General features: G+C 36.1%; 15 protein-coding genes, 3 long non-coding RNA genes, 1 other non-coding gene and 1 pseudogene across 21 annotated transcripts; 6 read left to right on the top strand and 14 right to left on the bottom strand.

The window, feature by feature from the left end:
• Positions 1-20,827: 20,827 nt before the first annotated feature.
• LOC106426909 (calmodulin-binding protein 25) lies at positions 20,828-22,548 on the top strand. Of its 2 annotated transcripts, XM_013867640.3 has the most exons (2): positions 20,828-21,634; positions 21,815-22,548. In XM_013867640.3, exons 1-2 carry the CDS (start codon positions 21,142-21,144, stop codon positions 22,213-22,215), a joined length of 894 nt encoding a protein of 297 aa, XP_013723094.1. In that variant the 5' UTR covers positions 20,828-21,141; the 3' UTR covers positions 22,216-22,548. The 2 variants fall into 2 exon arrangements, with proteins under 2 accessions (XP_013723094.1, XP_013723095.1); XM_013867641.3 differs by having other exon boundaries at positions 20,833-22,548.
• Positions 22,549-28,664: 6,116 nt separating this feature from the next.
• On the bottom strand, positions 28,665-29,946 carry LOC106426877 (short-chain dehydrogenase RED1). Its single transcript, XM_013867608.3, has 3 exons — positions 29,471-29,946; positions 29,233-29,392; positions 28,665-29,159 (listed from the first exon to the last, which is right to left on the bottom strand). The coding sequence occupies exons 1-3, from the start codon at positions 29,808-29,810 to the stop codon at positions 28,805-28,807; spliced, it is 855 nt and encodes a 284-aa protein (XP_013723062.1). The 5' UTR covers positions 29,811-29,946; the 3' UTR covers positions 28,665-28,804.
• Positions 29,947-30,043: 97 nt separating this feature from the next.
• Positions 30,044-30,450, bottom strand: BNAC03G49100D. Its single transcript, XM_013867609.3, has one exon. It carries the CDS (start codon positions 30,387-30,389, stop codon positions 30,171-30,173), a length of 219 nt encoding a protein of 72 aa, XP_013723063.1. The 5' UTR covers positions 30,390-30,450; the 3' UTR covers positions 30,044-30,170.
• Positions 30,451-39,710: 9,260 nt separating this feature from the next.
• On the bottom strand, positions 39,711-41,351 carry LOC106426910 (zinc finger BED domain-containing protein RICESLEEPER 2-like). Its single transcript, XM_013867642.3, has 2 exons — positions 40,063-41,351; positions 39,711-39,976 (listed from the first exon to the last, which is right to left on the bottom strand). Exons 1-2 carry the CDS (start codon positions 41,339-41,341, stop codon positions 39,945-39,947), a joined length of 1,311 nt encoding a protein of 436 aa, XP_013723096.3. The 5' UTR covers positions 41,342-41,351; the 3' UTR covers positions 39,711-39,944.
• An 11,206-nt stretch (positions 41,352-52,557) lies between these two features.
• On the bottom strand, positions 52,558-55,539 carry LOC106426908. The gene is made up of 4 exons (XR_001285387.3): positions 55,404-55,539; positions 54,560-54,863; positions 53,920-54,399; positions 52,558-53,661 (listed from the first exon to the last, which is right to left on the bottom strand). It is a non-coding gene; the product is annotated as an uncharacterized LOC106426908 (long non-coding RNA).
• Positions 55,540-67,426: 11,887 nt separating this feature from the next.
• Positions 67,427-70,907, top strand: LOC106426925 (transcription factor TGA1-like). Of its 2 annotated transcripts, none has more exons than XM_048750641.1 (9): positions 67,427-67,666; positions 68,680-68,867; positions 68,973-69,044; positions 69,118-69,177; positions 69,255-69,332; positions 69,547-69,610; positions 69,678-69,949; positions 70,144-70,371; positions 70,449-70,907. In XM_048750641.1, exons 2-9 carry the CDS (start codon positions 68,691-68,693, stop codon positions 70,599-70,601), a joined length of 1,104 nt encoding a protein of 367 aa, XP_048606598.1. In that variant the 5' UTR covers positions 67,427-67,666; positions 68,680-68,690; the 3' UTR covers positions 70,602-70,907. The 2 variants fall into 2 exon arrangements, with proteins under 2 accessions (XP_048606598.1, XP_048606599.1); XM_048750642.1 differs by having other exon boundaries at positions 67,441-67,666; positions 68,677-68,867.
• A 114-nt stretch (positions 70,908-71,021) lies between these two features.
• Positions 71,022-72,190, top strand: LOC106426926 (50S ribosomal protein L29, chloroplastic-like). Its single transcript, XM_013867656.3, has 2 exons — positions 71,022-71,483; positions 71,865-72,190. The coding sequence occupies exons 1-2, from the start codon at positions 71,157-71,159 to the stop codon at positions 72,045-72,047; spliced, it is 510 nt and encodes a 169-aa protein (XP_013723110.1). The 5' UTR covers positions 71,022-71,156; the 3' UTR covers positions 72,048-72,190.
• Positions 72,191-76,725: 4,535 nt separating this feature from the next.
• On the top strand, positions 76,726-82,740 carry LOC106426914 (transcription factor MYB53-like). Its single transcript, XM_013867645.3, has 3 exons — positions 76,726-81,560; positions 81,636-81,765; positions 81,906-82,740. The coding sequence occupies exons 1-3, from the start codon at positions 81,425-81,427 to the stop codon at positions 82,513-82,515; spliced, it is 876 nt and encodes a 291-aa protein (XP_013723099.2). The 5' UTR covers positions 76,726-81,424; the 3' UTR covers positions 82,516-82,740.
• On the bottom strand, positions 82,621-86,518 carry LOC106426933 (probable LRR receptor-like serine/threonine-protein kinase At5g65240). The gene is made up of 12 exons (XM_013867661.3): positions 86,246-86,518; positions 85,997-86,121; positions 85,785-85,917; positions 85,618-85,692; positions 85,388-85,531; positions 85,228-85,299; positions 85,084-85,149; positions 84,938-85,008; positions 84,721-84,861; positions 83,979-84,320; positions 83,192-83,586; positions 82,621-83,108 (listed from the first exon to the last, which is right to left on the bottom strand). Exons 2-12 carry the CDS (start codon positions 86,067-86,069, stop codon positions 82,794-82,796), a joined length of 1,827 nt encoding a protein of 608 aa, XP_013723115.2. The 5' UTR covers positions 86,070-86,121; positions 86,246-86,518; the 3' UTR covers positions 82,621-82,793.
• Positions 86,519-86,735: 217 nt separating this feature from the next.
• Positions 86,736-86,820, bottom strand: TRNAM-CAU. The gene is given in 2 exon segments: positions 86,736-86,771; positions 86,783-86,820. It is a non-coding gene; the product is annotated as a tRNA-Met (tRNA).
• Positions 86,821-86,948: 128 nt separating this feature from the next.
• Positions 86,949-88,640, bottom strand: BNACNNG28270D. Its single transcript, XM_013867666.3, has 3 exons — positions 87,947-88,640; positions 87,461-87,571; positions 86,949-87,316 (listed from the first exon to the last, which is right to left on the bottom strand). Exons 1-3 carry the CDS (start codon positions 88,559-88,561, stop codon positions 87,164-87,166), a joined length of 879 nt encoding a protein of 292 aa, XP_013723120.1. The 5' UTR covers positions 88,562-88,640; the 3' UTR covers positions 86,949-87,163.
• A 178-nt stretch (positions 88,641-88,818) lies between these two features.
• Positions 88,819-91,372, bottom strand: LOC106426920 (polyadenylate-binding protein 2). Its single transcript, XM_013867650.2, has 6 exons — positions 91,138-91,372; positions 90,954-91,053; positions 90,782-90,852; positions 89,362-89,553; positions 89,153-89,280; positions 88,819-89,066 (listed from the first exon to the last, which is right to left on the bottom strand). The coding sequence occupies exons 1-6, from the start codon at positions 91,258-91,260 to the stop codon at positions 89,018-89,020; spliced, it is 663 nt and encodes a 220-aa protein (XP_013723104.1). The 5' UTR covers positions 91,261-91,372; the 3' UTR covers positions 88,819-89,017.
• A 95-nt stretch (positions 91,373-91,467) lies between these two features.
• On the top strand, positions 91,468-92,619 carry LOC106426923 (actin-related protein 2/3 complex subunit 5A-like). The gene is made up of 5 exons (XM_013867654.3): positions 91,468-91,548; positions 91,661-91,798; positions 91,879-91,951; positions 92,047-92,147; positions 92,416-92,619. The coding sequence occupies exons 2-5, from the start codon at positions 91,701-91,703 to the stop codon at positions 92,549-92,551; spliced, it is 408 nt and encodes a 135-aa protein (XP_013723108.1). The 5' UTR covers positions 91,468-91,548; positions 91,661-91,700; the 3' UTR covers positions 92,552-92,619.
• On the bottom strand, positions 92,552-94,719 carry LOC106426919 (lanC-like protein GCL1). The gene is made up of 5 exons (XM_013867649.3): positions 94,458-94,719; positions 94,165-94,355; positions 93,838-93,949; positions 93,354-93,580; positions 92,552-93,263 (listed from the first exon to the last, which is right to left on the bottom strand). Exons 1-5 carry the CDS (start codon positions 94,647-94,649, stop codon positions 92,681-92,683), a joined length of 1,305 nt encoding a protein of 434 aa, XP_013723103.3. The 5' UTR covers positions 94,650-94,719; the 3' UTR covers positions 92,552-92,680.
• A 4,120-nt stretch (positions 94,720-98,839) lies between these two features.
• Positions 98,840-99,745, bottom strand: LOC125583067 (glutathione S-transferase T2-like). The gene has a single exon (XM_048749612.1). The coding sequence runs from the start codon at positions 99,743-99,745 to the stop codon at positions 98,840-98,842; it is 906 nt and encodes a 301-aa protein (XP_048605569.1).
• Positions 99,746-107,206: 7,461 nt separating this feature from the next.
• On the bottom strand, positions 107,207-114,182 carry LOC111204627. The gene is made up of 4 exons (XR_002657123.2): positions 113,364-114,182; positions 113,184-113,278; positions 112,568-113,091; positions 107,207-107,448 (listed from the first exon to the last, which is right to left on the bottom strand). It is a non-coding gene; the product is annotated as an uncharacterized LOC111204627 (long non-coding RNA).
• Positions 114,183-114,474: 292 nt separating this feature from the next.
• Positions 114,475-119,102, top strand: LOC106426927 (annotated as a pseudogene).
• Positions 119,103-121,648: 2,546 nt separating this feature from the next.
• On the bottom strand, positions 121,649-122,345 carry LOC111215649. The gene has a single exon (XM_022719521.2). The coding sequence runs from the start codon at positions 122,182-122,184 to the stop codon at positions 121,765-121,767; it is 420 nt and encodes a 139-aa protein (XP_022575242.1). The 5' UTR covers positions 122,185-122,345; the 3' UTR covers positions 121,649-121,764.
• Positions 122,346-125,743: 3,398 nt separating this feature from the next.
• Positions 125,744-131,066, bottom strand: LOC125583551. The gene is made up of 3 exons (XR_007320562.1): positions 128,941-131,066; positions 128,578-128,628; positions 125,744-128,504 (listed from the first exon to the last, which is right to left on the bottom strand). It is a non-coding gene; the product is annotated as an uncharacterized LOC125583551 (long non-coding RNA).
• Positions 131,067-138,909: 7,843 nt separating this feature from the next.
• LOC111212807 lies at positions 138,910-140,698 on the bottom strand. Its single transcript, XM_022714407.2, has 3 exons — positions 140,352-140,698; positions 139,985-140,039; positions 138,910-139,902 (listed from the first exon to the last, which is right to left on the bottom strand). The coding sequence occupies exons 1-3, from the start codon at positions 140,390-140,392 to the stop codon at positions 138,910-138,912; spliced, it is 1,089 nt and encodes a 362-aa protein (XP_022570128.2). The 5' UTR covers positions 140,393-140,698.
• Between the last annotated feature and the right edge of the window lie 1,732 nt (positions 140,699-142,430).

Raw genomic sequence — 142,430 nt, 5'->3', positions numbered from 1 at the left:
ATATACTTTAATGCTTAATTATTAGATAATTATATTTATTCATAATATAGATAGTTATATATTCATATATAATAATAAAATCACCCAAAAATAAAAGGTAAACTTGCATAAATAATAATCGAGTAAAAGAAAATTGAATTATATATTATTTTTATCTAAAAAAATATTAATTAACCTGTTATTTTCCAAAATCAATAAAAGTTAATATATATATATATATATATATATATTTCTTTATATATTTATCAAGGTAATATAATTGTAGTTGCCAACAATAATCTTATAAGATTTTAGTATAAAAATGTTTAGACAAAAAAACATATTAGATCATATAGTTTCATTATTAGGAAAAAGATGTTTCCATGAAAGATATTCTTAAATGTGACAAAAATAAATTTTGGTGATAAGATTAACGTCGATGAAGATTATTAGGAGATTTTACTAAAATATCGTTGGAAGTAATATAATTGAAAAATTGGATGATTTTTGAATAAATAATATAAAAATTAAAATTTCATAAAATAGTATAAATTTAATGTTTTATTCAAATTTTTTATGTTTAAACTAATAGTACATTTATAAATAAGTAGCTATAAAAAAAATTTATGTCCGCATGTGCGGAGGCACAACACCTAGTTTTCCCTTATACGATAAGTTTAGTTTCCTTTTCTCACAAGGCAATGCCTTAGGTTAAACCGTTTCTTACGTTGTATAACACGGGTTGTGATGTTAATAAGATCAAGCAGTTCAGAGTATAAAACTCTACAAAACACCAACAATATTCTTGTTATTACAAAACAATCGTATTTTCTCAAAACTCTTAAAACGAAGTTACTCGCAACTAGCATAAGATAAGTTACAAAATAGATATTGTATGATTTTAGTGTACTTATTATTCTGTATATACAGATATATAGATATCATGGTAACAACTAACAAGTGTGGATTCTCGGCGAGTGATTGGATGTCAAAGAATCAAACCAGTGACGATACCAACAAAAACCTAACCGACAACAAAAATATTCTTATAAGTGGAGGTAATAATATATTCTTTTTGGAATATAATTATTGCTTAACCATGGGTAACAGCTTAGACATTCGCTGAAAAAGAGAAATAATAAAATACTTATTTACGGAAAATAATAAAAATTGTTTCTAACATAACATAACAATCATATTAAGAATTTTTTTTCACATGTGTATTTTAATAGTTTATTTATTCATGTTAAGTTTCCGTTTGATTTAATCAACTGTATCGAATTAATTTTATTTGTTTACGTTGGACATCGTGTATTGTTAATGTTTACTTGGTTTTGGTTTGGTAAATCTTTAGTTTTCAAATATATTATTTTATTTCTTTGTTTATCTAGAAAATTTAGAATTTGTCTTTCTGCATAAGTTTGATTCTGAAATAAATGGTCCATTTTATATTGTCCTTTAAAGATGATTTAATATAAGATGTGAACAATACGATAGACTACACGGATGTGGCAGTCCAGTTGGTTTAAGCGCAGGCGTTGGTGTTGTTGCGTTCCTGGGTTCGATCTACCGTGGGAGGAGTGTCCAGGGCCTTAACCGGTACAGACGCAGGCTGGCTCCGGGCCTAGGGGGAGGGAGTAGGGCCGAAGGCCCGAACCCACCACCTGGTTAAACAAAAAAAAAAAAAAAAAAAAAAAAAAACAATACGATAGACTAAAAATGAGAATCATATGTTAATATTTTTTCTTCAGTTGATTTATATATTTATGATCATTTCTGGTTAAAATTAGAAAGAAATTTTTTTAAGATATGGTAACAGTCAACATCTCAACATCAACAGTGTTTGTATTAATTAATAAATACGAGGGGGCCATAGAAAAGGAAAAATAATAACAGTGCAAGGGTTATTGGTTGTGGCATTTTATTGGATTTAGAAATTTTTCTAGATTTGGAAATCTTTGATAAATCTATTGATTTTAAAATCAAAATAAGTGGATTTCATAAGAATTTAGCACTACAAGAAAACAACGGTATTCTGACGGACATTCCGACGGAAAATGAAATCCTCGGAATATCCCGAGGAATTTCCGAGGAAACACAAAATTTGGTTTCCTCGGAATTTCCTCGGAATATACCGACGGAATTCTGAGGAAATATCAATCCGTCGGAATATTCCGAGGAAATTCCGAGGAAAAATGTGTTCCTCGGAAAAAACTGATGAATTCCGAGGAAATATTATAGCCGTTGGAGAGCCGTTGGGGGATTTTACAAAATTCCGAGGAAATTCCGACGAACTAGCCGTTGGCGTCGGAATTCCGTCGGAATTTCCTCGGTCTGTCGGCAGGATTTAAACTATAAATACAAGCAGTCCTCTTCCTCTTCATTCACTCCATATCTTCATCCTCCCTCTTACTCTATTTACACACGAATTTGATTCATAAAAAATATGTCTTCTTCAAATTATTTTCGTTCTTGGATCGATCGACCTCATTTGGATCCGAACACGAGATTGCTTACGGAAGAATACCAACGAGGTATAACCGAATTCATGGGGTTAGTTCACCGACAACCGGAAGCAAAAACAGGTATGTTAAGATGTCCTTGCTCTAATTGTAAAAATAGAAAGGTTATTAAAGAGTGGGATGTTTGGACTCATCTATATTTGAGTGGGTTTACACGAAGTTACAAAATTTGGTATCATCATGGGGAAACTGATTATGAACATGGTAGTACTAGCGAACCTCAGCCAGCGGTTAGATTAGAAGAACCAATTAGAACGGATGTAGATTATGGTGTAGGTACTGAGCAGATGGTAAATGATCATTTTAGAGGGGAAGATTTACCCAATGCACAAGCTAGGAGATTTTATGATATGTTGGATGCTGGAAAGCAACCATTGTACGAAGGTTGCAGAGATGGTCATTCAGCTTTATCATCTGCTACAAGATTGATGGGCATTAAAACAGATTATAATTTGGCTGAAGACTGTGTGGATGCGATTGCTGATTTTGTAAAAGGTATTCTACCCGAGGATAATGTAGCTCCTGGTTCATACTACGAGGTTCAGAAACTCGTAGCTGGTCTTGGTTTATCGTATCAGGTAATAGATGTATGCAGCGACAACTGCATGATTTATTGGAGGGCGGATGAACAGCGGGTTACATGCAAATTTTGTGGAAAGCCTCGTTATAAAGATACGAGTGGAAGAGTTCCAGTGCCATATAAAAGGATGTGGTATTTACCTTTGACGGAAAGGTTGCAGAGGTTGTATCTGTCTGAACGCACAGCGCAACCAATGAGATGGCATGCGGAGCACTCAACAGATGGTGAGATCAGACATCCTTCAGATGCAAAAGCGTGGAAGCATTTCCAATCAAAGTATCCCGACTTTGCGTATGAGAGAAGAAATGTCTACCTTGGATTATGTACTGATGGTTTCAGTCCGTTTGGCAAGAGTGGAAGACAGTATTCTCTATGGCCCGTCATTCTTACACCATACAACCTACCCCCAAACTTGTGCTTGCGACGAGAGTTTTTGTTTCTCTCGATTCTCGTTCCCGGACCAGAGCATCCTAAGAGATCACTTGATGTGTTTCTTCAGCCACTAATATATGAGTTGCAACAACTATGGGCTCAAGGTGCTGAAACATACGATGTTTCGTGTAAAGAAAACTTTCAAATGCGGGCAGTACTAATGTGGACAATAAGTGATTTTCCAGCATATGGTATGTTGTCTGGATGGACAACGCATGGAAGGCTATCATGTCCATATTGTCAAGATAACACTGATGCTTTCCAACTAAAAAACGGAAGGAAAACGTGTTGGTTTGACTGTCACAGGAGATTCCTACCACCTGATCATCCATATCGTAGGAGTAGGAATTTGTTTACGAAGAACAAGAGGGTGTTTGACAGTCCACCTCCGGAAATTTGTGGGAAAGATTTGAAGATACAACTAAGAGATTTTGGTGCAGAAAGGACGCCAGACGTCGGTGGACATGAGCGTTTTCCGGTAGATGCTGTTGGAGAACTACATAACTGGCACAAAAAAAGTATTTTTTGGGATCTGCCATACTGGAGAATCATCTGCTAAGGCATAATTTAGATGTCATGCATATTGAGAAGAACTTTTTTGACAATCTCATGAACACGATCCTTAATGTTCAAGGTAAAACAAAGGATAATTTGAAGTCAAGACTGGATTTAGTCGATATATGTGCTCGTTCAGAACTTCATGTTGATGAGAATGGTAGGGCTCCTTTTCCCATATACCGACTTGATGCAGAGGGAAAAGATGCGTTCTTTGATTGGATTTCAAACGATGTGGAATTTCCAGACGGTTACGCATCAAATTTGCGTAACTGTATCGACAGAAAGGAAGGAAAGTTTACTGGCTTGAAAAGCCACGATTGCCATGTAATGATGCAGCGCCTCCTTTCGTTCGCCTTCAAGGAACTATTAGCACGAAATGTTCATGAAGCAATTGCAGGGATAAGTGGTTTCTTCCGCGATTTATGCACGAGATCAGTGACTCTTGAAGGTATTGAAAATTTGAAGACTAACATAGCCGTGATTCAGTGCAACCTTGAGAAGATATTTCCTCCCTCATTTTTTGATGTTATGGAGCATCTTGTTATTCACCTGGCAAGAGAATTGGAACTTGGTGGTCCTGTGCAGTATTATAGATGGATGTATCTGTATGAGCTGTATATGTTCCATTTGAAGAAGATGGTGAAAAATTTAAGTAGGGTGGAAGGTTCTATAGTCGCACAGATGATCAATGAAGAAACTTCAAACTTTGCCGAGTACTACTTTCCAGCAAAAGTTCAGACCAAAAACAGAAGAACTGCTCGGCATGATGATAGAGGCGAACGGGCAACATATCATGTTACGGTTCCAGACATTTTCACAGACGTTGGACGACTTAGCGAAAAACCAAAGGACCGTCGACTTACTGAGCAGGAGCGCAGTCATTTGCAAACATATTTGCTCACCAACTGCGAAGACGTTCTTCAATATGAGAGATAAATAAATTAGCTTACAAATTTTTATTTTAACAAGTTGAAATTTAAATCTTAATTAATTACATTATTGTCATCATATACAGGATTTTCATGGCAGAAAAGCGGTTCGAGTATAGATACGCCACAGAGGACGAACTAGAAGAAATGAAGCAGAGAGAATTTACTGGATGGATGTTTACTTATGTGAGTGCTTTAAACAAATTAAAATATATTTTATCACATATTTATACTAATTCACATTTATTGATATAACATATATATATGTGCTATTAATAGGTGTCTGCTGGTTTGGCCAGAGGTGAAACATTTGACGATTGGATACGTGAGATGGTCGTTGGACCAAACTTTGTTGTGAAGTCATATCCGAGATTTTGTACTCGAGGATATGCATTCACAACTCAGAAGAGGAGACGTTCGAGTACGACTTATGATGCTGGCGTTTGTTCTGCATCAGGAGATGATGTATACTACGGACACATACATGAGATTTTGGAAATCAAGTATTTGGGCATGGTTGGATTGCGCTGTACTGTTTTCTATTGTGATTGGCACGACAACACTCCAGATCGAGGTGTGAGAACAGATGCATTTGGTGTTACATCAGTAAATTCGAGGCGAAAACTGCAATATTATGATCCTTTCATTCTTGCTTCTCAGGCCGATCAGGTAATTAAATGTTAATTATTCAGAATGATTCATCATCATGTGTATTAATTTATAATTTTACTAATAATTTTCTAAATGTTACAGGTTTGTTATATCAAGTATCCCCGGGTAAGGAACATAGATGATCCATGGGCTACTGTTACAAGACTCAACCCGAGAGGCCGAGTTCAGGGAAGTTCTGAGCTGGAAGAACCACTACAACCAAGCACATCCGGCAACTTAAGTGCAGCAGAAGATTTAGCTGGAGTTGGCCTTGTAGTCGATTTAACCGACTTCGGAGAGGAAGCCGTCGTTCACGTAGAGGATGAACCAGTGATTGGAGAGTTTCACCAAGATCCAGATTCATATTCATCTGGTGATGATGACTCGGAAACAGACTACCATTGATTTTTTTTTTTTTTTTTTAAAGAAATACCGAGGAAATTCCGAGGAACACTTGATATACTCTCTTTCCTCGGAAAAGTCTCGGAATATTCCGACGGAATTCTGAGGAACACATGATATTCTCGATCGATCGATGGGATAATCTAATCGATCGATCACATTGTTACGCTTTGGTCCATCTTAGTGATCGATCGATGCGTTTTCGGACATATATCCATCGATCGATCCGTTTATAAAAAAACTTACAAGATTTTCCGAGGACATTCCGAGGAACGCTTGAGATTCTCGATCAATCGATGGGATAATCTAATCGATCGATCACATTGTTACGCTTTGGTCCATCTTAGTGATCGATCGATGCGTTTTCGGACATATATCCATCGATCGATCCGTTTATAAAAAAACCTACAAGATTTTCCGAGGACATTCCGAGGAACGCTTGAGATTCTCGGTCGATCGATGGGATAATCTAATCGATCGATCACATTGTTACGCTTTGGTCCATCTTAGTGATCGATCGATGCGTTTTTGGATATATATACATCGATCGATCCGTTTATTAAAAAACGTACGAGATTTTGTTCTCGATCGATCACATTGTTACCCCAAACCCTGTTTCCTCGGAAAAGCCTCGGAATATTCCGAGGAAATTCCGAGGAACACCTGATATACTCTACCGATCGATGGGCTTTTGTACATATATCCATCGATCGATCCGTTTAAAAAAAAAATTGACGTATTGAAACCCCAAACACTAGTTCCTCGGAATATTCTGACGGAATTCCGAGGAAGAAAAGGGTTTCCTCGGAATTCCCTCGGAATAATCCGAGGAAATTCCAAGGAAATAAGGTTTTAAACGAAAACAACGTTTTGCGGTTTGAATAACACCTATATAACCCTTATTAAGTGTCTTACGTTCATTATGAAGTCAAAAATTTGTTCTTTACCGTATAATTAACACTTTTCCGATTGTATGAACGAAATCCCACAACATAAGAGAAACACTTATACCTTTTAATGAACGGTAAAGGGAATACTTTCAATTAGTTTTGAAATTTGTTATTTCATGGTTTATGCTCATCTATACAAAGAATCCTCAATGGTATGCATTACAATTGTATAAGAAATGAAATACGGCAAAAAAAATTGATGTTTTGAAACCCCAAACACTAGTTCCTCGGTATTTCCTCGGAATATTCCGAGGAAAGTCCGACGGATATTTTACTTTCCGTCGGAATTTCTTCGGAATATTTTCATTTTACCGGGCAAATATTTCGCGAAAATTGAAATTAGAATTCCGTCGGACCCTAGGTTTTATAACCACGAGCCGCATCTTCTTCCCCATTTCTCTCTTCTTCCTCTGCGCGACTCCTCTGGCGATTTCCCACTCAAATCCGGCGATATCTCCGGCGATCTCCCCTTTCTCTTACACAAATCATGTAAGGACCCTATCCCACTCTCTTAGGTTTTATTTGTTAGGTTTTTGTGTAGTTTTGATAGATTTTTGTTAGGGTGATTGGTTAGGATTGTGATTTGGTTGTATAATAGGTTTAGAATTGTGATTTGGTTGAATAATTTGTTTTGTTGAATTGATTTAGAATTTTTTTATAATTTTTTTATTTTTTTAAGTATTTATAAAATCGATTTTTATATATAAAATCGATTTTTGTATTTTACAAAACGATTTTTCTATATAAATTCGATTTTTTGGATTTTACAAAATCTTTTTTGTATATAAATTCGATTTTTTGGACTTTAAAAAACATTTTTAATATCTATAAAACTTTTTTTGTGATTAAAAACTATTATTTGGGATTTAAAAATATTTTTAATATATATATATATATTATTAAAACTATTTTTTGTAATTATTAAACTATTTTTTGTTTATTAGAACTATTTTTATATATTTATTAAATATTTTTAATATCTATAAATCTTTTTTTGTGATTAAATTATTTGGGATTTTTTTAAAAAAAAATTAATTTATATATTTCTGTATTTATTAAATATATTTTTTATATTTTTTTAATTTACAGGTCTCATGATGATCAGACCTGGCCTCGACAGCGTCGTGGTCGTGGTGGTACGGGGAGCCAGTCTCGGGATTCCACCCATTTTCAGGATTCCCCTTCGCCCCACAGCTCCAACCATACATCTCCCTCTGCTGCACCCGCTCCTGCTCCTCTCGCTCCCGCTGCTGCATCCGCTCATGTTCCTCCGAGTCCTCCGAGAGTGATGAGTGTTGCGGAGTTGGTTCAACAGCCCGGTCGTGACCATCTTCCGTATCCACATGGACGGGGTCAAACATGATAATTAAACATTTTTTTTCTTTAAATTTGGATTCATTATTAACCGTTTGTTCTTTTTATTAGGTTCAACCGATCCGAAAACGGGATCAGCGCATGGATCAACCGTATGATGTACTCGGCCCTCGACAGGGGACATCCGACTTTCACTCACTTCCCTACCGACAAGCAGGTTCTGTGGTTTCGTCAGTTTGCGGTAAGTATTCTAATTTTTTACTTATATTTTTAATCTTTAATATAAATTTTCTACTAATTGTGTTTTTTTTCAGCAAGAGTTCAACTGGAATTCCGATGAGACGCTCTTTATCTATCACCACTTCGTCCATAAAGTTATGGACAACTATGGGAAGCAGATCCACGAGTGGAAGAAGAAGTGGGAAATCAATAAGGTTCGATTTAATTTATTAAACTATTTTTTAATTTATTAAACTATTTTCTTTTCTTTTTTTATTAAAAGGTCCCAAAGTCGATGAACGACACGGTCTGGAAGGAGTTGTGTGCGCATTGGGATAAGGAAGAGACGAAAGAAACTTCTTCCACCAACTCCACCAACCGCAGGAGCGACCGTAAAGGGAAGGGCATCTACAAGCATAACTTGGGTGCTCAATCTATTGTCACTCTGGGAGATCGCATAGTAAGTTCAACCGCTTTTTCTTCAATTATTTGAGTTTCAGAATTTTAATTTATTGTGCATTTCTTCTAATTTCTAATGTTTCTTTAATTTATGTTTTTTTTCAAGGCGGAAGAAAATGATGGCGAGCCGGTTGATGATCTCGCCCTAATGAGGAGGGCGTATACCAACAAGAAGACCGGCCAGATTGATGACGGTCTTGTGAGGGACGTGGTCGACCTGGTCCAAACTCAGGTGGTAGACGAAGTGTCTCAGCTTCAAACCGAGGATGACGCTTCGACGGCTTCGACCAACTTGTCCCGGTTTCGAATCAACGAAATCGTTGAATCCGTAAGTTCTTTTTTTTTAAGTTCAATTCATTTATTTCTTGGTTTAAATTTGTAAATTTGGCTATTTTCTATTCAGTTGGTTCCAAAGAAGAAGGGACGTTTGGTCGGTTTGGGTCGTCGCACCCGGTCGGTTCCTCCTTCTTCTGCAACACCGCCCTTTGTTGATCCAGAAGTACTTACGGCTCAGTTGAAGGACAAGGATGATCGCATATCTTTGTTGGAGACCCAGATGGCGGCTCAACAGGCGGGCTATGAGGCACAGAGGAGGCTGAACCAGCAAATGATGGAGATGATGCAGAGGATGTACCCGAACGAGGTGTTCCCGGGCGTGCCAGACCCGTAGTTTTTTTTTCCAAAAACTCGGAATGTTTTATTTTTATTTGTGAAACTTTGAATATTAATTAATATGATTTCAATTTTAATTTTAATTTTATATTTTCGAATTTAAATTTCAAAAATTTTATTTTTTTTTTTAAAATAATATTTTTTACATTCCGAGGAAATTAATTATATTTTTTACTCGATCGATCGATGCGTTTTTGGACATATATCCATCGATCGATTTGTTTATAAAAAAACGTTCGGAATATACAGAGGGACATCTTCCTCGGAATATACCGAGGGACAACTTTCCTCGGTATATTCCTAACGTTTTTTTATAAACGGATCGATCGATGGATATATGTCCAAAAACGCATCGATCGATGAACTTCCGAGGAAATATCCCGACGAAGTTCTCCCTCGGTATATTCCGAGGAGATTTCCGACAAACTAGTGATCCTCGGAATTTCCTCGGAAATTTGTTTCCTCGGAATTCCGTCGGAAAATTCCGAGGGGTTTCCGAGGAATGAAGAAATTCCGAGGAATTATTTCCGAGGACTTGTTTCGTCGGTATGTCGTCGGAATAACGTTATTCCGACGAAATTCCGACGATTTTTTCCCTCAGTATCCTTGCTGTTTTCTTGTAGTGTAGATAGATGTCAAAATCAAATAAGCAGATTATTAGAAATCAGCAGTCTGTTTGACTGTTTATTTTCCTTGGGCACAAATTGGATGTCAAAATTTTGATTGTAGACTTCTGTTTTTTTGCAGTCTATGCTAATGGGAAGCATGCAAGTGTTTAGATAAGCCGTGAATATTAAAACAAATACTAATGGGGAAGTCACCATCTTTGAGAACTCAATGTAGCATTGTTGAACAATTGTTGCTTCTTTCGATAGCTTTACGTTCTGGAAGAAAGGAATGATATCCTCCTACCAGAAGATTTCCTTGTATTCCTTTTCAGGTCACAAACGGGTTTCTCGCTTTGCTGTGGTAAATGTGTGGTAAATGTATGGCAAACCTGTCTTCAATCCCAATTCCAAGTGGTCACATATCACATAGATTCATCTCATAAAGTCATGAATACAGAGTATGAGCTACATAAACATTACAAGGGAAAGGAGAAAGTGAGTACCTTGATGCACCAACCAGCCCACATATCGTCGTAGCGAACCAATAGGCTGACCATCACCCATGAGACCAAAGTACATAGCTGGTCCAATCAAATCACGGTCGAAAGCCAAGCGCATTAGGTGCCGTTAAAACCATTGTCGCAAGCCAAGTACAAAAAACTCTTGCACAGTTTGATAATCAGATGGATGTCAAAATCAAACTTGTTGACTCATTAACCACGAAGTCCTTAGTCATAGAGCTTTGAGTCTGTTTATTCTCCTATTTATACTTGACAGATTTTGAGTTTTGCAATGCAGATAGTTGATGATAGGCTTAAGAAAGATGAAAGCATTGATATTTTGAATAGACAATCAAGTAGTACAGAGTTTTACAAAGACAGCAGAAAATCTAGACTTGAAAATTGTGTTTAGATTTATTTGACATGTAAATTTTACATACATCTTTAATGAGAGAAGAGACATTGCCAAGAAAAGCTAACCGTAAAGTCAACGTGTTGCTGTATGAGTGGATCAACACATATTCCTACTATTCAGAAAATCATGAGGAAGTAAACTGGGAACGAACCTAATGTCACGGTAAATCTTGATGAGGTTTTATCTCTAGGTGGTGTGGCTTAGGTCTGTTCTCGTGCACATGTAATATAATCTGTTTTTTATAGAACTCGAAGAAAACCCAATAATACAAATCCAAGTAAAATAACAAGGTTCACCTTGATATTTTTTGGTTTGTATTTTGATCATAAAATCACTCACAAATCCATTGAAATATAGTTTCAAATCAAATCTTTAAACAAATCCTTGTAATTGAATAACACTTGATTTCAAAATTTATTTTAAAATCACAAAACCAATAACACTATATTTGAATATGGATTTTAAAATCATAAAACCAATAACACTAGATTTGATTCCGATTTCCAAATCCATTAAAATATATAAACCAATAACACCCTCTAAATGTATTTAGATTGTGATATTATAAAGGAGGCTCTAATCAATCTTGTACCACCTTTTCTCATATGTCACGATATCTATATGAAAACTGTCCCACGTCCACCGTATTTTGCATGTCTGTCACTTTGAATTTTATATATTCGTAATTTTCATGTTCATGATATGTCAATTATCAACTGGTGTAAGAAAATATGAAGTATTTATCCTCGTTTCAACTTCCAAACATTTTTTTCTTTCAATTAATAGTATGCATATGCACACTTTGTTTTTGTTTTTGTAATATGAGCATCCAAACCTAAAATAACTAGTACAATTAGCATAAGCAACCTAATGGGTTCTTCAAAAGTCAGAGTTCGACGTACGTGCGTTCCTTCCAACACAAAGTTTAAAACTACAAGTGAAGCTTCTTTTTTTTTTTTTTTTAATTCATAGCTATATCTATCTTCGTCTTGTTTTAGTTATTTTCGTCTATCATTTTATTGTTGAGTTTTCTTCCGGTTGCAACCGTCTTAGCCCTTTGAAACATTAATTTTAATATAAGCACTGTTGGGGAAAGTCACACGGCGGCGCGGAAATACTAATGGTCGTGTTCCCCTGACCTTGTGCGAACCTGTGAGGAAAATACTTCGACGATGGCAAAATATCAAAGTTGCGATAACTAAATGAGACACACAATTTTTACGTGGAAAACCTCCTCGATGTGAGAAGGAAAAACCACGGGACCGTAGTCCACTCAAAAATCCACTATATAAATGGTATGAGTACAACCACGTCCTCCCTGTTCAACAGCCTGAACAGAACAGAGAGTCTAGCTACAAAGAGTTATCTCCAACACAAACAACAACAACAAGAGAGCAACACAAAGCTTCAAAACCGGCAGCAACCAAACGACCTGAGCTCACAAAGATTCCGGCTTCCAGAAACTAATCCAACCGTAAAAATCCAAGATAAACAAGTCGACAATACCTCTGCCAAATTTCAGCTCAATAACAGAAGATCTCACCATTGGATTTACCAAACACTCAAGACTGCTCTGCTGAAGAACTATGGCGACCAGCTTCAAGAAAACCCAGACAACAGAAGATCCAACCGTTGAAATCCAAATCCCTTCGGTGAACCTCTAACTCACTGACTGAAGAAGCTTCCCACAAAATATCAGCCCGATCAGGATCGGTTTGACCCTCCAAATCCAATCTTGAAATCACCTTACGAGTTTTCTCCTTCTCTCTCTTTTTCTCCTTTCTCTCTCTTTTGTTTCTTTTTGTCAAAACTCCATTATTGTGTCAAGTGCCAAAGGGGAACATTAATTATTTCTTAAGTTCACCCCAATTGGTCCTCTCCATCTAGGAGGGACCCAACAAACTCCCCCTCCGACTAGATGGAAGAGACAGCCATTCCGGCTATCCCTCGGCATACTTCAAGCTTCCCCCTCGGCAAGGACTTTGTCATCATATCAGCTCCATTATCATCCGTATGAACTTTCTCAAGTTCCACTTCCTTAGAAGCAACCACATCACGTATCTAATGATACCTCCTCTGAATGTGTTTTGACTTCGAATGAAATGTAGAATTCTTCCCGAGACAAATAGCGCTTTGACTATCACAAAGCAACACATACTTTTCTTGCTTGAAACCGATCTCTTCACAGAAGTTCTTCATCCACAACAAACCACAACAACTCTTTACAAGCTTCAGTTGCGGCAATGAACTCTGCCTCAGTGGTAGATAGTGCAACACACTTTTGCAGCCTTGACTGCCATGCCACAGCTCCACCCGCAAACGTTATCAAGTAACCCGAAGTAGACTTGCTAGAATCAACATCTCCAGACATGTCAGAATCAGTGAAACTGACCAGCAAAGGCTTCTTACCCCCAAATGTAATCTTCAGATCAGAAGTCCCTCTGAGATATCTCAAAATCCACTTCACAGCATTCCAATGTTCTCTTCCCAGATTGGAGAGGAACCTGCTGACAACTCCAACGGCGTAGGCTAAATCCGGTCTTGTACTGACCATGGCATACATCAAACTACCCACTGCAGAAGCATATGGAACCTTCGCCATATCTTCCTTCTCCGCATATGTCTTCGGACTTTGTTGACTGTTCAGTCTTAAGTGTGGAGCAAGAGGAGTACTCAACACTTTAGACTTGTCCATGTGAAACCGTTTAAGTATTTTTTCAATGTACTTCTCTTGAGACAAGTGAATCAGCTTCTCACCTCTGTCTCGAACAATTCTCATACCGAGAATCTGTTTCGCTGGACCCATGTCTTTCATGGCAAAGGACTCACTTAGCTGACCCTTCAGCTCCTTAATTCTGTCCATGTTCCTGCCCACAATCAACATATCATCGACATACAGCAACAAGATGATAAAATCATCCTCGCCGAACACCTTCACAAATACACAATGGTCTGAATCAGTCTCTGCATAACCATGCTCCCCCATAACAGACTTGAACTTCATGTACCACTGCCTTGGTGCTTGCTTCAATCCATAAAGGCTTTCCTTCAAGCGGCAAACCAAATTTTCTTTGCCCTTTTCCACATAGCCTTCCGGTTGTTCCATGTAGATCTCTTCCTCCAAATCACCATGAAGGAAAGCAGTCTTCACATCCATTTGCTCAACCTCTAGATCAAGGCTCGCTGCCAATCCAAGTACAACCCGAATGGATGACATCTTCACAACAGGAGAAAAGATTTCATCATAATCAATTCCCTTCTTTTGGCTGTAGCCTTTCACAACCAATCCAGCCTTGTGTCGAGGTGGCAAATTGTCATCCTCATGCTTAATTTTGTACACCCACTTATTAAGCAGAGCCTTCTTGCCCTTAGGCAATTCCACCAACTCAAAAGTATGGTTCTCCTCAAAAGAATCCATCTCCTCATCCATGGCTCCAAACCACATATCCTTGTGTTCATCCTCCAAAGCTTCATCATAGCTTTCTGGCTCTCCCCCATCAGTAAGTAATACATACTCACTAGGATCATACCTTGTCGACGGTTTAAGACCTCTCTCGGATCTTCTAACAATAGTAGGTTGGTTCTCAGCAGCTGGTGTCTCACCATGATCGTCACCATGATCACCACTACCATCTTCATGTGCGGGAGCATCTGCACTGGGTGCATTATCCTGAACCTCAACCTCAACCTCACCGTGAACCGATGTAGAAGGAGTAGCCTCTGTATCGATCAAACCCTCAAAAATCTGAGTTGGCTTTTTGGACTTGTCAATGTCCTTAATCGTTTGATCTTCCATAAACACAACATCTCTGCTCCTTACGAGCTTCCTCTCAACGGGATCATAAAATCTGTACCCGAACTCATCATGACCATAACCGATGAACACACACTGCCGTGACTTCATCTCAAGCTTCGATCTATCAACCTTGGGAATATGAACAAATGCCTTACACCCAAAGACCCTCAAGTGACTGTATGAAACATCCTTACCAGTCCAAACCCTCTCTGGAACATCACCGTCCAATGGAGCACTTGGTGACAAATTCAGCACATGAACCACCGTGTTCAAAGCTTCTGCCCAGAAAGTCATCGATAAGCCTGACTGTGAGATCAAACATCTCATCCTCTCGACAATCGTCCGATTCATCCTTTCAGCCAACCCATTCAATTGTGGAGTATAAGGTGGCGTGAACTGATGCCTTATTCCATGCTCTTTGCAATAAGCATCAAATGGTCCAAGATACTCTCCACCATTATCACTACGGATACACTTCAGTTTCTTCCCCGTTTGTCTCTCAACCAATGCCACAAAATGCTTGAAATATCCCAGCACCTGATCCTTCGTCCTCATAGAAATACCCACAACTTCCTTGAATGATCATCAATGAAAGTCACAAAATATGATGCGCCGCCAAGAGATCTTGTCTTCATTAGACCACACACATCTGAGTGTACCAAATCCAGTACCTCCGGTTTCCTAGAAGGTGCGGAAGACTTGAAAGATACCCTGTGTTGTTTTCCCGCAAAGCAATGCGAACACTTCTGTAGGTGCAAACCAGAGATTCCTAGAATCACCTCATTCTTAGACAACACAACCATTCCTTTCTCACTCATGTGACCGAGTCTCTTATGCCATAGCTCCATGGCATTATCATTCTCCACCGCATTAACAACATCTTTGGAGACCTTAGCCTGCATCCAATAGAAAGATGAAGACTTCTCACCTCGAGCCACAATCAAGGAACCGCGAGAGAGCTTCCATTTACCACCACCGTGCAAACTGAAATAACCCTCATCATCAAGTCTTCCTGTCGATATCAGATTCATCCTAATATCAGGAACATGCTTAACATCCTTAAGCACCAGCCTAGTCCCAAGACTAGTCTCCAAGCAAACATCACCAATGCCAGCAACTTGAGCCATCGCATCATTCCCCATCTTCACAGAACCATAATTACCCGTAGTATAGGTAGAAAATAAATCCCGCTGTGATGTAGCATGAGTAGTAGCTCCACTGTCAATCACCCAACTGGTGTCCTGGCATGCGACATTAATGGCATCACCCTCAAGAAGAATGAGAAACTGATCTTCGGTGAGAGTCACCCGATCCACCTTTTCTTCTTGATTTCCTTGCTGCTTGTTTTTCAACTTCCAGCAATCCTTCTTCATGTGCCCTTTCTTATGACAGAAATAACACTCCATATTTGCAAATCTATTAGACTTGCTCATGCTCCTGTTCTTGTCTCTCTTGGGATCTCTACTTGTACTTCTCCCCCTTGACTCAGTAACAAAGACATCTGAACGCGAACTGCTAGCATTCGACTGTCTTCTTGCTTCCTCATTAAGAACACTGTTCTTCATTGAATCCATCGAAATAACACCTTCCGATGCGGAGTTACAAAGAGACATCCTGAAAACCTCCCAAAAGTCCGGTAAAGTACCAAGAAGCCACAGACCGTGAATCTCATCATCAAACTTGATGCCCATATCAGACAACTTGTTGAGCAATCCCTGAAACGCATTCAAGTGATCCGTCATCGGAGTCCCCTCCTGATACCTCAGCTCAATCAACTTCTTGATCATGTACATCTTGTTGTTTCCGGTCTTCCTAGCATATAACTGCTCCAGCTTGTTCCACAAAGAACGAGCATCTGTCTCAGTCTCAATATGATGCAACACATTATCATCTACCCACTGCCTTATCAACCCACACACTTGGCGATGCTGCAGCTTCCACTCTTCATTCGTCTTCTTCTCAGGTTTCTGCTCCTCGAAGACTGGAACATGGAATTCTTTAACAAAGAGCAAATCCTCCATCTTGCCTTTCCATAGATGATAGTTAGCACCATTCAAGCTTATCATCCTGCTCATATTTTCCATCTTTCACACAAGCAAATAATAACCAAAAGTTATCAAAACCAAAGCTCTAAAACCAGAAGCTCTGATACCACACTGTTGGGGAAAGTCACACGGCGCAGCGGAAATACTAATGGTCGTGTTCCCCTGACCTTGTGCGAACCTGTGAGGAAAATACTTCGACGATGGCAAAATATCAAAGTTGCGATAACTAAATGAGACACACAATTTTTACGTGGAAAACCTCCTCGATGTGAGAAGGAAAAACCACGGGACCGTAGTCCACTCAAAAATCCACTATATAAATGGTATGAGTACAACCACGTCCTCCCTGTTCAACAGCCTGAACAGAACAGAGAGTCTAGCTACAAAGAGCTATATCCAACACAAACAACAACAACAAGAGAGCAACACAAAGCTTCAAAACCGGCAGCAACCAAACGACCTCAGCTCATTCAAGAAAACCCAGACAACAGAAGATCCAACCGTTGAAATCCAAATCCCTTCGGTGAACCTCTAACTCACTGACTGAAGAAGCTTCCCACAAAATATCAGCCCGATCAGGATCCGTTTGACCCTCCAAATCCAGTCTTGAAATCACCTTACGAGTTTTCTCCTTCTCTCTCTTTTTCTCCTTTCTCTCTCTTTTGTTTCTTTTTGTCAAAACTCCATTATTGTGTCAAGTGCCAAAGGGGAACATTAATTATTTCTTAAGTTCACCCCAATTGGTCCTCTCCATTTAGGAGGGACCCAACAAGCACTAGATTCTGACCCGCCCTTAAAAGGACGGCTATATTTGTTTTTATTTAGAAATTTAGAAATTTAATTTTAATATTTGTCTTTTTCTTTGTAATCATATTTTTGTTCTTTGAGATCATATTTGTGTATAAATTTTAATTAAAATCTATTTATAAAATAATAGCAATTTAAAAGTTGATCCGACATACACTCGGATTTTTGTAATCATATATGTTCATATGCCCGTTTTTTTGTAACTATATTTGTCTATTCTAGATTTTGATCTGCACTTTTAAAGTGTAGATTTATTTGCTAAACAAATCAAATTTATTTGATATAAATTTGTATTTTTGATTATTATTTACATTTAAATGTTACAAAGAAAGCATTATAATTGTGCAGATTATAATATGTTTAACATTTTAATAGAAATAATTTTGATGATGAAATATGTAACCAAATTTTAATAAAATCAGGATAATTTTGCATTTTTAGCATTTTGAATTATTAACGTAATTTATAATATTTGTACTCGAAAACCTATGAGGCATCTACCCGTAAGTCTAGGTCCCTGATCCGATTAAATATGACCTATATACTCAAAATATTGATTTATTGTATTGATCTAAATTTTGCTAAATTTAATTTATAATATAATTTTAATATATTTTCGCGCTATTTTTATATTTGATCATAATCCATGATAAAAATGGTAAATTGAGTGATCTGCATATAATTTATCTCACATTTTGGATTGAATTATAAAATTTATTTTTAAAAGCTCCATAAAATTCGGTTAAAACCAAAAAAATATTATTGACCTGTGATCTGGTAATGGTTGACCCGAAAAAACTTAGATAAATCTAATGGTCACCTATAAGAAAATATTATAAAGTTGGTAATTTTAGTGTGCTTTAGGCGGATTTGAATGCTACCAGCAAATTTATAGATTTGAAATGTTGTTATACATACGTAGACATGTTCTCTATTTATTAAATAAATAGTAACAATGTCAATTAGGTATAGACCATGGCCCCGTATTTTTAGCTAACAAATAAAAAAAATATTTGAGAAAAAAATATATATTTATATTTCTGGTCATGAGAAAATAATCTGTGGGTTAAATCATTTATCATATAGTAGACGAAGGGAGTGAGTTCTGCCAGTTACAGGGAAAATGATTATCACCTCGTTTGTTTACTGTAAAAAAGTTAGGTAATTGTTATACTTTTTATATGTGGTGTGTATATGTGGTGGTTACATTCAGAAATTAAAAAAAAAGTTGCAGTTATCGTATAAAAATGTATGTGTTGTTGAAATAATAGTTGGATCCTACTTTTATTAATCAGTCACAATGCTGTTTTGATAGAATAGAGTTGGTCTAAAAAAAAGTAACCTAATGGCGTTTCATTGTGAAAGGGGATACAATTCTGTGAGGGATTTGACAGCTTTAACGTCCCACAAATGCAAGTTTATGGCCTGATTCAGATGTGAATTAATTCATTAATGAACCATCGATACTAGTTTTTATATCATATTTTAAAATTTGCCAAAATGTGGTACTAAGTGAATTCCATATTATCAAAAGTTATATAAGCCATTTAGCATGTTAAAATTATAGTAAAAATCTATATCAAATTATTATTTCATGATATTAGTAATATTATAAATTTCTATAATAGTATCATTATTATAAATTTCCATAATAGTAACATTATTCAAATCAATGTTCTAAAAATGCTAGGCGGTGATTAGGCATCTTATAGAAGACTTTTGTTTAGGCGGATGCCTAGGCCAATATTTTTAACATCTAAATTTGAAAAAATCGATTCGATCATGTCCAATTTTTAGAACGTTTTCAAAATAATCAAGATATATAAACTGATATTATAATAGTATTAAGTATTCAATCGGCGAGAAAATACGTAGTAAATAATTAATGTAAAAAAAAATTGATAATAGTTCCAACTATATATCTTAATGCTTTGCCAAAAAGAATTTTTTTTGTTTATATTTTTATATTAGTTATAACTTATAACTTACTACATTTTGATTATCTCTTTCTAAGATTACAGACTAAGAATACACGTTGAAATACTTGCGTTGTTAAAGTTTTAAACCATATGTTTTGTAGATGTAAAAAATTTTGTAGATGGAAGAATAGAACAACAAATATGAGTAAATGAGGAGCAAAATACACAAGTTGATCCATTTTCTAAATTTAATTTTCTCACCGATCATTGACCCGGTCAAAGGCTGTGTCCTCTGTTTGTCAAGTTCTGATAAATGTCTCTAATCATACCAAATGTCGCTATTTCAAATGTAATTATGCAGCTTCGTACATATAGATGCCGACTGAATATTAGCCTCTCGCTCAATTCTTCTTTTGGAAACACTGATACAATTCTCTTACATGAAAAAGTTAAATCTAGGGATAATTCTCTTATAATATGATATTCTTTTAAAAGTAATCAGTAATAAAGGAACCAGGTTTATTGCTTGTGTCCTTTTCATATAGAGTAGCAACCCTTTAACCAAAATCTTAAGAGCTTTACACTATTCTCATTTAAAAGTTAAAATAGATAATTTTTAAAACTTTATATATTCAATGTTGGCTAATTCCGTCTACCATTTCTAGTATTCCATTCACATATGTAAACAACATTCCGAAGAACTCATTGGGAAACGCAATGATAACGAAACGGACTAAATCTCAATACTTTTTAAATGTGCATTACTGTCAAGTAATTAGTTATATTATAATTTCGACGGTGTAGTCTCGAGGCCAATCTCTAAAATATAACAAAGAAAAACAGAAATGACAAAACTAGTTGTATATATAAATTTATTGAAAATTTGTATTTGATGTTGTATAACGAAATATTTTGTTATGAATTTCTCTGTTTCTTTTATCAACAAGTTGCTAAATTACGATAATTAGCGTTGTATAATTCTAAACGCAATTAAAAGAAAGTGATAATTTAAAATGCTGATGTACTTTATAGTTTAAATAGGTTAACAGGTGTATCTACGAAGAACCACTCTCGTGAACGATCAAAAAGCATAATACGATCACCCTATCTCTTTCTCACAGTCAATTTATTATACCCCCAAATGTAATTAGCCCTAAGTTTCACGTTTCAAAGTTTCAAGTTTCAAGTAAAGGAAAAAGAGGGTAATAAACGGTGAATAGTGTCAACTTTTTATTGGCTTTTCTCTCCCACACAACCTTCAATTCCGTTCACACACTCCTCCTTTTGAAGTTTCTTTGCAACCAAAAAAATTATAACCCTCTCCCTTCATTCTGATTCTTCTCTCTCTCTAAACCATCATCTATTTTCTCTCTCTGTGTCTGCCATGGATTCCGGCAACAGTAGTAGCATGCAATCTTCAAGCGGTGGTGGTGGAGACCAAGAAGAGTACGACTCACGCGCCGATCAATCTCTCTCTGCTTTGTTTAACAACAACGCGACCACCGGCTCTTCCAACATCGCCGGTCAAACACAGCTTGACTCTCTCATGGCTAACTATTTCAACACCGGGTGGTCAACGGATAATACTCTCTGGTCAACAACAACTACAAATCCCACCGACGGCTCTAGACCACAACCACAACCGATGCCATCAGAACCAGTCTTCTTCACAAACACAGTTCAAGAAAATCTGAGAGTAGTCTCTAACACAAACACAAACACAAGTAGTCCCATTGGTTCTGTCCCTACCGACAAGAAAACAGGTCTGGCGACAACACGGAACCCAAAGAAGAGATCTAGAGTCTCGAGACGAGCACCTACTACTGTTTTGACCACCGACACTTCTAACTTCAGGGCCATGGTTCAAGAATTTACTGGTAATCCTTCTACTCCTTTCACCGGATTATCATCTAGTCCTTTTTCTAGATCAAGATTTGATCTCTTTGGTCCTTCTTCTTCTTCTTCTACTTCGTTCTCACGACCCTTGAAACCCTTTCCTCACAAACTCATCCCACCATCATCGACCAGTCATCATTACTCAACTCCTCCTTCTACAGATTACCACCAGAGTCTTCTTCGTAGCATGAACATGCAGAACATAGCGAACCCTTTTATCAACAACCAATCTCCTAACGAAGTCCCTTTAATGGATCAGTCGTTGAGCTTGAGAACGAGTACTGGTTTTGGATACGTGGGAGCAAACTCTGAGGGGCTTCATAACATTATCGCCTCCTCGTCATCATCCATGAATCAGCCAACCCTAAATATTATTCATGGATCAAACAAGAATTATGAAGCCGATAATAATCTGGTAAGATCCATCGGTGGAGAAGAGCAACCTATGGTACAAAGATCCGATGGCTACGCACCGTTGGTTGCTTCTGGATCGGAGAATAATATAACGGATGTGAGAAATGAAGGTATGGTGGGATTATCATGGATCTCTTCTTCTGATTAGTATCATTCTAACTTTGTTTATTACATTATGATCGTATCTATTATATTAGCCACATAAAAAAAATAGAACATCCTAGCGAAAAACATCTGATGAATGGAACATTAATTAGTGTATGGAATTAAGAGTATGGAATCTTTAATATTCTAAAGCTTCTATGCATGGTCTATAAATGACTTTCTATATATTGGAACACTGTTTTTTTGTTCCTTTTAATGTCATATTGGCCTTTACTTCGTTTGTTGGAATGGTATTTGTGTATATGTAGAACTGGACTATATATATGTAATGTTTGTGATTTTGAAACTTTGCCGGCTCATGGTTGGTGTATTTTTGAATTTTCAATGGCTTTGTGGTATAGTTTGAAATTTCAGTTGGTTTAGTGATAGTTACAAAAATTCAAAGAAGCGTGTGTTTAAGACGAGCATATATGTAATAAGGGACCCAAATAACATGTTATGAAAATGTTTGCTCTCTTGTTATTTAGGTTGTGCATGAACCCTAAAAAGACTTTCCATTATTAGTTTATTTGCCTAGAAAGAAAATATGTACAGATAGAGTGATTGGTGGCGAGATCGAGGGAATCGTTAGCCGCCGCTTATCCTAAATTGATCATCGTATTTTATTTGAATCTCACATAAGTTATATACTTCCATCATCCTTTTTTTCTTTTAATTTTGTATTATTAGTTTTTTTTATCAAATTACATTTTTGTATTAAAAGTTCAATTTTTAAAAATATATATACATTGTTTGTTGTGTCATCATTTTTTTTGTCATCGTAATTCCACAAAAAAAAAATCCGTCATTCTGTACGTCACAGCCTCATGTACTGTAATCTATTATATAATAAATCGCAAGTCGCCTAACGAATAAAAATCTCACACATGACATTTTTTATTTTACAAAAAAGAAAAAGCATAAATGAAAAAAAAACAGTTTCGTTTGGTTATTTATCTCTAAATTGATTTTTATTTAAAACTACATAATCCCTAATCTCTGAAATTTCTCACACTACATCATGATTTCACTATTTTTGGAACCGTTATTTTTTTCTCTAAAAAATATTTATAAATCACGATGCCATAAACAAAATCCATATCTATTTTCATTCAAAAATTATTAATTCTAAGATTCTGTGAAAAAGTTCACGTCTCTTTCTAAAGTTTGATGAAAACTTCATATAAACATCTGGTTCAGTAAAAAAAAAAACTCTGGTCAAACCGTGGCACAACAAGAGTCTTCTAGAAAAAAGGGTTGTTCGTTTGGTTGCCGCAGGTACCGGCGGCAGCGGCAGCGTCAACATTCTGCGTCAACTCTTGTTCGTTTCGTTGACGCAGGAAGCTGCGTCTGACGCCGCGTCCGAACGCCGCGTCCTGCGGCTGACGCCGATAAAACCTGCGGTCGCGATATAGTATGCGGCAGCGTTAGCGGCAGCGTCAGCGTCTGCGAAACGAACAATAACTGTCCTCATTGACGCTGCCGCCGCCGCTGACGCTGACGCTGCCGCTGACGCCGAAACCTGCGGCAACCAAACGAACAAGGCTAAAGTCTTTTTCAATGAACTAAGAAACACACAAATTTTCTGTGGACGGGTAAGCGGAGCCGCAGATGAACGTAAAGTCCAGGTTAGTAAGACTGAAAACGCCCGAACTCTTCATGTTCGAATAAAATTTGTGTGTTCTTGAATTTATTTTCTTAAACCTCTATCCCTTCTAATCTACTTATTTTTTTGCCTTCTGTAGATATTGGCAAAATCTACGTGATAAGGTAAATGTAAACAAAATTCAACAACATTTCAAAAAAGCCTAAACTGATTCTTAATTTTGCTAGAATAAGTTTATTTATTGTGGTGGTGATAATAAAGGGAAGGAGAGTAAGAGCGACTCATTTTAAAGCACACTTGCAAGGTCCTAAAGATATTTCTTTTTTTTTTAGAACAACCTAAATAAACTTTGGAAGCAACATAAAAAGAAGAAAAACCTTTTGTCCAAAAAAAAAAGAAGAAGAAGAAAAATTGTGGTGATAAGTTACAAAAAAAAAAGTAAAAAAATTGTGGTGATAACTAGAAGGTAACAAATAAAGCTTCATGCTTTCGAAAAAGAAGAAAAATCAATTAGAGCTTAAGAAGCTCGGGTGAGAGGAGAGACGAAAAAATACTCATGTTTACTCTCGATCGAAATAACCTAACCAGGTTGATCCTTTTTTTTATTTTTTAACCACGGTCTTTCTTATATTTTATTTTATATATTTATAATATTATAGAATTGTGGTGATATTATTTTTTGTTTACTTTCTTATCCTAAACTCCCCAAAAGAAGCAGACCGATGTGTAAATATAAGAGATCCATATTTTAGTTTTCTGTTTATGATTCACAATGTCAGTTTAAGATTAAATAACAAATTTTTAGTTTTTTGTTTATGATTCACAATGACATTTGTTCACTGTAAATCTTCTCTATATATATATATAAAAAAGCAACGTCCCTACTAGTATCTTTAATAAATAATTGTCGTCATTATAATCCATCAAACCAAATTTTGATGGTTACATCATTCAGGCGATTTCACGTTAGCAAGTTGCTTCAGTCACACGGTAACAACTAATTTTATTATGTTGTTAGCTTTCCTTCCTTTTCTTTCCTCTTGAGGAAGAAATGGCTTAAAGAGTTTGTTCATGAAAAATAGTTGCATTGATATAAGATAATTAATCTTGATCATTTAACTTAACAATAATATTAATTCTATCTAGAATTGCTCCATTATATGTGAGATTAATACCTATTTTCCCCCCCAAAATACATGTCATTTTTTGTCAGCGAAAAGAAGATATGCCACGTGAAAACGATAGCGTTTTAGGGGAATTAGTCAGAACTTTCATATTTTTCTTACAAGAATCCCTTTGATTGATGGTATAAGATCTTCTATTCTTTTTGTACCTCAATATATATCAATGGTTTTGTTGTCCCTTCTTTGATTCAAGATATAACTTGCCTTTTTCTACTTAAATTTTACAAAAATGGTTTTCTAAAAAGAATATCTACCTTTTTGATGTATCTATCAGTTTTATGAATCATCTATATAAATTTAATGTTTGATAAAAGTATGTTTTTATGAAAATAAACCTTTTCTCTTAATATCTCATTTCGGAGATTGGAAATCCAAATGATTAGGCGAAGGATTTTTAGAAGATTTAGGAGACAAACTATTATATCGCAACAAGAGAAAGAGAGAGAATATAACGAAAAACAAAAGCAGTTTTGTTGTTTCGCAATGATGTTTCCACGTTGAATCGTCGATAGCTTGATTATCTACAATTATTTATACGTAAGTCGTATGAATATGAATCTATGTTCAGTCTGTAGTACTCTCTACCTACGTGACTACGTCATACAAATAAAAACTTAGATCTTAGATTAATTCGCTCCCCCCCGCCCCCCGAAAATGTATTTATTTTGGTATCAATAGACCGATAACTATTTCACTCAAAACATCGTTATTCATTACAAATAAATTTCACCTAAGTGTAGCTCCGAATTTTGAAAATATGTAAAATTATGGAGTTTAGTGAATAACTATTCTATATATACAAGATTCACTAGTCCAGAAAAAAGTTGTATAATGCGTTTTTCATAGGCACGACATGACATGCCTTTTACCTGTAGCTACCCCCCACTATTTTTCTCTTTACTGATTTCCTAAATTTGAAAAGGTAAAAACCTTTTTATGCATAACCATCGCTCCCACTGTTTTTTTTTTTCTTAATAACTAAAAATCTCCGGTAGACCGAAGATAGATCTTGTTGTTTTCTATGAAAATTAGATACTTATGTCATTTGACTACACAAACGGACATAGTAAGTTTCGAACTCATGATATTTAGCACCTCTCAATCAGTTATACAATAAACAGTATGATATACCCACTAATAATCGAATTTAAGTAAAATGTGGTCCTTAATTTGTAATAACGTTTAAAATAAAAAAAGATTAGGTTTAATTCGGGAAATTAAGGGGGGCCATTAGTGTCGAGTTCATGTTAAAATTGGGCAATCATCGTGTCCATAAAGTAGGGGAAATGTCAACTTCGACGCTATATCAGATGATCAGACAGAAACAAAATATTTTATAGAAGAGTTACTCAGAATATTGGCCATTGGTTAGAGAAAACATAGTAATAAACTTTTATATTTACGAATAGATCTTGTGATATTTGACTTCTTGTATAGTCTATAGTAGTTTTGAACTGTATTCACAATTATTAGTCATGCATGCAGCGGGCAATCAAGGGTCTAGCCAAGGTAACTCAACGATCGCGGACGTGGTTGCGGACGCGGATAGTTAGGGTTTTAATCATTATTAAACATATGACTGACTTTTTTTTTTTTTTTTTTTGCTAAAAACATATGACTGACTTACTATCAAATATTACAGCGTTTAAATAATAAATTAACATTATTACCACTTTATATAATTATATTATTATCAAAATCATATTATTATCAATATATCTTTATAAAATCATAGTAGTAAAATTTTCAAAATTATTTGTGGATTTATATATATGTATATATATTAATTAATGTCAAAAAATTATAGCAAATATTTTTTTTAAAAAAGTTTTATAATATAACTTACAATATAATATATATATATTATATATATATTAGTATTTATATTGTTTCAAATATGGGCATAGCCCGCCGGGAAGCCCGCCGAAGACATCAAGGAGGGCTGGTGATCACTTCATGTTAATCTAATAGTGGCCACACACAGTTTGTACATGGATTTTTCCGTATTAGGCCCAAATATCCTTCACGATAATCACCATAAATCCACCAGCATTAGCGCTTCGAACCATACACATGTCGGATAAGACCCTAAAGTGTGGCCAGTCCATTTGCCACCGGACCACTAACTCTTAGTTTATTATTTCAAATTTTAAAAATAATTAAATGATTTCGTTTTAAATTTATATAGTTTTTATTAAAACAATTTATTTATCCTTCTCCAATGGCTCTGAACCGTAAACGCTATTTAGATCTAACTTTTGATTTTTAAAAGTTTGTAAATGTATAAATCAGTTTACATTGTGTTTTGTGATTAATATAAAACATTAAAAACTGTTACCATCCACAAAAATAGCGTTTGCATGCGGTGACGCTAAGTTTATTTATTCTGTTACATGAGAACATCAATCTAATAAAACAATCAAATAATATGCATAAACAAAGATATACAGATCTACTGTTCTTGAGAGTCATAAGATTTCAAATTAATACATGTATGATATATATAAGGTATACACCAACATTTATAAGTTATTAAAAAAAGACCATTTGAAGTTTCCAACGGGATGTGGTAGCTCGTTTGGTAAGGGCCTTGGGGACCCAATTATCATGCTCCCGGGTTCGACGCCAAGCGGAGGGGAACTGCCCATCCTGTCATCAAATGCGGTACTGGGTGTTGGGCCTTGTCCCCAGCCCAGGTAAAACCCTCCCGGGTGAAGTGGACCGCTGTCTAACCGGGCCCAGGGGAATGACCCTGGATTATCAAAAAAAAAAAAAAAAAGTTTCCAAACAACTCAATTCACGAAGATCAGTATATATTCCAGAATCTAGATATATATATATATATATATATATATATATATATATATATATATATATATATATACATATATAATTATAACTAATATTATATGTTGTGTTTCGAGCTTGGGGATTAGAGTTTGGTCCGAACCTCCTGGTAATTAAAAAAAAAATATCAATCAAGTTCTTCATTTTATTTTTAACAACTACTTGACAAAAATGTTTGAAAAGTCCAGGTTAACAAAAGGACTATAACAATGTATTGTCACGTTTTCATTTGTTTAGGTTCTAGACTTCTAGTGCTATACTATTATTTAGTTGGTTTGTGGATCAAAATTGATTTGTCTCCCATAAAACCAAAACTACAGCTGATCCTTATTCAGTGTATGTTCATTATATTGGAAACGCTAAAGATTTTGACATCTCACCATTTTTGACATATACTTTTACGATACAGAAACGAAGCTATTATCGAACTTTAAAGCTCAAACTATCAAAACACACGGGACTGGTGGATAATCTCTTCACCTAACTTCGTTGTGTCGGTTCAAAATTATTGTTCTTTTTTCTGTGGGTTGGGGATGACTTTTTTGGTTTGTGTGTGAACTCAGAACTCGTTGGGGATGACTCTTCTTCGGAATTTGATCGAGATGATGATGATGATGATAATGATGCAATGGGGACAATCCACATGATGCAATAATACTACTATCACATCCACCTTTTATTTTTGTTTGCTTCTAGTATATTATTATCTTAAAAGTTAAAACTATGAAGCTTTGGGTACTGAATAATAAGCCATTTGATCAGATTAAGGCCTAAGTCGGACTCCTAATAATTGTGATAACCACACATGGGCTTATGGAATCTTAAATCAGGCCTATGTTGGGCTATGGGCCGATTACTATTACTTTCAAATTTATAAACATGGGTTATGCGACAATTTTTACTTGTTAAATACATTACACCAGTTTCTTTTAAAAAAAAAACGGTGACTACTACTACTACTCAGTCTTTGCTCCCATTTTCATAAAGCTCCTCGTCAGGAGAAAATCTTTGACGAAAATGGGCATATGGTGCATGATCGCCATGACGGTGGACAACCGTCCTGTAGAGAACCAAGCCGGTGGGGTTTTCTTCAGCACCACCGATACAGTCTCTTTAGCAAATGTCTCCGCAGGTGTTGGTTTTATGTTTTGCGATAAAAACGCCCTTTGACGGATAGATTCCTGGAAGGGTTTGTATAGTTTCAGCTCAGGTAAGTTGTTGAAGCTCGTTATCGCTGAGTCGGCTATGTTTGATTGAATACCTCCTGGGACAATGTTGATTACATCAATCCCAAATGGCCTAAGCTCCAACCTTATAACAAGAGACAAACACACAAAATAAGATACATGACGAGAAAGAATGCTGAAGTATCTTCATAGACAACCTAAATGTATCGGTAAGAGCATGAAGAGCAGCTTTAGATGCAGTATAAACCCCTGACCATGGTCCTGGTGCCAGGATGCTGATACTTCCTATGTTCACAATCTTTCCCTTTCTTTTAGACGCCATGTGAGGTACAACAGCTTGAGTCATCCTTATTGAACCTGCAAGACGAGTTTTGCAGAAAATTTTGAGTCAGGAATTTTAACGAACACTTGGTGATCATTCACGAATTTGATTACCGAACACATTTGTGTTGAAGGTGTTTTCCATCGCCTGAATTGGAATCTCTGCAAGTGGTCCGATACATTGAACTCCGGCGTTATTGACCAGAACATCGATCTGACCATACTTGTCGATAACTTCCGACACAACTTTACTCACGCTCTGTTCCGACTGAACATCGAGCTCTTGTACAAAGAACTTGGTATCTTTCTCCAAATCAACCATCGTGCTCTGCGATCGACTCGTCGCCACCACTCGACAACCATTCGCTGAGAACTCACGAGCCAGCGCGTGTCCGATTCCTCCTTTAGAGCATCCCGTGATGAGAACAACTGGCATCTCGTCGCTGCTTCCCATTCTCTCCCTCAAAGGTTTCGGATAATTACGATTTTAATTTTCCCGGAAAGTAGTTATGTACGAAAGAAACTATGATACATCTTTTGAGAGAAATCCGGAATGTAAGGGTCGAATTGCAAAAATGACGCCGAAGTTTCTGAGCACAGCAAAAGGATGATACAGTTTTATAATTGTTTGCCACGTAGGTCCCTGATATTTATTTTATCTTTCACTTTCAGTGACGGAAAAGACAATGTCAAAGAGATATCCATTTGATTAATTCAGATATTCACTTTTTTTACATAAACTCCCAAATCATAAGAAAAAAACAACAAAGCAGATAGATTATGAAACGAAATTAGATTATGAACAAAGTGTGTATCAAGCAGAGAAGAAGCCATGGGAGATGGCGAGAGCAAACTGAGATTTAGAATCAAACTTCTTCATAAAACTCTCTATCTTCTCCTCGTTGACTCCTATTGTCATCTTCGCCGGAACATTTTTCCACCAATCAAATTCCAACGACGCCGACCTAGAATCAGCCGTCTGTCTCACCCTCCGCTCGTACTCCTCCGCCACTAAAATAGCTATGTCCGCCATTGAACCGATCAATGTCACTCCCTCTCGCTTTCTGTTATTTCTTCTCTCACGTTTGGTTGGTTACCTCTGGTTCTGTACTGGTAGATAGTTCAACCACATTAGGTATTTATACTGCTTTGACGTGCGGTGTTGGATAAGGTTTGGGTCAACATTCCTATTATTTTAATATTTTTTATTTAATATAAAATTTGGTTAATGGTATTTTATTTATGTCGTGCCGAATCTGTTGGTACAGGTGGTTTTCATGAGAAGGCAAGGTGGGCATGGTCGGTTTTATTTCATTTTACTTTTTCAATGGAAATCAGAAAATATAGTTGTTATAAATTATAGAATTAAATCAAGGCTTATTTAGACCAAATATTGATTTTTTTTTTTTGTGGAAGCATGTTATGTGCTTATCAGGTCCATGTCATAGACGGTATAATAGGATTTGTCAAAATTAAAGTTTCCGTATAATATTTGCAATATTAATATATGACAAAAATTATCAAGGTCTCTGTATTAGCTATATTAACCAATACTTGTAAATATATGTCAATCTGCCATAAGTATTATCGAACATGGGTTAATTTGAGTCTCAGGTTTCTGCTAAAAAACTATGGGTCGAAAACCAGACACTGTGAAAACTCTAAAGTTGGATGAAGGCAATGAAATAGAAGTCACGTGTGTATTAACTAACCTCTTCAAGTTTGTGATCAGCACTTGCTTTAAGCCCAATAGCAAAGGTCAGCCTAATAATTCTCCAGACAATTGTGTCCAAATGAATGATATGGGCCTAACTCGATGAACATCATTGGTATACGATCCAGAATTTTAATAGAATTTGACAGAATTCATAAATAAGAAATTTTGCAGTAGTTTAAAAGATTTGATGAGATTTTAATACATTTATGTTACGAAAAGCAGCCACCTTTGTTGAATATATAAAAAGACGTGGGTCTGCTGTACTATTTGCACAGTAAATCCTACTTCAACGATCGATTTCGATCGTTTATAAAACACACCTCAACTTCTCTTCTTACTTCTAATAAGAAATTTTCTCTCTTTATCAGTGTTATCTTCTCCTACGGGTATAAGATTTTGCTTTATTTAAATTCATGCGATTCCATAAAATTCCATTTCCTTTTATAACACGTTATCAGCACGATCACTCTGCGATTCGGTAAAATTTATTTGTATAATTTATACCCTGTTATAATGGTCGGTATACCGCCTCTACTATTATTTATATCATGTTATAATGGCCAGAATACCGCCTATATTATTTACAAGTAATTTAATTTATTATTGGTCGGCCGAGCCGCCTTATATTCTGTTTATTATTTATTGGTCGGCCGAGCCGCCTTATATCCTGTTTATTATTTATTGGTCGGCCGAGCCGTCGCATGATTTGTTGTCATAACATAAATATTTCATTGTCATAATTTTTTACATTTATGAAATTTTATAGATTTGATTGACCGTTTAATACGATATTTTCAGACTAATTTTTTGTGCACTCCATTTAACCCCAACAGTCACAAAGAAAAATTTTCAAAAATTTCCCATTTCTCCAACGATCATGAACAATGATTTTCATCTATAAATACAACTCATTTTCACTCCATTTCATCATCCAAAACATTTCATCTTCTCTCAAAAATTTCAAATCGCTCTCCTCCGATTTTTCCATTTCAAAAAAGATGATTCGCGCACTTTTGTTTTTATGTGCCATTTTTATTTGTGTTTCTATTTATGGTTTATTCGTTGGAGAATTTACTCCGAGTGAATTTAAGATGAATATCGGTTTAATTTTCTTTACATCGCTTCTCCTTGTAATTGCTTGCATGATTAATGTAAACGGTTCATTTTAAATAATATTCTAATAATTTTTATTTATGTGCTTTTAGAAATTCAAAATGGCAAAAATCGAGAAACTCCAGTTCCCGGCATTAAAAATAACTGGCGAAAATTACGCCGGATGGGTCACAAACGTGAAACCATATCTGGTGATGAAAAAGATAACCGAAACAATTGTAATCGGTAACAAATCACCACCCGAGCATATAGCCGAAGCGATAATCTTCCTGAAGAAGCATTTAGATGAAAATCTAACGCACGACTATGCAAACGTCGAGGACCCAGCTGAACTGTGGCAAACTTTAAAAGAAAGGTTCGATAACCAGAGACAAATCAACCTTCCTCACGCTCTAGAAGAGTGGAAAAATCTGAGGTTCCAAGATTTTCAGAAGGTTGAGGATTACAATTCCGCTGTCCTGCGGATAGTTGCACTCCTGAAGTATTGTGGTAATCCTGTCTCTGAGGCAGAAATGATGAATAAAACATATATCACTTTCCACAAACAGCTTCACTTCTTGCCCGAAATTTACAGAAAATGCGGGTACACGAGATTTTCTGAATTGATGGTTGCGCTCATGTTAGCTGAAAAGAACAATGAGCTCTTGATCAAAAACCACAATTCCCGACCTACGGGAGCCAAAGCATTCCCTGAAGTGAATGCTACGGCGATAGAAAATTCGGAAAGGAGAAACCAGGCCAATCGAGGTCATGGCCGCCGTTTCAACAACAAACGTGGAAAAACTTACAATCCCAAATGGAGGGGATCTAACAAGTGGGTTAGACCCGGGCAAGTTTCCAAGGGTAAAGAAACTCAAGAGGATACCACCCAGAAGCGTGAGACAGTGTGTTACAGATGTGGCTGTAAAGGACATTGGTCCCGTACCTGTCGTACTCCTTCACATCTCTGTAAGTTATATCAAGAGTCCACGAAAGGCAAAGCTAAAGAAGTGAACCTCACTGAAAACTTTGAGGGGACATCGTACCTCGATGCCTCCGACTTCGTTAATGAGCTGGACTAGATTACTCCTGAAGAGAGCCGAAATGCTTATAATAAGACTATTGAATAGTTTTCAATATTGTCATGTATAATTATTTCATTTCCTGTTAAACAAATAATGATGTTTTTAACGTCACCTTAATGTATAATTATTGTGTTTTTTCCTTATATGAATGAATTTTATGTTTCCTTTTATATTTATGACAATTTCAAAAATGGATCATAATGCTAATGGAGCAAAATCCAAGAAACGGATTCGTGAAATATGCATACCAGATAGTGGAACAACGCACACTATTCTGAGACAAAAGAGATATTTCTCTTATATAAAACCGACAAGAATTGTCGTCAATACAATATCAGGTCCTGCAGACGTGATTGAAGGAACTGGTAAAGCAAACTTTACTTTGCCGAATGGAACAAAATTTTCCATAAATAACGCTTTATATTCTCCAAGTTCTAAAAGGAATTTGTTGAGTTTTAAAGACATATATCTTCACGGATATGATACTCAGTCTGCAACTGAGGATGGAAAGAAATACATGTATGTAACTTCTGAGAAATGTGGCAGAAAACACATATTAGAAAAGTTTCCAGAACTTCCTTCGGGACTACATCATACTTATATCGATGAGATCGAATCAAATCTTTTAGTAAAACGGAACCCAGAAGAGTTCACATTATGGCATGATCGCCTTGGCCATCCAGGCACTACAATGATGCGTAAAATCATAGAAAGTTCACATGGTCATTCACTGAAAACCCAGGAGATTTCTCAAGTGAATAAAATGACATGTGTTGCATGTTCTCTAGGAAAATTGATCGTAAGGTCATCGCCAACCAAAATCGATAAAGAATCACCAAAGTTCCTTGAAAGGATTCAAGGTGATATATGTGGACCTATACATCCACCTTGTGGACCATTCCACTATTTTATGGTATTAATTGACGCATCCAGTAGATGGTCACACGTTTGTCTATTATCATCTCGAAATGTGGCATTTTCGAGATTCCTAACTCAGATAATCAAATTGCGAGCACAGTTTCATGATTATACTATTAAAAGAGTTAGACTAGACAACGATGGTGAATTCACATCCCAAGCATTCAATGACTATTGTATGGTAATGGGAATTGAAATTGAACATTCGGTTGCTCATGTTCATACGCAAAATGGTTTGGCTGAATCTTTAATTAAGCGTCTGCAATTGATTGCAAGACCATTGATCATGAGATCAAAACTTCCAACCTCTGTATGGGGACATGCCATTTTGCATGCAGAAGCACTCATTCGGATCAGACCGAGTGCATGCCATAAGTATTCTCCACTACAGTTAGCGTTTGGTCGAGAACCAAACATTTCCCACTTTAGAATCTTTAGTTGTGCGGTATATGTGCCAGTAGCACCACCACAACGTACAAAGATGGGACCACAAAGAAGATTGGAAATATATATCGGTTGTGATTCTCCATCAATTATACGATATCTATAACCACAGACTGGTGACGTCTTTACGGCTCGTTTCGCCGATTGTCATTTTGATGAGAAAGTATTCCCAGTTCTAGGGGGAGAAAACAAAAATGTAGAAAATGATATCAAATGGAGTGTACCTTCATTACTATATCTTGATCCTCCTACTAAAGAGTCTGAACTAGAAGTTCGACGAATCATGCATTTACAGAGTATAGCTAATCAGCTACCTGATGCATTTGCTGATACCAAGACGGTAACTAAATCTCATATACCAGCCGTGAATGCTCCTGCTTGTATCAAAATATCAAATGAGCAAGGAAAGGCGGACGATACGCGAGAGTCTAAAACACGCCTGCAGCGTGGCAGACCTGCTGGTTCTAAGAATAAAAATCCTAGAAAACAAAAGGATGTCAAGGTAAATGACACATATAAAATAGCAGAAAGTATTTTGGAAGAAACAAATAATGAGGATACTGAGAAAGTTGAGCATCATGAGTCAGAAAGTAATCATGAAATTTCTATCAACTACATCCATAATAAAAAGATATGGAATAGAAATGAACAAAATGATCTTGATGATGCTTTCTCATATATTGTGTCGAGTGAAATAAATGAAGAAATCGATGATCCAGAACCAAAATCTGTCTATGAATGTCAAAAGAGACATGATTGGGAACAATGAAAAAATGCAATACAAGCTGAACTTGATTCGCTTAATAAACGAGAAGTATTTGGATCTATTGTGCTCACACCTGCAGATGTGAGACCAGTTGGGTACAAATGGGTTTTCGTTCGAAAACGAAATGAGAAAAATGAAGTTACGAGATACAAAGCTCGTCTAGTGGCTCAAGGTTTTTCTCAAAGACCTGGAATCGATTATGAAGAAACGTATTCTCCAGTTATGGATGCAATCACGTTTAGATTCCTGATGAGTCTAGCAGCTGATAAAAATCTAGAGATGCGTCTCATGGATGTTGTTACAGCTTTTCTATATGGATCATTAGATACTGATATCTACATGAAACTTCCTGATGGATTTAAAATGCCAGAAGAATTAAGTTCCAAACCTAAAGAGTTATGTGCAATAAAATTGCAAAGATCATTATATGGGTTAAAGCAATCTGGACGTATGTGGTATAATCGTCTCAGTGATCATCTAATAAAAGAAGGATACGTGAATGATCCTATATACCCATGTGTTTTTATCAAGAAAACAATATCCGGATTTGTAATAATCGCGGATTATGTTGATGATCTTAACATTATCGGAACTCAAAAGGAAATACAAAAGGCATCAGACTATCTCAAAGGAGAATTTGAGATGAAAGATCTTGGACAGACACAGTATTGTCTTGGCCTACAAATAGAACATTCACAAAATGGTATATTTGTGCATCAATCCACATACACTAAAAGAGTGTTGAAACGATTTAACATGGATAAATCAACTCCTCTTAGCATCCCGATGGTCGTTAGGTCACTTAATATTGAAAGTGATCCATTTCGACCACCTGAGGAGAAAGAAGAGATACTTGGTCCGGAAGTACCATATCTAAGTGCAATTGGAGCGCTGATGTACCTTGCAAATTGTACACGGCCTGATATATCATTTGTTGTGAATCTTTTGGCAAGATTCAGCTCATCTCCAACCCGAAGACATTGGAATGGGATCAAACATGTTTTTCGTTACCTCCAAGGGACCATTGATTTAGGCTTGTTTTATCCTAAAAGTTCAAAAGGTCAAATGGTTGGTTTTGCAGATGCAGGTTATTTGTCCGATCCACACAAAGCTCGATCCTAGACAGGATATGTTTTTACAATTGGAGGCACCGCCATATCTTGGCGTTCTCAGAAGCAGACACTTGTTGCTACTTCTTCAAATCACGCTGAGATCATTGCACTCCATGAAGCAAGTAGAGAATGTGTATGGCTAAGATCAATAAGCCGACACATCTGTTCAAGCAGTGGAATTGACGAAAATATAGAGCCAACTATTCTATATGAAGATAATGCAGCATGTGTTGCTCAAACAAAGGACGGATATATCAAAAGCGATAGAACGAAGCATATTTATCCAAAGTTCTTCTCATACACTCAAGAGCTCGTGAAGAAGAAAGAGATTGAAGTAAGATATGTCCAATCATGCGACAATGCAGCTGACCTCTTCACAAAATCACTTCCGACTTCGGTATTCAGAAAACACATCCATAATATTGGGATGCGCCATCAGAGGGATCTATGACTGTTCATTCGAGGGGGAGCTTACGTAGTTGTACTCTTTTTACCTTACTATGGTTTTTCCCATTGGGTTTTTCATCGAAAGGTTTTTAACGAGGCAACAAAGACGTTAAGCGATAATGGATAGTGACACCGGTCCCCAAGGGGGAGTGTTACGAAAAACAGCCACCTTTGTTGAATATATATAAAGATGTGGGGTCCGCTACACTATTTGCACAGTAAATCCTACTTTTTAACTTCTATATAAACGATCGATTTCGATCGTTTATAAAACACACCTCAACTTCTCTTCTTACTTCTAATAAGAAACTTTCTCTCTCTATCAGTGTTATCTTCTCCTACGGGTATAAGATTTTGCTTTATTTAAATTCATGCGATTCCATAAAATTCCATTTCTTTTTATAACAATTTATAATTTTCTTGGGTTTACCCGTTCTTGTGGATTTTAAAAGAATGTACATAAATTCAATTCTTTTGCTTTTAGGTGGGAATGTAAATTAAAATACGGGTATATTATCTGTAGATGTTGCATAAAATCCACAATTATACTAGCACTTTGACAATGAAAAATATTTGTGTTATTTCAATTTTTGTCACTTATGTTCCCATTACTTGAGAAAAATACGAAGCTTTAACAAATCTGAATACTTTCATTACTCTTATAACAACAACATTTCAAAATTTTAAAGTTTCAGTTACAACAACGACCGTACAGAGGCGTAGATTACAACTATGTGAACATGACAAAGAGTTACAATATACGAACATGGAAATAACTTTTATTTTCCCCCTTTGCTTCTTATTTTTGTGTTTTTCTGATAATTAAAGAAACATGAAACGTGACGAACACAATTTCGGTAGAAACCACGTTCCGGAACGGTAAGGTGGTCGTAGAATTACCCAGGTGTATTGATTCGCCATGTAAGCCATCTCGTCAGTGATATCATACTTGTGAGAAGAACGAAGAGGATGACAGTTGAGCTAGAAAATATATGACATATGTCATGGAAGTCCAGACTGATCCTCACCATTCTTTGTCGTGCTTTTGGAACATATGAAATACAATACCAAATCAGGAATGGTCGAATCAAAAGTGAGGACGGTTATGTTTTACGATGACAAATATCTTCATAAGAGTAAGAAATTGGTTCTTCACATTTTTACCATCCATTTTCCATTAAATTCTTTCCAAATATCATTACTACAAAATCTACCGAACATTGAATAACACTAGCTAGAATTTAAAGAAATTAAAAAAACTCATTACAAATCTTTAATCCAATAACACAAGACTTTAAAAGAATTGATGAAATCCTTAATTAAATAACAGTAGAATATAAAGAAAACTATAATTCATTCATATTTCATCAAACTTCTAGATTCAATACTCCCACCTAAGTAGCCCAACTTTCAGTGTTATTTCATTCTTATTTATCTTCCTAGCATTTTTTTCTTATTTATCTATACGACTTTAAATAGTTACTATTTCATTTGTGCATCGTTGAATAAACGGTTAATGACCATTCTCTGCACTTTCTGGGGCATTGGGGCAATTTTTAACGTAATGTAAGACTATTTTTTTACAAAGATTGTAGCTACAATTCAGGATTGTTAATTCTTTCGAATCGCTTTCTCTAAATGTGTTCGTAAGTATAACATTAAAAACAATTGTGACGTACACTTGTTAAAATATAAAATAAATCACTATATTTTACAAATTTAATTAACTAGGGTCGGTCCGCGCTACGCGCAGAATGTATATATTTTTGTTATGAAAAATTGATATTTTATTTTGTTGAGTTTTGGATTTCAAATATATGGTTGTTTATGCATTTATTAGTGGTGATTTTGTTTAATTTTTATTTTACTGATAAATAATATAGATTATCGTAGCGCAGAATGTCTATATTTGTTTTAGGGAAATTTGTATTCTATCTTGTTGAGTTTGGGTTTTTAAATATACCTAGGCCTGGGCGTTCGGGTACCCAATCAGGTTCGGATCGGGTATTTCGGGTTTCGGTTCTTTCGGGTTTCCAATACAAATACTCATTCGGGTATATATAAATTACGGGTCGGGTTCGAGTTGGGTCCAACCGGGTTCGGGTGGGTTCGGTTCCGAGATTGAAGACCCGTAAAGTAACCAAATACTCATTGTACTTGAAATTATTGTGGTTACATTTACCCGAAGTAACCATTCGGCTCCAATTTGTAACCGAAATAACCAAAAAAAAAAACTTAAAACGAATACTTGATCATAATACTTAACAAAAATCCCATTTCTCCATTGCTTTCATAGTTTAAATCACTTCAGTTCATTCTTCTTGTCTTGGTTGGATATCATGATCTGAAATAAAGTTATAAACAGTAAGTTATAAACGAAAACATGAATATCAAGCATGTCACCATTTCATACTCATCACATAAACACTTACTTTGAATTGTTTGCAGCTTTGAAGATGTTTATGGAGGTTAGATGTGCCAAAATTAGGCATACAAGCAAAAGTGTTGTTGCAATAGTGACATATACATTTGTTTTGGTTGTCTTATGTTCTTGTGTAGTGCTCCCAAATAGCTGATCTACGCATCATCTTCTACTCTTGTTGGCTCTTGACTCTTGTGAATAGAGAAAGATTACCACAGAGAGTTTGGAATATAAAGACTTCATCAGTTTCAAACTTTGAAAATTGCAGTTTGAATTGTATAAATCGAGACTGAAGGAGTCAAAGGGTTTGGAAATAACAATAATAATGGCAGAAACACATAGGTAGAGGTATAATTAAACTGAAAATTTTATTCCATATTTGAAAAAGGAACAAAACATACACCAATCCTTTTCTTAACCGCAATGCAAGTTTTCAAAACAACAAAGAACCAACAACAAACAACAACAAGAGACCAAACTAAAAAAAAAACCGAGAACATCAAAATATTGCAAAGAACAACAAGAGACCAAACTAAAAAACAAACTCAAAGCGCATCATCCACTTCTCCAAAGCTCCTCCTTGACTCATTCTTCTTGTGTTGCTTGAGAATCAAACTCTGAAACAAGTTATAAAGAAAAGCATTGTCAAGAAAATATTATATAAAAGTTATAAGTGATAACTGATTAGTTATAAGTGATATACCTCTGTTGAGCTTGTCTTCATACTCGAATTCACTTTGAATCTGTTCCATTGTCACCACTCTGCCTTCACTGCCACGCATGTCTGCCTTCATCCATTGCTCAGAACACATTAGAACTTCAATCATATAGTGAGTTAGGCAACTCCTATGAGGGTTAATGATTCGGCCACTAGTGCTAAATGCACTTTCAGAAGCAACAGAAGAGACTTGCATGGCAAGGACATCACGAGCAATCTTTGCAAGAATAGGAAACTTGGAGTAATGCACCTTCCACCAAGACAGAACATCAAACTCCACTCCAAGCATGGTTCTCGGATTGACAACACTCTCTTTCAGATAAGTTTCCAACTCATCTTGTGCTTCTCGAACTTCTATCAGCTCAACCAACTCCTCATACATGCAATCCATCCTCTCATACCCAAAATCATCAATCAAGTCGATCCTTTCATCCGTTGTCTGCTCCTGGCTACCAAATGATGCAGCTTGTGTCGGCTGAGATGCTTCAACGCCTAAACCAGGACCAAACCGAGCACTGTACTCTTTGAACATATCGCAAAGGACAATCATGACAGACTGAGACATTTCTTTAGCATCCGTGGTATCTTTTCCGTATAGTTTCTCGAAACACATCTTAGCAAACTGCATCTTCTTCCTAGGATCAAACACTGTTGCTACTATCAACATCTTGTTGATGTTCCTCATACCATCCCAATACTTATCGAATTTCTTAACCATCTCCTCAGCCTTAGCCTTCAAATCTAAGTCTAAACTATTAGTCAATCCTATCAGGTTCTTCTCTATTGTTACTATCTCACCGTAACACTTAAAAGAGTTCAGAGAAGTGGATGATGATACAACCAAGGTAGAGTTGTAGAAGATAACGAAGAACCGGACTAACCTCTCAATCGCCTTCCAGTCTACCATCTCAGGAGGTCCAATGCGCTTGATTCCATTATCAAACTCCAAGAAGTAATCATTGTATTGCCTGTCCTCTGCCTCCATCTTGTTGAATGCAACCCTGAACTCAAGAGCCTTTGACAACATCAAATAGGTAGAGTTCCATCGAGTCTTGCAATCTAAAGGCAAACTGCCTCTTGTTAACTTTCCTGAATCAACCCTCAGTTCAAACGATCTTAGCCTAGTAGTGTTTGATCTTACATAGCAAATAGCATTACGAATAGCAGAAACATTAACATCCACAGCAGCCAAACCATCTTTCACTATCAAGTTTATGATGTGTGCAGAACAACGCAAATGCATATAATCCCCAGAAAGCACCATTGCATCATTACCAAGCAAACCAAAACTAGTCTTAAACTTCCTAAGAGCCTATGAATTTGCAGTTGCATTGTCAACAGTGATGCTAAGGAAACTTATATATAAAATCAGACATAAACAAATACTAAGCTAAGGAAACTAGCATCATTACCTGTAGCTTGAGCGACCCATATATCAGTTGTAAGAGACACTCTCTGTTTGTTAACTTTGAACCATTCCTTCAATGCAGCTTTCTTCTTCACATACATCTCAACAATGTGTCTTGTTGCGGTCCTCCTCGACTATGGCTTGGGCAGATTCACTTTGTTGCAGAACCACTTCCATGCTAAGCTTTCAACAAAGGAAAGTGGCAGCTCACCAATGACAAGCATCTCGTTTGTAGCTTCCCAGACCACAGCTTCTGAAACCTTGGCGTCCTTCAGATAACCATCTTCATTGATCGCAGGCTGAGTACGAACCATTCCCTCTTCCCAAGCTTTGTAATGTTTGCAGGTGGTAAGATGTTTCTGCAGGTTAGACGTCCCTGATTTGGTTAAACAAGCGAACGTCTTCTTGCAATAGTGACAGACGCATTTGTCTCGATTCTCTGTCGTCCTTGTGTAGTGTTCCCAAACACTTGACCGTACGCTAATCATCTTAGTTGCCTTCTCTGGTTGAGACGTAGCTCTGCTTGAGCCGGGGACTTCTTTTCTTTTTCCTCTACTATCAGGAGTTGAAAACTCTTGTTGTGTTCCATCTATCTCCTGCTCTCTTTGATTGCCATTGTCTTTTCCATTCGGAGTTGTTGATGAATCCATCTACAAAATATAAACAAGAGAATCAGTCAACAACAATGAACCGTGATTGAAGAACAATAATGAAAGATCGATCAAACTAGAGATCAAATACGAACGTATTAAGAATCAATCGAAAAATAGAAATAAGAATTAAGTGTTTCGGATTGTAAACCTTAGACTGAGTCGTTTCGCTGTGAATTGTGAAGGAACTGCATCGATCAAGACTCTCCATTTATAGAGAATCAGATGTAGGGTTTATGTGATTCAGTTTTGATTCTCTCAGAGACGATCGACGTTCTCGAGAGGAGTCGCCGTCTCCACGAAGAGGAAGAGGTGGATTGAAAGAATCAAAGAATTAAAGCTTAATGCTTTATGGTCGGGCGTGATGTTTTAATTACTGCTTCGGTTCAATCGGATACTCAAATGAGTATCGGTTATTCACCGAACCGAACCGTAACCCGAACATAGTGAAATACAAAACCCAACCGGGTATTTCTGAAGAACCGAATCCACCCGAAACCCTGTTTTTTCGGGTTGGTTACGGTTCGGGTCCTCGGGTCCGGTTTTTGTGCCCAGGCCTAAATATACCGTTGTGTAGGCATTTGATAGTAGTGTTTTTTTTTTTGTGTTTGCCTGATAATTAATATTGATTATTGAATTTTTTTTATTATGGCGGAAATTTTTTATTCTTCCCAACTCCGGAAAACTCAATTGCTTTCGCCAAATTAGGTAGAACTGAGTGCGAGGTCGTATGGACACGAAGACAAAATCGACCTAGCCAGTTACCAAACAATTCTTTATACATCACTTCAATCTTTGGTTTCTATAGCCAAACTCTCGCATTAATAAAAACCAAATCACAACTTGAAGTTTATCAAGAAACAGAAATCACTAAAATCAAAGCGAGACCAAAGAATGAGACATACATCAGAAGTGCCATATAGCCTTCTTGTGTTACCTTGTTTTCCGATAGTCATGTGACTCATGTCTGCTTCGCAAGCCTAATTTTGGCTGGTTCCTTTGGATATCTTGAAAGCACTGAGATGGTTATTAATTAAGCAAAGAAAATCAAGAAGGATGTATCTTGATCAACACTTACAGATGAAGTACAACTCAAAGAGCCAAGCACGGAGTATAGATACATGCTTTTCAGGTAAGCCTTTTTTGTGGTCTCCAGACTGGTCTAACCGTTCGAAGCTGTTGATGCAAGGCTCTCGGTTATCTTTACATATGTTCTAAATACCTCATATGTGGTAGCCTCTAAATTTTACAGACGCAGATGTACGCAACCTCTTGCGCAGCCGCTGGAACGAAAGTGTTAATGAACATAGATCTTCCCCATAAACTATTTTGATTCTGATTAGAATATTATATTTATATCATATCATCTTATTTTGGATGCGGAGATATTGTAAGATTTTTGCTTTGTTTATATAATGTTTACTAAATCTTAAATTGTCTCAAATGCGACGTCAAAAAGAAAAAAAAAATTGTCTCAAATGCTTGATCGAGAAACATGGAACTGACACCCAACCAGATATCAAATTAGACTTGTTTTTCTTTATTTCTCCTAATTATAGTTTGCGTTGTGGTAGAACAATGTGCATGTAACAATTGTTGTGATTGTTGTAATCCGACAAATGTTTTGTTGGAAATTATTATTTTCTTGTTTTGAAAGAAAGTCTATTGTTGGAAATTATTTGACTTAATTCTCAGCGTTTTTTTGATCTCTCTTGCTTGAAACCTTCTTTTCTAAAAATTGACCCTTTTGAAGTTTCTATTGGAATCATTTGCATACGGTGTCAAAAAAGTTAAAAAAAAAAAACTCAGGTAGTTGCAAACTACACTCTAGAAAGTCTGTAGAAATATCTTATGTATATTAGTGATACATTTTTTCTAATCATTTAATCAATCAAAGTGGAGACTTATGACACTCTGGTCAACACAACTTTTTCAACATAACGCGTGTGGCTACTCTCATTCTTTGGCCCACTGAATAACCTGCAAACAGAGTAAATAATGCATCTAAATAAAGAGATTGAGAGAAGGAGAGAGGGAGAAGAGTGCAACATAAGGCTTACCAAATGACGTAGGTGGAAATGGATGCTGCTTTTTCGTGTTTTGTCATGAATTATACATAATCATAATATGTATCTAATCCAGCAGAGTTAGGATTCATTAATTGATTGCACTTTCGTGCATCTCAACTATCCTATGATTCTAGGTTCAAACAATTAGTCATACTGTCGTGCTATTCTAACTATTCCAGATCCTAGTATTACAAATCACCCTGGTGTAGAGATCTATAGATAACCTAGCAATCCTAATTGATTATCAGTTTGACATTAAGCTCATGAAATCCCTAAATCTAACAAGATGAATTACTCAGACATGCAAGTAATAACACAAATCATAGTCTGAATAATATAATAGATAATAAATCAATGATAAAACCAATGGAGTTCCAATCAATCTCTGAAGAAGAATTGATCTTCTCTCCAAACCAAAGAGAAAACAATAGAATATGATAATAGAAAGCGTGTAGCCGTCAACAATGGTTTAGAAATACATAAATAGGGTTTCTGGTCGTCCATGGGTATTTTGGTAACTTTGTGTGGCTTCTGGGCTTCAGTCGGTCATAAATTACGCTCAGCCCATATTCTGGCATCACTGTCGATCGACACCAATGCTGTTTCATCGATTTACAGTCCTTCATCTCCTCGACAGCTTCCTCTCGCGAGGCCGACTGACCACTCTTCAGTAAAACGAGAATTACTTCTGCTGCAGGATTCTGATTGACCTCAAACCGGAGGCATTGGAAAGCTAACTCAAAGCTCTATCTTGTGTCAAAAGTTGGGTTCAATCTAACGGTGGTAAGGTCTTCATCCATAGCTAAACATCTGACACGTCTGTGCAGCTCTGCACATCATAAGACTCCAAAAGACACCAAAATCACCACATTCTTCCAAATCATCCATGAACCTGTAAATACTCTAAATAGACTCTATATAGTAGTAAATATATATTAAAACACTTATAGACCATGGCTAAAAGTGGGTAAAATCCATGGTCTATCAACTCCCCCAGACTTACCCTTTTGCTTGTCCTCAAGCAAAATAGACGGGCAATCTCTCTAAAAAAGGTTCGAAAACAGCAGAAACTCACATGATTTAAAAATTAGAATCATCACCTCTGCAATATTGCAATCTACATCTAAGAAGTCCTAATCATAAAATTACATTATACCATATCCTAGCTTAGCAACCAAATTCACCTAGCCAACAACTTAGCAAATCCTATCTGACATTCCCCTCTACCGACCTCATTTCTTAACATAAATAAAAGTGCAGGCTTTACCTTGGGATTATCGATCACAAGATGAAAGGATTTTCAAACAAGTATGTGGATCTGCAGGTAAAAGTTAGTTCCTATCGTTTCTCTCTACTAATTTCTCTCTTTAGTCAAAGTTTGCTTCCATTGCAGGATCATTGACCAGGATTGGACATGCTTCCATGAATCAAGCCTTAATAGTGTTTGCCACCAAGTCATGTTCACTTCTTTTTGACATATATCCAAGAATTCATGTGAATCGAACCTTGATGATTGCCGCCACCAAGTCATGTTCGAATTCTTTTTGTTGGAATCCTTATGAAGCAAGCCTTAACGGTTGTCGCCACCAAGTTCTGTTCGGATTCCACCTAACTAACACCTATATATATATATATGTATATAATTTTTTCTATTTTTTTTTTCTTTTTCATTTTTTTTTATTTTTTTTGTTTTTTTTTTAAAAGTAAATATTTCTACCTATAAATCTAGGGTCGAAATAGAGAGAGAAAATATGATAAAACTACACAGGGCTTTACCTTCCAGACTTGTTTGAAGAATCCGATCTCACGTATACCAAGCCCCAAGACAAGCAGTTGTGTCAGGTTTAGTGTTGGAGGTCAGCTTTGGTTCCTTCAAACAATCTCAGCAAGTGTGAATAGTTGACAGATTGATCCACTTTAGCATCTGTAGTACTATCTGCAATCAGTAAGTCTAGAATGGTGCTAAAGAGTGGTTAGATAACAAGTAAAAATCTAATAAGTTCATTATCCTCTTCTTGACTCAATAAAACTCTTTTGAAAACATTTTGATAAGACTCATAAACACACTAATATCAGTAAACATCCTCCCAGACTTAAATTACACTGTCCCTAGTGTATATCTAGTTGGAGTTATGGTGATAAATAAATCATAAGTACTCAATTTAACAAGTTAGAATGATATACCTGACCGGATTAGGTGTCGATCGATGGAAATGAGTTACCATCGGTCGCTGTAGGTAATGTATTGTCGATCGATATCGACATGCTCTCATCGGTCGATATGCTGGGCAATCGTCTACTCGGTCATTTCTTTTTTAATATCTAACTAAAACACAATATTAGTAGAACATCCCCCAGACTTAAACAACACTATCTCTAGTGTTATACATGTTAAGATTGGTGGGGAAATAAATCATAAGGACAATATTTAACAAGGAAAAATGGTATACCTGACTTTGACGTGAGTGTTGACCAACACAGTTAAGTGGCGATCAATACTCTTGAAGCTATGTCAATCGACACAGTTAAGTGGCGATCGATCGATGCTAGAGATGCTCTGTCGATCGATGTTGCGCATCCATCGTCGATCCTCTTGCAAACTCGTCTTCCTCGGGTTTTTTTAACCTGCAATAATTAAAAACTTTAATCAGTAACAATCAAAACTAAACTGAAAAAAATTACCTAATAGTGGGTTGCCTACCACTCAGCGCTTATTTTCAGTCACTAGCTTGACTTTTGGAGATCTGATTTAGACTGGATGAACATGTGAACTTGCTCCAGAACAAGTCTCAGTGTCTCTCTTTCTTATCTTGTTGATGCAGTTGATAAAAGCTCTTGTAGAAGCTTCCCCTTTGTCTCTCAGTTCTGGATCACATAGCACTCTGACTTTGGTAAAGGATTCAGAACCTCCTCTGCAGTGCACTCTATACTCAAGACTACCCTCTTGACATTGCAAATGAACTACTGATAGGGAATCTGCATCTGCATTCCTTTTCCCTTTCTTATTTCTATTCTTGTTCCTTCCCCCATGCTTAGACTTTTCAGTCTTGGGCTGTTCTGAAAGTCAGATGGTATCGACCGATGCTGAAGGTTTTGTGTCGATCGATTCTGAAGATTGAGAGTCATATGATTCTGAAGGCTTATTGTTGATCGATTCTGAGGATTGAAAGTCGACTGATGCTGAAGTTCTAATGTCGACTGACGCTGATTATGGTATTGCAGGCTCGCGATTTGAATCAGCTATAGGTCTTGGATCTTCAAACATCTCTATGCATGAAATAAGCTCCTCGCTTTTTTCATGGGATCATAGAAGATGGTTTCATCAACATTAGTCAGACACATCTTATTTCTCTTAAGATCACAAACTGCCCCTACTGTAGCCATGAAGGCTCTTCCAAAAAGGAGTGGAGATGTCTTGCCTGATTTGATATCCATAGCATGAAAGTCCACATGGATAATGAATTCCCCTATCTCCACTTTAACATTCTTGATCATGCCTGCTGAGTTTACTCGGGAGCTATCCACAAAAGTGAAACTATCTTTAGAAGGTTCCATCTTTAGTCCTAATAGCTCATCAGTGTCTATGGCCATGATGCTGATTGCAGATCCAGTATCGCATAGGGCATTTGGTAAATGGTGGCTATGTATAGAACATGGAATCAAGAACTTTCCAGGATCTTGTTCCTTCTTCAGTGTCGTCTTGGGTTTACGGTTGACCTTGTTGAACAGGAGCTCAATATCCTTATCAGTCTCCCTGCTCTCTCTGAAGAAATTACCAAGTCTATACTTATGATATGCATCCTCGAAAGACATATCCTTAGGAACCCTCTTCACCCTTTTGTGAAATCCTTCAAGTTCATCTTTGTTAATTTCTCTCCTAAGCTGTTTGGGAATATAGGGTTTCCTAGATTTTACTCTCTTCTCAACTGAAATTTCTTCTTTCGTTGCCTGCCTTTCCATAGCAGGTTCATATCCGTCTGTTTGGTGTTGATCGATACCTGGTAAATGTCGTTGATCGATACCTGGTAGATGTCGTCGATCGACACTCTCAACGAAAGAGGTTTCAGCTAGGGTTTCCTTTTGCTCTAATGCTTCTGCAGATTGCTGACTTATCTTCTCTGTTGTCTTCAAGCAAACTGATGTCTGAGATAGATTTGGAGAGGCCTTCAAGCGGTGTGCATCAAGATCTGGTAATCGTACTCGGTATGGTATTGGCGGTTGTCGATCGCTGCTCTTTTGTTGTTGTTGATCGATGTTCCCATGTTGTTGTCGATCGATTACATTGTGTTGTTGTCGATCGATATTGTCCTTTTTAACTCGAGCTAGGGTGGGAGGATGCGGGTGTCGAGCGGCAAAATCTGAGTGGCTCTGAATTCGAACAGTTTTATCTGATCCCAAAAGTGGTGTCGATCGATCCTCGGCTGATGATGTCGATCGGTGCTCAGTTGTTGATGTCGGTCGACAACAGTACGAGCTGCCTATGGACATGCATATTTCGGCTAGGAAAGCATCTTCTTTCAGCTTTTCCTGCTCGAGCACTTCCCCAAAGTCATCATATGAGATGGCATTAACCTGGTGCCTCTCACTTTCCACAGCTTTCCCTTTGACCAGAGCTTCTTGCTTCTTCACAGCTTCTGCAGTCTGAGAAACCTGGGCATCTAGCATCATGATATGGGCATCTAAGGTTTCTATTTTTCCATTCAGCTCTTTGTAGAGAACATCCAACCTCAGATTTAAGTATGCACTCGTCTTCTGCTGAATTTTCAGGACCTTCTATATCATAGATTCCATCTATTCTATATAGCTCTGATCCTCATCCTTCTCTACAGCATGTTCTACCAACGAGACTTCATGTACAAAACCAATCTCAGCCTCAACGATCTTGTCACTATCCATTGCAGCTGATTTTATCCTGTGCATATCCAGATTTTGGAACACTTTGATATCACTCAAATTTCCCTAAGGAGTGATTTATACTCTCTCAAATAAGAGGTCGACTTAGGGATCGAATCCACAGGTAGCTAGGGCACACAAAATATCTAATAGTTATACGATTAAGCTAGGATAATAGTTTATAAAGTAGTAAATATAGATAACAAAACAGTAAACAGTAAACAAGTTGAACAAGACTACTGTTCAGCTTGGCAAAGATTTGTTTGATGGAAGGATGGTTTGCTAGATCTAGGGTTTCTATTGAGATAATCAGAATTATAATGAAATAGAGGCTAATTGTTGCTTACAAGATATTATAGAACTCAAACAATAACAATAGTCTACCAGCTATCGCATGTCTAGATTATCTATCACTAGATCTAAGATCTCAGTTCTCGCATGTTGATATGTAGAAAGTGTCGATCGATTATTCTATAGGAATATATATTGATACACCTTTCACAACATCGATCGATTAATCTATTGGATCATCGATCGATATCGCTTCTAGCAATCTTTACGATCGGGTTGAATATGTGTTCACTAAGGTTCCTAAATCAACTCTCGTATGTTTCTAGCAATCCTAGCTCAATAGAATTCAGTTCAGAGAAAAGACCAAGCGATGGCATTGTGCTTAATGATTCTAAGATCAGGGTTCTAGTTCATGAATTTAGAACACAAGCAGTAAGAAAAATCCTATGATGAATATCACAACTTACCAGTTCTATATTTTGGGCTAATCCCTCATAACCTATCTGAACCCTAAACCTAACAGGTGGATCTATTCATACATGAAGTTTGTCACAGAAATCATGGATAGAATAGATGAAATTGCAATAGATATAAAAACCAAAGACAATGGAGTTCCAGGAGGACTCTGAATGAGTTCCTCCTTTCTCTCCTAACTAAGAACAAGGAATTAAAGAAAGCTTATATAGCGTAGCCGTCAACAATGACTTATAAATAACATAAATAGGGTTTCTGGTCGTCCAAGGGTATTTTGGTAACTTGGTGTGGCTTCAGGGCTTCAAACGGTCTTGAAATATGCTTGACCCACGTTCTGGCATCACTGTCGATCGACACTAATGTCCTCGACAACTTCCTCTTGCGAGACAGACTTACCACTCTTCAATAAAACATGCATAACTTCTGCTACAGGATGCTGATTGACCTCAAACCGGTGGCATTGGAAATCTAACTCAAAGCTCTATCTTGTGTCAAACGATGGGATCAATCTAATGGCGGGAAGGTCTTCATACATTGCTAAACATCTGATGCGTCTGTGCACTTCTGCATCTCAAAAGACTCCAAAATCACCATATTTCTCCATAACGTACTTGAACCTGTAAATACTCTAAATAGATTCTATATAGTAGTAAATATATATTAAAACACTTATAGACCATGGCTGAAAGTGGGTAAAATCCATGGTCTATCACTCTTGCTAGACATCAAGTTCTCTATCAGTCTCTTAGCTTCCTCTGGGGTCCTTGTCTCAAAGTTTTCTTCACTTGCAGTATCCAGGATCACATGATATCGTACATCAATACCCTTGCAGAATTTCTTCAACAGCTGAATTTTCGTAAAACCATGATGTGGACAGTCCCTTTGGTATCTCCTAAACCTTTCCCAAGAGCTTTTGAAAGCTTCTGTAGGTTTCTGAGAGAATGTCCAAATTTTATCTCTCATCTCTTCGGCCCTTGCATCATCTAAAAATTCAGTCATAAACGCAGTGCTGACATCATTCCATGTAGTGAGAGATCCTGGTGGTAGGCATCTCAGCCAATTTTTAGCATTCCCAGAGAGAGAATATTTGAACAGCTTGCAGAAGATGTAGTCTTTGGTTGCTTCATCCTCCTGGATGCCAGACACAAAGTCTTCGAGTGTCTCAATATGGTCCAGAGGATTTTCATCAGGAAGACCACGATAAGGGTGCTGACCCACATGAGAGAAGTGTGTGTGGTGTATTTGAAATCCCTGGATTTCTAGAGGTCGAATCGCAGACCTATTGGTGTAGAATTGACTAGGCCTGGTCAAATCTGCTAACGATCTCTGAAGAGGAACTTTATCCTCGGTGGCAGCAGATGGCCCAAGGATTGCAGTCTCTTGTCCATCTATCTTCTGACATGTTGCATTACACAGATGACCTTCGGGGTCATGCAGGTCTCCATTCTCATCCCACTGTAGCACAAGTGTCGCGACCATGTCTGCTCGCGGATTGGTATCGATCGATGTTCGAGTTGAGTTGTGGATCGTCGCTATGTCACAAATATCGATCAACGTAGTAGAGGTGGTGTCGATCGACGTAGTAGAGGTAGTGTCGATCGACATAGTAAAGGTGGTGTCGGTTGATGATGTGCGGTTCTCTTTGCGGATCGAGCGTTCCAAACGTGCTGGGTTTGAGAAGAAAAGTAATTCCTCCTTGCTGCTTTTGGTATTGATAGGCATGTACCTGAAAGACAAGAAATTTTTTCATGTAAGTAACTATGACAATAAATAAAATCTAGACTAAACCTATTAATCAAGTCTAATGGCGATCAAAGCTCTCCGGCAACGGCGCCAAATTTGATATCACTCAAATTACACTAAGAAGTGATTTATACTCTCTCAAATAAGAGGTCGAGTTGTAGTACTTAGGGATCGAATCCACAGAGAGCTAGGGCACACAATAGACTAGAAATCAAGATTAAGCCAGGCAAACAGTTTATAAAGCAGTAAATAAATGAAAGCAAGGTGAACAAAGTATTTGTTCGATTGATTGATTGATGTTGTAAACAATTAGGAAAAATAGCTAGACCTAGGGATTTATCAATCAAGAGATTCAAAACTACAATTCAAGGATGCTAATGGTTTATAGATTCAATTGTAGAACTCGATTATAATAAGTAAGCAATACAGATTTTGCATGCAATTGCTAATCAAATGTCTAAGTCCAGTCTCAGCTGTCGCTTATTGACTTAGAGCGAGTGTCGATCAATGCTATGGCATGAGCGTTGATCGATACTTCCTCAGACAAGTATTAACGACCTAATCGATTAAGTTCAACTATATTCCTAGACCAACTCTCGTATGAGCCTAGGTATCTAATCCAGCAGAGTTCGGATTCCGTTAATTGACTCTCAACTATCCTATGATTCTAGGTTCAAACAATTAGTCACACTGTCGTGCTATTCTAACTATTCCAGATCTTAGTATTACAAATCACCCTCGTGTAGAGATCTATAGATAACCTAGCAATCCTAATTGATTATCATTTTGACATTAAGCTCATGAAATCCCTAAACCTAACAAGATGAATTACTCAGACATGCAAGTAATAACACAAATCATAGTTTGAATAATATAATAGATAATAAATCAATGATAAAACCAATGGAGTTCCAATCAATCTCTAAAGGAGAATTGATCTTCTCTACAAACCTAAGAGAAAACAATAGAATATTATAATAGAAAGTGTGTAGCCGTCAACAATGGCTTAGAAATACATAAATAGGGTTTTTGGTCGTCCATGGGTATTTTGGTAACTTTGTGTGGCTTCTAGGCTTCAGTCGGTCATAAATTACGCTCAGCCCATATTCTGGTATCACTGTCGATTGACACCAATGCTGTTTCATAGATCGACAGTCCTTCATTTCCTCGACAGCTTTCTCTCGCGAGGCAAACTGACCACTCTTTAGTAAAACGGGCATAACGTTTGCTACAGGATGCTGATTGACCTCAAACTGGAGGCATTGGAAAGCTAACTCAAAGCTGTATCTTGTGTCAAAAGCTGGGCTCAATCTAACGGTGGTAAGGTATTCATCCATAGATAAACATCTGACGCATCTGTGAAGCTTTGCACATCATAAGACTCCAAAAGACATCAAAATCACCACATTCCTCCAAATCGTCCATGAACCTGTAAATACTCAAAATAAACTATATATAGTAGTAAATATATATTAAAACACTTATAGACTATGCTAAAAGTGGGTAAAATCCATGGTCTATCAGTATTGAACGTGGCAGCTGAAGACGAAGAAACGTAAGCATTTGTTTTTCTGCCCATGAGTATTGATTAATTTTCAAAGTAAGCCAACAGAATAATGCAGAAAAAGTGTGTAATCTGCAAATATCTACGGTAATGAAATCAACTAAACCATTCACGAATTTAGTCCTGGAATTTGAAATAGATCAGTAGCCTACAGGTTTTACAACACATCAATTAATGATCTGAGAAGTACTTTCCTAAGAATCTATTTAAAACTATAGAGGAACCTGAACCTAAGTTCAATAGTTGAGTATAATAGCTATCGTTCTAAACTGATACTCTTTTCTGTCCACTTCGCTGAACTGAGAATCCTTAGAGTATTGCTACATACACACAAAGAAAACAAAGTGTATGTTATGTAAGGAATTAAGGAATTGTAAGAGAAACAATTGGATTTATTATGGTATAAGTTTTGAGTAAGGACTAAATCACATGTGCATATGTGTTTTGCAGCATGATCCTTGGTTCGAAACAATGCCCATCCAGAGAAGTTCCCTGAAATCAAACATAAATGAGTCGATGTGATTCATCAAATCCAATCAACTCGAAGTTTCAAAGAGACAACTTTTATATACATAATGTCTTTGAGTCGAATTCTACAAAACCATAACCACTTGAAACTTTTTTCACATTTCTTACACACTTTATTATTATCTGCTTATATGGATTAAAATTTAAAAAAAAAATATTAAAACAGAGTCATGGTTAAAAGCAAATCATTTATTAATGTGTCAGCATTTAAATAAAGCTTACCTTCACACTCAGAAAGTCAGAGTCTTTCCTTGGTTCACCAGGTATATCAAATGCTTCTTCAAACTCTCATGATCTTATTAATGTCTTGAAGCTCAGATTCATAACATTAACATGAATGGCATTTGATTGAAATGTGATGCACCCCAAGAATCCTCCTTCGAATCTTACCATGTTCCGTTACCAGCACTTGGTATGCTTCCACCACCGCCATGACCAGGATTAACCCGAAGGGAAACTCCATATCCGAGAGGTTACCAGAGATCCGGTGGGTCTCCTTGAGAGACCAAAAGAGCAGACTTTACACCTTCACCTACTCCGCACCACAATTAGTAGGCTTGAGAGTAACGATCTTGTTACAGTGGTTGTAATAGCGAGGAGTCGCGGCGTGGAGACGGTTGAAGATAAAGTATCAAAAGTGAGAGAGGGTGAGTGAAGCGGTTTCTCGGGAGGTGTTTAACCTCAAAGCCACGGCCACGTCGGCTTCATAGGAAAAAACAATGGGAGGGAAAACTAATCAGCAATTGATTAACACCATCCGATTCAGGATGAAATTTTTGGAGATGGGTATGTGAGAAATGAAGGAAAAACTGAAACTTTTGGAGAGATGATGATGTATGGTTTTAAGAGGAGGAAAGCTAACCTTTTTATACATGCATATAGACCGCCTTGCAGAAGAAACTCGCACGGAAGGTTAGATCGTGGTTGATGGATTTAAGAAGGGTCCAATGTGATGAATCTGTAACTGGGAGCGTAGATTGCTAATAAGAAAATCAAACGGCGCATCGAAACCCTAGGTAGAGGTTCTTCCCGTAGATTTCATCGTGAAGAGACCAAAAGTGGGATGAAACCTAAATCCGGATGCGACGCGTATTGAGATGCGTAAGGGTACTGTCGAGTTGGATCCCTAGAGGACATTACGAAACCCAAATAACAGACAATGAAACCTACATATTTTGCAGAATTGAGTTAATGAAACGCAGTGTTTTGAGATGGTGGGACAGATTTCACGCGCTGGTGAGTTTATTTACTTACATGGTACCATGAAGTAAATTGTCTTCTTTATATTAACAAATACTAACTATCATTCAGATACCTAGGTAATGCGCGTGAAAAACAATATTATAGATTTTCCCATTAATATTGTTACAAACAAAATTAACATGAAATAAAATATAGTATAAATGATAAATCTAAAAGGAAAGCAAACGTAGACCAGAAAACGAAGTAATCTTAAATCTTGATAGTTTCCAATTTTAACTTCTTTCTGTTCTTTATCCATTCTCTCCTTTTCAACCCACCTTTACTAGTCATTATTCTCCTATTTTCTTGTTTTGTAGATGTCTTTTGAAAAAGAGAAGAGAAAATGATATTTGTACACCTGGAAGGCCGTACCATAAATTTGTAGTTGTTGTTTAATATTTGCAAATAGATTTGAAAAAACGAATTATATAGTTCTGAAAAGTATCCAGATTGCTTAGCGATACCTTCTTGTCAAATGCTTACACGCTTCTTTTGTTGTTGTTGAACAGGCCAAAGGCTTAGACAATTAGGCGTCTTTTTTGGTCTGTCGACTTTTTTTTTTACATCGTTTGTCGACTATTAGTATTAGGAGTCTAATTGGATTGGAAAGTATAGTAGCTGATATTATATTACAAAGCGAACATTTATCTAATATATTCACTGTAACACCCAACTTATTAAAGCATGACACCTTTACACCTAAGTGGATAAGTGGGATCGACTTCTACCTTTTTTTTTTTGATCGACTTCTACCCTATGAAGTCCTTTCCGAGCCCCGTAGGGGCATGGATCCCTTCATTTATTTATTAATTTGTTTTTAAATATTTCTAATTTTCTGGGTAATCTTTCTTTTTTTTTATGGAGAATCTCTTCTCGGATAATTCTTAAAGCGCTCAATTCTTGAACAAAGAATCAGATCCAAAAAAAATATGTGTTAACATGATTTGGTATTAGCTTGCCAATACAAGGCTCTGACTATCCCGATATTTATTTACGTAATAAATTTTAGGGTTTTTGGAAAACTATGCTAGAAATATAAAAGCGCCTAACTAAATTACATGGTCGTATGACGCAAACAATGACCCAAAACGTCTTCTCAACCAACACTCCTCATATGTGCATCTACATTAGCACATATCCATAACACTATACTATTGTATAAAAAATCCTTTTTAAAAAGAAAGATGTTATGCTACTATATAATAGGTCAGATATGGTCCGACGATGGGGCCAAAGGTTGCTTTACTTCTAAGTTCTATTAACGCCCCTAACAATTATTTAAATAGAAATTCACTTTATAGTTTTTCATTAATTTATCCCATTAGTAAATTTTGCATCTCCTTTAGGCTGCTCATGCACGTGCCATCGCATGAATCCAATTCTATCAACATGTACTCAATAGATCAATAATTTTTATTAAAATTTATAATTTATGAAAACCTGTAGATTTCAGTTTACGAATCAATGATTCAGTCTTCATGTTGTTACCAGTAGAAACCAATAATAGTGATGTGTGTGTCCCAGCTAATATTGAGCTATGTAAATTAAGGCTTAGACTTATTGTTATAGATCCGCTCCGGATCCGCTACGAAAATATGATATATGGGATGCATGGATACATATATATGGATGCGTATTTTCAAATATATTAAATTTTAATTTTATTAATAATTAATAAATATATTAGTTTTATAATAGTTTATTTTAATTTTATATTATTATATATATATATATATATATATATTGTATAAATATTTAATTTATATCTTATTTTTAGAATTCTAGTATTAATATTTTTATTTTAATTAATTTTACGGATGTGAAACCGAATCTGAATACCTGCAGATAGTATAATATTTAGACATATATCCAAAATCTGGATATTCAGAAGCCACAGATCAAGATCTGGTTATTAAATCCACGGATCCGAATACTCTAAATTTTTCATATCCAAATCCATCCAACCCTTAATGTAAATAATAATCCATAAGTGTCTTGTATTTTGGAAATGTCTAAGCTATTACTTTAAAGTTCTTTATATAATGTTTTGAAAATAAAACTCGATATGGAAGGCAATGACCAACTTAAAAACGTTAACACAGAAAAAATATTCTATCATTCCGGCATTTTTAACAATTACACGACTCGTAAATTTATAACTAGATTATGATCCGCGCTTAAAAGCGTATGCATATTTTTAACAATATTTTATTAAAGAAATAAATGTTTTAACCTTTTATTCTAATATATTTGAATATATATATATATATAATTATATAATTTGTATTTATATTAATATGAACTTATTTAAGATTTTACTTAATTTTATTTTCAAACATTTTAATCATTTCGTTATAAATTTTTAATTAAATCTGTGCAATTTATTTGTTTAGTTGTGTGATATATATTTTTGATAAATTTTGAGTTGCAAAATTTATTTGATGTCAATTTACTGACCCTAACATTTCATTTATATATTATATTTAATTTAATATGAAAGCTTATTTAAGTTTGAATGAATGTAATTTTCTATTTATGAAAATACAAAATAAAATTTATTAATTTAATTGTAGTATCTAAACCCGAAAGAAGTTATACTTATTTTTATTTTGTTTTATAAATTATTGAGTGTTAGTCAATTACTTAATTTATCAAAATTTAAAAAAAAAGATTATTAAAAGTTATTAAGAGGTGAGACTTAATATTTTATAGTGTTTAGGTATAAGATTAATTATTATATTGTTTGGAAACATAGATAGATAGTAATATAATGTTGTTTCCAATAATTAACTTAATGTAGATATAATGTTTTCATTAATCATTAATGATATTTTATGTAATATTACACATGCCTAAAAGGTTGAGTCCAACACAATGTTCATTTTTAATAAGATGGATTTACATATTTCACCTGTAGTAAAATATTGTTTCCCACATTAGATATTTTTGTAACGCCCCGACCGCTCACGGCTAATAGCCACTCACGTCTGTTCACTCGGCATGTGGGCCTCATTCCATCCGACATGGTGCTTTAATTTTTTGAAGGCTCGAAAGTCTTGTTTACTGACGCTGCAATAACTAAATGACATTTCCTCTTGCTTCATTCCATTACTCCAGCTCAAGCACTCTCAACCTTAGAGTTTTAAACATATGTGTGACGGAAAAGGTAATTGCACATTGGTGACATAGGTAGTCAAATCAATTCTCTTAAATTTTTCCATATACCACAAACCAAGATGTTACGATTCACCCCTTCTCAAAGAACGCAACACCCTTGTTGCACCGCAAGATCGTTAACCGTGTTAGTGTGAGCCTTCACTGACTCCACACTCGTCTGGGTTCAGCTCTGATAACAGTTGTAACGTTCCGATCGTCCATGTCTAATGGTCACCCACACCCGCTCACTCGGCCCGTGAACTCCATCCCATCCGAAGGACGGTGCGTTAATTTTTCGAAGATTCGAAAGTCTTGTTTACTGACTCTTCAATAACCACATGACTTTCCCTCGTGCTTTAGCCTTGCTCGCACGATAACGTAAATCACTTTCCGATATGTTATTCTCCATTACTCCAGCTCAAGCACGATTAACCATAGAGTTCTAAACGCATGTATGACGGAAAAAGTAAATGCACTTTGGTGATATTAGTTGGCAATCAATTTTCCTAAATTTTTCCATATATCACGAATCTAGATGTTACAATTTTTTTTAACGCAGCGGCCATTCTTCCAGTATGACTTATGCATGGTAGTTAGAAGTTAGAACCATTACTTTGAAAAAAATAAACAAAATCACTTGGAGTTCGTATAAATATTTAGGTTTACAGGAACGGGGTAAGCCTTGTTTATGCCAAACATATGAATAAAAGAGTGAAAATCCACACACGAGGTAGCCACTCGTGGTGGCAAACCACTTTATAAGATAGCACTTGAGAATAATTTACAAATAGGCAAAAGCCAAGTGTTTGCGAGTGGCGTCTCTTTTCAATCTTCTCGTCTTTATATATAGATATAATATTGTAAAATTTCTCCAATTTGAATAAAATTGCTGTATTTTAATTATATACATGTGGATAGAGTGTCAAATGGAAATTCGCCAATATCTATTACCTATAATGGATCACACGGCCACCATCATATGAATGTGTAGCTTTTACACACAAATCATTTGCACGATCCAAGTTTCAGAAAAAAGGAATTATTTAAAATGTTATCGACTTATTAAACTTATCTTGTTGTAGTTAGTTTCCTCCTACTAGACAGTCCAATATATTAGATCATGCATCTTTCTTTTTTGTGCGACAGATCATGCATCTTTTACAAATGAAGATAAAAACTATATACGTTGTGCAGTTTTCAAAAAAAAAAAAAAAAAACTATATACGTTGTGTGTGTTTACGTCCGGTCTTGTCTTTATTGTACCTAATTGTGGAACTTTTACCTTCTCGTCTTTATTGTACCTAATTGTGGAACTTACCTTCTCTCTCTATACATGCATGCCCATGTATTGATCGTAGGACTGGGTTGCGGGTCAAACCCGCCCCGCTGACCCGCCAACCCGCGGGTTACAAAGTTTTTTTTTTCTCAAAAAATCCGACCCGCACAACCCGCGAACAAATAAATTTGTACCCGCACCCGCCCCGCTTAATTTTGCGGATAACCCGCGGGACCCGCGAGTTATATTTTTATTTTAAAAAATATTTATTTAATTTAATTTTTTTAAAATATAATATAAATAATATATTTATAATTAAAATTTTAAAAATTTTAAAATATTTTGATTATTATTTTTTAAAATTCCCATATTTTCTTTACAAAATATACATTTTTACAAAAAAAAATATTTTTTAAAAAAAAAATGTAAAAAAAAAAAATTGCGGGTTGGCGGGTACCTGCGTTTCAAAATCCACCAACCTGCACCCGCCCCGCAGAAAATGCTCATAACCCGCACCCGCACCCGCGAATCGATTTTTCTAAATTGTTCGACCCGCACCCGCCCCGCGGCGGGTCAAACGGGCCGGGCCCCGCGGGTAAAAACTCATATTCCCAGGCCTAATTGATCGTAACCCTTGGTGCTATATGCGTTGTGTGTGTTTTGTGTATATATGCATCCTATTAATGAATTAATGCAAATACAAACATAGAGACACTCAGCACACAAAATATTAGGCCTGGTACAGATCCGGATATCCGGTAAATATAGGATACCCGGATTTGGATCCGGATCCATCGGATCCGTGGATTTAATATCCGGATCCGGATTCGTGGTTTCCAGATATCTGGATTTCGGATATCCGTATCGATATCTATTATCCGCGGATATCCGGATCCGTAAAAATAATTAAAAAATAATATGGATCCATAAAAATAATTAAAAAATAATATATAAATTAAATATGTATACAAGATTTATAAATATATTTATATATGTCTATAATATTTCAAAAACTAAAATATAAGATTATAAGATTAATTCATGTATAAATATTAAAATATCAAATATAAATATTAATGAAATTTAAAATTTTAATATATTTTAAAAATACGGAGCCGGATCCGGATGTCCGGACCTAAAAACTAAGATATCCGGATCCAGATTCGGTTTGGACGGATCCAAGATTTTAATATCCAGATTCGGATCCGGGCATCCCGGATATCCTATTTTCGAAGCGGATTCGAAGCGGATCTCGGATCAAATCCGGATCTCGGATAATAAGTCTCAGGCCTACCAAATATACTAACAAAAAGTTTATTTTGCGCATGCAGAAATAATTATATAGAACCCAAGTTCAAATACCCCGATCTTCTGAAATAAAATTATATTTTTAAGCAAAAAAAAAGAAAAGAAATAATTATATAGACTTCTGAAGATCTCCGTTAACAGTTCTAACTTCAAGGCTAGATACATTAATTTGTAATGATGGGTTTATGGTCTCAAATCTAATTGTGGGAATCAACCAGACATGAACAACTTTTGATTAATTATGTCTATAACGCTACAACCAAACAATGATTTGTTAATCATATTTAAAATGCACAATGCCTCCTATGGAGCTTGAAGAGCCAATCTGTTTTAATACATCTACTCGACTACTCCTACTAATTATCTAGCCTGTTTGGACTCCCAAAGGCTAATAACAAAGTTTTTAAATAAATTATACTCGTATCTACAGTTAGAGGAAGAATATATGGTTCTTGTTCGTGATATAAATTAATATCATCTGGTTTACATTAAATGCTAACTATATTCCACTGATTTATACAATTCCGGTTACCTGCGAATGCAAAGAAAAAAAAACGCAAAAAACTAAAATGATTGATGCCTTTTCTACATTGGATAGACGTTGCTTCTTACGAACAAGTCATGCTTGTCGTCTGCTTATTCGCTTAACTAATACTATAGTATTATGATTACAACATGTATAAACAAGTCTGAAAATATTTAATGAGACAGATGATATTTGGATAAACATCAGTATTTTTGTACGAATTACTTAAATTATTTATTCTAGAAGTAGCCGTTGTTACATCATTGGAATCGAAGTAGAATCTCATGACGACGCGCTCATCCTCTTATCTTGAACTGCTAAATCTCTTTACCAGTTTAGCGAGTGGACTGGCGCTTCCAGTTATCGCCGACGCATGCGCGGGTTAGAGAAGCTAAAAGACGTGGTTAAGGTAAGAAAATAAAAATTAAACAAAAGCTATGAAAAGAAGAATGGGATCCCAAAGAAGAATTCAGAAGAGAATAAAAAATGGATCTACCTGGTGCGCACATCAGCGAGAGGTAGTGGAGAGACATGACAACTGAATAAAAAACAAATACCAATTTTGTTTTTGAATTTAAGCAAATTTTTAATGAATATTAAAGTTCGATCCATAGATATTAAATCGCTAATTATCAATAATTTACTTTCATACCTAAATAAAATTTTGGTACTACAAATACGGATTAGTCAGCCACTATTTATTAATACAACTATACAAGAATTCGTGGGAAAATAGTATAGAAACATGTAATAATTAGGTTTGACTCACTGTAGCTGCATTAGAACCCTCAAAAAATAGAAACTAGAGAAAAAAACTAAAAAATGTTACGAAATTCAAAGAAAGGAGGAGGAGCCGTAATGTTTGAAAATATAAAAAGATATAGGACCTGCTGTACTATTTGCACAGTAAATTTCTTTCTATATATACGAACGTTTTCGTTCATTTGTAATCACACCTCAACCTTCTCTTCTCTCTCTAATAAACTCTTTCTATCAGTGTTAAAAAATTTTACGGGAATAAAATTTCGCCCTTATTTAAATTCCTGCGATACAATAAAATACCAGTTCTTTTTATAACACGTTATCAGCACGATCACTCTGCGATTCGAAATACAAATGGCAAAAATCGAGAAACTTCAGTTTCCGGCATTGGAAGTAACTGGGACAAACTACACGGCATGAGTTACAAACATGGAGCTTCATCTAGATTCCGAGGAAATACTCGGAACAATAAAAGACGGCAATATATCAACCTCTCATGAAAAGGCTAAGGCCGTGATATTTCTGAGAAGGCATCTAGATGAAAATCTTACGCATGATTATGCGAGAACCAAAAGCTCTGAAGGAGAGGTTTGATAACCAAAAGAAAATTACTCCCCCCCATGCACTCGATGAGTGGAAAAATCTACGATTTCAAGATTTTGAAAAAGTGGAAACGTACAATTCCGCTATATTGAGAATAGCGGCGCAATTAGATTATTGCGGCAAGCCTGTCTCGGAAGCAGAAATGCTCGAGAAAACTTACCAAACGTTCCACAAAAATCATTATGTTCTACAAGAACAATATAGAAATTGTGGGTATACGAGGTTCTCTGAACTCGTTGTGGCGCTTATGATAGCGGAGAGAAATAATGAACTCCTCATTAAAAACCACAATGCCCGACCCACGGGAACCAAAGCATTTCCTGAGGTAAATGCAACGGATATAAAAAATCCGGAAAAATGAAATTATTCCTATCGTGGGCGTGGTCGTGGCCGTGGTCACAATCGTGGTTTTGGTCGTGGTCGTGGTCGTGGTTATCGATTTAACCGCAACCATGAAAGGAGTAACAACCCAAGAGGAAGGGGATCCAACACATGGAATCGATCTGATCGGGTAAAAGGGAAAGAAACCCAAGAAAACCCTACTCATAAAAATGAGAACGTCTGTTACAGATGTGGATCGAAGGGACACTGGTCTCAAGTATGTCAAACTCCTCGGCATCTATGCCAATTGTACCAAGAATCTATTAAAGGCAAGGCAAAAGAAGTAAATCTCAATGAACACCTTGTGGATACAACATCGACATACCTCGAATCCTCTGACTTTATGGGAGATTTCGACGAGGCCACTCATCAAAATAATTGAAGTGCTTGTACTGATCAAGCTTAATAATGCCTAGTGATGCCATAAAATATTATGTATTTCACTTTCAAAATAATGTTGTATTTCAAAATATCTAATGTATAATTATTGTGTACTTGTTATTGATGCATAATATTTTACTTATGAAAGTTTATTTTCTTTATTAATATTAACTGTGTGTTACAGAAATGGATAAGAAAGCAAATGGAACAACAACTAAACAAATCGGTAGAGAAGTTTGCATACCAGATAGTGGCACAACGCACACTATACTGAAGGATAAGAGATATTTCTCTACTTTAAAGTCAGTAAAAATGACTGTAAACACAATATCAGGTCCTACAGACCTGATCGAAGGAATTGGCAAGACAAACTTTATGTTGCCTAATGGAACAAAGTTTTCCATAGATAATGCCTTATATTCTCCAAATTCTAAGAGAAATTTGTTGAGTTTCAAAGATATATACCGTCAAGGGTATAACACTCAGTCTGCAACTGAGAATGGAAAGAAGTATTTGTATATAACTTCTGAAAAATCAGGCAAAGGCCTTGTTCTGGAAAAATTTCCAGAACTTCCTTCTGGATTACATCACACTTATATTGATGCTATAGAATCACATCTTGTGATCAAAAGAAATCCAGAAGATGTTACATTATGGCATGATCGTCTTGGTCACCCAGGCACTACAATGATGCAAAAATTCATTGAAAGCTCACATGGTCATTCAATAAAAACCCAAGATATATACCAAAGTAATAAAACGACATGTGATGCGTGTGCTCTTGGGAAATTAATCATAAGGCCATCACCAACCAAAATTGTCAAAGAATCACCAAAGTTTTTGGAAAGAATCCAAGGTGATATTTGTAGTCCAATACATCCACCGTGTGGATCATTCTACTATTTTATGGTATTAATCGATGCATCGAGTAGATGGTTACATGTTTGTTTGTTATCATCTCAAAATATGGCATTTGCGAGATTTCTAACTCAGATAATCAAATTAAGAGCACAGTTCTCAGATTATCCAATTAAAAGAGTTAGATTAGATAACGCTGGTGGATTCACATCCCAAGCTTTTAATGATTATTGTATGGTATCAGGGATTGAAGTAAAGCATTATGTTGCTCATGTTCATACACAAAATGGTTTGGCAGAATCATTAATTAAACGCCTGCAACTAATTGCAAGACCATTGATCATGAGATCAAAACTCCCAACATCTATATAGGGACATGTTATTTTGTATGCAGAAGCACTAATTCGGATAAGACCAAGTGCATACCATAGATATTTCCCATTACAGTTAGCATTTGGAAAAGAACCAAATATCTCTCATCTAAAAATCTTTGGTTGTGCGGTTTATATTCCAATAGCACCACCGCAACGTACAAAGATGGGACCGCAAAGACGGTTGGGAATATATATTGGCTATGATTCTCCATCAATAATAAGATACCTAGAACCACAAACTGGTGATGTGTTTACGGCATGATTTGCCGATTGTCATTTCAATGAGAAAGAATTCCCAACTCTAGGGGGAGACAATAAACAAGTAGGAAAAGAGATCAAATGGAGTGTACCATCGTTATTACACCTTGATCCTCTTACGAAATAGTCAGAACTAGAAGTTCGACGTATCATGCATTTACAAAATATAGCAAATCAGCTACCTGATGCATTTGCTGATACCAAAATGGTAACTAAATCACATATACCCGCTGCAAATACTCCTGCTCGTATTGAAATACCACAAAATGGTGGAACGGCAGTTGATACACGTGAATCAGGAACACGTTTAAAGCGCGGTAGACCTATTGGTTCAAAGGATAAACTTTCTAGAAAACGTAAGGAATGTGAAAAGCATGATACTCCCAAAATAACAGAAAATATTTTGGACGAAGAAAATTGTGAATCTAACGACAATATAAAGCATCTTGAATCTGAAGGAAATCATGAGATTTCTATCAATTACATCCATAATGGAAAGATATGGAAACGAAATGAGATAGATGATATTGATGACGTTTTCTCATACCTTTTAGCAAAGGAAATAAATGAAGAAAACGAAGATCCAGAACCAAAGTCTGTATATGAATGTCAAAAGAGACATGACTGGATAAAATGGAAAGATGCAATTCAAGTCGAACTAGATTCACTTAACAAACGAAATGTATTCGGACCTATTGTGCTCACAACCAAAGATGTAAAACCTGTTGGGTACAAATGAGTGTTTGTCCGAAAAAGAAATGAGAAAAACGAGATTACAAGATACAAAGCTCGTCTTGTAGCCCAAGGTTTCTCTCAAAGGCCAGGAATTGATTATGAGGAAACTTATTCTCTTGTTATGGACGCAATCACATTTAGATTCCTGATGAGCCTAGCGGCCAATGAAAATTTAGAAATGCGTCTCATGGATGTCGTTACGGCATATTTATATGGATCATTAGATACTGATATCTATATGAGAATCCCAGATGGATTTAAAATGCCAGAAACGTTAAGTTCCAAACCTAAAGAGTTATGTGCAATAAAATTGCAAAGATCATTATATGGGTTAAAACAATCTGGACGAATGTGGTATAATCGTCTCAGCGAACACTTATCAAAAGAAGGATACACAAATGATCCTATATGTCCTTGTGTTTTCATAAAGAAAACAACATCCGGATTTGTGATAATTTCGGTGTACGTTGATGATCTTAATATTATTGGAACTCAAAACGAAATCTAAAAGGCATCAAACTATCTGAAAGGAGAATTTGAGATGAAAGATCTCGGGCAGACAAAATATTGTCTAGGATTACAAATTGAGCATTCTCGAAAGGGTATATTTGTACACCAGTCTACATATACCAAACGAGTATTGAAACGCTTTAACATGGATAAAGCTACTCCTCTTAGCACCCCGATGGTCGTTAGATCACTTAATGTTGAAAATGATCCGTTTCGACCATCTGAGGAAAATGAAGAAATACTTGGTCCTGAAACTCCATACTTAAGTGCAATTGGAGCTCTTATGTATCTTGCAAATTGTACTCGACCTGACATATCTTTTGCCGTTAATCTTTTAGCGAGATTCAGTTCGTCTCCTACGCGAAGACATTGGAATGGAATTAAACATGTTTTTCGTTACCTCCAAGGGACAATTGATTTAGGCTTGTTTTATCCTAAAAGTTAAAAAGGTCAAATGGTTGGTTTTGCAGATGCAGAATATCTTTCAGATCCACACAAAGCCCGATCGCAAACAGGATACGTTTTCACGATCGGAGGCACTGCTATATCTTGGCGTTCTCAGAAACAAACGCTCGTGGCTACTTCTTCAAATCATGCTGAGATCATTGCACTCCATGAAGCAAGTAGAGAATGTGTATGGCTAAGATCAATAAGCCGACACATCTGTTCAAGCAGCGGGATTGACGAAAATACGGAGCCAACTATTCTATATGAAGATAACGCGGCATGTGTTGCTCAAACGAAGGAAGGATATATCAAAAGCGATAGAACCAAACATATACCTCTGAAGTTCTTCTCATACACTCAAGAGCTCGAGAAGAATAAAGAGATTGAAGTAAGATATGTTCGATCATGCGACAATGCAGCCGACCTCTTCACAAAATCACTCCCTACCTCGGTATTCAGGAAACACATCCATAACATTGGGATGCGCCATCAGAAGGATCTATGACTGTTCATTCGAGGGGGAACTTACGTGGTTGTACTCTTTTTACCTTACTATGGTTTTTCCCATTGGGTTTTACGAGAAAGGTTTTTAACGAGGCAACAAAGACGTTAAGCGAGAGCGGATAGTGACACCGGCCCCCAAGGGGGAGTGTTACGAAAGTCAAAGAAAGGAGGAGGAGCCGTAATGTTTGAAAATATAAAAAGATGTGGGACCTGCTGTACTATTTGCACAGTAAATTTCTTTCTATATATACGAACGTTTTCGTTCATTTGTAATCACACCTCAACCTTCTCTTTTCTCTCTAATAAACTCTTTCTATCAGTGTTAAAAATTTATACGGGTATAAAATTTCGTCCTTATTTAAATTCCTGCGATACAATAAAATACATTATTAATTCATTTTCTGCGGAAATATATTAAAAAACAACGTCAAAGGTCTCATTTAAGTTGTCGTGTTCTCGCATGATACCTCCTCTTCTCCTTCAAGATGATGAGACCTGAGTTTCTGAGACAGAAGGAAGAGCTTTTAAAATCCCTTCTGTTTACGGTCGGATTCGAACTACGTACTTCCGTGCTTTACGTCCGGTCTTGTCGCTGAAGTCTTCTTTATTTCTTTCATGTTTTATCACGACATAAGAAACGATCAAAAGGTTTGGCTTGAGATCTCTGTTCTTAGCCTATCTCTTGTGTTTTTGTTTTCTCTGTGTAGTAGTGAAAGCGAGAGACGAAAAAAAAGAAGTGAAAAGTCAAGAGATTTCACGGCGTCGTTTATGGCTTTACTCTGTTCCATTATAATCTTGTTATCACTTAAAAGTCTTAAAACCTTTTATTCTTTCTTAATTATTATTTTGATTAAATTTATTTCCCTTTCTTTTTATCTCTTGATTGATTGTATAGACTTCATGAATCACTTCAATATGTTTTTTGTTTCTGGTTGCTTGGAATCGAAGCTGGGAATTAGTCGAATATTGCTAAGAACTGTCTTTCAAAAAAAGAAAAGTTTCAATCTATCTCCACTTGTAGGTTATATGTGTTTGACTTCACGTTTTCTTTTTTGCTTTTTCTGATGCTATCCGGCTTATGTTTGATTTCACCTTTCTTCTAAAGTTGCGTACAAGAATTGAGTAAACCATTGGATTGAAATTTGAAATTCCTCTTGTTTAAAGGTGTCTTTAACTGTTTATCTTGTTGTTAAGTTGGTCCACCATTAGTGGTGAAATAAAGTGACATTTTCAATAAGTGGAAACTTGACGTACCATATCATTTTTGCTGCTTAACACAGTTTCTACGATCTTATCTATTAACAACACCCTCCAAACACTATTGAGGATAAGGTTTTTTTGGCTGTCATTACAACATTTTCACTTGTGATATTTGTTAGTGTTCTCCTAGGTCTAAGGGAATTTCCATACTCTCTCAGATTTATTTCCTTCGTATAAAGTCTCTGGAATATAAAGGTGGTTCTGTGAAATGTCCTGTTATCTTTATAGTAGTAATCTTAATAGAATTGAGTTCCTTTGGAGATGAAATAGTTTTCCTGAAGAAATATCACAACTTTTACTATTTCTTTGCGTTTGACTTTGTGTGATCTAAATTGCTTATATTAGAGCTTAGTTTATATGGTTTCACACATTGTTTTAAAAAAGCACTGTAATTTTAGCAGTGAAGGGAAGCATGAATTCAACATCAACACATTTCGTGCCACCGAGTAGAGTTGGTATATACGAGCCTCTCCATCAGTTTGGTATGTGGGGAGAAACTTTCAAGAGCAATATTGGCAATGGAGGAAGTATGAACACTCCAAACCACATTCTAATACCAAATAATCAAAAACTAGACAACAACAACTTGGTACCTGTTTTCATTCTTCTTACAATTTTTTTTGACAAGAAAAAAACCATATTTATTTTCAGACATGTAAAAGCTTTTATTTATTGAACTCATTATTTGTTATAGTCAGAGGATACTTCACATGGAACTCCTCACATGTTTGATCAAGAAGCTTCCACGTCCAGACATCCAGATAAAGTAAATGTCTAATGCTTCCGTCAGTTTTATTTTAATCCTCACGTAATGTACTAAATGTCTAATATTGTAACAGATACAGAGACGGCTTGCGCAGAACCGCGAGGCTGCTAGGAAAAGTCGCTTGCGCAAGAAGGTATGACAGACACTATTTACTCTCTTAGACAATAATGTTATGATCTTTGTTTACTCAATGGGAGATTCTGTCTGCAGGCTTATGTCCAGCAGCTGGAAACAAGCAGGTTGAAGCTAATACAACTAGAGCAAGAACTCGATCGCGCTAGACAACAGGTTATTGAAGACAAAATCTGTATCTTTCCTTTCCAAAACTTACCAGAATCAACTAAAAAGGACAATGGGCATTGTGTCAAAGATTTACTGGTTCGAGTAACCATTTGAACGAAACTAATATTAGATGTTGTAGTTTCGGGTTCTGGTACCGAACTTCTTGGTATTAAAAAAAACATACCCCGCAAATTTTGATAGAAACTTGGATGGTTTTCAGGGATTCTACGTTGGCAATGGCATAGATACTAGCTCTCTTACTTTATCGGAAACCATGAATCCAGGTTTGTGTCAAGAACTGTTACAAGAAATCAAACTTGAACGTCAAGATTTAATGGTGTTTGTCGACAGGGATTGCTACGTTTGAGATGAAATATGGACACTGGATTGAGGAACAGAACAGACAGATATGCGAACTTAGAACGGTTTTACACGGACATGTTACCGACGTCGAGCTACGTTCGCTAGTAGAAAACACCATGAAACATTACTTTGAGCTTTTCCGGATGAAATCAGCAGCTGCAAAAGCCGATGTCTTCTTCGTCATGTCAGGGATGTGGAGAACTTCTGCAGAGCGGTTCTTTCTTTGGATTGGAGGGTTTCGACCCTCTGATCTTCTCAAGGTAACAAAATCAGAAACAACGAACATAAGTTAAATAAATCGAAAGAAAAGTGTCACATAGCCCAATGAAACATAAGGTCTTCTTGGCCTCATAATTTGTTTTTAGGTTTCTTAAAAATATTTTAAAAAAGAAATGTTTATATCCCCCAAATTCTCATATCCGGCCCTGGTCACATTCTTGATATGTTTTGGCAGGTTCTTTTGCCACATTTTGATGTCATGACGGATCAACAGGTTCTAGATGTATGCAACTTAAGACAATCCTGTCAGCAAGCTGAGGACGCGTTATCTCAAGGTATGGAGAAGCTACAACACACGCTTGCGGAATGCGTTGCACGTGGAGGACTGGGTGAAGGAAACTATATTCCTCAGGTGAATTCTGCAATGGAGAGATTAGAAGCTTTGGTCAGTTTTGTTAATCAGGTAAAAGATAAAATAGTAATCTTTTATTTACCAACGTATTAGTATCAGTTTTTTTATTCCTTCTTATTGTTCATTAGGCTGATCATTTGAGACACGAGACATTGCAACAAATGCATAGGATTTTGACGACACGACAAGCGGCTCGAGGACTAATGGCACTTGGTGAGTATTTTCAAAGGCTTAGAGCCTTGAGCTCGAGCTGGGCAACTAGACATCGTGAACCAACATAGAGTTTTTGAAAACAATAAGAGTCAAGAATGAAGATGAGTCTTGAGGAAACAGAGGATTGGATTGCTCATAATAATTTGGAGGGGGTGGGGGTTGCTGCTGATGATTATTTTTTATTCTGTCGGCGGAATCAGAAAAAAATTGAAAAAACATGTATTAAACTTGTAAATATCAGAGAAAAAGGTGGAGGCGTTCCTTTCCGGGGTGTAGCTTTTTAAAGAGACAAAGTTTTTCGGATGTTTGTTTGATTATATAGAAGAACTTGGTCGCAAAATTAATAATAATACATAAGTGTGTGGGTTCGACTAGTCTCCAGTATTTGCAATTTAGAAACTATCGGAAATATTTGTAATTACTGAAAGCTATCGGACATTTACCTTAATTAATATATAATTTGACAAGTCATATTTGCAAATTAGATACTATAGGGTTGATTTCGTGATTAAAGGTGAATAGAGAGGGGCAAACGGAAAGATATAAGAGAAAACCTTATCCCCAACACCAAATTGTGTTTCTTTCGTTATCCTCAAAACTCATCTTCTTCCGCCATAGCCACAATGCTCAGTCTCTCTATTGCCTCGCGGGTGACTTTCCTCCGAGGAACTGGTCCAGCGAATTCAACCTCTTCTTCGTTCCACGGTGTCAGAATCCAGCACCATGTCTCTGCTCGCGTGCCCGCGGCGGCGGCGATATCTTGTAATGGTAAACCTCTGGCGGTGATGATGTCTAAAAGAGAGGTGGAGTTGAAAGAAATCAGAGCGAAGACGACGGAGGAGCTTAACGAGGAGGTGATTGACCTTAAAGGAGAGCTCTTTATGCTCCGTCTCCAGAAATCGGCTAGGAACGAGTTCAAGTCAAGCGAGTTTCGCCGTATGAAGAAACAAGTAAGCTTTACGTCGAATCTAATTTTAAGTTTTTACAACATGTTATCAGTTACTCTTTGGACAATGTGTGTGTTCTAGCTTAGATTCGAGGTTTCATGTCCTTTGGTTAGAGTCTTGCAGTATGTTCTTATAACAATATGCTTTTCAGTTAAAGACATAAAGTCCTGAGCTTTGTGTATTTAAGTGGCCACCAAATGCACTACACTAACTTGATATACACTAGACAAAGTTATTGGCTTTTGGTTTTACCTCTCTCTCTCTGTTTTCAGTTAAGACATAAGTCCTGAGCTTTGTGTCATTTCTTGTGTAGACATAAGTCGCTCTCTCTCTGTTATATGGGACTAAGAGATGTATGTTCTTGTGGGTGTGTGTTGTTTTTAGGTAGCGAGGATATTGACGGTGAGAAGAGAGAGGGAGATAGAAGAAGGGATAGGGAAGAGGTTGTCGAGGAAACTTGACAGGCAGTGGAAGAAGAGCATTGTTGTGAGACCACCTCCTTCTCTCAAGAAGCTTCAAGAGGAAGAAGCTGCTGAAGAGGCTGCTGAAGCTGCCAAATCTGCCTGAAAACCCCACCCCCACTGTACTTTGATGGTCGCTCTCTTCTTCTCGTTGTTTCCTCGGGATGTTACTCTCTGTTGCTGGAAACCATGCTATTTTGTTCTTGTTCTGTTGGTGTAAAAACTCTGTTCATTAAGCAGTTTACATAATTTCTATGACTCAACGAAAAAGTAGATATGTTCTTGACCATTTTGAGGATTCAACATACAATTTGATCATGCTTCCGAGTGATGTTTCTTATTGGGCTTGAAGCCCATATAAGAACTGCTTCTTCTAGAGTCTTCTTAGTTGATTTTCTGTTTACTGCCTCGCCTTTACTGATTTAGTAGGAAGATGTGGCCATAATCTTCTCACTCAGGGTCATCAGAGGTGGTATTGAAAATCTTCCTACGGAATGATGATTAATTAAAATAATCTCAATACTGCTGGTATTTTTCTAGAAAGTTTGAATATTACTGATGATAAAACATATTTTAATAATGCAGTTTTATTATGTTATCTCAACCAACCCACTTCTTATTGGCCATTATTCCATTCATATTATTCACATGACTAACCCGGGAGTATTGATTTGATCACTGACATGCTGCTAAGAGTCAATGTTTCATTCACAAACAATGCGAAGTTTGTAGTACATATCAAGGTTTTCGCTGTGTTCTTGATCATTGCTAGGTTGTTAAATTAGTTAGACGTCTTTCTTGAATGATATGAGATGCTCATGTTCTACTGATTTTCATTGCTATTTTTTTTTTTTTTTTTGGAATAACGTCAGAAGTGTTGAAATAGCTGTGATCTGGACCACGATAATCTTTTACCTAATACCCTTACATTCAAGGGTTAAGTCAAAAGATGTTTTGAAAAGATCTATCTGCCCTAAATTAATTATTGTTTACGAAACAATGGTCAAAACTCTACATTTTAATGCATATAGTTTATGATATGTTTAAGTTTGACAGCTGCATTATGCTGTTCACACTTCCAGTTTGTAATCCTCCATTTCACAAACTGATCAAGTCTTTCACGTTCGGCCTAGCTTAATTGTGAGTATTACTATTTTTGTGTGTATCTGAGAAATACTAATTAATGTCTAAATATCGAAGCTCCGCAAAATAAGCGATGTTCTTGATATTAAGTACAAGAGGCTTAAGACAAAAATGCATGAGATTTATGAGGTTTGCATATGAGAATACAATTATATTCTCTGAAGAACTGTGTCACCAACTCCATGTGCTTTAAAAGGTCTGCACAGCTTTCTATGATGCTTTTACAAACATTACCCTATTATGTTAGCGTCTTACGTATATATTCATGCAAAGATCTTGGTAGTTCTTCTGGATCACAACATGTGACTTGCTTTTCATGCAAAAAAAGCTTTCCTCAATTTTTTTCTTTGCTCCAACAACTATCTCATTAAAAGCAACATTAATGTTAATTATCGTCTTCTTCGTGATAGGCCTGTGAAGGAAACAATGAACAAGACCAGCCCTGTTAAATTCTGAGGTCAGTTGATGCTTCGCCCAATTTTTTTGTTCACCAATGTCAGTATCATATATGAAGCAAAATGTAATTGCTTCATATATGGTTATCAGTTTTAACATGATTTCCGTTTTTATTTTTTGAAAGAAACATGATTTCAGACTTGCCTTCCTTTCAAAGAGGTTTGTTTTGTAAATATCTAGTTTTGATTGGTTTTGAGCAATATATGTTAATTGATGCATCTAAAATAATTCGATGTGGAGCTCTAACTATAATAGCATAATGCCATTGTCTCCATCTCCATCTTTCACTGTCTTTAATTAGCTGTAAAACTGATGTCATCAATGAAAGGATCGCAGCCACCTAAAATTACATGTAGTGGTTGATGCCTAAGAAAGTTACGCTTAAAGCCCACTCATTTTGGTTCATATAATACTTAAGAATGACTTCACATTTATAAATGAGCGTTGCATTTTTTTCTTCCAGTTACATATGTCCCGTCCCATGTTCTTGCAGATTGCTTGTGATGTACTTTTAGCAGATTTACCGTTTGCGGAAAGTGCAATGCTAGATGATTTGGAATAGAGTTATTCTTGGGTTCACCCCCTAGGGTGAACCTCACCAACCAATAAAAAATTGTCATTTTAAATCTAGTATCTTTTAATTAAGGAAACCAAATAACTTGCAAATTATATTATTTTTTCAAAATAAAATTTAAAAATAAATAAAAATAATATATAAAAAACGAATTCAAAAAAAAAAAATGTTGTCAACAAAACACTAAATCCTAAACTCTAATACTAAACCCTAAACTCAAATCCTAAACCATAAATCCTTGGGTAAACCCTAAATCCTTGGGTAAACCCCTAAATCCTTGGAAAAACACTAAACATGTTGTCAACAAAACACTAAACCCTAAACTCTAATCCTAAACCCTAAACCCTTGGGTAAACCTTAAACCCTTGGGTAAACCTTAAACCCTTGGGTAAACCCTAAACCCTTGGGTAAACCATAAACCCTTAGGTAAACCCTAAACCCTTGGAAAAACGCTAAACATTTGGATAAATTCTAAATTATAAATCTTAAACACTAAACTCTAAATCTTAAAAATAAATATTTTTTTTAAATAATCTTTTTTTAGAACTATTGTTATTTTTATTTATTTAATTTTTTATTTTTTATTTTAAAAGCATAATATAATTTGGCAAGTTATTTTGTTTCCTTAATTAAAAGATACTAGATCTAAAATGACAACTTTCTATTGGTTGGTGAACCTAAAGGTTCACCCTAGGGGGTGAACCCAAGAAAAAGTCTTGGGAGTTATTCTTGGGTTCACCCTAGGGGGTGAACCTTTAGGTTCACCAACCAATAGAAAATTGTCATTTAAATCTAGTATCTTTTAATTAAGGAAACCAAATAACTTGCAAATTATATTAATTTTTCAAAATAAAATTTAAAAATAAATAAAAATAATATATAAAAAACGAATTCAAAAAAAAAAAATGTTGTCAACAAAACACTAAATCCTAAACTCTAATACTAAACCCTAAACTCAAATCCTAAACCATAAATCCTTGGGTAAACCCTAAATCCTTGGGTAAACCCCTAAATCCTTGGAAAAACACTAAACATGTTGTCAACAAAACACTAAACCCTAAACTCTAATCCTAAACCCTAAACCCTTGGGTAAACCTTAAACCCTTGGGTAAACCTTAAACCCTTGGGTAAACCCTAAACCCTTGGGTAAACCCTAAACCCTTAGGTAAACCCTAAACCCTTGGAAAAACACTAAACATTTGGATAAATTCTAAATTATAAATCTTAAACACTAAACTCTAAATCTTAAAAATAAATATTTTTTTTTAAATAATCTTTTTTTAGAACTATTGTTATTTTTATTTATTTAATTTTTTATTTTTTTATTTTAAAAGCATAATATAATTTGGCAAGTTATTTTGGTTCCTTAATTGAAAGATACTAGATCTAAAATGACAACTTTCTATTGGTTGGTGAACCTAAAGGTTCATCCTAGTTAATTGAAAGATACTAGATATAAAATGACAACTTTCTATTGGTTGGTGAACCTAAAGGTTCACCCTAGGGGGTGAACCCAAGAAAAAGTCTTTGGGAGTTATTCTTGGGTAAACCTTAAACCCTTGGGTAAACCTTAAACCCTTGGGTAAACCCTAAACCCTTGGGTAAACCCTAAACCCTTGGGTAAACCCTAAACCCTTGGGTAAACCCTAAACCCTTGGGTAAACCCTAAATCCTTGGAAAAACACTAAACATTTGGATAAATTCTAAATTATAAATCTTAAACACTAAACTCTAAATCTTAAAAATAAATATTTTTTTTAAATAATCTTTTTTTAGAACTATTGTTATTTTTATTTATTTAATTTTTTATTTTTTATTTTAAAAGCATAATATAATTTGACAAGTTATTTTGGTTCCTTAATTAAAAGATACTAGATCTAAAATGACAACTTTCTATTGGTTGGTGAACCTAAAGGTTCACCCTAGGGGGTGAACCCAAGAAAAAGTCTTTGGAATAGTGGGTTCTTGTCTGTATTTATTTGTTTGGTTTCAATTATGACTTTTTTTTGGGTTCACCCCCTATGGTGAACTTTTAGGTTCACCAACCAATAGAAAGTTGTCATTTTAGATCTAGTATTTTTTAATTAAGGAAACAAAATAACTTGCCAAATTATATTATGCTTTTAAAATAAAAAAATTAAAAATTAAATAAATAAAAATAACAATAGTTCTAAAAAAGATTATTTAAAAAAAATATTTATTTTTAAGATTTAGAGTTTAGTGTTTAAGATTTATAATTTAGAATTTATCCAAATGTTTAGTGTTTTTCCAAGGGTTTAGGGTTTACCTAAGGGTTTAGGGTTTACCCAAGGGTTTAAGGTTTACCCAAGGGTTTAGGGTTTAGGATTAGAGTTTAGGGTTTAGTGTTTTGTTGACAACATGTTTAGTGTTTTTCCAAAGATTTAGGGGTTTACCCAAGGATTTAGGGTTTACCCAAGGATTTAGGGTTTAGGATTTGAGTTTAGGGTTTAGTATTAGAGTTTAGGGTTTAGTGTTTTGTTGACAACATTTTTTTTTTTTGAATTCGTTTTTTATATATTATTTTTATTTATTTTTATTTATTTTTAAATTTTATTTTGAAAAAATAATATAATTTGCAAGTTATTTGGTTTCCTTAATTAAAAGATACTAGATTTAAAATGACAATTTTCTATTGGTTGGTGAACCTAAAGGTTCACCCTAGGGGGTGAACCCAAGAATAACTCTTCAATTATTAGGTATTTATTAGTCTTTAGAACAATTGCTAACAAAACCAAATGTTGAAGAAAGAAATTCTTCAACCATTGGTAGATTAATTAATTGTGTGATCAAGATCACAAAAAGAGTCTCCTGACCCCACATCTGAACCTGATTTCTCACAAAGCTGCTCCCATGAGAACAGTAGAAAAAGAAGTTTAACTTGCTGTCTGAATATACTCATGACTTCAAAGCTTGTTCTTGAAATAAGACTATACGCGCGAGTACATTGGTCTCATTTTTTTACTCATTGCATTCTCTTTCAGGACCATGTTAGTTTTCTCTTAATTGTGTAAGTACCAGTTTCAAATATCACTGCATATATAAGAATCCACAAAGTTGGATAGTGTCATCCTGGATTTCATGAAATCAAAAATTGGGTACAAATGTGTATATGACTAATATATAGTCTTCAGCACGATAAGCATCCTCTTCACAGATACAGAAAATAGGGAATAAGTTAACTTTCTTTATATTTGTTGTGACGGATGTGAGAAGGAACAGATGCGGAAACAGATGAATAAACGCGATGTAACTACGACACATATATTTAACGTGGTTCACCCCTAGGGCTTCGTCCACGGGCAAAGATAGATCTTATTATTGGAGGCGATATTGAGCTTGCAAAGTGCAAGTTTAGGGTTACTTCGAATACAAGATATATATAGTAGCATCTCGCATCTAAAACCCTAGACTATACGGACTCATGGGCCTAAGCTCACGATCAGATGTAACATCCATAATAACTTGATGCAACACTCTTGATGCAACACTCGATGCCTGTGTGGAGAACAAGATTTATCAAGTAGCAAGCCGTGTTAACTGCTTCAGCCCAAAACCGCTTCTCCAAACCAGCACTCGAGAACATGCACATCGCTCTCTCTAGCATTGTCTGGTTTATCAATTTTGAACACCATCCCGCTGTGGTGTTCCCCTGTTTGTAAGATGCTTGGCAGATGTTGCATCCTTACAAAACTGTTTGAACTCTTCCGAGCAGAGTTCCAAACCAATATCAAAATAAAGCAGATCTTGCTTCGACAGATGTTGCATCCCACGATCACCCATATGTCCAAGCCTCATATGCCATAGCTTAGTCATATCTTCCTCTGGGATCTCTGGCATGCAACATTTGTTGAACCGGTAACCGTTGTACCCTTCAGCAAATACAGAGTACCGTTCATGAAACCCTTCAGAATCACATCAGAACCTCTGTATACATTCAAAACTCCATCACCACCCGAATATTCTTCGCCATTGATGGAACATGCCTAACCTTGTTCAATGTGCAAAATCTACCATCATGTGTCCTGAGCTTGATTGAGCCGATCCCAGCAATCTTACAGACAAAGTCATTTGCCATCTTAATCTTGATGTCAAGTACCTATGTGTACTCTGAAAACCACTCTCTCCTCGGTGTCATATGGTAGGATGCTCCTGTATCAAGAACCCACACATCAGAAGAGTGTGTGTTGTACACAACAAGAGCGATGTCGTCGTCAGACTTGGTTTCATCCTCGGCTACTGCAATAGACCCAAACTGCTGCTCCTTCATCTTGGGACAGTCTGACTTCCAATGTCCCTTCTCTTTGCAATAGTTGCAAATATCAGATACGTTAGGACCCCTTGGTATTGACTTCCTATCTTTCGAAGTCCTTATGTTCCCATGTCCCTTCACACCACTGACAAACAACCCCGATGCTTGATTGTCTGTCTCTTAGCTGGATGCCTTATGGCGCAATTCCCGACTATGAAGCGCTGACCTAACTTCTTCCAGTTTCACTGTATATGTGCCAACAATGAACGATTGCACGAAGTTCTCGAAGGAGTCTGGCAGAGATACCAACAGGATTAGTGCCGCGTCTTCATCCTCCACCTTAACATCGATGTTACGCAGCTCTAGTAATATCGAATTCAGCTTGTCAAGATGGTCGCGAAGCTCAATACCTTTTTGCATACGCAATGCCAAGAGACGTTGCTTCAGAAGTAGCTTATTCGTCAGAGATTTTGTCATGTATAAACTCTCCAACTTCTGCCATAAACTAGCAGCCGTTTTCTCATCTGACACTTCGATGATAATCTCGTCTGCTAGACACAACAAAATTGTTGAGAACGCTTTCTCTTCCAGAGCCTCCAAATCAGCTGCTTTAGATTTCTTCCCTGACAATGGTCCCCAGATGCCTTGTTGCTTCAGCAACGCCTGCATCTTGATCTGCCAAAGACTGAAGCTATTTCTCCTATCAAACTTCTCGATCTTCGCGTTTATTCTAGACATCTTCTCACCAGATCACAAACCCCGAGCTCTGATACCAGTTTGTTGTGACGGACGTGAGAAGGAACATAAGCGGAAACAGATGAATAAATGCGATGTAGCTACGACACATATATTTAACGTGGTTCACCCCTAGGGCTTCGTCCACGGGCAAAGAGAGATCTTATTATTGGAGGCGATATTGAGCTTGCAAAGTGCAAGTGTAGGATTACTTCGAATACAAGATATATATAGTAGCATCTCGCATCTAAAACCCTAGACTATACGGACTCATGGACCTAAGCCCACGATCAGATGTAACATCCATAATAACTTGATGCAACGCTCTTGATGAAACCGAGTCGGTATGATGTACGTGATGTAACATCCATCGCCAAAATGTAACATCCAGATTCAAGGCATATCAACAATATCAAACTTGGCTTTGAAAGTCATAGTTTAGATGTGTTGGTTAGGAACATATGAGAAGAAGCAAATCAGTTTTCATCTGACATTGACAACCATTTTATTTTATATATTTGATGAAAAGAATGGTTTAAAGTGACATAACGTACCTTAAAATCAATTATTTTAGTATGAACCTATTAGTGCCTTCCTTATTTCTTTAATATTTACTGTACCTGCTTCCTCCATTGAGATTGTGGTGTGGTCCACTCTATGAGAAACCCTAGACTGACAAGCAACTCAAATGTCTCTCTGTCTAGTCTCTCTAGAAAATATTCAAGGTTTCTCCGCTGCTTAACCATACTTTTTGAACTTGTAGGATTTTTTTTCTTATAATGATGAAATTTACTGGCTTATCACAGGTCTATCTTGCTAGGGTTAGATGGAAATAGAGAATACTATACAATTTAGGCACTTTTAGTGCGTGAAAGTACACATTATCACCTAGATCATGCTGCCTTGCAGTTGCAGAGTTACTGCAGGTTATGAAATTAACCTAATGTCTTTTCATACTCGGCATAATGAAAACACATATTTTTCGCAAATCACTTTATGATAAATATAAAATATCATATGTTATATAGAGGACAACTGAACAGATGATATACACAATGGAAACCTTGACAATTTGATAAGCCTATCGAGGAGTATTTATAGTTCGTAGATGCAGTGAAGTTATAACAGCCTTGATCCTTATAATTATTGTGAAAACGTTTCCTTATTCAATATTTCTGTATAGACTTAGAATTTGTTTCTTGAGGACAAGTTATTTTCTTGTTTTTGAGTCAAAAGAGGACAATTTATCTTTCATTTTGAAAAAATGGGGAAAAACCTATCAACTACTTTATGGAGAAGACACAGAAGAAAAAGACAAGAAATGCCATTTGGTCCAATGCAGAGGCAGTGGGAGAAAAAGTCTTGTAGGTTTCAAAGATGGTGAAGATTTAGATCATTTCTGCACCAACCTCTCCGCTAACAAGCTCCTTCTAATTTTCAACAAAAAATGCGTGTCAACATCAAGCCTGTCAACATTATCAATCAACAGTAACGTCTCTTCTCACAGATACATAACTTATCATATATACTGATATGATCTATGTTGCTCCAGTTTCCAGTATTTTGAGACTCTTTAAGACTTATAGTAAGTTTCTCTGCATCACTTATCTCACTATCAGAGACAAATCTCTCAGTGCTAATGGGTCATGGCTTGATACGAAGAAAATACAACTATATATATAACACCAAATACATAAGTGTCATGAGCAATTAGAAACCTATCTTTGCGTGCCAAAGGAGGTGTCTCTTCAGCCATACTTGAGGTGACATCTGTCGTTAGTGCTGACTTCTTTTTGTAACTTTTGTTTGTTTGTCAGCCTATGATTAAATAATGATTTGAATAGTTTATAGCTCCCTTAGCTTGTTCTACTCCACCTATATACCCAAGCAATGCGACTGCATGCCAATATGCCTCATGTTATTATGTCTGCATGCACTCTTCACAATATATATTAATTCGTGAAACACATGACTCTAGACTAAAGATCTCAAGATTTTGAATAGTGTCCCAGAAGATGATTGCTTGTACTATAAGTTGTTATGCGGTACGTATACCAGAATAAAGAAGAGACAATGGAGTGTAAAGGGCGATAGCGACATGGGTTGTTTTTGTATGCGAATAAGAAAGAAGCACGTCGTGACTCGTGAGTGAGAGAGAGGGAAAGCTCAGCTATATATAATAGAAATATAAGAAGCAGTTAGTGGTTGTGAAGAAAGGAGGCAATCGACCAAATCTTTTTGACAGTTAAGAGGGTAAACAAGAAGAGAGGAGAGACCGTTGTTAGATACATATCGTTCATCAAACATGGGAAGATCTCCTCTCTCAGCTGATGAAACCGGTCTCAAGAAAGGTCCATGGTTGCCTGAAGAAGATGGTAAACTCATCAGTTATATCCATAAACATGGCCATAGCAGCTGGAGTGCCCTTCCCAAACTCGCTGGTAACATCTTCAAAGACTTTGATGGAAACCTAGTTCTTGTCTTGTGACTGACTATATATGTTTTATTATGTTCAGGTCTTAACAGGTGTGGGAAGAGTTGTAGGCTACGATGGACAAACTATTTGAGACCCGACATTAAGCGAGGCAAATTCTCACAAGAGGAAGAAGAGACCATCTTGAACCTTCATGCGGTTCTTGGAAACAAGTAAAGAAAATCTTGTAACTCTTTTCTTTTTTTTTTGCTAAAATGTTAATATAAATCTTGTAACTCTTGGTCATGCATGGATTGTTTTTTTGTCTCGTTACTCATTGAATAATGTTATTGGTAATGATTGTGTATATAAGGTGGTCAATGATTGCAAGCCATTTACCAGGAAGAACAGATAACGAGATCAAGAATTTCTGGAACACTCATTTGAAGAAAAAGCTGATTCAGATGGGTTTTGATCCCATGACTCATCGCCCAAGAACCGATGATATCTTCTCTAGCTTATCTCAGCTCATGTCTCTCTCTAACCTTAGAGGACTTGTTGATCTCCAGCAACAGGTTCCGTTTGAAGATCAACAAGCCTTACTGAATCTCCAAGGTGAGATGGCTAATCTCCAGTTGCTAAACTACTTACTTCAAGCTCCTCATCTTGCCATGAGTAGTAGTAACAACAATAACCCTAATGAGTTGAACATTCTCAATCTCCTCATCAAAGAAAACTACAATACCAACAACCTCCCATCTCTCAAAACCCTAGAGGAAAATCTTTTCAGTCAAAACAATTCTCCAATATGGTCCCATGAACCACCTAGCTTGAACCAAACTATGATGCCTTCTCATGATCCTTCCCCTTTGGGTGATGATTTGGTTCTGAACCAGGCTTCCTCAAGCCATGAGCAAGAAGTAGCAGCTACAGACTCTGTAGATTGGCCTGATCATCTCTTTGATGACTCCATGTTTCCTTAGCAATCCTGAGGTATGTTTGTATATGTTTCCCAAAACATGATTGTTTAATGTTTAATTTGCATGTGGAGGTTCTACATCTGTACGTTACTTCATGATGTGTGCTAATGTCTTAGAATGTACATGTGGTCTTGTTGTATTATATAACTCATACATGTTGTTTATATTCTTCATACGAACATTCTATATGTAAACTTCACTGATGTTTAAAAAATCAATCTTCGTCTACTTTACAGTTTGAATCACAAGAGTGTCACCTTTGAAAATCAAAAGTATATTTTCTATCTTCCACCAGATAATTCAATGGCGTCTTGATTATTAATCGAATCTTCACCCCAATCAAATCTCCTCTGCAGCCTCTGAAACTCTTCTTGTCTTGTCACTTCAAGATTCTGCCATTCTTCCCATCTCTCTGCAAGCCCTTCTCCTTCAAGCATCCTCACAACTTCAGACATAGCTGGTCTTTCTTCTGGCGCTGCTTGTGTGCACAACAAGGCAACTTGTATCATCATCTCTACTTCTTCCTCTATGTAACCCTCTTCAAGCTTCTTATCTACAATATCTCCCAGTCTCTTTTCTCTTTCCAACTTCTTCACCTGAAAACCAAAAAGATTGTTTATTACTCTCTTGAGAAGAAGCAAAAAAATAAAAAATGATCTCAGTTTCAAACATTACTTACATGATCTAGCAACAAGACATCATCTTCTTCCTCCAACCGCGAGAAATCAATGGCTCTTTGTCCAGTTACAAGCTCAAGAAGCATGATTCCATACCCGAAAACATCCGTTTTCTCTGATGATTTCCCAGTGGATATACATTCAGGTGCAATGTGACCCATTGTTCCACGGACCTGAGTGGTCACATTAGTCCTTCTAACATCTACCAACTTAGCTAAACCAAAGTCCCCAACCACTGCTTCAAAATCTTCATCTAGTAACACATTAGCAGCCTTCACGTCTCTATGAATGATCTTAGGGTTGCAATGTTCATGAAGATACTCCAGTCCTCGTGCTGCACCTAGAGCAATCTGTTTCCTCCTGAACCAATCCAGAACTGGCTCCCCTCGTTTAATCTCTGCATATAACCACAAAAAGCAATGTTCAAGAAATTATTAATTTAACGAATTATTATTAATTTATTTTATATATATCTTACATTTATTTAAAATATTTTAGTTTTTGGATTTAATTATAAAATTGTTTTGATGAATTATCAAAGTTAGATATACAAAACAAATTTGTAAATTTATACTAACATTATTAATTAATTTAACAGTTTTAGACTAATTTAAACGACTTAGAACGGTGTAAACTGATTTAAATCGATGTGAATCGTATAAATCGGATATTAAGAAAATAGTTTCGGCTAAAACAGATTTCGATTTGCCGCCTAGACCGAATTTTAGAAACCATGACAAAAAGTTGGAACCTCCTAAACCAAGAGAGTAAAGTTGGCTTTCTTATTACCTCTTAAGCGATATGCAACACTTAGATTCTGCATGAAGGGATACACCAAGAGTCGTTCGGTCTGTGTTGTGCAAAAGCCTATAAGGCGAAGCAGGTTCCTATGAACAGCTACACTTATCATTTCAACTTCTCTCTGGAAAGCTTCGTCTCCTCCTGGTCGTTCAAAGTCAGTTAATCTCTTCACTGCAACTTTGGTGCCATCCAAAAGCACTCCTTTGTATACTTTTCCAAAGCCTCCTTGTCCAAGAACGTTCTGTTCACTGAACTCATCTGTCGCCAGTTGAAGCTCTCTCCATGAAAATCTTCTCAACTGTCCAAACGCAATCCTTCTGTCTACTTCACCTGAACTCAAAGTTTCAAGAAAAGGTAAAAAGACAAAATCGGTTCAATTTTTTGTTAGTTCGGTTTCAGAATTTTATACCGAAGTTTTTAGTTAGTTCTGTTAAATTGTTGGTAGATTGAATAAAATTCAAAAAGAATTGTATAATTTTGGTTAATTCAGTTCTGGTTAGTTTGGTTCGGAAATTTGGTTAAGATTAGTATTGCTTTTTAGAAAACCAAACTAACAGATTACCTAACGGAAAACCAAATTTTTTTTTAGTTGCCGAACTGAACCAAACCTTCTATTCTAATGAACTGAACCGAAAAAACCAAACTTTTTAGGTTTGGTTCGCTTAATAACAGCAGGCCTAGACAAAACGTTTTTAAGGCTTCTAGTAAAAAGTAAAGATTGTTCACAAACCTGCAACATCTACAAACACCTCACGTCTATATCCTTTATGCTTGTCCTTGCAGAAGAAAAACAAGAAGAATCCAAGGAGAATCACTGTGCTCCCGCTAACAACTCCAGCGATGATTCCGGTTTTTGAATTGCTTGAATCACCTAATCAGAGCAAACACAAACTCTCCTTACTTGGTATCTATGCAAGTAAAGCATAAGCAGATTATTGTAGTTTCACCTGAAGGGTTGGACTCGGTTACGCAAGGGTGAGGGTAAATGCCACCACAAGTCAAGTTGTTTGCTGTGAAACTATTAAGTGTTTAAAAAACACAAATCAGCTTATAGTGGTAAGATAAATGGAAACAGCAAGTGTATCATACGTACTTGTATTTTGGAATGTCGAATAAACTCTGAGGAATCTCACCGCTGAGATTGTTTGAGTCAAGCAAACTGCATAACGTAGTTCAAAAGCAATAGCTTTAAGGAATACTGAAGAAGACAAGACAGAGAACAGAACAGAACACTCACATATTTATCAGTTTTGAGAGGCCTGTGAGTGAATCAGGGACAGTTCCATTTAGGTTGTTCCTACTCAGGGTCCTGCTTAGTTAAGCCAAACAGATGAATAAAAGACTGGCCTTTATTATTTGACCACAAAGAGATCTCAGACAAGTTTCAAGACACTTACAGGAACTGGATGTTACTGAGATTACCAAGCGTGGATGGTATGGGACCAGAGAGTTGATTATCCTCTAAATCCAAGCTTGTCAAGCTAGAAAGATTCCCAATAGATTCTGGTATTTCACCAGTAATTCCATTTCCCTTCAATGTACTTATGAGCACAAAAAGAATCCTCATTTTAAAAAACACATGTAACAGTTTTCAGATATAGTTCTAACCAAAGTAGGGCATACTTACAGAGTTTTGAGAGTTTTCAAGATTCCTATTCCTGAAGATAAAGTTCCCGAGGAGAAGTTCATGTCAGACAAGGTTCTGCAAATCATATAACAAAAAGGTTAATAATCTCTCAAGCCATTAATTAAACAAAGCGTTGAGTAATTGTGGTTAGTGTTATGGAAACATACAGAGAAGTAACATGCTTCTGTTCATCACAAATAACTTGAGACCAAGTACAAGGATCTACTTGGTTCAGGTTCCAGTCGCTTAGCTGTTGAGGAGATGCACGTAAGGAGCTCCTCAGAGCAAATAAAGCCTCCCCTAAAAACGAAATTGCAAGAATAGAAACCAAAAATTCATACTATTTACATAATAAGACAGTTTTAGAAGCGAAATTTACCTTGATCATCAGGTGACACAGATGACCATAAACAGGCAAGCGCCAAAGCAGTTATCGTAAAAGGCAAAGCCATCTTTCTAAGAAGTAGCAAATTTCAAGATGTTGGATTCGCCATATACAAGAATCTGAATGAACCTTACCACAAAGGATTAGTTACTTTCTAAATTCAACCGTAAAATTCGAAAATTCAACAATCACATTATTCCGAGTATTAGAGCTTCGGGTTGTTACAGCTTCTAAAAAACGAACCTTTATAGCTGCCCAGAAGATAAAAGGACCAATTTTGGTCGGAGAAATTACACTTATTCACGATTAAAACTCAGATTTGTGAAGGCCAAAAAGAAAGAACAACAGCTGAGTTCCAAAGAAGAAACTTGTAGCAGAGAAGATAATCCAAAAAAAGAATAATTCCACCACGAAAGATGATTTCACTTCCACTCTTACTTTGAAGAGAAACTAAAGTAAAACTCTTTTGCTTTACTTCATTTATTTGTTTTGTACTGAAAAGTCTTTCTTTTACGCAAATGGCCATAATGACATTCACAATGGCTAGTCAAAGAGAGACCAAGAAGCCCCGACATTGGTTGGTTCAAGAACTGCTTTTCCTGCGTGATTATATTAATAAAAATAAATAATTGGTCATCATGATGCTTTGAATGTTATTAACGAATAGGATTTAGATTAAACATGTGGGCGGCTTGTTTTGCAAGCCCAATAAAAAAAATGAAAAAAAAAAATTTGGGGCGAGAGAGGCTCGAACTCTCGACCTCAGGATCACTCAATAGCTATGAGACCTACGCGCTAGCCAACTGCGCCACCGCCCCTTTGGTTGAATCTCTCCATCTTATTGTATATAGCAAATGTTATCCAAGGTTGTTCTCGTACACGCAATGCACTTGCTGATAATTACACGAATGGGTCGAATATATCTGAAACCGTTTCAAGTCGACCATCATCAAGAACTCTCTATTACAAGAAAATTTTGAATTCAGAAGCAAGTGGAATATACAAATCCAAAAAAATGATGACAATACATCAACGAAACCACAGTGAGTTGATCCATTTTCGGTTGTTCGTTCTCGCTCTCCTGGCTTCGAGAACAACTTCTCCATGCAAAAGCCTCACAGTGTCATTCGCCAGTTCTTGTGTGTTTGTATTACCTCTGGTTTACTGATAGAGTATCTTTTTGGATGTTGAGGGTTCTTCTGCTGTCTTATCTTTCTCTTCATTATGCGCTTTCTTGCTACTATTAGTGCTCTCAAATAGCTTCCCGTTCTTTGCAATAGTAAGGATAAGCTCAAGTTGCTTTCGCTGTTGATCCTATAAAGCACGGCAACCAGCATTCATAAGCTCAAACGAAACTCGTATGGTCGTCTTCAATTCAAGCCAGGCAGAAACGTAAAAGACAACCTTCTACAGTCTGACATAACAAGCAAAAACAGTTATAACCGAGAATCTATATACCTGCATAGCGAGCAGAACCTTCTGAATTTCGCCAAGCTCCTTCTCTAAAATCTCTTGTTGCGCAGCTATCACTCTTGTAGCCTCAGAATTCTTTTGGGCCAAAGCTGCAGTCTTTGAACAAAAACAGACCAAACACTTAAAGAAGTAAACTTTATGTACAACAACAGCTACATTGATAAAGGGATTCGAAATAAGATCACTTTGATGAGGGACAAAGGGTATGGAGAGGTTGATGCAATATTGGTTTTATACTAGAATGTAAATAGGCTTTCAGTTCATTTTGGGAGGGTAGCTAGAGCAAATTCTAGCATAAAGTATGCTCTTGATGAATAAAGGCTTTAACATTGATTCAAAAAAAAAAAAAACAGCTACATTGATCAGTCAGATTATGGAATACTACATAGAGATTGTGTAAAGCTACTAAAGCCCATCTTCCAAGTGTCCAAACTCTTAATCCAAAGCACTAGAACAAGATCGGAGCTTTACCTCAGAAACGGGTCCCTTGAGAGCTTTCCGGGTGACCCGAAACCGGATCCCCAGTTTCTCCAGATGCCTAGAGAGAACTCTTACAATGTTGGTCGAGCTTTTCAAATCCTCTTCAAGCTTCTCCAACCGTCGAATCAAATCCGTCCCGTCGCCTTCTCTCGTTCCTTTGCAAATCCTCATCCATTGCCGTCGTCTAAGCCACGAACCAGACGCGACCGAACATAACAATCCGACAAAACCCAAAGACAGAGCCTTCTTCCCAATCTCACCAACCACCGCGTAATTCACCGCGAGAACCACCGAAATCACGGCGGAAGACAGAATACAAACCGCCTCCGCCAAAGAAACGAAGCTGCTAAAATCGAAACCACCATCGGAGTCGGCGTCTTCTTCGTGTGATCCGAGTGAAGAAGACCCATGAGCTCTGCAATCCCGCACGCTCTCGTGATTCGACCGAGGAGAGGTGATGACGTGGCTGAGGAGGATAGGTTGAGGTAACAGTTTAGTACTCCGGTGAGGAGTCCGTACAGCGGCGACGGAGAAGCAGAGGTTGCTGCTGCGGACGGGAGTCGAGCCGGAGAAGAAAGCGTATCGAGAGGGAAGCGATAAGGACATTATCGTCTTTTTAAGATCTCCAACAACTGACACTCACTCAAACTGGGATCGCTGCAAGAAATGGCGATGACTCTAATATCTCCTCCTCGTTAACAACTTTTACTCGGCGCATGATAGCGAGGTCTTAAAATACGCCGAAGACAATCTACCTAATTTTCACTAACAGTGGAGTTGACCTTTTTTCTATTCGTCGAACACTTTCATTTCACATATTGTAGTGTGGCTAGTACTAAACACAAAAGGCATTATGTAACACATGGCCATAATTTATAATCATATATATGATTCATATCAAACGATATGAAACTTATAAATACCAGTCAAGATTCTTAAAATGTTTACGAGCCAAGTTATAAAAAACAGGAGAGAACAAGTCACAGAGAAAGCTTAACAAAAGATGGACATAAGCCATATTACGAATCCGCTCTTTGTTTTTAAGCCAATGAAAAGCTTTTTTTATTGGTATGGCATGTAACGCATTGGCCTTCTGAACCTAGGCGCTTTCCTGCATACACAGATTTAGAAGGGGAAAAACGATTAAGAACGATTTCAAGAGAAGTTGTGACCACAATGTGTGTTAAACGAACATACCCATATCCATATGGAGAATACATATACGGAGACATGAAAGGTCTGCGGAACCGGTAGCCCATGTACGGGTTGAATCGTCTACCACGGTGCTGTTTCAATCCAGGAACGTTTGTTCTCTTAGGCAGCACCTACAAGAAAAAATTAAGCCAGATAATTGTGTTTTTGGGTCTTTATATTAGTAGTTAGGAATAAGCTTTTGTGTAATGTACCTTTAGTTGACGACCATGTAACTCTGATTCATTCAGTTGTAGAGCCTCCTGTATAGCATCAACTTCCACAAACTCGACATACGCAAATCCCTTTGGCTGCCCGAACTTGTCTGTCAGAATTGTCACCCGATGGACAGTCCCGCATGATTGGAAATGTTGCTGCACTTCTTCAGGTGTACAAGCGTAATCAACCTGCATAGCGAAAATATGCAGTTATAGTACACGGCAAACAAGCATAACCTATGAGGAACACAGAGATCAATCCATCAGATTAGCAAGTTCAGAGAAACAAGAACAACAAGCAAAGACATTGATTGTTGACCATCCTTCATCAAACACACGCCCTCTACCTTTCATTCTTTTCACATGTGCAAACATGAACAAGAACTTAGTGAACTTGTCACAGTTAATCAACTCCTTTAAGCCTAAGAAAGAAACTTTATTTTTTTTCGAGGCAAAGCAGAGTGGAAAATTTAGTATACTTGAGTGGCCATTAAGACGAAAAGATCCCTTACGCTGAGTACCAAGCATAAACTTTATGACAATCTCTCATAATTTGTTAGCACCATTCACCAAACAGCAGATTCTCACCAAATCTCTGCGGATCATATAGGAAAGCCTCCAGCATCTCGGTTCAGCTCTTCAAGAGCTGTCTCTTATTCTCCTAGTGGAAGGATTGCAATCTACACCACTCAACTATTTCTCTCTCTTTACATTTTCTTTCTTTCTCAACCCATGACTTTTTTCCTTTTCAATTTTTTTTTGGGCTCTAAAACGTATTTTTTTTCCTTTTTTTTCAGATTTTTTTAATCATGTTCGACAAGAGAACAGAGCTGATCTTTTTAATACAAAAATAAGATGTAGAGACCCCCCTAAAACTATCAGAAAACCCAGAGCTAATAAGAACTTCAGCTATGAGAACAAGCCTGCGACTGCAGTGAGAAAAGTCATAAGAAAATCAAAACTCAACGAAAAAGCAAAAAAAACAACAGAAATCCAAAATTTTGAACAGAGGGAACAGATCAAAAGGGTGAGGTATGGAACAAATAGATTGAAAGATATATTCTACACTCTCATCACTTTACCATTAATAATTTTAGTCTAATCTAGACTGGTCACTGAAAAAATATGCAGTGCATACCACACACCAAAGATGTAGCATTACACCAAAATTGATGGTTAAACTACTGATAAATTCAACCACTAGATTTGATAGCAAGTCATGTAGAGAATACAACAGGAAGAGAACATAACCGCATTGTAGAACTATAATACTTCTAACATCCAATATTAAAAGCCATTCATCTACGCACAACTCATACTCTAGGTGAATGCACACTAAACCAGTGAGAACTAAAACTATGAAATCAACCAGCAGCGAATAAGAAGAAAGAGAAAACAGAAACATAAGCATTCTTACATTGCCAACAAAAACAGACCGAGCATCAACCTCCTCCTTGCCTGCTTGATTTGCTGCTAGAGTAGCAGGATCTGCAATTGAAAATTCAAAATTCAAAAAAAAACAATTGAAGTGAAGAAGCCATATCTTAGCTCGCAGATGTTAAGGAAAAGGAAATCAAAGAGAGTTAAACCTTGAGCTCCCATCTCCTTCTCAACCTTGGCCTGCATCTCACGAAGAGCAGCAGCTTCATCCTCCATCTCCTTCAATCGTTTCTTCATCTCATCCAACTCCTAGTAACATACACGCGATTACAAATCAATCGATCATCACTTCCCAAAACAGTAAGACAGAGAGAGGGAAGAATAGCAGCAGACCTTAGCAGCATCCTCGTCGGCAGCAGCCATCTCCATATCAGGATTAGGAGCCTCCATGTCACCGTCCATCTCTCCGACGTCGGGAATCTCTCCCCCGTAAACCTCGTGCTCCTCTTCCTCCATCGCTCTCCGTCGCGACGTTTGCTTTGTTCTTTTTCTTCTTCTTTTTTTTTTGGGGGGTCTAAAAAGAAACGCTTAGGGCACTTTTAAACCGATTTGGATAGCGACACGTAAGTATCGTATCTGAGCCTATTTATTATATCCTAATGGGCCTATAGGCCCAATTAAAACCTTGTTATTAATTTCGATTCGACCCCTTATATTTATCTACAATTACATTATCGATCACCCACCGCTAAAGATTTTGAACTCGTCAGAATCGGTTTGATTGATTCGCTTTGATCCCTCCAGGTAAGCTTCGAATCTCCTAGTCGGGAGTTTAAGCTTTGATCCCGAATTTTCTGGGTTGGTGATTAGAATTTGAATGAAGAAATGAAATGAAATGAATTGATTTTGGTTTTAGATCAATTTGCTGGAGAGAGAGAGAGAGAGAGAGAGATCCAATGGCAGGAGCAGGTGGATTTGTTGAGGCTGATAATGCAGAGGCAATCATCGCTAGGATCGAAACCAAATCTAGCAAGATCGAAAGCTTACTCAAACAGTATTCACCTTTACCTTTTGAGTTTAAAGTTCCCTTTTGTTTTGTCAGATGACCTTTCTGAGTTAACTTCGTTTGTGCAGGTACAAACCCGTCGAAGCTCTGAAAACGGCTCTTGAAGGTTCACCTCCTAAAACTCTCGATGAGCGTTGCAAGGTCTCTGTTTCCTCTGCATCTCTCTCTCTCTCTAATAGTTTGTGTGTTCATAACCAAAAGAATGATGATTATAAATGGTTGCTTTCAATTTGCAGTCGGCTAATTGGATAGTTGTGCACAGAGCTTTAATGGCGATAAAGGATATTGAAGGAATGCTGAATGCTCTTGACGTTGAGTATTACGACATTCTCATGAAGTAAATCCCCCCTTGCCTCTTATTTCTTGTCTGAATTTCATTGGAGATTAGTTAAGGCTAGAGCAAAAAATTATATAACATGGTTTAGGTTTCGTGTCAATGCAATCTTTGTTTGTATGAAAATGAAAAGTTGTTCGTGTTGTATAACATGGTTAGGTTTTGTTATTGCAATCTCTGTCCTCTGAGGGAATGTTACAATTTAGCTTTAGCTCTTGAAGAGCAAAGAGCAAGTGTTAATGTTTGAGTTTGCTTGAATGGTGTGGAACAGGTACTTGTACAGAGGGCTTTCCACCGGGGACCGACCTACATGCGATCAGTGTTTGAAGATTCACGAGAAACTCACTGACCGAGCTGGTCTCGGTTGCATTCTCCGTTGTCTTACTGATACTATCAACACCGTTTGATCATTGTATTATTGCCACCATTGTATTACTTTAAAAAGACATGAGTTTTTGTTTTGATCATACATTCATTGAAGATGCACTTTCGATAACTGAACCAACAGTTTATCTTAAACTAGACCTGGTACTGAATTATATCTCATAACCAGGGAACTTAGAATCTACCGGCGACACAAGATCGAACCAGAGACATGCCGGTCCAGCTAGTCCCCGGAACAGCGAGTAGTCATGTTCTGCTTCTCCCATTGTCGCACTCACAAGCTCTCTCCCGTCATGACACAAGTAACTCGCGAACGCTTTTGCTCTCTCTTCGTACACAACATCTCCTGTTAACCTATAAAGCGACAAGAAAGCATAGGCGTTGCCAGCAACTCCATCCGCTAAACCTACCTTCTTCACCAAGCCACTCTTCCACACTACTTCTCCAGCTTCAATGGCCGCTTCACGAAAATCCCTCTCCTTTGGAAACACCTGTGATGCTTTAGCCAACGTGATGGCCATGCCGGTTGCACCATGAGCCCACTGGACCAGCTTATCTCTTCGATTCCCTTCGCTGCACGGATAGTTTCCGCTGTTTGGAAACCTATTGCTCATCATGTACCTCAACGTCCCTTGCACATCCTTCACATCCTCATCTGATAATGGGAAGTGTAACAAGACGTGCAAGATTCCAGCTAATCCATTCGCCGCACCCCAAAACCGTGTCCCGTGGAACCTATAAACCACAAACAATCAAAAAGAAAGATAAGTTTATGCTCTTGACATTCTTGAAACAAAATGAACTTAGAAGATACAAATCAGTTGCCTGTATAACAAAGGGCAAGCTTGATGATCTGCTGCGCCAACTCGTCCACCTGATAAGATGGCTTCGACAATAGGCAATAAGAGATGATCAGGAACAGTGCCTTCACCGAGATATCGGTTTAGGAGCAAAGCAGCCCAAAGGAAACCCGCTCTTCCATAGAGAAGGTCGTATGACATCCCAAATCCTCCTTCTTCTGGTCCTGCTGGTAACTCTCTTTCTTCTGCTAGCTAAACAATTTTATAAAAACATAATCACCATGACAAAACATATTGTTTATTGTATTGTATCTAGTTATCACGTAAGAGTTTAGATCAATGTCAGTTTATTAAACAGAACAAAACTATCAAGTGTATACCAATGTTAGTCTATAAAACAGAACATTATTATCACATTATTGTAACATGAGATATGTATACTTAATCTACTTTTGTCTGAATGTGGTGAAACTAAAACCTGAAGTAGTTACAAGTGAAAAGACAGGTACCTCAAGAAAAAGACCGAGAAAGAGGTCAAGCTTTGATTGGTCCCCACTGTAACTGGCTACGATTGCACCAAGCGCATACACTCCTCCTCTTCCACATAAAAACGTCACGTGCCTATTCATGACCATAATCAATCCAAAAATCTATTAGAAAACGACCTATTCATTTGGGTGTATAGATATTATTCCACAAATTGCAATTTTACATATTATTCATGACTGTGTTATGGTTAATAATTGTCTGAAAAGCGACATTTTTTGTAATAATACTAATGAAATTTTGTTTTCAGAATATTTTTTTGTGGAATATGATATCTAAGATGTTCTCACCTGGTTGTGGCGCGTGCAACGTCGGCACACGTGTCGATTATATCGGCGCAAGTTAGCAGATCTTGATGGTTCCTCGTGACCTCGTACGACTTCAAGCAAGTGAAAGCTGTGCCGAGTAGTCCTGTGTACACAGTCGGATCTAACACCAGACCCGGATCCGGAACACCGCCTTTCCACGTAGCCTCCACAACCTACACATACATACATACATACATCGACCGGTAAATATATACGAGCCAACGTACCGTCCATAGGATAGGACTCTAGCTAAACCTAGCAGTATGTGGCATCACCTGGTCCTTGAGTAACGTTGCTGCTCTAAGGAAAGTATCCGTAGAGAGAAAACTTGTCGTCGGAACTTTTGGTTCGGAGGAGGTTCGTAAAATAAAATGATCAAGATCGCCGTTCTTGTTTGTCTCTCCGCCGTTACCATCTTCGCCGCATCTCGCTTGCTCCGCCGAGAACTCTACCGCCGACGATAACATAGCTATCTCTCTCTTTCTCTCACTCTTTATCTTGGAATCTTTAGAATGAGAAGTACGAACGCTACCTTAATGTCCCCTATATAATATATGAGAAGCATTACAGCTTCTTTTTGTAGCCACATGTCATCACTAGAATGATTTTTAGAATCATTAGAGAAATATGTTTGTCCATCTAATTATATAATAAGTTTTTTTATTAAACTAACACTAAATTCATCATTAATGTACTTTATTATTTCTTTAAATAAAATTTACGGAATTGCCTAATGTGGCTAAAGTATATATGACAATTAATGATTTTGAATAATAAAGATTTGATAAAAATAGTGTATCTTCTATCTTATTTGTTTAATTTTAAGCAATTAAATAAATTAAACAACCACAACAACCATATAATAAAAATTTAGATTTTTATGTATATGTTATATTTTGAATTTTTACAAACGGCTATAAATTACTAAAACTGTTAAAAGTCTCACATTCAAATTTTATGATCCATGGTTTAAAATTTTTGTTATGAAAAAATACAAATGATTACAAAAATTATATAAGTAAAAAGTCTAATTTAATTAATTAATAAGATTAATATATATATATTGTTTTAAATTAAACTATAAACCATATAAAATATAATATTTTAGTTTCAAAATTTACTTTGAACAATTTTTTTGATAAAAATTTTGAACGATCATTGACAACTTATTTTTTTTTAAATTATAAATTACTAAAACTATTAATCCCACAATGAAAATTTTGTTATCAGTAATTTAAATTTTTTTCTATAAAAGATACAAATGATCAAAAAATTATATGAGTAGAAATCATCATTTAATAGACATTAATATTAAAAATATACTAAAATATATTATCTATGTTAGTATCATTTAAATTTAATAACATATCCTATCAAATAATTTTTTTTTTTGGATTAATACAATTGATTTATATGTTCGCACCAATTTAATTATATTTTTAATAGTTACTGACTTTTAATTATTTAATATATATTTATTATTTGATAATATGTAAAAATATTTAATACATAAAATAATTTATATATATAATGTTGATCCCGCGCAAGGTGCGGATCTTAACCTAGTATGTATAATATTTTCCTTTCTAGAGTCTTGACAGCAGGCACTATTCATACAGTTTATGCTCATTCTTTTTTTTATTGCTAACATTTACTTACCACATAAATAAAACGTGGGCGAGCCCATAGATTAACAACAATTAAAATAGTTAAGAAACTTATTAAAAGAACTTAAGAAACCATTATTAGAAGGTAAAGTCATTACTAAACGGGGTAAACTCCCATCCTAAAGGCAACATTATCGGTGATGCTAATGACATATTTTAGCATTAATCGTATTTAATTTAAATATAAATTAGCCAATATCACGAGGGACACCGCTTAACTAAGGCCATGATTATCGGTTGGACTAAAAACAGAGTCCTTAGGATATTTTAATCATATTAGTAGTTTAGGACAATTATAAAGATTTTGGTTAATTTTTGTGATTATTAGTGGGACTTTTGTTTGGTCCTTAAGTATAATATTTTTATTCATTCAATTAGAAAATTTCAAACATTTTATTACATTGCAATTAAAAAACAAACACAAAAAAAAAAAGGAAACACACATTTTATTTATTATATAGCAATTTTAACCTTACTTTTAATTTGGAATATGTCCAAATTTAGCTCATATATGTTCAACCAAATCTTGTTTTAATTGTTGATGGGTATGTGGATTCCGAACTTCTTGCCGACGAGCAATTGAACAGCTGGTATTTTTTGATCTTTTAACAGTAAAGTTAAAATCCTCATCTTCAAATTCTTCCAGAGTGTTTGCATCTTTTTCATCTTCGACAATCATATTATGAAGTATGGTACATGCTTTCATAATATTTCCAATTTTTTCTTTATCCCATAACTTAGAAGGATTTTTGACAACGGCAAATCTTGCTTGCAAGACTCCGAAGGCAAGCTCAACATCTTTACGAACTGCTTCTTGGGTTGTAGCAAACTTTGTCTGCATTTCAGTTTGAGGTAGCCGGATATATTGAATAAAAGTTGCCCATTTCGGATATATACCATCTGCTAGATAATATGCAAGATGGTACTCTTTTCCGTTGACATAATAGTTGACTTGTGGCGCGATGCCGTTAATAACGTCATCAAAAACAGGCGATCGATCAAGAATATTAAGATCGTTCATAGTACCTGGAGCTCCAAAGAATGCATGACATATCCAGAGGTCATACGAAGCAACAGCCTCCAAGACAATAGTTGGTTTTCCGGTTCCGCGTGAATACATTCCTTTCCAAGCGGTGGGACAATTCTTCCACTCCCAATGCATACAGTCGATGCTTCCAATCATCCCCGGAAATCCACGTTCCTCGTTCTCATATAGAAGTCTTTGCAGATCCTCCGGTGTGGGATGTCGTAGGTATTCATCGCCAAACAAGGAGATGATTCCGGCGGTAAAATTGTGCAAACATTTTCGAGCAGTTGTAGCAGCTAGACGTATATACTCGTCTACCATATCGGCCGCACCACCATATGCCAATTGTCGAATTGATGCCGTACATTTTTGTAGAGGTGAAAGACTTCCTCGTCCGGTTGCATCTTCTGACGGTCGGAAATACGGAATTTCTGTGGAGAGGCGATGCACAATACGGAGGAACAAATTTTTATTCATCCGAAACCGTCTCCAGAATAAACTAGTAGAATATGTGGGATTGTCGGAAAAATAATCATTCCAAAGCTGGTTGTGGCCTTTCTCTCGATGTCTTTCAATAAAAATACGCTTTTTCCTCTCTTTTGGTGCTGGTATAGGATCATAGTCGGCTAAAAATTCTTCAATGTGGGTATCAAAATCAGCATTATCATCATCTCTGTGGTAATGATAATGAGATGAAGATGCCATTAAGGATAAATCAAGAGATGTGGTTGTGATAGTTTAGAAAATGAGGGAAAATAAAGAGAAGAGAGATTTGAGTATTTGTTTTGACAAGAGGAAACTCATATTTATAAGCTAGAAGTTTTATAACTCCGTGACTTGGTAATGAAAGAAACAATGACATGTGATGGAGAATCTTGTCACGGGTTATTACATTTGCTATTAACATGTGATTGTTAGGTGTAGAATTTGATTGGTGATGTTTAAAAAACGTGTGTAACTACCACCAAACACCAAGCATCACCAAACATGGATAGAAATAACAAGTTTTACGAGTTCATATTACATTCCAACCATGGATCTTACACACCAAGCATCACAGATTGTATACATTACAAACATGGATCTTAGTTCATACATATTACTAGCATTCCTAATTAAATATTACAAACATGGATACTACCATTACTACAAGAACCATAACACCTAGAACGAGCTCAAACCCATAACATTTTTTGGCCAAATCAGAGACAGTTTTCTCAAGCATAGTCACCTTCAGCTCCGTCTGGTAATGGAGATCTTTTACCTGGTTTAGTTCAGACTCGTAGTCACTAACACCGACAATATAATCAATCTTATCTGATAGCAGAGCATACTGTGTACCTAAAGCTTTGATCTCCTCTGTAGCCGCTTCCTCCCAGCACTTGTATACATGGCAGTCTCCATCGTCGATGTTCTCACATGAGTAGAACCTTCTCCCCGTGATAGATGTCCTAAGAACCGGTTCTCCACCGCAGTAGCATTCCTTGGGGAAGCCGAACTCAACCTCCGGCTGCGGAGGGTACTGAACACGCGAAGCTACAATCTTTGCTTGGTCGAGCATAATATTCATTTCTGTCGAGCAGTGGTCACTCTCTGTTGTGTTCCCGAAACCATAATCATCCGATTGAGACGGTTGCGTGTAGCTATAATCCAAACCCATGACCTAAGCATAATAAAACAGGGCACACGTCAGTTTTGTATAAAAATTAACATCACATAGGACTCAAGCATCATTTTATGTTAATCCACGACTTAATAAAACATTCTCATATTTTTAAACGTAACACAAGCACATAAAACATAAGAGAAGCATTATCATTATTTAAAACATAACATCACATATAACACAAACACATAAAACATAATCCACGACATAAGCTACATTTTCATACATATTAAACAAGACAGAGTTCGGCCAAGAGCTTGTTCATTACGGTTTAAGACAGGTACTTAATTAGAAAAACTAGAAGAGTTCGGCCAAGAGCTTGTTCATTACGGTTTCTTGACTCTCACTTAGTGGACTCGTCTTAGCAAGGAGAGTGTCTAATATCGCCATCTTAGACAGCTTCTCCTTCCTCGCCAAATCTTCACACTTGAGCTCGTAAATGCTCTTATAGTCCTCAATAGCCTTCCCTTTACTACTATTCCTGCTTGCTTTCGCAGCTTTGATACCTTCAGGACGCACTGGTGCTTGTGGACTCTCCTCACCTACATGAGCGCCGACAGTTTCAGAATTCACTTCACCACTCTTTCTCTTTGCACCGGTGGGCGTAGGTGTGTTAAGGCTTATCCACTTTTGCTCGTGCCGCAGGACACACCACGCGTGCTCGAGGGTAATGAACCCCAACCTTCCGAGGAACACCTGATCAGCGTAGAAGATTTGATGAGCCACCTTTAGTAAGTCATTGTCACTCTGACCGCTGGTTATTTGTCTCTCTGCAGCAGAGAATGCGGCACAGAACTTGTTCGTTTGATCATTGATTTTGTGCCACCTCTGCTTACAGTGAACATTCTCTATCTTCTCATGAAGAGTTTCTGCAACGAACTCATCAACGCATTTCCAGAAGGTCTTTAACTTCATAGAATTTCCGACAACAGCGTCCTTTGATTTGTTAAGCCACACACTAATCACCACCTCGTCATCACGCGGCGTCCATTTTCTTCTCACCAAACGCTCCACTGGTGTGTCCTCAGGTTGGGATGGACCCTCAGGCTCTTGGGAACTGAAGGGAGGGTTTTCAGAGGCGCCAATGTCGACACTGGAAGGATAACTTTCATAAGGAAAGTTATCCTGAACGTTGTTATTCTGAAGGTTGTTAAGAAGCCCCACATAACCAGAATTTCGGCTATATGGATTCCTTGGATCCATTGGAAGAAGAAGAGAAGAGATTATAGAGAATGAGAAGAGATTTTAGAGAATGAGAAGAGATTAGAGAGAAGGGAAAGACGATTTGGAGATTTAATAGGGGAAACTTTAACAAGTAATAACTCCAAAACCAACTAACCATTATCTACCTATGTTTAATCAGGAGTTATTACTAAACTACAACTACGAAAGCTATCAGCTCTAGATTAATGGATCATTAAATTTTACTACGAAAGCTATCAGCTCTACTACAACTACAAAACCTATAAGGTACAAATGGAACTACAATCCAAGCAGACAACACCATTTCGTTAAAGTAACTTCTAAACCAAACTACAAAAATGGCATTCACGTTCGAAAATAATTACATTCACAGCCTTATCACTATATATATATTTTTTAAACTTGTTTTTTTTTGAACCTGTCAGGTCTCTTGCACAATCGTTTACAGTGTGATTAACTACAAAAGTTAGAAGAGTGAACAATAAGTGTAGTTACTTCAATACACATTAAAAAGTTACCAAATTTCCTTCAAAAACCAACAAACCATTTAAGCTATCATCTCTACGTAAATACAAATCTAAAACATATCATGTTTCGTAACAAGTTTCAGAAACCATCTAAACTACAGAGCTATCGACGACACAATAACAAAGACAATAGTTGATGCGAAACAACTACAAAGCTATGAACGATCATCATCATCATTCAATAAAGAGACAAAATGTAATATACTTAACTTATCATCACAACAAAGATTCACACGAATACAGACGAGGAAACAATCGAGAAACTGAACCTAATCAACAGAACATATAATCAAAAAATAGAATCTAGGAAACCAAGTACGACCAACTACATCGATAAAATGACTCTAATCTACCAAACAAATCTTCACAACTAAAATCAAAGAACCCATCATGCGGAGGAAGTAGATCGAGAACGACAAAGGAACACATACCTTTTTTAATTGAAAACAAACGGCGGGGAATGGGCTTCGAGACAGGCTCGGGATTGACTCGTGAGGGATTCGTGACCGATTCGGGGGAGATGAGAGGAGAAAACAGCGATCACGTCGTCGGTGTACTATCGCCACATGAGTCGCCAGAGAGAGAATCGGAAGACGGTGAGATCGATAATCTGAAACGAAACGAGGGTTTCCCCTACCCGACGACGCCGTTTCATCTCCACTCGACAGCTGGCAAGGAAGGATGACATAAGAACGACCTTAGTTAAGGCTCGTCCCGCACAATTAAACCCATTTTCGATTTATTTTTCGGCCCAAAATACTTAAGGACCAAAGTTCGGGCCGCCGATTATCATGGCCCAAGAAGTGTTTTGTGTCATCCTTAGGAGATATGTGGCGTCGTGGGAATGGCCGATGAAAATTCGTAATGGCGAAATCGATTTTGGATCGAGTTTCACTTTCCTCGTCTCTTTCGTTCTCTGTCGCGGCGATTGAAAGGGGGATTTTGTCTCAACGACGCATCTCCTCTCTGACGGTTCTCCTCCCGACGGATCTCTTCCCAAGGCATCTCCTCCCGACTCTGGATCTCTCGACGGATCTCTCGACGGTTCTATCGACGGTTTTGTCGACGGTTCTCCTCTCTCATCAACATCGTATTCCGCGATTCGAAGGTGAAAGGGTAGGTGTCCCTCCTCCGTATGATTTGCATGTATTTGGTTCTCGTTTTCGATCTACTTTGTTGGGATTTGCATGTATTTTTTTCGTTTGTGTTATTAATCTGATAGTAATTTTTACTCGTTCATTGCTTTGATTGTTTTGCTATATATCTATTATAGGGATTTCAAAAATCGATTTAGGGATATTGGCTAATTTTTACTCGTTCATTGCTTTGATTGCTTTGATTTCAATTATATTTCGTGTTTTGTTTCCATATACTGATACATGTGTTCTTGTGATTCTGAGGTTAATAGGTGAGGTGAGGTTCAACTACAATACACGGTTTCTATTAGTAAACAGCTCTAAGAGAAACAACCATTTCGTCCACAGCTCAAGGTAATTAACTTTCTCTTCAGCTCCCAAGTAATCTAGTTGGTATATTAACTCGTGTAGGCATGAACTATTGTTTCTGTGATGAATGGTGGAGAGATTATTTCTGTGATGAATAGTCGTGACATAATCTAGTTTCTATACTGAAATAAATATCTAGTTTGATTGCAACCAAAGCGTGTAGACTTGAACTCTTGTTTCCGTTATGAAGTATTCTTGTTTGTATACTGAATTGATAGTCTAGTTTGTTTGCAAGGGTGGTTTGTTTGGTAGTTAATGCATTTGGTAGTTAGGCTATTATGGTTGTGTAATATGTAATAACTGAGATGTACTTTTGTAGTTAGGTCATTATGATAGTGTTAATTAAAGTTTCACCTATTAAACCATCCTTCCAAATAACGATTTAATCTCCATCATCTTCTTTCTCTCTTCTCTGGTATAACTCTCTCAGATTCCGGTTTCTATTCTCTTATCACTTCTCTCTACTTAATTTTATGGATCCAAGGATTCCGTATAGCCAGTCTGCTGGTTATATTGGCCTTTTTCACAGTCAACACGAAAGTGTTCATCATGAGAACTCTCCTTATGAGAGTTTTCATTATGGATCTTCACAGATCCCTCAATTTAGTTCACAACAATGTGAGGCTCCAACTCCACCTACAGACACACCGGTGGAGCGTGGAGGAGACATAAATGGACCCCTGCAGAGGACGAGATGCTGATTAGTGCCTGGTTAAACACATCTAAGGATGCTATAGTCGGCAATAACCAAAAGTCAGGGACATTCTGGAAACGAGTAGGAGATTATTTCTTTGCAGCTCTGAATGGTGGAGGTGGTGGTGAAAGTTGCGAGCATCTCCATTATAGGCAGAGGTGGCAGAAAATCAATGATCAAACTAACAAGTTTTGTGGTGCATATGCGGCTGCGGAGAGACAAATTAGTAGTGATCAGCATGAGAATGATGTTCTCAAGGTGGCCCATGACATATTTTACGCTGATCAGGAGTCCAAATTTACACTTGAGCATGTGTGGTGTGTGTTGAGGTATGAGCAGAAATGGCTTAACCTCAACTGCACTAAAGCTTCTGGAAGTTCAAAGAGGAAAACCGTTGAAACAAATTCCCAAACATCAACCACAAGTGTTGGTGAACAAGAGATACGACCGGAAGGTGTAAAGGCTGCAAAAGCTAAACGGAGTAATGCGAAGGGGAAGTCTGTTGCTGAGTATACGGCGGTTTGGGAAATGAGGAAGGAGGATTTGGAGAAGAAAGAGAAACTGTCAAAGCTTGCCATCTTAAACACTCTCCTAGCCAAAACCGAACCACTCAGTGAGGCTGAAGAAGTAGCCAAAAACAAGCTCCTCGCCGAGTATATCTAGAGAAATATCTCACATAACATGTCCTAAAAGGTTTTGAAAACCGGACCGGACCGGCCGGTCAAACCGGTCCGACCGTGACTCGTTAAAGAAGCCGAGTCCGGTTCGGTTTAAAACCCAGATTTAAGAAAAACCGGTGAAACCGGCTAAAAACCGGTAAAACCGGTGACCTGGTTCAACTTCAAAACCCGGTTCAATAGAAATCAACATATAATTAATGTATTTTCAATTGTTATTAAAATATAATATTTCAAAATTAATTTTTAATTTTTACTATTTAATTAGTTTTCTAATTGATTCGTTTTTTTAAGAATTTTCTTTTTTAAAATCTCTTTTCAACTCTCATATTTTATTCTCGTTTTTCTATATTCATAAAATTTAATACTTTTAGTTGTAAAAATAAATAAATATGTAATTTAAACGATCATTTATTTTTTTATCAATTTTAGTTGATATAGTATTCACTTGTATATATAACTAAACTTATGGTTATTGTTTATTATCTAATTAATAAAAGAGAACATAGAACTGTAGGTCTATATAGTGTAAATATATGATTATTTAGATTTATTTATTTTTAAATAGAAAACCCAGTTCGACCGGTTGAACCGGTCCGACCACTTAACCAGTAGCTTTACCGAGTCGGTATCCGGTCCGGTTTTAAAAACATTGCCTAAAACCTTTGTGCAAGAACTTTGTTTTTTTATTTGTGTCTTAAGTACTTTGCTTTTTATGTTTTTAATGTGAACGGTGTCTATGTTTTAAATGTACTTCCTGGTTGCTTTGTATGTCTACCTTTATAAATTAATCTATTATGTTTACTTGCTCGTTGATTAATTATAATGAATGTCCATCTTTATAAATACATGTGAATCTTTGTTAAATAACTCTCTAATATTTACCTTGTAAATTTTTTCAGGTTTCATTAAACATAGGTCTTGATTACAGCTATAGCCAACCTTCCCAGTCTGAGGAGTTTGGTGGGGATGAGTCGGACAGTGACTACAATGGAATAGAAGCTCTGATTCTGCAAGACCAAGCTCAGTTAGACTACGTGAACGCTCAGGAGTTTGTGTACCCTCCGCAGCCTGAGGTTGAATTTGGTTTTCCACATACATGCTACTGTGGGAATCAACCTCAGATAGCTACGTCTTACAGTACAACCGATCCAGGTCGCATATACTACACATGTACTAATGTTGATGATGGAGAGTGTCATGTGTGGAAATGGTGGGATGAGGCTGTAATGGAGGAGATGAGAGCCAGGGATAGACACACACTTCAGTTAGCCGAGAATGTAGATTCTCTGAACTTCTTGAGTGACTATGAGACTGACCAGAAGCTTGTTAGACTAGAGAACATGGTGTGTGAGTTGGCCAAGAATAAATCAAGGTCTAGCTTTGATTACTTTGTTGCGGTTATGGTTATGGTCTTAATTTTCATAGGTATCGTCCTCATATTTATCTAATGTGTTATGGTTATGGTTTAGTTATGACTCGGATTAGTAATGACCTATGTGTAATGTGTAATGACTAATGGGAATGTGGATGTGTACTTGTGTAATGTGTACTTGTATTTGGATCATTTTGACCACAAAAATCAAATTAACGTTGTGTTTGGTTTAGTGTACTCATATTTTTGGAAACGATCCATACACTTGTAACTTGTACGAAGAAAAAACTGATCCATACACTTGTAGTTTCAAGTGTAAGCTCGTGACTCAAGTAATTTGATATTGTAAACTCATGACTCAAGTAATATACAATCATATAGAGTATCAACAATCATATTGTAAGCTCGTGACTCAAGTAACATCTTACTATAAGCTCGTGACACTTTCCATATAGAGTATCAACAAGTGAAATTTTAATCACAATTCACTAGATGTCAAAAAAGTAGTTTCAAGTGTCACAAGATGTACTAAAGGGTCACAAGACAAACAATATACAATCTCACAAGACAAATAATATACAATCACAAGATATGAACTTCTTGAGCCTATAAATAAGAGAAACATATTCTCGTTAAAATTACAACTTCTCTACTTCTCATATCAAAAACAACTTCTCTAGTACTCAGATTAAAAACAATTTTTTTTGTTTTTTCATTCAAAATGGCATCTTCTTCCCATTATCATTACCACAAAGATGATGATGCTGAATTTGAATCTATGTTTGAAGATTTTTTAGAAATCCCAGATATTATTCTCGAACCAAAAGAGCGAAAAAACGTATTTTTATTGAGAGAAACCGGGAAGAAGGCCACATGAAGCTTTGGAATGATTATTTTAGCGAGACTCCGACATTCCCGCACAATATATTTCGGAGACGGTTTCGAATGAACAAGACTTTGTTCTTGTGTATTGTGCATAGACTCTCCCAAGAAGTTGAGTATTTCCAACCAAGAGAAGATGCAGCCGGACGGTCTAGCCTATCTCCGCTCCAAAAATGTACCGCAGCAATTCGACAATTGGCGTATGGTGGTGGGGCTGATACCGTTGACGAATATGTCAGACTAGGTGAAACAACAGCTAGAAAATGTTTGCACCATTTTACCACCGGAATCGTCCAACTGTTTGGCGATGAATACCTAAGACGTCCCACACCGGAGGATCTGCAAAGACTACTATATATTGGAGAACAGCGTGGATTTCCAGGGATGGTTGGAAGCATCGATTGTATGCATTGGGAGTGGAAGAATTGCCCAGCCTCTTGGAAAGGAATGTATTCACGAGGAACTGGAAAACCAACAATTGTGTTGGAGGCGGTAGCTTCATACGACCTCTGGATATGGCACGTGTTTTTTGGAGCTCCATGTACTATGAACGATCTTAATATTCTTGATCGATCACCTATTTTTGATGACATTATTAACAGAGTAGCGCCACAAGTAAACTTCTATGTAAATGGTAACCCGTATCATTTGGCATATTATCTCACGGATGAGATTTATCCGAACTGGGCGACTTTTATTCAGTCTATCCGACTCCCACAAACTGAAAAGCATTCATTATTTGCTAAAACCCAAGAAGCTGTGCGAAAAGATGTGGAGCGTGCTTTTAGAGTGCTGCAAGCTAGATTTGCGGTCGTCAGAAATCCCTCTAATTTATGGGATAAGGAAAAAATTGGAAATATTATGAGAGCATGTATCGTCCTCCATAATATGATTGTCGAGGATGAACGATCATCATCCACTCAGTATGCGGTCGATGAATTTCAAGAAAGAGAAGAGGTGGATACATTTTCCGTCAATATGGCTTCAAATCTCGGCAATTTGATTGATCGTCGAACAAGCGTTCGGAATAGACAAGCCCATCAGAATTTAAAAAACGATTTGATTGAAAATATATGAGCTAAATTTGGATATCTTCCAAATAACATATAATTTATAAGTTTTTATGAATTGAATAAAATGTTTGTTTCCTTTTATTTATTATTTGTTATTTTTTTTAATAACTTTGTAATTTTTATATGTTTTCAATTTTAATGTTAAACTTCTCTTTTATATGTTTTATTTATAAGTTATCCTTTATATCTCATTACACATTAAAATAAATATTTTATTGCCTAAGATACAAGACAAGTTCTACCAATAATCTACAAAATTACAAATATCCTTAAACTTTGCCCCTAACTTAAAAATATTAATAAAATATCCTAAGGACTTCTTTTTTGTCCAACCAATAATGTTGCCCTAAGTTCCTAACTGCTACTTGTGGTAGTAAAAGTATTTGTTTAATTGATTGTACTGATACATTTATAACTAGTTAATATTTGCAACTGAAGTCTAAAGAGAGTGTTGGATCCACTAAAATAAAATTGAATGTAATATAATTCGACACTAAAATAAAATTGAATGTAATATAATTCGATTGAATCCAACTTAGTTCAATTGGATATAAAAAAATTCGAACTAGTAACACATATAAACTTTGAATCCTTTTTTCATTTATTCATGAATACTACATTGAGTCGGTTTATCTTTCTCTTATTCAGTACGGTTTTAGTTCCACGTGGATCAGCTTTGAGCTCACTTATATGTCGTCCGTCTTCGTTAATTTGATGCCTTCTGAATTATGGGTCGTACACGAGTCATTAAATATTTTAAATCAGTGAGTTAAACCTCTTGGAAAACAAAAATTTTTAGTGCCAGAAACAGAGAAGAAAAACAAATAAAAGCAAAGGTGGGCTCGGCGGTATATGATTATTTCTGGCTGCAGGTATGAGAGGGTTATACACGTGAACCGGTTGGCGAGTTCTCACGTGTCGAGCTCTTGTCGGCTCTATCAATTTACGAGACCAAAATCTATCGTTGGATCTGTTGACATGAAGCAGAATTAAGCAGCTAAACTTGAGAATTAAGCAGTCAGATTTGAGAATTAAACTGCCAGACTTGAGAATTAAGTTGTCAGACTTATAAGGTTTTATAAGGTTTTATAAAGGTTTTATAAGCTCGATTTTATTGAAGAGAAAAAGAAGAGAAAAAAAAGATATTTTATTATATTGTGTACTGAGGTCACTTGTCTTTAAATACTTGTACTCAGATCCACAATTAAATTAAGGAAACTATTCTCTCCTTTTTTTTCTTACATCTTGAGATCTACTTTCTCTCTCTCTATGTTCTTCATGTTCTTCATTCTCCATAAATAAACTCTCAATAATTCTCTCATTCTAACATGGTATCAGAGCATTAAGCTCCTGAAACTCACAAAAAGCTTCCACAAATTTCTTTCTTTCTTTCTCAGATTATCTTCAAAATCTGTTGGATACATCCTTTTATCCACTGGTCCAAAGGTCTTTCAAAAGGGAAGAACTTCACCAGAACTCAAGATAGAGGAGTACCCTATTCTCTGGAACTCAAGAAAACTTCAACCATATCAGGAAAAGCTTCTTCAAAATCCAGTTTATCTCAAAATCAGTAGGAACAATCTATTGTCCACTGGTCCATATCTCTCCATGAGGGAGAACTCCAACATGGTGTTGTTTCCAGAGTACAAGAAGGCTAAGGAACAACATAAGAACCACAATATGCCAAGAAGAAGTGACTTGAATCAAGCCAGGAATGTAATCAAAGAGTTTGAGCATCCATCGATTCAAGGTCGAACCATGTATTCATCTGTCATTGGTGGTTCAAATGAAGAAGGAACATGGAGAAGTACTGATAGTGCAGCCAACACTGATGGTCCAGCAACCATGAGTGACCTACATTCCCTTATCCAAGCCTTTATCTCATTCAAGAAGGCTGGTACACACTCTCTTGACCCTAAACCTATCATTATAGATTCAGGAGCCAGCCATCACATGATTAGTGATAGAAACTTGATGAGTGATGTCCAGCCTGCCTCAGGGTATGTTCAAATAGCAAATGGTGATAAGATTAAGGTATAAGGGATAGGGAACCTGAGGTTGTTTGATAGGGAATCTACTGCCTTGTATATGCCTCAGTTTACATCAAACTTGCTATCTGTGAGAAAGGCTACTGTTGATCTGAGTTGTCAGGTTGTCTTCAGACCAGATGAGGTTGAATTTCAAGACTTAAAGACAGGCCAAGTGATTGGAAAGGGGCACGTTCACAATGAACTATATCATCTTCAGAAGACAGAGATGTCTAGACCATCCACTTCTCATTGTTTGGCTAGTACATCCAGCGGGGTTGATAGCACACTATGGCATGCTAGGTTGGGACATCCTCATACAAGAGCCCTAAACTTGATGCTTCCAGGTGTGGTCTTCAAGAATGATGATTGTGAAGCTTGCATATTGGGGAAGCATTGTAGAACAGTCTTCTCACAGTCTAGCACCATCTATGAAAGATGTTTTGACCTAATTCACTCTGATGTATGGACTGCTCCATGTGTTTCCAGAGAGAACCACAAATACTTTGTCACCTTCATTGATGAGAAATCTAAATACACTTGGGTGACACTGATTTCGTCTAAGGACAGGGTGTTGGATGCTTTCAAGAATTTCCAGACCCATATCTGCAACCATTTCAATGCCAAGATGAAAATTCTAAGGTCAGATAATGGTGGAGAGTATACAAGTCATGCATTTAAGCAATATCTTGCTCAACATGGGATTACTTACCAGACAAGCTGTCCTTACACTCCTCAACAGAATGGAGTTGCTGAGAGAAAGAACAGACATTTGATGGAGGTAGTAAGATCAATGATGTTCCACACCAATGTTCCAAAAAGATTCTGAAGTGATGCTGTGATGTCTGCTACTTATCTGATCAATAGAGCTCCAACTAAAGTCCTCAACGACATGTCTCCTTTTGAGGTTCTAAATAAGACCAAACCATCTTTGGACCATTTGCGTGTGTTTGGATGCCTCTGTTTTGTGATGATACCTAGGGAGCTGAGGAACAAGCTTGATGCTAAAAGCTCAAAAGCTATGTTCATTGGTTACTCTCCAACTCAGAAGGAGTATAAGTGCTATGATCCAGAGTCAAGAAGGGTTCTTGTCTCGAGGGATGTGAAGTTTGCAGAATCTAGAGGCTATTATGATGGAAAGAGTTGGGATGAGCTCAAAGATCTTTCTCAATCAGCCTCAGATAGAGCAAATAACCTTAGGGGAGTAATGGAGAGCCTGGGAATTAGTATGCCCTCTTTACCAAGTGTGGAACCTGTCCCTGAAAATTTATCATCTACTGCAGCTGATAGTGTTGAGAGCACTCATCCTAATCATGAAGGGGGCAGTAGAAATGTTGAGCAGTCTACACAAGCTCAACCTGAAGAGAGCTCTGTAGCTCATGATCAAGATGAGATGCCATCAGAATCAGATGTTGAGACTCAAGTAGAGGCGCCAAGTGAAGGAAATGAAGCAGAACCTGAGCAGATACAACTTTTGAGAAGGAGTACAAGGATCAGGAAACCCTCACAGTGGATCAACACAGAAGTTTACTTCAATGCTGAAGCTGTAGCTCACCCAATAAGTGCAGTATGCTCCCTTGCTCAATATCCAGAAGATCATCAAGTCTTCATCAGTGAATTGGATCAGGAATACATTCCAAGAACATATGAAGAAGCTATGCAACACAAGGAGTGGAGAGAATCTGTTGGAGATGAGATGAGAGCCATGATCAAGAATGATACATGGTTTGAGACTGAACTTCCAAAAGGAAAGAAGGCAGTGACAAGCCGGCTTCTCTACACTATCAAGTATGGAGCCAATGGAAAACCAGAAAGAAAGAAGAAAAGACTGGTTGCAAGGGGATATACTCAAGTGTATGGTGAAGATTATCTAGACACTTTTGCACCAGTGGCCAAGCTTCACACTATAAGGATTCTCTTATCTCTTGCTGTCAATCTTGAGTGGGATTTATGGCAGATGGATGTGAAGAATGCCTTTCTTCAAGGAATTGGAGGATGAAGTCTACATGAGACCACCTCCTGGTCTTGAGAACATGGTGAAGCCAGGAAATGTTCTCAGATTAAAGAAGGAAATTTATGGCTTGAAGCAGTCTCCAAGGGCTTGGTACCATAAGTTGAGCACCACCCTCAATGGAAGAGGCTTTGTCAAGTCTGAAGCTGATCATACCCTACTCACCCTCACTAGCCAGCAAGGAATCATTGTCATTCTCATCTATGTTGATGACATTATCATCACAGGCAGTGAAAAAGAAGGGATCATCTCGACCAAAGCGTTCCTTAAGGCTTCATTTGATATCAAGGACTTGGGAGAGCTCAAATACTTCCTAGGGATCGAGATGTGTAGGTCTAAGGAAGGGTTGTTTCTATCTCAAAGGAAATACACCATTGACTTACTAAATGAGGCTGGAGATCTTGGTGGAAGAGCTGCCAAAACACCTCTAGAGGAAGGATACAAAGTGATGCGTGAGGGGGAGATTGAAGACAAGTCATATGAAGATGTAAAGCATTATAGGAGAATGGTGGGAAAACTCATTTATCTTACCATTACCCGACAAGATGTATGCTTTGCAGTAAACCAAGTAAGCCAACACATGCAAGCTCCCAAGGTACACCACTGGAACATGGTTGAGAGGATTCTCAGGTACCTAAGAGAGGCACCAGGCCAAGGAGTATGGATGGGATGCAATAGAAGCACTGAGATTGTTGGGTACTGTGATGCGGATTGGACAGGAGATCGAGTTGATAGGAGATCAACTACTGGATATTGTACCTTCATTGGAGGCAATTTGGTAACATGGAAGAGCAAGAAGCAGAAGGTGGTATCTTGTTCAAGTGCTGAGGCAGAATATAGAGATATGAGGAAGCTCACAAGCGAGTTGATTTGGATCAAGGGACTTCTTAAGGACTTGGGAATTGAAGTTACAACGCCAATCACGATGCATTGTGATAACCAGGCTGCTATACACATTGCTAGCAACTCAGTCTTCCATGAAAGGACCAAACATATAGAGGTAGATTGCCACAAAGTGAGACAAGCCGTGGAGCAGAAGATCATATTGCCGTGCTACACAAGGAGTGAAGATCAGCTAGCTGATATCTTCACCAAGGCAGCAAGCACTAAGGTATGTGAGTTCATTCATCCAAAATTGGGACTCATAGACCTATCATGTCAATGATCTCTCCTTCATGAAGTGTTCTACTATTTTTCCTTGACTTGGGTTTTCTCCCAAAGGGTTTTACCTAGTTGAGGTTTTAATGAGGGAATACTTCATGGCTTCCAAGCTTGACTTGTTCCACATGGCCAAGCTTGAGGGGGAGTGTTGACATGAAGCAGAATTAAGCAACTAGACTTGAGAATTAAGCAGCCAGACTTGAGAATTAAGCAGGCAGACTTGAGAATTAAGCTGCCAGACTTATAAGGTTTTATAAGGTTTTATAAGGCTTTATAAGGGTTTTATAAGGTCGATTTTATTGAAGAGAAAAAGAAGAGAGAAGAAGATATTTTATTATATTGTGTACTGAGGTCACTTGTCTTTAAATACTTGTACCCAGATCCACAATTAAATTAAGGAAACTATTCTCTCTTTTTTTCTCTTACATCTTGAGATCTACTTTCTCTATCTCTCTATGTTCTTCATGTTCTTCATTCTCCATAAATAAACTCTCAATAATTCTCTCATTCTAACAGGATCAGGCTAAGGGTAAGGGATATGGATGGACAGGAAGGACAGCCGGTGCAATAAATTAAACTTTTAATTGGTAATCTTAGAACAACTTTATCCATAAAAAATCATTGGTGTTTTAATGATTATTTAAGTATATAAAGTGTACTTAGTGGATTTAAAAACTCTAGTTAAGAAACTGTTTGATTTTGTGCTTCCAATGGTTGTTTTTTAATTAAGAGTTCTTAAAAAAAAATTCTATAAACTTTTTTTTTTAAGAAAAAGGATCGTTTGAAGAAGATGAGAGAGAAATAACGAGAAACATGAGAATCACAGCTATGGAAGATCATATCATTTAGTTCCACCTAGTAAACCAAAGCAATTGCTCAAACGCTTTTACCTCCATGGATAAGCTTCGTTGAACGCGAAGACGTCCCCGACGAGAAATCTTCCCGCTCCACCAGACCAACACGGAGGCCACGCGTCACAGCATCGAGCACCACTCCAGAACCAGTGGCTCCACCGCCAACGACGAGTACATCGAGAGGATTAGAGGCGTTGGCTCCAATCAGAACATACTCTTGATCAAATCGAGAAGGCACCAAAGCGTTGGGATCAAGACATTAAAAAAGAATTAATATACATAGATCATTCACTGCAACAACTCAATAAACAAAGCTCTTAACTTGATGCTATCCTCGCTAATTATAACTTATGGCATATACATTCTTCACCAAAAATCAGTTAATCCAATAACGAAGAAACATCTCAATCAATTAAACATCCAACAAGACTAAATCAGTTAATAGGCAACAAAACAATTTGCTCCTATTTAAGCCTCCAACAAGACTAAAGGATGAATCTTTACCTCGAGAAATGCCTTAAAGATCCACAAAAACGCAATGATCCACTGAACAAACTCACCTACAATGAACAAAACAGCACAAAGGTTTACGCTTTGATCCCATACTCGGAGAAGGATCATCAACGTTTGATTCGAAAGGTCGAAACTTTACCAGATTCGTGGAGATGAAAACATACAAGATCGATCTAATCCTCATCATCGAACTCATACTCAGGTATGATCGATCGATTCCTCATCATCCCTCCGCTGTTCAAAACCCAGACACTGAATCGTTTAGACAAAAACTCATTGGAAAAATTGAATCTACTAGAAAAGGATAAATCGAATCTACCGTTGATTAGATTGAGGGGTCGCCGGCAAGCAATCAGAGAAGAACGAAGATCAGGAATTCTGGTTATTGAGAAGACTCCAGTTTTGAGAGTGAAGATGGAAAAGGAGAGTGGAAATGGAGTTTGGACTGAGAGAATAGCTAGAGAAGAAGGTCATGAAATTGATGCGGAGGAGGGCATCGTCCCCTGCAGAGATCACGAGAGGAGCGGAGAAGACGAAGAAAGAAAGACAGAATTAATGAGATGAAGAAAAATAAAGAACATAAAAAAAAATCAACTTTTACTCCCACGCTGACACGTGCCTTTAGAAACCTCTTTCAAAACGGTTCCGAAAATCTCTAATTAAGGATAGGTTACAGCCTATTTATTTCCTTTTCATTTAATTAAATGGTCCATTATCCTAAAAACCCATCAAGAAAAACTGGGATAAAGATGCTATTAAACCATTCAAAGATTAAAAAACCAATCGAATCTATATTAATAAACGGAGTATTATCTAAACTTCTAAGTGGGTATGGGATTCTTGTCAACTGCGAATTAGACAATATTTTTTGAAATATGGATGTTGACCTCCCAGAAGAAACTGAATAAATGCAATTTATCGAACATCAATCAGTAGATTAGCTGACCTGGAAACACGTTTGACAAACGTGGATCATGTCAAATACCTTCACGCGTATATTATAGGTAGGAAACAAATACAAAGTAAATCCATAAACCTTCGGTTTAATAACATTCTTATTCAGATTAATGGTATTGGGGAATGAAAACCAAGCGATGATAATATGGCGGTAATCTCTTGAGATTCAGTGTAAATTTGCCGATTTTTATTTGAAACTACGTTATTATTGTTTTGTTAGTTTGGATATAGGTTTCGGTCCATGCTATTCAGACGGTTGGTTTTTTCTTTAACACTAATTAAAAGGTGTTCAAATCTGAATAAGATAAGGTGATATAGATTCGAAGTAATCCATTGTAAAGTGCATTTGTTCCGGAACGGACAGGATAGCGGATAGAGTTTGTTTAATAAAACCCTCTTATATTCATATAGATAGATTGCATGGGCCCATAACGAATTCACAAACAATATTGGGTGTAGGTGTGTATTAGGGCGAGTTGGCGAGTTACCAATATCAAAGGACAAAGATAATGCTTTCCTAGGTTACCCCCAGTTCCTTTCTACGGGCCTAACTTTCTACGAACCCAAGCACTAAAGAAAAGAAAACTGAAAACGAAAAAAAGGACGACCTTCTCCTCAACGGCGCGTTCCCCTCACGCGTACGTCCACAGAAACGAGTCGGGCGATCTCTCGCTGAGAAAGGGAGGCGTAATCGATCGTACACAGAGAGAGAGAGAGAGATGTGGGTATTCTACTTGATCTCGTTGCCTCTAACCCTAGGATTAGTTGTATTCACGCTCCGTTACTTCGCCGGACCTGAGATTCCTCGGTACGTTCTCGTCACCGTCGGATACACCTGGTTCTGCTCCGTCTCCGTCTCCGTCATCATCCTCGCTCCTGCCGACATTTGGACGGTAAACATTTGCTTATCTCCTTTTCACTGCGATTACGATCGAATTGTTAGTTTACGAGCAGAAATCGTGTTGTTTGATTTGGAATAGAAATCGATAGGTTTTGAGATTTAGCTGAAGAATGTAGGCATATTTGTAACTGAAAAGACTCACTCAGATTATGGAATCATTCGTCTTCTTTTTTGTTATTTGTTATTTGCAGACACTGTCTCTGCCACCTAATCATCCTGAGAATGGTGCCATTTCCTTCTTGTGGAGTTGGTCATACTGGAGTACCTTTCTTTCTTCTCACCTGGTATGAACTCCTCAAATTTCCTTCTGTGCCTTTACTCTTTTTACACTTTGTTTGTTCATTATTTTATACTTGCAAATCAGTATAATGTGCCCTCCCTTTGATCAAATCCATCTTTTAGCATGACAGCATGTGTCCCCTTTGTGATCTTATTATAGTACATGTTTCGGGTCTAGATCGATCTTTCTTTCTTGTTGGTTGTTTTTAAACTGCACCTCTAACAATCCATCTTCATTGGTAGTTACTAGGGTGTATCATTTATCTACCTCATATATTAAACTATGTTTCCTCTAAGCAGGGCCGTGGTGCCTCTAATTCAGGGTTTCGAAGATGCCGGAGACTTTACCGTCTCAGATAGACTGAAGACTAGCGTGCATGTCAACTTAGTTTTCTATCTAGTTCTCGGATTCATTGGTCTTCTCGGTCTTATCCTTCTCATCATGATGCACAGGAACTGGTAAACTGTCCCTTCATGATCGAATCTGTTTATATATTGCCTTCTTCGTATCCCTCCAATAGCTCTTCTCTTAGAAAATGCTTAGTTTTGCTGCTTAGTCTCCCCTTTTTTAGCAATTCATGGAAGTATGTGTTGTGACGTGGCTTTCTTGTATGTTAACAGGAAAGGGAGCATTCTTGGTTATGCTATGGCTTGCTCAAATACCTTTGGGCTGGTCACTGGTGCATTTCTTCTTGGCTTTGGCTTGAGCGAAATCCCTAAGACGCTGTGGAGGAATGCAGACTGGACCACCCGCCATAAAGTTCTCTCCCACAAGATTGCCAAAATTGCTGTGAAACTTGATAATGCCCATCAAGAACTTTCAAACGCGATTGTAGTAAGTATTACTTGGTTTAAACAACTTTTTCCCTCTCTGCTTCAAAGTTATGTATGTCACCTTCGATCATGACTTCCTCATATCTCGTGCTATTCAAGATCTAGGGAGATTTATTCCATTTAGCAGAATTGTATCCGGAATATTCTCTCTTCGGGTAGTTAAGTACCTTAAGGTTTTAGCAATCCAAATAAGTATACGCTGTGCTCCCTTAAGAAACCGTGACACGTGGTAGTTTGCTTGTCGTAATTTTAATCCCGTCATGATCATTTTCTTGTTAGGTTGCTCAAGCAACTTCTACTCAGATGTCCAAGCGTGATCCTATGAGACCATACATGAATGTGATCGATGCTATGCTGGCTAAGATGGTAACTTCCCCCTATCCTTATATTCTGAACTGAGACGGTTGTGATTTTCTAGTTTTGATGATGATTCTCTATACCAGTTTAGGGAAGATCCATCATTTAAGCCTCAAGGTGGTCAATTGGGTGAAAACGATATGGACTATGATACAGATGAGAAATCAATGGCAACATTAAGACGGCACCTTCGAAATGCTAAAGAAGAATATTATCGATATAAAAGGTATGTTGAGATTTCTAATAGTCCTGATTTAATCTCCTATAAGAATTTAGAAGGAAAATCCGTTCAACTTTATAGACTTTGTAACTACTGCATTTATTTAGAAATTTGTACTCATGTGTCACTATGGCTGTTTGCAGTGAGTATCTGACGTATGTTACAGAGGCACTTGTTCTCGAAGACACAGTGAAGAACTATGAGCGGCGTGATTCAATTGGATGGTTAGAGTTTTTGCCTTTTCATCTCTCATGCAATATGTTAATCTCTCTGACGTTTATCTTTACCTTTAAACATCTTTGTTGCATTGATTTTCAGGAAATATATCTCGAGCTTCAGAACAAGTCGAAGCGGGAAAATGGGGAATCTTCTTGATACATTGGGTAAGCTCATTTTACGTTTCTGTAGTCATTCAGTCATTCGCTCTCTAAACTTACTAAACGCGATACTTAAATATGAAAAATTCATAAAAATACACACTTGGGAAAGTAAAAAAACGTTTGAAAACATCCTTGAAAAGAGTTGCTTATTGGATTGATTGGTTAAAATATAATGCATGACAACACTTTTGCTAATTGTTGCGTTTGTCAGAATTTATATGGAGGTGTCTCCTGAAGAAACAGATTCAAATGATGTTGGCAATAGTTACAGGGATTATGTCAGCTGCAATTCTTTTAGCTGAGGCAACTCTCCTTCTTAGTAAACTGGACTTATCCCTCTTCTCAATCCTTATTAGGTTTGTCAAATCCGATGAACTGCTAGTGCAGGTACGTTGTACTCTTGTTGCTTTACAGTAGCAAATTGTTTCCACTTTGCACTTAAATCCTGATCATTGGTTTCAGGCGTTTGCTTTTGTACCTTTGGTGTATATGTGCATATGTACATATTATTCACTCTTCAAAATTGGGATGCTGATGATTTATTCCTTGACTCCTCGACAAACAAGTTCTGTTAATCTACTAATGATTTGCTCGTAAGTGATAACTTTTCTTCTTGTTCTTATAAAAGAAAAATAAGTTTGATGCTTATAGATGTTTTATATGTATCTCTGTAGGATGATTGCTCGATATGCGCCGCCAATATCATACAATTTTATTAATCTCATTCAACTTCGTTCCGAGACTATATTTGAGAAGGTATACTTATAAATCTCCCTTAAGGAGCGGTGCTATAACTGCGTTTTTAATGGTGGTTTTCATTCTGTTCTGCAGAAAATGGGTAGAATCGATGACGCTGTTCCGGTCTTTGGAGAACGGTTCAATGAAATATATCCTCTCATAATGGTTATCTACACACTGCTAGTTGCAAGCAATTTCTTTGATCGCGTATTTAGTTACTTCGGTAGCTGGAAAAGATTCAAGTTTCAAACAGAGACCGACGATATGGACGGTTTTGATCCTTCGGGGTTAATGATTTTGAGAAAAGGTAACAACCATAGTCATCTTTTTCTACATTGAGTGATGGATGATTGATAACTCGTGTTTTATGTGAATCCTGTTTTTTTTTTATTTATATATATAATCGTTAAGAACGGACATGGCTTGAAGAAGGACAAAAGGTCGGCGAGCTTGTTCTTCCACTAGCAAGGAGCTTCAACGATGTTGATGACATTGAACAAGGAAGCAACTTCTCTGTAAGTTTGTGTCAACTTCTAACCAATTTAGACCTTGTTCCAAAGCCTGACTATATTTTGTTATCTTTGTAGCAGGAACATTCATCAGTTGAAATGAAGATGTCGTCCAGCTATGACACAATGAAAGGAAGTTCATCAAATGATGATATTTCCCGTAGATACGGATCAGCTAGAGAAGCAATCACTAACAAATATGCAGCTATTAGAGAACAACAGAACAGATACTCTCCATCTCCTGTCACAAAGTCGGAGAACATAGCTTCAGCTAAAGTGTCTTTACTCGAAACAGACAGTTCGGGACGAAGTAATGGCGAAGGAGGAGGATCAGGAGAGTCATCTACTCGTTTGGCTTCAACATGGAGAAACATGAAACTAGGAATCCAGAGTTTTAAAGAGAATGTAGCCACCAAGAAGTTTCTTCCACTAAGGCAAGGTCCAGAATCAACAACAACAGTAACCAGCACAAGAGTGATGAATCCATCAATGCCGCAGTCATTAGATGAGATATTCCAGAGACTGAAAAACCGGTCAGTAGAACACGGACGTTACCTCGATGATGATGATGAATAAGTTGACTAACGATGAAAATTGATTAAAGAGATTGGTGAAAGTCGAGTTAGAGAAGGCATAGTGTAGAGAAAAATTACAAGTCACTGATGTAAATGAAATGCTAACATGAAATGTTACCAAAACTCATAACTAAACATTTAGAGTTGAATAGTGGCCCATTTTTTTGTGTTGTGGGTTTCATATGCTTACCGGTCGTTTTCCGCACTATGCGCGGTTAGTTAATTTAACAATATTACAATTAGTTTTGTTACGTGAATATAATATATTGCAGAATTATCATATTGAAAAATGCTATACTTTTTCCTGATTGAATGTTTTATATAGTTTTAAACATTTTTGTAATAAAATTCTTTCTATTAATTTGCCAAATTACTAAAACTGAGTTTAGAATACAAAAACAGTTCGGTTGGTGTCGAAAATTGTTCTTAGTTGTGTTTCTTCTATTGTTATCTTCTGAGCTGAGCTGTAAACAAAAGATGTAGTTCTGGCTCATGTACTGATACTTTTATTTTTTTTAAGTTGTTGATGATTTTTATTATTTTGTCAAAGTAAAATGTGTAGTCTATGGTAAAAAAAAAAAATATATTTTTCTTGTAAATAAAAGTTATTAAATAATATATATAAGTTAAATTTGTATTTATTTTACCTTTATCAACTCTATTAAAATAAGAGTACGAAATTAGATTACCTTTAATTTTTCAATATATTTACACTTTGGTGCCATTGATGTATTAACCAAAGCTATATTTATGGATCATTTGCAAGTCCTTAGTTGTATCAGCTGATCCAGTTCACTACGAAGAACTTGATTAAACTGAAATCCACTCACATCATCTTATTATTATTATTCTACTTGATTTAACAAAACTGTATTAAATTACTTTTAGAAAATCTCTATATTATATACATGCTGCTTTTATATGGCAATGTGATGGGGTTTCACTGCAGAACTTGACAGACTGAAAGCCAGGCAAAAGCTCCCTCAGAAACAGCATTTGAGTCTTGTAATCAAACTTCGTTTTCACAGTTTTATCATACATACAAAGTTTTGCCAATCGTCTTGAAATATTTACTATACCTCATATCATCATCATCTTTATCCAAGACACACGGTTAAAGAGATTATCAATAATTTCAAATCTATGTGATTGTGTACGCACATAGATTGTGAGCGGCAATCCTCTCAAGCTCACAACCTATGTGTTAGCCACATAAATTTCAAAAGAGAACCAAATTTCCCAAGAAGCGTACATGAAGCTACAACACAAGTAAGAAATTTTAAGAAAAGGTTACCTCGGCAATCGATGAGATATCAGACTGTCCAGAAGTACCATTAGACATATTCATCCCAATTACCGAAGGGATTCCTCATCGCCACTTAATAGCTAGCACTGAATTCAATACACCAAGCTATACATAAAATGTTTGAAACTTAAGAAAGTTATATCATAAATGACAAAAATAAAAGTTGTAACTGATACTACCGAGTCAAAGAGATCATCATCACCTTGGCATTTATCTTGAGGAGAACATTAGTGAGATACTCATCATTTAATTTTACATACTTGGGAGGAGTAATGCACTGATTCATGGTTCCTTCATATCCAAAAGAGTTTATTTTCCAAATACCTAAATCATTGAGAGATGTTAGTCATATCGTATGAGAAGAGGAAAAAAATATGTAATATATGTTTCAAGTGCATAGTGTTACCATAAACATCAGAGTTTTCCCTATCTAAGAGTATACAAATAAGGAAAAAATTGAGGCACTCGGAGTTTTTTTTATTCCATATCATTTTTCCAAAAATGGTATGAATTGGAGGTTTTTTTTTCACGATAAAATGTTGTTTCATAACTATATAATATATATATATATATATATATATTCTGAGATTATAATATATATATATAAGTGATTTGATGTTGAAGTTCCTTCTAGGACCAATTATAGAAAGAAAATTACCTTATCATTGAAGTTCCAACGCTCATTTTCAAGGAAAAGGTTCACTCATTGCCTGCTTTCAGATGTTTTACAAATATAAAGATCATCTGAGACAATAACATTAGTGACATCAAATGTTCCGTAATCAAAATGAAAATGACTATGGGAGAATCAAACCGGATCAAAAACGGCAGTTCCGTGCTGAGTATCCTGGTGTGCCTCCATGGATTGCCCACTTGGATTCGTAAATACCATGACTGGGATGAAGGGGAAGCAAGTTGAAATAGGATTCAACATGGAAAGATCAGATTGTGGATTAGATTAGGGTGAGGATCCGGAGATCCTTCTGGGAATCTTAATCCAATCTAAATTGCTAAGGATACAAAAAAATCTGCAGAAGAAGAAATAGAGATTGTGATGAGATACAATGAGTTTGGTTAGAGCGCAGCGTCTTTAGGATTAATATGAAAACAAACGGATATAAAGTGGTGGAAACTCAAAAGATACTTACAATTATCGATTTAGGTTTTATTTTCATATTTTGTTTTTTTTTTATTTTCATATTTTATTTTAAATGACATGGTTCTAGAATAAATTGTGATTGGCTGATTTTTTATGCCTACATAAACATCGTATATGTTGAGTATATTTGGCTTTTAGTATTGTAAGATATGCCCATTTAATAGAAAACCAACTTTGATTTTGCAACATCTGTTACAAGTTATGACTGTTGTGAACAACACATGAGATGAGTCATTAGGTGGATTGCAAAAATATATAAATAAATAAATACATTAGGATGATATGATCAAAATTCACGGATTGGTAGGTGAAATCAGAATCCCATGAAACTTTAAGTTTCTTTTAGTCAAATTGAAATTGTAAGAAACCAAACTCTAATTTTCACACAATCAGAAAAAAATTCGCTTTATCATTACTTTCCACCATTAGAACTTTTTAATATGTAACTAACTGTACACAATCAAAATAGAAAATATTTGAGTGAAAAAAAAAGTTGGTCAATTAGTTAAAAAACGCGTTGCCGTGAAGTAACCAACCCACCGACGTCGGCACCACCGCCTTTCCCTTTCAGATGAAGCAACTTCTTCCAAAAACCAGTCTTCTTCTTCTTCTTCGAATCACTAACGATATACGAATCCCTCGGAGCATGAGCCATAGATCTGCTTTTCTTCAGCCCTTCCATCAGATTACCACTCAACGCTTCCCTCACAGCGAACGACATCGACATCGAACCAGCTCTCCGGTGGTGATCCTTAACCGCTGTCGGCGGCGACGAGGGAGAAAACGAGGCGGTGGTGGAAGAGGAATTCGATCGGTTTATGATGTAGTAAGACGTCGTCGTATTGGGTAAGCGAGAGAGTTTATCTCTTAAACAAGAAGGGCATACTCCTTCGTTGCCTTGGTGCTTGTGTTTTCTGCAGTCCATTTTTTTTCTTCTGCTTCGTTCTCTCTTGAGAGGTCTCTATATGTATTGCAATTTATATATATGCGCTCACGTGTACGTGTGTATTATTGCCACGTTTACATCAACGGCGGTATAACCAAAGAATGCTCAGTAAGGTTTTCCCTATAATGACCGGGCTTTCGCAGAAGATAACAGCTTTTGACGTTAGAGTAAATGACCACTTAATTAAATAAAATGACGATTTTATTATTTGCGTCATTAAACTAAAATTTTTAGATAATGATTGTTGTTTTCCAGTAAAATTGAAGAAAATCACTGATAAATGTCTAAACCGTGGAAGTTATTGGTAGGGTTTTATCTATCTACTTTAACTTTATTTATTTTTAAATCACTAAATTTTACCAATCATGTTGTAGTTTTACTTTTAAAAATTAAAGTATACATCAAGTTTTTATTTAGTTTTACTAATCATGCTTTAGCTTTATTTTTAAAGCTACATCAAAAAAAAATAAAACAAAACTTTCTCTTATGTAATTTAGGCAAAAACCATACATCTTCTTTTTATAGGCTTTAGAATCTGTAAATGAAAAAAAATATCTATAATATCAAATAAATTATATAATAATAATAAAAACTTTTATAAATATTTTAATTTTGAATTTGAGTGTTTTAAAATTATTAAGATATTTAAATAATATAAATATTATTTACATATCATATTTTAAATTACAATAAATTATGATAATTTATTAAAAATATTAATATAAATTATTTTAATTGATAGAAAATAATAATTTTATATATACAACACATATTTCATATATTTTATTTTAAAATATTTACAGCCTACAGCTTATTTTAAAATATCTACAGCCTACAGCTTACCGCTACAACAAATTTAACTACAGCAAAAGTCTCTGCAGAAAAAGTCTACAGTAACAACTTTACAGCTACAACCGATTTATCTACAGCTAATCATCTACAGCTAAATTTTTAAAGCCACAGTCGAACCAATCATCACTATTATGTATCTGAATATGTTAGGAAAGAAAAGAAATACAAACACCATAGCGCTTTTTTTTTATAAGCGCTATCGGCTGATCCGGTGCATTCCGGGAGAAACACATTTAGTGCTACACAATGGACTAATCCAAAATTATACCACATTGTCTAACCCGAATTTGGAATACTTTCCGATTAATGTCAGGGGGTGGACCGATCATCTATTACGGTTCACCATTTAAACCACTTAGACCAAAGTCCAAGTTCAAACTGGCCAAGTAATGATAATTTAGTTCCTACGGGAAATCGAATTCATGACTGATGTGGGTACACACCATAGCGTTTTCATCAAAAATAGTTTCATTTTAATTGTCAATCTATAGTTATGCATACATATTATAAAATATTTAATTTTATATATTTACTAAATAAAAACATCATTACCCATACACCTAACTATATTTCAGCGAATTGAAAAATAAATTGGAATATACCGTCAATAAATTTGCATTAATATTATAAACAACATTTATTTTGAAACAAAATTTTACTTTACAACGAAAATTCAACTGAAACGGAGGAAGTAATAATGTCTTAACTTGTGAAATCAAAATTAATTTTTAGTTTACTTGATTGTATGAAATAAAAAAAAATCTATGTATGGAAAATAGATTAGTACTTTCCAATTGTAGAATTACAAGGTTTTTGTTTGTCATTGATAAAAATATATAGTACATTTAGTTGATTTTAATTTGATTTTATAGTATAAATCTTTTAAATTCACTTTTTATAAAATTATTTTTAACGGAACTTAAGCCATTTCCAACAAGACCCCAAAACACCAAATTTAGTATAATTCCATCTCGAAGAAGACAATAAAATTGACATTATCCTATCAAATTTGGTGTAATGTAAATAGTATTACATCAAATTTGGTGTAATAGTATTTATCACACTAAATCTTTAAAATACATATTTTATTATGTTTTATTTAATAATATAGTTTAATTACTATCAAATTTGTAATTAAACATAAATATAATGTATAATTTGTATTTTAAATTTATTTTCACATAATTTTTTAAAAAAATCATTTTTGTTTTTATTTTCAAAATAAATTATTAAATGACTATTATCATTTATCACTTTGAAATAATAAAAATATAAATAATAATCTAGATGTGATAAAATAATTAATAATAAAAATTTAAAACTGAAAATATCAATAATATATAATATTATTTTTGGTGTTATTGTTGGAGATGACAATTACTTTGACACCAAAACACTAAATTTGACGTAAATTGTTGGATATGTTTTTAAAAGCGTTTTAACTTTTAACATTTGTGTTTTTCTTCAAGCAAAATCTCTTCAATTTCATATCATTAAAAAAGAATGTCCATGGAGTTTTAGCGGTTATTTTTTTTTTTAACACGTTTAGCGGTTAGTAAAAGAAGATTGTAAAGAGATGGAAGTGTGAAGTCACAGCCTGGTGACATTAATAAACTCAACTTTTCGTTCAAAGATTTCACAAATGTAGACACGAAGAAGAGGGTCAACAAAAGAAACGTAATGAAAGGGTGAAAACGATGGACAGTCGTGATTTAAACAAACACTCAACATGACTTCTAGGACCCACTACTAGTTAGGTATCATATGACGGTGACCGTGGCCCATGTTCTCGGCCTAGGAATCGCTTGTTACGCGTAACAGAAACCCCACTCGTGCGCATTGGGCTATATATTTTCTCAATGAAGTATCATTCAGTTCCGGAACTAATTGTTTCTTGAAGAATGTGCGCCGTAAACTTCAGTTTCTTGCGCTCGTGAGATTGTTCAAAAAGGTCGACCGGAGGTTCATGGGAAATGAAATATTTAGAAATTCGTACGGTTCATGCTCGTGGGAATGGGTGATGTATTTTTGGACCGGACTACAAAGTAGATCCTCTTATTACTAAACCTAATCCGGAAAACAATATTTATTATTCCACGAACATTTCTTGACCATTGTGATAACCTTTTCACTAGACATGTCAATTAGGGCCGAAGCCCGTAGTCCGAGCCCGCCAAGCCCTAAAAATTATCGGGCTTAGGCTTAGCTTTATAAACCCAAAAAAAATTGGGCCTTTCGGGCTAAGCCCATTTGGGCTTTGGGTATTTTGGGCTTAAGTCCATTTGGGCTAGGGCCGGCCCGAAAACCCGAAATTTATATTTTAGCGTAAATATTATCCTTCTTTCTTGTAATCGAAACTATTATTAGTATTGATATATTATTTTAATATTTTTATCCAAACTCTAATAAAGCAAATATAAAAGTTGTTAATGTACTTTATTGTTTCATCATTACAAGTGTTACATTTTAAATTTTACAAAAGTATCTTCTTCTTTCATGTACAACATGTTTTTATTTTCAAAATATAAAGTATGAAACGTTTGACCATGTTTATCATAAATTTTGTTCTCTTATATTTTTTGTTTTAATTGATATTTGATTATTTAAATCTTATTAAATTTGGTTTGTGTATAAAATGTTTTTAAAGCATACGAAAAAATAAAAAATTTGTGATAGACAAGAAAATTTTAAACTCACTTTATATATTTTTTATTTTTTTAAAATGAAACTCTTTTTTTAATGAAAATTCACATGTATTAAAACGATGGAAGTGACAATGACAAATTATTTTTCGAAAAGCCCTCAAAAGCCCGAAAAGCCCTATAGCCCTATAAGGACCGGGCCGGGCTTTGAATTCTAGGCCCAAATTATTTTCGGGCCGGGCCAGGCTCAAATATTTACGGACTTAGCGGGTTTGGGTCGGACCGGGCCGGGCCAGCCCGAATTAACACCCCTACTTTTCACTAACTTCTTTACACATGTTCTACATATATGGACATAGAGGTTTTCGACGAATTAAAAAATATGTCAGTCAAGTACTTTAAAAAGTACTTTAAAATTTTTGATAAATGGAATCCCGCTTTTCACGTCAACGTTTATTTCCGTATAAATAAATCTTAGGCTTGTATTTTAATGCCGCTTCTTGCTTAAGAATACAATTGCATCCGAAAATATAGAAAACTAGATGTTGGTCCGCCCGTAGTGAGTTTACAACAAAATCATTTTATGTTAATTAAAACATATATTAATTTTATAAAATATTTTAAAAAATGTTTTTAATTGAATATAATAAATATTTGTTTTCTAAGATCATATTATGAATTAATTATTTTTGAAGATTATATTTATTTTGTTAACATTTGACATCTGTTTATAATTCTATGTGTTTAAATTTTTATTTGTTATCAACTATATTTTATGACATTGTACTATTGTCTCTTTTAGTATTCATTTCAGTTATATATTCTTCTTTTGCATTTGCATGAGATTATACATGTAGTAATTTAATATATTTTCTCAATTGTGTGTTAAAGTTTTATGCTTGATTATGGTATATATATATTCTATCCATGATTATGAGTGTGTCTCTAACAATGTTTTTATTCAAAAATTTCTTTGACTACATATAAAAATCACATTGTTTTTGAGTAATCTACATGTTTTATTTTCTAGAGTTTTTTTTCGTTTATTGTTAATCTGAAGCTATTAACATATTTTACTAAATAATTCTTATATTATTCTTAATTTATTTTTTAAAAAATTAATCAGGACCAAAGTCCACTTAACCATAAACACACACCTAAACCAATCTATATAAACGAAACAGTAATATATGATTTTTGAGCTAAATATCTTAAGACTGTAGGATTTCTCAGCTTAACTCGGTACAAATTAACATAAACCATTCTAAAATTAAACGATCATATTTATTTATTATCTTAAAATCCTTATCTATAACTTTTTACTAATATTTTTACATTAATTTTTTTTTTAGTTTGACTTAGAGTTTCTATATATATTGCTCTTAGTGGTGATAAAGGCTTAAAGGTTTATAAGATATCCTAATAGACATTTTACTACACAGATTTAATGTTTAGTATTTATTAATTTATATGTGTGTTGGATATTTTTACAAAGATTTGCTTCTAAACTAATTTGGAGTGATTAAAACATATTAACAAAATTTATATTTTGATTTAATTTGATCAATATTTTGTTTGGCTGTAGGATATTAAATGTTTGATTTTCTGTTTAAATGGTTAAGCTTAGCTTGATATTTACAGCCTATTTATAGACACATTTAACCATCAATATTTTATTTTGATATACGTACAATTTTTAATAGATCTACTGAAGTCTGAAGGTCAAACACTTTAAAATATTTTGAAATATTGTGGACCTATTAGTCATAAATAAATTTAAATAATATGGAATATATTTTAGTTAATTTTTATACTAAACCTAAGTGTATTACTCATGAATGAGATGAGACATAATTTTTATATATAATTGGATTAGTTTTTCTTAATTCAAAAGCATTTAGATATTTTCTCTTCGATAAGATTTTATTCTTTTTGTAGGAGTCATATTGTGAATGGATTTTTTTGTTTCAAACAGAAAAGTTAAATGTCAAATCTGCGCCCATCTCAAGACACGATCTTACTGGATAGAGAAATGACTTCATAATGATTTAGTGAAGGCAATAGCTCTCAAAGCTTTCATCATTTTGAAAAATTAACTATGTTTTTGTTACTTGAGTTCCTCAAAGCACTCCTCAATTTTATTTTTAAAAGGTTTCTTCGTTATTTTATACCTTCTTAGTATAATGAAATCTTTGTTTATATCGGACACTTCCCGGAGCCATTAGAGTTGTCGCTGTTTTTTTTCTAATTAAATGGTTTGATGCTTTATAAATAGCTTCCATGAGGGATTGAGTAGATGACCTTTTCGTTCATTTCAGTTCGAATAAAGAGGTTTTTGGTAAATAAATAATCAAAGGATTTAATAACACTAAAAGAGTAAAGAAATCTACATAACTAAACAAATATAGTCGACATGTGAAGAGCTCATTCATATAACTAACTATATAAGGTGAAGGCCAAAAACAAACACAAACAAAGAGTCAGCAGATAAAACTTTGTGATGTTTTAAATAAATCGACACGGTATGATGTCTTCCAGCGTAGATTACCTCGTAAAATCACAACCTAAAGATCTCTTTGGTGTCGGTACCTCCAGGTACCAACCACAACCAAGAAAAAAAGTCGGTATTCTTAGAGCTGGAGAAGCTTCAAGAAGAAATCAACAATATTGTACTCTATGTCCACCAGCTGCATTGTTGCTTTCTTACTTCCCTCCCGTACTTTTTGCAACGACTCCATCGCCACATTTGCCACCTCCACTCTCAGACTTAGATATTGTTCTAATTCATTCACATGTTCAATATGTCTATACCAATCGACCAAAGTAAATTAGACCTTGGAGCTCGTATATATATTACTAACAGAAAGGAAGAACATACCACCGTATCAATCACAGACTAGTCCATATCCTTCAAGAAGATCGCATGAGCCTGGAAATATTAAAACCACACTCAAAAAAAGGGGAGATGGTTATTCCATGTCTTAGTTAGGGTGCTGATTCATTTGAGAGATGTTATAGATGGCACAATGTCAACAGATACACCTTGATCAAGAGCAATCAAGTGAGGATGGGTAGTCGTTAGCTCAATGATATGAATTGGAATTACATAAGATATTTAACAGTATTGCCTTACACATACGAAGACAATCTATATATTTTAAAATTTGATTGGTTTACAAAATTATAAAACCATATTTTGAAAATTTAATCCAATAAGGCGAGAAACCTTTTTTATCAGTACCTCACTTAGTCAATCAAATCTGGATTCGTAACACTCCCAACGTTTCTTTATATATGCGTGAAAAACACCATGTGATCCTCACATGAATTGCAGTAGTCGTGCTCTTCCTGCAAAAAAAAAAAAAAAAAACAAAGATCACATGAAAGCTAGGAAATCAAAATTGAAAAAAACACCAAGAACTTCAAGTGTTTCTGTTCTCTGACATCAAGTGTTTCTTCAAATTATTTTATATTACTGTTCTTTTGGTAAACGTTAAGGAGCTGATTATAGCACATAAGTTATGCATCATGGCTCGGCTGGAAATATTTAGGTTACTAAACCTAGGATAATGCACAAAATTAACTGGATGCTCAAATGAAAATTTGAATATGATCACCTACTTTTTTTCTTTTGCTGGACACATTAGCCACTTCAGGATTAGCAATCATATCTACACATCTAGTAAGATCGAGCAGAGTAAGTGGAACCAAATAAGAACCAGAGATTCACATAGAAAGAAGATAGAGCTCACCTTTGTCGGTAACGTTTATCAATATCAGGTACTATGCAAAGGTCTTGCTTAATTAAGCAAGGAATGGAAGGATGATGTTCATGGAATGAAGATCACATTTTTATACACGGAGATTCACCGACTGAAAGTGAAGGGAGATGCATTGAATTCAATGAGGAATCATTAGTGGGATAAAGGAGTTAAGATGTTCATTGATGAGAGGAACATCAAGTCACTCCAAACGACACCAACATCAATTTCGCTTACATGGCTTAAAGATATTCAGTCCAAACGACACAAACGAAAGTCCAAACGACACGAACAAACATTCACTCAAAAGATTCGCTGTTAAAAGTCATCTCCCATTCACTTTATAGAAACTCCATGGACGGATTATGAACAGAATTGGAAGAATAACATGAACCTAAAAAGGGAAAATAATTGTTGAAGACGAAGAGAGAGACTAATCTTATATTCCCAAAACGAAGTTGTTTAAGCGTCTTAGTGTTTCTCGCAGTTAGATTGAGTTTTTGGAGGACAATATAAGCCCAAAACACAACGAAACCCATATGTATTGCAGACTTGACTTAATGAAACGATGAGTTTCATGGTCTGTGACACGTGTCAAGCTTACAGGAGCCGATTTTATGATGTGTCCGCCTACGTGGCTTCACCAGGAGTGATGAAACCCTTCTTTATGTTATTAGATGGTATAAATTTAACATTTTACTAAAAGTATATATATATATAGAATCATTATTCACAGGCAGCCAAATCTACAACTTATTGAATAATCTATACATTGTTAACGGAACGAATGTCACGCGTTTTTGTGACAAGAATGGACATGGCAATTTAATCAAACACGAGTGGCGGCTCCATGATAAAAAGAGATGGGTTTTGGGTTTTATAGATAACAGAAGGCCCATTAAGCCCTAGTAAAACATTAAATGAATAAATTATGGGGTTAGAGAGGCTCGAACTCTCGACCTCAGGATCACTCAGTAGCTATGAGACCTACGTGCTAGCCAAATGCACCACCACCCCATATTGTTAATGTTCAAAGCTACATTTATCTATCTAAACGATGTACAAACAAGAAACATGTACTTATTCTGTCACTTTAAGTTGGCGTTTTAGCAATTATTTGTTTCAGTTTAGATGATGTATAGTTTCAATGTAAAAAAGTAAATGCAGTTTGATGTTTAAGACCATTTGTATTATGCAATATGATTTTTATTGATTAAATTAGCTAGTTATTATTATTTTTAGACAACGAAATAGACTAAATAAAAATTTGTATTCTTTAATTGTGTGCAAAAACTTTATAATCTAATTATTCTGAAAAGGGGAGTAACAATTATCACAAGTATATCTAGCATTGTTCAGGTGAGGTAGACTAAAATAGCAAACATACTGGTCTGGATGTACTTTATGAGTAATTAGATTATAAAGTTTGTGGGTTAAAGAATACAAATTTAAGATCCGCGCCATGCGACGGTAATATAATCTAATTCGATTATAAAGTTTGGCTGAACTTAATTTCGAAATTTGTGGATTAGCTATCCAGTTCGTCAAAAATGAGCCAGTTTGTTACATCTATACACTAGAAGAAAAGAAAAAGTGAGTGACAGCGACGGCCATCCGAAGATAAACATTTAAGTAGGTTAAGATACGCGGGATGAGATTATGTATACAAATTATTTTTATATATTAAAATTTAATTTGTGTTCATTTATGTATTATGTACATAGTTAAATTAAAGTAAGTACATGAATCAAAATAGTACTTCTTGTTTATGACAATAATTTTTTTGAAAAGTAAATAAAAAATTATTTTATTTATTTTATATGATATATAATTAAAATTTAATGATATTAAAATAGATATATAGTATATTCTAATATAAATATTTATTATTGAGACTTCCTACTATACAATTTTATTAACATTTGTATATTTGTTGTAACAAAAAATTTAAACCATTAATCATCAAATTTTCAATGTGAGATTTTTTCAATACAAATTTCAAAATTAAAATATTAATGTCTCAAAACGTTTTCAATGCAAATTTCGAAATTAATATATTTGTGTATTTTCAAATGTTATATAGTTTAATTTAAATGATATAAAATGGACATATATATATATAGTTAATATGAATATCTACTAAATGCGACTTCATATTTATACGATTTTATGATCATTGGTATCTTGTTATAACAAAAAGAATTAAACCGTTGATGACAAAATTGTCAATGTGAGACTTTAAACATTTTTAGTAATTTATAGTCGTTTAGAAAACAATCAAAATATAACATATAAGAAAAAATCTATTTTTTATTATATGGTTAGTGTGATTGTTTATTTAATTTTAAATAATATAGAATTAAACAAAAAGAAAATAGGATACAAAAATTATTATCAAATCGTAATTATTCATAATCATTAATTATCATAAATATGTTAATCATATTAGGTAGGCCTGGGTATTTCGGGTATCGGTTCAGTTCGGGTATTTCGGGTATTTCGGGTTTCGGATAGTTCGGATAAGGGCTAGAGGATCCATTTAGTACTTGACCTATTTTCGGTTCGGATAGTTTCGGGTTCGGTTCGGTTCGGATAGTAAATGTAGGAACCAGAAAATATCCGGAAAAAGTTTGGTTCTCATTTGGATCCGGTTCGGGTTCAGATAGTTCGGGTAGTTCGGATAATTTGGATAAAATATTTGTTATTTAGGGTAAAATGTCAAATAATTAGGATGATTTAGATAAATTTTTTGGAGATTTCGGATTACTTTGGATATTTTGGATAAAACTATCCGGATAGTTTCAGATACTTTCGGGTAGTTTGGATACTTTATAATAATTTAGTTATCCTCAACTATTTTCAAATACTTTTAATAGAATTTTAAATTAAAAATATATATTTAGTGATGTTATATATATATATATAATTAATATTTTTATATATTCGGGTACCCGTTCGGTTCTCGGTTCGGTTCCGGTTCGGTTCGGTTATTTCGGATATAAAAATATGGGAATCGTTCGGGTATTTGAAGGTATTGGTCCGGTTCCGGTTTCGGGTATTTCGGTTCGGTTCCGGTTCGGTTCTTCGGTTCCAGTTATTTTGCCCAGGCCTAATATTAGGTAATTATGTAACTTTTATTTAATGAAAGAATTGAGAATTTTTTTTTTGATGACCCTGGTATACGGAGCCTCGAGAGGATCCGACTAGCGCCACTGACAGTCCACCGGAGCTTAGTCGAGGAGCCCGTCGAACCATCCAGGAGGGCTGGTGATCACCCCATGTAAATCTCATCAGTGACCACACGTTAGAAGACTTCTCCGTATTAGGCCCGAAGGTCCCTCAAGATAATCACTTCCCAACTGCACTTGAACCATGACTTCTCAGGTTAAGTTTAACCACTGGACCACTAGCACGTGGTTAAATTGAGAAATATTATTTTGTACACAACTAATCAATTTGATAGTTAGATTAATAAAATGTATAATATATGTCTAGATGGACCAGCTTATTTTTATAAAGATTCTAAAAATCATCATAATGATGATGACATATATCTACAAAAAGATGTCGTAATGCTTCTTAACTAATATATAAAGAATATAATTTGTCAGGGGTTAATTTGCAAAGCAAACCAAGGAAATTGATAAATACTATCCGGAGAAGTTTTAACATCCCATTTTAACTTTGCGAACAATTTAAATTGGTTTGCATTAGTTAGGCACAACCACCTGGATAAAGCTAAATGAAGCATTGTCTTAGGTTATCTCTAACAAGACACCAAAACATTAAATTTGGCGTGATTTCATCTCTAACAAAACACTATATTTGACACCATCCCACCAAATTTGATATCACACCAAAATTTTAAAATGTATATTTTATTATGTTTTTCTTAATAATATAGTACAATTACTATCCAATTTGTAATTAAACACTAATATATTGTATTATTTGTACTTTAAATTTATTTTTACATAATTAAAATATTAATTTTTTATTTTTTATTTTTATTTTTGAAATAAATGTATATTTTATTATGTTTTTATTTTATAAAATAAATAATAATATAAATGGGACAAAATAATTATTTATCAATTATAAATAATAAGAAAACTGAAAAATCAAATAATATCAATATCTAATCTATTAAAACTGAAGTACAATTAGTAATTAACCCTAACTTTTCCCTAATAATTACAATAGACTGCCACTGACCTTAAAAATGCTGTTTAATTTTTTCCTAAACCACTCTAAATAAATTGCCGTCAATTTTCCCTAAATAATTATGGGGGATTTATCAAATATGACTCAAAACTTGATTTTGATTGCAAAAGTATACTCAAACTTGAATCAAACTCAAAAGTAAACCAAAAGTCTTGTGAAATTACAGCCAGCCCTTTGTGACCAAACAAAAAACAGAATTTATTTTTACGAATATAACCCCGCTAAGTCTTCTGAGTCTTCTGAGATTCTGTTAAGTCTTCTGGACGACGTCCACGGAAGTTGTCTGGTATAGTTGATCTTAAAAATAATTTATAAATTTTGTAAAAAATATTTTGATAAGCAAAAAATTAAAATCATGTAATCATAAATAGTTTTAAGTGATATAAATTAATATATAACAAAATTGAGTTGTTTTCAACATAGATGAGTGAAAGTAGTGAATCATGATATTCTTTGATCTAGGGTTTGGCAACATATGTTGTAGTATTGTATGTATTCTTAGGGTTAGATTTTGGAAATTTTAAATATTTTTTTGAAAAATTAAATTTTTATCTACATGTGATTATTTCTGTGTATAGTAAACACTTTTCAAGTTTAATTTGATTTTTTTTTTGTCAGCAACAGACCAGACTCATATAGACTCTGTAAACCAAACTGATAGCTCTGCATCCATATGGACTACAAACGAGGGTTGCCTTCTTGCACTACGTGCTAGACTATCCGCCCTTGAATTATGCGTCCTTGGTATATGAATGAGCTCTGAGCTGTGGAAACTTCCTTTCAGGATCTTTATATCTTCCAGATAACTTGCAAATGCGGGCCATTCCTCGGGTTCAAAAACCATCTTCACCAACTGAGAACAATCCATCGCAAAAGTGACAGTAAACTGTCTTAAGTTCCGCATACATTCCATTGTCCAAATGAGCGCCTCTATCTCCGAATGAAGTGGTGATTGACTCACTCTAGTGTTTCTTGCTCCCATTAAACTATCAAAACCTTCCAGAGTGCTGCACCATCCTTATCCTGAAAATCTATCATTTTCTTTCCAAGATCCATCCGTAAAGCACCACTGACCAGGGATAATTGGAACCGTCTCGTTCACTACCGATCGGGCCTGATCAGTTCTTTGTGCATGATTAATTTGCGCCTCGGCCCATAGAGCGGACTCTGTTTCAGCCAACTTAAGAGTATCTCGAGGTTCAATATCCAAATTGCTAAAAACCTTATTATTTCTCCCTTTCCATATATACCATAGAATCCATGCGAAATGGTGATCCTCCATTGCCGGAACCACCCTCCAAAATAAGTGGTCCATGTTTGCAAAAAGTGATTGAAGGGGAAAAATATCCGGGTTAGACGGAATCTGTGAGAGAGCCCAGACCTGGATTGCTGGGGGACATTCAAAGAAGACATGATTTATGGATTCCTCAGGTGCTCCACACCGTACACATATAGTATCCCCTTGGATTCCTCTTGAACGTAGATTATTCTTTACCGCTATGCAGCCTGATACTAATTGCCAAAGAAAGTGTTTTAACTTAGGTGGGCATCGCACTTTCCAGCAGTGTGCTTTCAATAAAGAAACTGATGGACCAAACTCTGGAAGTGTCCTAACTTTATCTGGGTACACCCGCTCCACCTCATAACCTGATTTAACTGTATATCTTCCATTATGTGTGAAATACCATCCGTCCCGATTTGCTATCCGAAACCGGCTTAGAGGTATACTCTCAATTAACTGGACATCGTTCGGGTCCACCAAAGCCATAAGAACCTGTGAGTTCCATGTTCTTGATGTTTCATCAATAAGTGAATCCACTGTAAGATTCGGGTAAAGATTGTGTTGATTTTTGTTTGCTGGTCTCGGGTGGGTGCATGGGAGCCAAGGATCATTCCATACTGAGATAGAAGATCCTGATCCCACCCTTTTGATTAGTCCTTTGCTAACCAGAGATCTAGCTGAGACAATACTACGCCAGCCATAAGATGACAAGTAAGATCTAATTGGTTCCAGGGGTGATGCATTCCTGAAATACGGTCCCTTGAAAACTCGGGCAAATAAAGTGTCCGGTTTCTCAATTAATCTCCATAATTGTTTCTCAAGCATAGCCGTGTTAAAGTTTGTTAGGTCTTTAAAGCCCAAACCTCCTTCAGCCTTAGGCAAACACAGCTTATCCCATGATTTCCAATGCATTCCTGTAGTACTACCCCAAGGACTCCACCAAAACCGTGCCACTGCGCTTGTCAGTTTTTTCATCACCGTTTTCGGGATACGATAGCATCCCATTACATGATTTGGCAGGGCTGTTAGCACTGATTTTATAATCACCTCTTTACCCCCTTTAGTAAAAAATTTGAAAGTCCATCCGTTGACCCTGTTATTCAATCTCTCTTGAACAAAACCAAAGACTTGTACTTTCGACCCTCCCAAACTTTCAAGAATATCCAAGTATGAACTCATGCCACCTAAATTCTGTATATCCAAAATATCTCTTAATTCCTGCCTTAAGCCTTCCTCAACCTTATGTCCAAACTGGATCGAAGATTTATCAAAATTTATTTGCTGGCCTGATACCACTTCATAATCCTTCAGAATCCAAAGAATAGTCTGACATTCTTCACTTTTTGCTTTACAGAAGAAAAAACTATCATCTGCAAAGAGTAGATGGGATATCGGAGGGCAAGCCCTGGCGACTTTTACACCCGTCAGAAGTTTTTCCCTCTCCACCTTTTTAATAATCGCAACCAGCGCTTCCGTACACATAATAAATAGATAAGGAGAGAGAGGATCCCCCTCACGAAGACCCCGCTGTGGAATTATATTTCCCTTCGGTTGCCCATTAAGTAAAACTCTATACTGTACCGAGGAAATACATTCCATCATCAATTTTATCCAATGGTGATCAAATCCCATTTTGGATAGAAGTTGTTCAATGAAAATCCATTCAACTCTATCGTAAGCTTTACTCATATTTGTTTTTATAGCCATAAATTTATCTTGACACGCTCTGTTAGTCCTCAATCCATGGAACATCTCCTGAGCTATACGTATATTGTCCGATATCAATCTTCCCGGCACAAACGCCGATTGTATTTCCGAAATAAGAGAGGGAAGACACACCTTCAGCCGTTGGCACAATACCTTCGATATAATCTTATAACCTACATTACATAAACTGATAGGTCTGAGTTCAGTCATTCGCGTAGGTCTCTCTGTTTTAGGTATTAAGCAAATATTCGTCATATTTAACCTTGTGTCCAGGGTCCCTGATGATAAAAAATCATTAGCCATTTCCAGTAGATCCTTTTTTATTATATGCCAAGAGTGCTGAAAGAAAAGAGCTGTCATCCCATCCGGTCCTGGAGCTTTTTCTGGATGCATCATAAACAAAGCTTGACGTACTTCCTCCTCAGTTGCCAGCCGGATTAACCTCTAATTCATCTGTGGAGTAATCGTGGGATTAATCTCATCCAAAAAATCATCGAACTCCGTAGGAGAGGTAGTCTGGAACAAATCTCCAAAATAATCTACTGCTATCTTCTCTACCCCTTGTTTCTCAATAATCCAATCACCATTCGTATCATATAGGCCAACAATTCTATTACGAGCTCGACGTTGTTTTGTCAGGGCATGATAGAACTTAGTATTCAAATCCCCTGCAGTGTGCCACATATTACGACTTTTCTGTTGCCAATACTCTTCCTCGTCTTTATACGCTTCCTGCAGTTTCCTAGAGACATCCAATATGTCCTCTTGGGTTCTATTATTATCATTTTGGACCTCTTCCAAAGCTTGTTGCAGCTCACTAATTTTTTCATTGCCATATGGTGGGTTATTTTTTCGCCATGTGGAGATCTCATGTCGACAATTAATAATTTTTGATACAAAAGCCCCAGAACTCTCCGCCGTAGATTCCCTCCAACCCCTCTCAATTGAATCCAATAAACCCTCCTGCCCTACCCATCTTTTATCAAAACGGAATTGTCCCCGTCTCCTCTGTATTTAATTATCCAGGTGCGCCACCACTGGTCTATGATCAGAACTCACCATTCCTAAATATTCTGTGTAGGAACAAGGGAAAAGTGTATGCCAATCTTCGTTAGCCAGCGCTCGATCCAATCGACACTTTACTATTCCTTTATTTCTTCGTCCTTGCCAAGACATCCGGTTTCCTTTGGCCGGGAATTCCAGTAGTCTAGTATCCCTGATCATATTATTAAAAGATACAAAAGATGATGGACTCCTTATCGTTCCTCCTTCTTTTTCATGATTACCGGTAATCTCATTTAAATCTCCAATTATAAACTACGGCTCCGACCTTGCCAGACCATACCTGGTTAAGCGTTCCCATACATGATCTCGCAGCTGTTGTACCGGATCCCCATATACAAAAGTCATAAAAACTTGTTTCCCTAAGGCTATCGCTTCCACATCAATCATCCTATTGCTAGTATATATAACATTGACTTGAAATTCATTATTATAAAATAATTCAAGTCCTCCTCTTGTACCAATCGGATCCACCGTAACCAAATTGTCATAACCGAAATGAACTTGATACCCTTGAAGAAAAGGCAAATCTTGTTTTGTCTTCGACAAAAATAGAAAATTCGGTTTATGCTTATGCCAAATTTCCCTTAGATAACTGATTATCCAATTACTTTCCGCACCTCTACAATTCCAACTTAGCACTTTCATAAAAAATTTCGTTTAAGGAGCTCGGCCGAGCTAGTCATATGGGAGTAACGAGACCCTGTCAATCCATAATACGATATGGATATTTTTGTGAACCACATTTACCCAGAAACCTGATTATATTTATCCTTTTTCCTTCGTAATACTACCATAAAACTTGTATCGTCGTAAAATTCATATAACCTCCGTAATGTCTTATCTTTTTCCATACTCAGCTCAACATAGATTACATGAGCTGTGATTATTCCATTACAAAACCATAACAGTCCTGTCTTCTGGAAAGGAAAACAGATCCTATATTTTATCATTCTGACCCGTGAAACCATAACAAACCCCACCATTAAAGTGATTGGAACAAATAAAGATTGCTGCAGTTCATCACAACGTAGGAGCACGAATCCATTATCAGCCCCAACAATATTGGACCAATAAACAAATAGTGGAGCACTGAAAATATGCAAATCATTCCACTTATAACCAAAATCATTACACTTATAACCATTTACTAGCCATGTTTCAGAACCAATTATCATGATAACTTTTTCCCCATCTCTGAAACTGGTTCCTCTCTCAAAAAAACCACAAGCATAGCAAGTTTAGATTTCTCCCCTGATAATAAAATTGTAGAGAAAACTAAATAAAATTCCACTTCCACTCTTGTAACTACTTGATCATCAACCTGCATTCCCTTTGAAAAACGCCTCGTAGTCTTTTCCATATATGTATCTCCTCTCTGCAACTGATTTGATGAGACCAAGTCAAGAGTTTGCAGCGCTGTAAGTAGGCCAGAAAATTCGATCCAGCGGCTCAATGAACTCCAGTCGAAACACCTATTTCCAGTTTTCCCACAAAGTCTTGATAGTCTTGTGATTGATCCTCTGGATTCCACATCCATTCCGAAGGTCCTAATGATGACACTGAACCACTGATTGTATAATCGTGAAAGATCCATAATGTAACCAGAGTAAGATCCAGGTGAATCAATTTTATTCCCAATCATAATCAAGCCAACAGTACATACATTAATCAATAGACTACTATGACAACAAGAACCCGTACCAAAAGAACATAAAAATATGTTCATAGCAACTACTGTAAACCCAAACATAAAATCACCAATACCCAACAAAATCTCACACCACCACTCTTCGTGAAGAAAGAGTTCCAGAAATTTTGTTATGTTTCCAATAATTATCCTTTCTCCCTTCATACACAATAGCAATAAACCCCAGTACGTAGCTACTGAAGAAACCTGAAGACCTGAAGAGACTATAATACACTTGTACCCATTTATTAGCACAATCTCAGAGCCAATAATTATCCTTTTTCCATCACTGAATCTGTTTCCTTTATCCAAAAAAGCCACAAACGTAGCTAGTACACGTTTCACCCATGATAAGAAAATTATGGAGAAGAGTAAATAAGATTCCACTGCCATTCTTGGAACTACTCTAACATCGACATGTATCCCCTTTAAAAAACACCTCCTAGTCTTTTCCATATCTGTATCTCTTCTCTGTAACTGGTTTGATGAGACCAAGTTAAGAATTAGCAGTGCTATAAATAAGACAGAAAAATAGATCACAGAACTCCAGTTGACCCACCCAATTCCAATCCTCCCACTTCGTCTCCAACATATGACCAAACACCAATATAAGCCTATGCGAAACAAGATGTACCAATGACCATAATGATTTGTAAAGACTAGACACAAGAAAACATAACAAAAAATTTCATTTTTGTTCCAATCCATAACCTTGTATGGGTCACCAACCCACATTGAAACCACAACCAGAAACAAATAAAACGTAAAGCCAGACCTAAACTTGCTTAGAGAGCTTATTGGGTTAATTAAATCAGCCAAACCAAAGATCACCCATCTCCTCCCTATCTTGTCTTCTGTCTTGAGCTTATCCATAATCTCCTTGTCGAAAGAAAAAGATACCGTTTTGATGATAACTAAGATCATACCTTGATAATCTTGTGATTGATCTTCTGGATTCCACATCCATTTTGAAGATCCTAATGATGACACGCTCCCTTCAATCCCAATCTTTTCTCCGACCCACAAAATCCTTCGCAAAACCAAAATAACCCCTGTTTCCGAAATTCCTTTCCGCCTACAAATCCTTCTGATCTTATCATCATGATAGAGATCTGATTGATTCCGTTTTAGCCCTTGAGAACCAGGATCCCATCGTCGAAAGAACATGAAACCCTAAAAAGCTGTCGCCATCGCCGTCGCTATGATCGTTTTTAATTAGTTAATTATGAAGTGTTTATTAGTTAATTTAGTTTAGGGGTTATGTTTAGGGTCTAGACGACTAACATGTAAGTCGTCTGGGAAGTCTTCTAACTTCCGCTAAAAATATTTTAGTTTCTCGCTAAAAATATTTTTGTTTCCCGTTAAAAATATTGAAGTCTTCTGGGCAACTTAAAAGTAAGTCGTCTCGTAAGTATTCTGATCGAAAATATTTAATCTTATTAGAATTTTTGTCTCCATATATAAAAAACATTTACACATTATCTCTCCTCCTCTCAAATAGTTGCAACAAAAATGGTATGTTCCTCATTTTAAAACTCTTCAAACTCTCTCTAATCTTTTTGAACTTATAAACACCAAACTTTATATCAATTTACTGTTTTTGTCTCATGTCTTTCTCACTAGTTTATCTTGTTTTGCATGTTTTTAATCACATGATTATTATCTTTCACTCATTTAAATGTAGATTTAATAATTTTATATATGTATTTTTGTGTTTTCTATAAAGGTAGATATATCTAATATTCCACTCATTTTCTCTGTTTTTAAGTCATTTGAACGTTTTTGGAGATGCAGGTTATTCAAATCTGGATTTGGATATGCAGGTTTTTCAGATCTGGAAGACTTCTGAGCTAGAAGACTCCCATGTCTCCTTTTCATAATAGATCTCATCGTTTTGGTAAGTTCTTATGTTGATTTTTCTTCATTTGGTAACGTCATGTTGCATAAAATTCATACTTTTTTCCCAAACTAAAACTCTTCAAACCCACTCTAATCTCTTTGACTTGAAAACACTATGAATTTTTCATTTTTGTCTCATGTCTTTCTCACTAATCTATCTTTTTGTTGCAGGTTTTAATCAGATTGTTTCATCTTCCACTTGGATATGTACTTTGTGTGTTCTATAAAAGTATGTCTATCTAATTTTCCACTCATTTTCTCTGTTTTAAGCTATTTGAACGTTTTTTATATGATATGCAGGTTTTACAGATCTGGATTTGATATACATGTTTTTCAGATCTGGATCAGACTTTGGAAGACTTATGGGAAGTGTTCTCGGAAGTCTTCTAAAATATAATGCGCTAGAAGACTTCCAGGAAGTCTTCCAGACGACTTCAAAGAAGTCTTCCAGACGACTTCCAGGAAGTCTTCCAGGAAGTTTTCTGACGTCGTCTTCTTCCATATCAAGTGGAGTCTAAGCTTGTCTTTGTAGAGGAATGATCTATAATAGTTTTGTTTGTGGTATGTTTTGTGATTTGCATGTGTACTCCTTTAGTTGTGACTTTTTGTAAATTTAAGGAGATATTAATGAAAACGTTTTGTAAATATGTTCATTTTCCATGACATTATCTTGCCAAATTTAATTGACATAATTGAAATTATTGATACAACTTCAATAGCAAAACACAATAATACAAAAAATTAATCAAATTTATTACAAATAAGGGAGAAAAAATTTCAAGAAAACTTAGTCAAATTCACAAATGATAAAACATTACATAAGTTCAAAGCTAGAACACTTTCATTAGATACATAAGTAAAAAATATATCTTATGATCTGAGAAGACACATTAAACCATGTTACTTGATATTCTTGAAGTTAATTAACACTTTTAAAAATTAAATAAAAATATCTTAAAGTTACTTAACAAATTTACAAAAACTAACGTAGAAGACTTCTCAATTAGCTAGAAACTTTTACTAAGCATGAATGTTGGTAACCTTATAAATATCACCAATTAAGTTATAAATTTCATACAGTGGTCCCAATATTGACTAATATACAT

The sequence above is a fragment of the Brassica napus genome, chromosome C3, assembly GCF_020379485.1.
Source record: "Brassica napus cultivar Da-Ae chromosome C3, Da-Ae, whole genome shotgun sequence".
Lineage (NCBI taxonomy): Eukaryota > Viridiplantae > Streptophyta > Magnoliopsida > Brassicales > Brassicaceae > Brassica > Brassica napus.
Note: the sequence above shows the minus strand (reverse complement) of the source record. Positions and strands in the feature narration are given on the sequence as shown.

Excerpts from the sequence above, each read along its gene's own strand:
- LOC106426909 (XM_013867641.3), top strand. The coding sequence starts at position 21,142 with ATGGATTCCGGCAACAGTAGTAGCATGCAATCTTCAAGCGGTGGTGGT.
- LOC106426877 (XM_013867608.3), bottom strand. The coding sequence starts at position 29,810 with ATGGGAAGCAGCGACGAGATGCCAGTTGTTCTCATCACGGGATGCTCT. Across the intron at positions 29,393-29,470 it reads CTTCAACACAAATGTGTTCG|GTTCAATAAGGATGACTCAA; the intron begins GTAATCAAATTC and ends CTCGTCTTGCAG. Across the intron at positions 29,160-29,232 it reads GCTCTTACCGATACATTTAG|GTTGGAGCTTAGGCCATTTG; the intron begins GTTGTCTATGAA and ends TCTTGTTATAAG.
- BNAC03G49100D (XM_013867609.3), bottom strand. The coding sequence starts at position 30,389 with ATGGCGGACATAGCTATTTTAGTGGCGGAGGAGTACGAGCGGAGGGTG.
- LOC106426910 (XM_013867642.3), bottom strand. The coding sequence starts at position 41,341 with ATGGTGCTTTCTGGGGATTATATGCATTTGCGTTGTTCTGCACACATC. Across the intron at positions 39,977-40,062 it reads TGAAGACAAGCTCAACAGAG|AGTTTGATTCTCAAGCAACA; the intron begins GTATATCACTTA and ends AACTTGTTTCAG.
- LOC106426925 (XM_048750641.1), top strand. The coding sequence starts at position 68,691 with ATGAATTCAACATCAACACATTTCGTGCCACCGAGTAGAGTTGGTATA. Across the intron at positions 68,868-68,972 it reads AACTAGACAACAACAACTTG|TCAGAGGATACTTCACATGG; the intron begins GTACCTGTTTTC and ends TATTTGTTATAG. Across the intron at positions 69,045-69,117 it reads CGTCCAGACATCCAGATAAA|ATACAGAGACGGCTTGCGCA; the intron begins GTAAATGTCTAA and ends ATATTGTAACAG.
- LOC106426926 (XM_013867656.3), top strand. The coding sequence starts at position 71,157 with ATGCTCAGTCTCTCTATTGCCTCGCGGGTGACTTTCCTCCGAGGAACT. Across the intron at positions 71,484-71,864 it reads TTCGCCGTATGAAGAAACAA|GTAGCGAGGATATTGACGGT; the intron begins GTAAGCTTTACG and ends TGTTGTTTTTAG.
- LOC106426914 (XM_013867645.3), top strand. The coding sequence starts at position 81,425 with ATGGGAAGATCTCCTCTCTCAGCTGATGAAACCGGTCTCAAGAAAGGT. Across the intron at positions 81,561-81,635 it reads TGCCCTTCCCAAACTCGCTG|GTCTTAACAGGTGTGGGAAG; the intron begins GTAACATCTTCA and ends TATTATGTTCAG. Across the intron at positions 81,766-81,905 it reads CATGCGGTTCTTGGAAACAA|GTGGTCAATGATTGCAAGCC; the intron begins GTAAAGAAAATC and ends TGTGTATATAAG.
- LOC106426933 (XM_013867661.3), bottom strand. The coding sequence starts at position 86,069 with ATGGCTTTGCCTTTTACGATAACTGCTTTGGCGCTTGCCTGTTTATGG. Across the intron at positions 85,918-85,996 it reads TGTGTCACCTGATGATCAAG|GGGAGGCTTTATTTGCTCTG; the intron begins GTAAATTTCGCT and ends TTTCGTTTTTAG. Across the intron at positions 85,532-85,617 it reads TTGAAAACTCTCAAAACTCT|TACATTGAAGGGAAATGGAA; the intron begins GTAAGTATGCCC and ends TGTGCTCATAAG.
- BNACNNG28270D (XM_013867666.3), bottom strand. The coding sequence starts at position 88,561 with ATGTCCTTATCGCTTCCCTCTCGATACGCTTTCTTCTCCGGCTCGACT. Across the intron at positions 87,572-87,946 it reads TCAAGGGACCCGTTTCTGAG|ACTGCAGCTTTGGCCCAAAA; the intron begins GTAAAGCTCCGA and ends TTTTGTTCAAAG. Across the intron at positions 87,317-87,460 it reads AGGTTCTGCTCGCTATGCAG|GATCAACAGCGAAAGCAACT; the intron begins GTATATAGATTC and ends CGTGCTTTATAG.
- LOC106426920 (XM_013867650.2), bottom strand. The coding sequence starts at position 91,260 with ATGGAGGAAGAGGAGCACGAGGTTTACGGGGGAGAGATTCCCGACGTC. Across the intron at positions 89,281-89,361 it reads TACATGGTCGTCAACTAAAG|GTGCTGCCTAAGAGAACAAA; the intron begins GTACATTACACA and ends TTTTTCTTGTAG. Across the intron at positions 89,067-89,152 it reads TATTCTCCATATGGATATGG|GAAAGCGCCTAGGTTCAGAA; the intron begins GTATGTTCGTTT and ends CTGTGTATGCAG.
- LOC106426923 (XM_013867654.3), top strand. The coding sequence starts at position 91,701 with ATGGCAGGAGCAGGTGGATTTGTTGAGGCTGATAATGCAGAGGCAATC. Across the intron at positions 91,799-91,878 it reads ATCGAAAGCTTACTCAAACA|GTACAAACCCGTCGAAGCTC; the intron begins GTATTCACCTTT and ends TCGTTTGTGCAG. Across the intron at positions 92,148-92,415 it reads TATTACGACATTCTCATGAA|GTACTTGTACAGAGGGCTTT; the intron begins GTAAATCCCCCC and ends GGTGTGGAACAG.
- LOC106426919 (XM_013867649.3), bottom strand. The coding sequence starts at position 94,649 with ATGTTATCGTCGGCGGTAGAGTTCTCGGCGGAGCAAGCGAGATGCGGC. Across the intron at positions 93,581-93,837 it reads TTCTCGGTCTTTTTCTTGAG|CTAGCAGAAGAAAGAGAGTT; the intron begins GTACCTGTCTTT and ends AAAATTGTTTAG. Across the intron at positions 93,264-93,353 it reads GCTTGCCCTTTGTTATACAG|GTTCCACGGGACACGGTTTT; the intron begins GCAACTGATTTG and ends TGTGGTTTATAG.
- LOC125583067 (XM_048749612.1), bottom strand. The coding sequence starts at position 99,745 with ATGGATCCAAGGAATCCATATAGCCGAAATTCTGGTTATGTGGGGCTT.
- LOC111215649 (XM_022719521.2), bottom strand. The coding sequence starts at position 122,184 with ATGGACTGCAGAAAACACAAGCACCAAGGCAACGAAGGAGTATGCCCT.
- LOC111212807 (XM_022714407.2), bottom strand. The coding sequence starts at position 140,392 with ATGGATGTGGAATCCAGAAGATCAATCACAAGATTATCAAG. Across the intron at positions 140,040-140,351 it reads TCAATCACAAGATTATCAAG|GCTTATATTGGTGTTTGGTC; the intron begins GTATGATCTTAG and ends TGTTTCGCATAG. Across the intron at positions 139,903-139,984 it reads AGTGGGAGGATTGGAATTGG|TTACAGAGAAGAGATACAGA; the intron begins GTGGGTCAACTG and ends TCATCAAACCAG.